Source organism: Larimichthys crocea, chromosome VI, assembly GCF_000972845.2.
Source record: "Larimichthys crocea isolate SSNF chromosome VI, L_crocea_2.0, whole genome shotgun sequence".
Taxonomy (NCBI): Eukaryota; Metazoa; Chordata; class Actinopteri; family Sciaenidae; genus Larimichthys; species Larimichthys crocea.
In genome coordinates, this window is record NC_040016.1 from 10,161,730 (window position 1) to 10,298,185 (window position 136,456).

The 136,456-nt window shown below is 41.3% G+C and overlaps 18 protein-coding genes and 1 long non-coding RNA gene across 25 annotated transcripts in view; 12 read left to right on the forward strand and 7 right to left on the reverse strand.

Annotated features, from left to right (window-relative positions):
- The first annotated feature begins 15,475 nt into the window (after window positions 1-15,475).
- Window positions 15,476-23,449, forward strand: LOC104928026 (von Willebrand factor A domain-containing protein 1). 2 transcript variants are annotated; one of them, XM_010742236.3, is made up of 5 exons: window positions 15,476-15,724; window positions 20,231-20,770; window positions 20,873-21,151; window positions 21,428-21,703; window positions 21,821-23,449. In XM_010742236.3, the coding sequence occupies exons 1-5, from the start codon at window positions 15,640-15,642 to the stop codon at window positions 22,099-22,101; spliced, it is 1,461 nt and encodes a 486-aa protein (XP_010740538.3). In that variant the 5' UTR covers window positions 15,476-15,639; the 3' UTR covers window positions 22,102-23,449. The 2 variants fall into 2 exon arrangements, with proteins under 2 accessions (XP_010740538.3, XP_019128276.2); XM_019272731.2 differs by having other exon boundaries at window positions 21,824-23,449.
- Window positions 23,450-25,785: 2,336 nt separating this feature from the next.
- On the forward strand, window positions 25,786-27,394 carry ora3.1 (olfactory receptor class A related 3, tandem duplicate 1). Its single transcript, XM_019272735.2, has 4 exons — window positions 25,786-26,022; window positions 26,265-26,528; window positions 26,768-27,016; window positions 27,182-27,394. The coding sequence occupies exons 1-4, from the start codon at window positions 25,792-25,794 to the stop codon at window positions 27,392-27,394; spliced, it is 957 nt and encodes a 318-aa protein (XP_019128280.1). The 5' UTR covers window positions 25,786-25,791.
- Window positions 27,395-29,050: 1,656 nt separating this feature from the next.
- ora4 (olfactory receptor class A related 4) lies at window positions 29,051-30,273 on the reverse strand. Its single transcript, XM_010742237.3, has 2 exons — window positions 30,187-30,273; window positions 29,051-30,099 (listed from the first exon to the last, which is right to left on the reverse strand). Exons 1-2 carry the CDS (start codon window positions 30,271-30,273, stop codon window positions 29,077-29,079), a joined length of 1,110 nt encoding a protein of 369 aa, XP_010740539.2. The 3' UTR covers window positions 29,051-29,076.
- Window positions 30,274-32,328: 2,055 nt separating this feature from the next.
- fndc10 (fibronectin type III domain containing 10) lies at window positions 32,329-34,333 on the forward strand. The gene is made up of 2 exons (XM_019272728.2): window positions 32,329-32,537; window positions 32,705-34,333. Exon 2 carries the CDS (start codon window positions 32,870-32,872, stop codon window positions 33,917-33,919), a length of 1,050 nt encoding a protein of 349 aa, XP_019128273.2. The 5' UTR covers window positions 32,329-32,537; window positions 32,705-32,869; the 3' UTR covers window positions 33,920-34,333.
- A 4,079-nt stretch (window positions 34,334-38,412) lies between these two features.
- Window positions 38,413-42,991, forward strand: ssu72 (SSU72 homolog, RNA polymerase II CTD phosphatase). Its single transcript, XM_010742210.3, has 5 exons — window positions 38,413-38,720; window positions 39,459-39,602; window positions 41,447-41,586; window positions 41,720-41,838; window positions 42,082-42,991. The coding sequence occupies exons 1-5, from the start codon at window positions 38,641-38,643 to the stop codon at window positions 42,181-42,183; spliced, it is 585 nt and encodes a 194-aa protein (XP_010740512.1). The 5' UTR covers window positions 38,413-38,640; the 3' UTR covers window positions 42,184-42,991.
- A 1,232-nt stretch (window positions 42,992-44,223) lies between these two features.
- LOC109141634 (uncharacterized) lies at window positions 44,224-46,264 on the forward strand. The gene is made up of 4 exons (XR_002042797.2): window positions 44,224-44,335; window positions 44,644-44,750; window positions 45,688-45,875; window positions 46,180-46,264. It is a non-coding gene; the product is annotated as an uncharacterized LOC109141634 (long non-coding RNA).
- A 979-nt stretch (window positions 46,265-47,243) lies between these two features.
- On the reverse strand, window positions 47,244-53,093 carry atad3 (ATPase family AAA domain containing 3). The gene is made up of 16 exons (XM_027279141.1): window positions 52,749-53,093; window positions 52,285-52,361; window positions 51,352-51,453; window positions 51,197-51,256; window positions 51,045-51,114; window positions 50,780-50,945; window positions 50,541-50,610; window positions 49,677-49,832; window positions 49,526-49,582; window positions 49,312-49,437; window positions 49,100-49,224; window positions 48,951-49,002; window positions 48,784-48,854; window positions 48,495-48,662; window positions 48,046-48,154; window positions 47,244-47,914 (listed from the first exon to the last, which is right to left on the reverse strand). Exons 1-16 carry the CDS (start codon window positions 52,942-52,944, stop codon window positions 47,510-47,512), a joined length of 2,010 nt encoding a protein of 669 aa, XP_027134942.1. The 5' UTR covers window positions 52,945-53,093; the 3' UTR covers window positions 47,244-47,509.
- A 2,046-nt stretch (window positions 53,094-55,139) lies between these two features.
- mrpl20 (mitochondrial ribosomal protein L20) lies at window positions 55,140-57,413 on the reverse strand. Its single transcript, XM_010742211.3, has 4 exons — window positions 57,194-57,413; window positions 56,884-56,994; window positions 55,762-55,839; window positions 55,140-55,672 (listed from the first exon to the last, which is right to left on the reverse strand). Exons 1-4 carry the CDS (start codon window positions 57,278-57,280, stop codon window positions 55,499-55,501), a joined length of 450 nt encoding a protein of 149 aa, XP_010740513.1. The 5' UTR covers window positions 57,281-57,413; the 3' UTR covers window positions 55,140-55,498.
- A 257-nt stretch (window positions 57,414-57,670) lies between these two features.
- On the forward strand, window positions 57,671-61,551 carry sdhb (succinate dehydrogenase complex, subunit B, iron sulfur (Ip)). Its single transcript, XM_019272723.2, has 8 exons — window positions 57,671-57,824; window positions 58,977-59,110; window positions 59,714-59,799; window positions 59,913-60,049; window positions 60,360-60,476; window positions 60,562-60,663; window positions 60,781-60,903; window positions 61,004-61,551. The coding sequence occupies exons 1-8, from the start codon at window positions 57,753-57,755 to the stop codon at window positions 61,082-61,084; spliced, it is 852 nt and encodes a 283-aa protein (XP_019128268.2). The 5' UTR covers window positions 57,671-57,752; the 3' UTR covers window positions 61,085-61,551.
- A 1,435-nt stretch (window positions 61,552-62,986) lies between these two features.
- mfap2 (microfibril associated protein 2) lies at window positions 62,987-69,280 on the forward strand. 2 transcript variants are annotated; one of them, XM_027279157.1, is made up of 9 exons: window positions 62,987-63,090; window positions 64,887-64,948; window positions 66,590-66,637; window positions 67,050-67,073; window positions 67,184-67,255; window positions 67,349-67,390; window positions 67,477-67,564; window positions 68,424-68,497; window positions 68,592-69,280. In XM_027279157.1, the coding sequence occupies exons 2-9, from the start codon at window positions 64,918-64,920 to the stop codon at window positions 68,693-68,695; spliced, it is 483 nt and encodes a 160-aa protein (XP_027134958.1). In that variant the 5' UTR covers window positions 62,987-63,090; window positions 64,887-64,917; the 3' UTR covers window positions 68,696-69,280. The 2 variants fall into 2 exon arrangements, with proteins under 2 accessions (XP_027134958.1, XP_019123662.1); XM_019268117.2 differs by lacking the exon at window positions 62,987-63,090 and adding an exon at window positions 63,120-64,747.
- Window positions 69,281-69,599: 319 nt separating this feature from the next.
- crocc (ciliary rootlet coiled-coil, rootletin) lies at window positions 69,600-90,180 on the reverse strand. Of its 3 annotated transcripts, none has more exons than XM_019272766.2 (37): window positions 90,034-90,180; window positions 86,804-86,930; window positions 86,566-86,711; window positions 85,122-85,313; window positions 84,953-85,036; window positions 84,776-84,867; window positions 84,514-84,679; window positions 84,316-84,422; window positions 83,994-84,221; window positions 83,816-83,906; window positions 83,588-83,668; window positions 83,297-83,512; window positions 82,817-83,016; window positions 82,524-82,706; window positions 81,832-81,976; window positions 81,585-81,731; window positions 80,988-81,218; window positions 80,607-80,800; window positions 80,397-80,524; window positions 79,982-80,151; window positions 79,688-79,867; window positions 79,356-79,490; window positions 79,096-79,239; window positions 77,748-77,986; window positions 77,506-77,665; window positions 77,241-77,408; window positions 76,727-77,150; window positions 76,464-76,627; window positions 76,252-76,372; window positions 76,002-76,165; window positions 75,334-75,549; window positions 74,321-74,545; window positions 74,077-74,226; window positions 73,761-73,961; window positions 73,228-73,359; window positions 71,508-71,681; window positions 69,600-70,537 (listed from the first exon to the last, which is right to left on the reverse strand). In XM_019272766.2, the coding sequence occupies exons 3-37, from the start codon at window positions 86,698-86,700 to the stop codon at window positions 70,451-70,453; spliced, it is 5,874 nt and encodes a 1,957-aa protein (XP_019128311.2). In that variant the 5' UTR covers window positions 86,701-86,711; window positions 86,804-86,930; window positions 90,034-90,180; the 3' UTR covers window positions 69,600-70,450. The 3 variants fall into 3 exon arrangements, with proteins under 3 accessions (XP_019128311.2, XP_019128310.2, XP_019128309.2); XM_019272765.2 differs by lacking the exon at window positions 90,034-90,180 and adding an exon at window positions 87,199-87,613 and having other exon boundaries at window positions 86,566-86,708; XM_019272764.2 differs by lacking the exon at window positions 90,034-90,180 and adding an exon at window positions 87,199-87,613.
- A 1,206-nt stretch (window positions 90,181-91,386) lies between these two features.
- On the reverse strand, window positions 91,387-95,643 carry necap2 (NECAP endocytosis associated 2). The gene is made up of 8 exons (XM_019272710.2): window positions 95,374-95,643; window positions 94,343-94,443; window positions 93,295-93,399; window positions 93,089-93,170; window positions 92,840-92,948; window positions 92,603-92,747; window positions 92,434-92,518; window positions 91,387-92,294 (listed from the first exon to the last, which is right to left on the reverse strand). The coding sequence occupies exons 1-8, from the start codon at window positions 95,466-95,468 to the stop codon at window positions 92,249-92,251; spliced, it is 768 nt and encodes a 255-aa protein (XP_019128255.1). The 5' UTR covers window positions 95,469-95,643; the 3' UTR covers window positions 91,387-92,248.
- A 1,431-nt stretch (window positions 95,644-97,074) lies between these two features.
- LOC104928011 (SUZ domain-containing protein 1) lies at window positions 97,075-102,138 on the reverse strand. The gene is made up of 4 exons (XM_010742216.3): window positions 101,571-102,138; window positions 99,992-100,041; window positions 99,623-99,898; window positions 97,075-99,532 (listed from the first exon to the last, which is right to left on the reverse strand). Exons 1-4 carry the CDS (start codon window positions 101,619-101,621, stop codon window positions 99,421-99,423), a joined length of 489 nt encoding a protein of 162 aa, XP_010740518.2. The 5' UTR covers window positions 101,622-102,138; the 3' UTR covers window positions 97,075-99,420.
- A 3,488-nt stretch (window positions 102,139-105,626) lies between these two features.
- Window positions 105,627-112,490, forward strand: fbxo42 (F-box protein 42). Of its 2 annotated transcripts, none has more exons than XM_019272698.2 (10): window positions 105,627-105,836; window positions 106,667-106,973; window positions 107,166-107,282; window positions 107,960-108,094; window positions 108,662-108,815; window positions 108,902-109,012; window positions 109,396-109,492; window positions 109,637-109,693; window positions 110,038-110,154; window positions 111,240-112,490. In XM_019272698.2, the coding sequence occupies exons 2-10, from the start codon at window positions 106,673-106,675 to the stop codon at window positions 112,293-112,295; spliced, it is 2,145 nt and encodes a 714-aa protein (XP_019128243.2). In that variant the 5' UTR covers window positions 105,627-105,836; window positions 106,667-106,672; the 3' UTR covers window positions 112,296-112,490. The 2 variants fall into 2 exon arrangements, with proteins under 2 accessions (XP_019128243.2, XP_027134939.1); XM_027279138.1 differs by lacking the exon at window positions 105,627-105,836 and adding an exon at window positions 106,416-106,509.
- Window positions 112,491-114,344: 1,854 nt separating this feature from the next.
- Window positions 114,345-119,953, forward strand: slc25a34 (solute carrier family 25 member 34). Its single transcript, XM_010742219.3, has 6 exons — window positions 114,345-114,480; window positions 114,917-115,656; window positions 117,824-117,889; window positions 118,541-118,693; window positions 118,817-118,951; window positions 119,050-119,953. Exons 2-6 carry the CDS (start codon window positions 115,156-115,158, stop codon window positions 119,236-119,238), a joined length of 1,044 nt encoding a protein of 347 aa, XP_010740521.2. The 5' UTR covers window positions 114,345-114,480; window positions 114,917-115,155; the 3' UTR covers window positions 119,239-119,953.
- A 190-nt stretch (window positions 119,954-120,143) lies between these two features.
- Window positions 120,144-122,343, forward strand: LOC109140670 (transmembrane protein 82-like). Its single transcript, XM_019268133.2, is given in 7 exon segments — window positions 120,144-120,367; window positions 120,464-120,536; window positions 120,627-120,819; window positions 120,905-121,271; window positions 121,274-121,318; window positions 121,670-121,854; window positions 121,979-122,343. Coding segments are annotated over 7 exon segments (1,020 nt in total). The 5' UTR covers window positions 120,144-120,285; the 3' UTR covers window positions 122,054-122,343.
- Window positions 122,344-124,038: 1,695 nt separating this feature from the next.
- On the forward strand, window positions 124,039-130,397 carry fblim1 (filamin binding LIM protein 1). The gene is made up of 8 exons (XM_019272711.2): window positions 124,039-124,583; window positions 124,942-125,302; window positions 126,064-126,230; window positions 127,972-128,065; window positions 128,176-128,345; window positions 128,852-129,030; window positions 129,238-129,358; window positions 129,476-130,397. Exons 2-8 carry the CDS (start codon window positions 124,966-124,968, stop codon window positions 129,584-129,586), a joined length of 1,179 nt encoding a protein of 392 aa, XP_019128256.2. The 5' UTR covers window positions 124,039-124,583; window positions 124,942-124,965; the 3' UTR covers window positions 129,587-130,397.
- Window positions 130,398-131,234: 837 nt separating this feature from the next.
- Window positions 131,235-132,933, reverse strand: LOC109140665 (trichohyalin). Its single transcript, XM_019268128.2, has one exon. The coding sequence runs from the start codon at window positions 132,846-132,848 to the stop codon at window positions 131,283-131,285; it is 1,566 nt and encodes a 521-aa protein (XP_019123673.1). The 5' UTR covers window positions 132,849-132,933; the 3' UTR covers window positions 131,235-131,282.
- Window positions 132,934-136,381: 3,448 nt separating this feature from the next.
- The window catches only part of si:ch1073-335m2.2 (msx2-interacting protein), a 16,980-nt gene continuing 16,905 nt past the window's right edge, over window positions 136,382-136,456 (forward strand). For both annotated transcript variants that reach the window (XM_010748719.3, XM_019268135.2), the window contains exon 1: window positions 136,382-136,456. This exon is cut by the window's right edge and continues 269 nt beyond it. The gene's annotated coding sequence lies outside the window, so the exon portion shown is untranslated.

Consider the following 136,456-nt stretch of genomic DNA (forward strand, 5'->3'; position numbering starts at 1 on the left):
GTGAAAAAAACCCAACAACACACAGCTGTTTAAATATTAATATTGTAGTGTATTATATCGTTAATAATGTATAATATATTGGAGTGTATTGAGACAAAGATGGGACCAAGACCAAGGTTTGTTATGCGTTAGCTGACACAAGGCGAGTACAAATGGGGTTAGTGGGGGTTATTATAAAAAGTGTGACCAATAACATAGCTGGGGAGGATGGGAGTGACAGTGAGGTCCAGGTAGGTGATCCAGGCCTTAAGTGACAGGAAAGGTGAGCACAAAAAGGACTGGCTGAGTGTGGCTGGGCTGGAGGAAAAAACAAAAGGTGGACGTCAACACAGACATACAAAAAGTCAACGAACGTGGGTGGAGGATGAAAAGCTAGGTATATATATATACACTGCAGCGGGGGGGAGGTGGTTATCAGGTGAATGCAGGTGTGGATGAATGGAAGAGTGGCAGGAGAAATCAGGTCAGCCACGCCCACGCTGCACAGACAGTGAAACAAGATACACAAACCCAGAACACGAAGGGCAGAGGAAACACAAGGAGAAGGACAAGACAGCAGGAAGTTTTACATCCAATCACAGTGATATCCTCTCAGTTGTGGTTTTGACTGGTTTTGAAATCCCAGCAAGGCCGAGTAAACGGCTTCCAGACCAAGACTGATCCTGAGTAACACGACACTGGCAAGACACCAGCCAACACTGGTACACTGGTGCTCCCATGTTAGAATAAATCCTGCAAAAGCGTCCTCTTGGGCGTTCTTATAGTTGATAAAACATGATGAATTGCCCTCTTGGGTGGCTTAATGTGCAGGACGACATGACGAATGAAGTGCCTCTAGGGTGTAAACCCTGACTAAGCTCCTTAATATCCAGCACAGAAAAAAAAAGTTAAATAGTAAAAGGTTTGCAGTAGTTATATTCACATAATTTTAGTATTATCCAGAGTTTGTAATGGTTTCATGACTTTCTGTCCACAACATAGAGTCCACCACTGTTAGCCACTTCTTCCTGTTAAGCACTTGGATTAAGTCAACTACGTACAATCAAAAAGAAGCTATGTGAACATATTTAATATGTTTGCCTGTGGATCTGAGGGACTCCACCTCTGTAGACATAAAAAAAAAGAGAAAACCTCAAGACATCTTTCTAACCCAGCTGCTGAGCTTTTAAGCCTCGTTCATCTTCTGATATATACCTTTTAACTCCTGTGCTTATTCACTTAAACTTTTAAAAAAAATTTCTTTTCAGAAATTGCCCCCCCGCCCTCTTTCTTATTCTTATATTTTAAGTATTTAAGTATATTTGCAAAATTATATTCGTTTTTGTCTAATTCTGTTTTAACTTTTTGCTCTGATGAATTTTGGGCTGCATGTTTTCATGAAAGGTAATGTAGAAAGTGGCTATCTAGTGGCTTTTAAGTAAAATATTATAATTACACTTTATTATATTGAATTTATAGCCACAGTGTGGCTCTAGAGGTGACACTGTCAGTCAGTAGGTCCACCACTTTGGTCCAGCCTCACATTTTTCATCAAATTTTGGATTAAGATAAAAATTTTGTGCGGCATGCCTTCGTGGTTTCCAGATGACAAATCCTACTCACTTAAATTTCTGCCTATAGGCTTCAGGAACCAGCTCGTAGGCCTGCAACATGGTTTTCTTCAAGATGTTATAATCAAGGCTATCCTCCAAAGATAGACTGGCACAGATTTCCTGAGCTTGCACTACTAGTTTGCACTGGAGGAGAAGTGACCAGAACTCTTTAGGCCAACTCAGGGCAGCAGCTATGTTTCCCATGACTGGATCTGTGACCGGCCCAAACTCCACACCAGCAGTGAGCGTGCCAGCAGCCTCTGCTGCTTTCACCTCAGCTACCGGAGCGTCACTCACCTTGTCACCCGCAGCAGCCTCAGCAGCTGGGTTTGGAAGGATGCCCTGCACCACCAACTTACGCCCGAGTCTAGGGGTGCCTAGAGCATAACTAGACAGGGCCCCATCTTCCCCGAGTCCCAAGTAGCCACATACAACAAGTTTTATATTTTTAATGAAAAGAAAATGATTTATTCACAAAACTCAGAGATCAAACAACTATAACTAAGGTTTCAGCTTCAGGGTGGACCAAGGCCAAAACAACAACAACCAAAGCAATTCTCTCTGGAAAATAAATCACTTACCTTCCTAACTGACAAAACAGGAGAAAACAAGATCAAGACACCTACTATTCAAACAAAAACTACTTCCAATCTACAACAAAGGACTTCACAAAAGGATGTGTGGCTGGTTGGGACAGGAGGAGGATGAGGAAGTGCTGGTTGTCCAAACTATGGCCACCATCTTGGCTAGGGCCTTAAATCACTCCACCAATCATCTCCCGGGGATGGCACATCCCTATTTACATGTGAAATTGACAACAAAAAAACACACAAGCAAACACACAGCATACTACAAAAATATTTTCATTCAGCACACACACACACAAGGTCTTAAGTGAAATGTTTTAACAATTATTGGATGGATTACCATGACATTTGGTGCAAACACTCGTGTTCCCCCTCAGGATTAATTCAGATTACTTTTGTGATCTCTTAACCTTTCCTCTAATGCCATCATTCAAATTCTAATCTTGTCCAATATTTCAGTTCATGAACTGGACTTTCACTTTTTGCTGGCGGTGCAGAAAAACATTTTTAAAAGTCACGGGATAATTATGGCTTTGGTTTGGTGCTCAGCATTGACTAGTAATCAAATTCGTCAAAAGTCGTTCATTTAAAAACAGAAACACATTAACGTGCAGAGGCATGTCCTGATCCCCACATATATTTGATGTTAATTCACAGACACACACACACTGTTCACTCCCCTTAGTGCGTCTTCACCCTGCAGGCTTGTATTTCAGGAGTCTCAGTGACTGAACATTTTTTATCGTCCTCGTCAGTTTACCTGCCTCTGCAGTCCCTCTATCAGCAGCACAGCCCATGTGAGCGCTGTATATATAGCATCTGTGTGTGTGTGTGTGTGTGTGTGTGTGTGTGTGTGTGTGTGTGTGTGTGTGTGTGTGTGTGTCCATTAAGGGTTGAGCTTGGAAAATATTACCCTCGTGCTATCACACCACTCCTATAAATCAACATGAAAAAACACATAAAGAAACTGTGATAAAAAAAAAAAAACAATCGCTGAGAAGATAACAGTAAGGTTAGGAGTTTACTGCAGGGATCAAAAGTTTGTTTTAAACCTGAAGAACATTTAGATTGTTTAGATACATTGTTTTTAAGTTATAATAAATGTTTTTTTTAATTAATGCTTTATAGATCAGTTATAAATAAACATCTTTGGGGTTGCCAGCTTGTGAAAAATCCCCTTTGGGTGGTATATAATATGAGCATGTCTCATGTTTTGTCAGTTTAGCTCTTTATCAGGATGAAAACATCTCCAGTTTTCAGAATGATTTAAACATGAACAAAAGATAAATGGCAGCGTAACTGTCGGGTCCTTCTACTTCTTTAAACATCTTCTGAAAAAGAGCTGTTAGAAACGAGACCACAATCTATTTATTAAGTTATTATTCAATGTTACAGCTGCATGCTCGGGTTATTTTAAGAACACTTTATTAATGATGTTTCACAGCCCAAATCATGAGCTTACTAATGGCTTTTAACTGATATACAAAACATTAGTGAATTCATTATTTTCCATAAAGCCATGAGTTATGGCCCTTTTTAAAAGAGTTACTTATTTGAGAGTGATACTTAAAATGATCAGCTGTTCCTCTCAGTGCTCTTACTGCTGTGTCGCCTCTTCAGTCACAGCTGATCAGAGTCAGCTCGTGTCTCAGCTGTGACATTAGTCCTGACTGGACTGGTGGCAGCTCTGCGTCCTCCAGAGGACTGACGGCATGACGTGTTCAGGGTTGAGTATGAAGAGAGCTGCAGAATCATGAAAACTGTATGCAGTAAAATGTTCCTCATGAATACAGTGACAATGGAGCAGAATGACAATCAGCTGAAAGCTTTGTTCTCTCTGCTATCGACTTATAAAGTTACAGCTCACAAGTTTGTGAACAATTATGAGTGAGTCCTCTTTTAACATTAACTCTCCTTTGAGCTCTGTTTTGGTCTCCATCATCTCCTGAGGTAAATATCACTCCACAGTGTTCACCTGATAGTGTCCTACTGTGTCTGTCTTCTGTTCGGTGCTGAACAGGTCCATGCACAGAGAGAAAGATACTCTCTGTTGATATGTCACCATAAATGACACCGTTCACATTACAGCAGTCATTTGATCCAATAAATGTTGATTAGTGCAGCTTTAATCTGTTCCTACTACCTCTTTAATAAGGTTTGTATATTGTTTCACTCTGTTGTCCGCTCTTGAAAATAAAACCTTTAAACACAAACGGTACAACCACAGATAAATCAAATGCAGCCTGTTTTTGTACCAGCCTGTCTGTTGTTGCTTGATAACCTGAAATGCACGAAGAAGCTACCGTGAGAGAGACACACATAAGGACTGGAAAGCATGTATAACCATAGACCAAGTTGCCAGTTGTTTATTTGTGTGTTTGTATGTGTTTCAATTTGGATACTTACCTTTAATACACTTCTATGTAGTACACACACACTATGTATTTGCTGGTGTCGTATGCGTGTCGTAGTGTCCGATGATGGTCGCAACATTTTACCATTTTTCTTCTTCACCCAAATTGGAACCGTGCAGAGTTTGTTACTTCAGCTTTAGCAGCTTCTTTGGCCACCATTTCTACGGTGTTGTTGGTCCGTCCCTATGTACTCAAAATAACAAGCACACAGCTTTATTTCAGTCATACAACTCACGATTTAAATGTTTTATTGCAGCAGCAGAATACAAAAATTTTTGCATCTGAAATACTGTAGACAAATGAACTAGGATGATGTGTTTGGATTGGATGATTGTGGATGGGAGGCATGTCACGTGTGTATATGCAGCTTAGATCAAGTCGTCTGCCTGAACCAGCTTGCAGGAGTAGCTCCATTTATTTTATCCTTGGCACAGTGTTACAAAGGCACAATAGCACATAATCACCAGTGAGTTAGACCACAGTGTAATGCCTGCTACTTCAGTACAATCAACCGTAGCTTGTAAGTAAATTGCTGTATCCTCCCTTCAGCACAGTGGTGTTTTTAACCCCTGTGAGGATAACACCTCCAACTTTTTTTTTAATGCCAAAGCTGTCAGTTTTTCAAATCGAGAGTTTGTTCTTGTTTGCCTCGTCTTACTCGTCTGCAGAATTTTCCTCTCGACTCGAGTGCAGACGGTCCTTTCCCTCCTGTGCATACATTCTCAGCAGTAATGGTGTTTTGACATATTTTCTTCCAGCAGCACATATGCCATTCTCTCTCTCTCTCTCTCTCTCTCTCTCTCTCTCTCTCTCTACACACACACACACACGCAGATACATATAAGCCTTTGAGAAATCTGCATGCAAAGCAAGCAGAGAGCACCCATAAATAAAACTGCTCCCCCTCTGCCATTTCCCTCTCAATGTGCCGCAATGGGAGCAGAGCGAGACTCCTCGGTTTGGCCCCCCTGGAGGCAGATGAAAGAGAAATACTGATGAAGAGAAAGCGGCTGACGTGCACCAGAGACAGGTGAAGCTGGAAATGAAGTTGAGACGAGTGAAAGGTCAGATGAGAGGGAGGGATTGTACAGTATTAATCAAAAACAGCGGGAGACTGTGAACATCCTGTAACGTGTTCAGTCCACTGAGTCTGCAAGCATCTGGAGAAAACAACAAATCTGCACAAACCTTACCTGAATAACAAAAAGGTGTTCAGACTAACACGACAGATCCTGATATTCAGATATTTTTGCAGCATTTTGAGGCTCTTTGAAGTCTTGAGAATAATTTCAAGGTTTATGGAAGTCGTTGTGGTGCACTGGCATTAAATATATATAATGTTGTGACTGGATTGCAGTGACTCTCCACCAAAAATCATTTTTTTAATTGAATCTTTCTATGCCTACTAACATCTTGTTGTTCGACAAAACAGTCCCAAATCAGGGTAAGGATCTACTAGCTACAACTAATATTTTTTTCATTATCGATTAATCTGCAGATTATTTCCTAGATTAATCATTTTTTGATTAATTGTTTGGACTCTGTTTGGTTGATCACAGTCCTTGAAATATCTTGTTTTGTATGACCAAGAGTCCAGAGGGCATGGCACGCTGCAGAAAGGCCGTCTTACATGGCATATACGCTCTACCAGGTGATCTACAAAGGCGCCCGAGGACTATCTAACAAATTGTTCATTCCAGCTGCTCTGTCAACCATATCACAAAATATCCATCATGGATGGCGTTCACTCAGTTGTCATGGAGATGGACTGTTGACATGTGAGCTCAGTAAGCTGTATTGATTTAATCTATAACACGTTTTCTTTAAGTTCACTCTTGATCTCGGACAAAACTAAATAATCTGCAAAAGGGCAGTGTTTCTGCCATTGCGTGACCCTAACAATGATACACTCAAAACTTTATTATAATTTAAAACTTTTTTTCTATAAACTTAAAGTTTCCTCGCTATCGGTGTGTTTCTGCCTCAGGCAGGAATTCGAGGCAGAAATACTGCTGAGCACCTCTCGCCCTCCCTCAGTCCTCCACCTGTCTCTTTATAGCTTCAGTCAGCACCTGAGCATCAACTGCGTGTGTGTGTGTGTGTGTGTGTGTGTGTGTCTATGAAACAGGCAGACATATGAGGATTCTGTCACACTGCGATCCAGAAGCAGACGTGGTTAGAGCTGAAAGCGCGTGCACAGATTCACACATGACACAACACAAGCAAAGAAATAAGTTGTTTATTTGATTTAAATACCAGAAATGATAAGAAATCATAAAGAATGAATTAAACAGAATTTCAAACATTTCATTACAGTGTTGTGATGCTAAAGAGGCAGTGAAATACAACAGCACTGTTGGTGAAATGAGCTTTAAATACTAACAAGCTTTGGACAGTTTGGGTGTGAGATGGATGGGAAGTCGAGGCTCCACACGAGGTTAATGTTTTAAATGATTATGTGATTAAAACAATGCCTCAGGACAGATACAGCTGATGTGCTGAAATACAAACACTGATGCTGAAACTCTTTGATAAATAACCCATGGAGCTCCATTACAATACAATACATAAATAAAATGAAGAGCAGAGGAAGAAATCTGAGAAATCTTCTCACACCTATTCACCTTTATTCATGTTATTACCAATACACAGACACTGAGGTCGAGTGATCCTTTTCCTGGTCTGAAACACTGACTGAGCGATCGGTCCCAGGTCACAGGACATCACACATGTTGCTGCCGTAACATCATATTAATTTCCTGTCGATTCCCGCTCAGTGCTGCAAACAAAAGCCAATCAGTGCAGCTTTAGCGCTGATGGTGGCATAAGTTGTGTGGCTGTAATATTGATCCAAGTGCTGTTTTAAATGTTGTGTCAGTGTTATTTTCTGCAGTCTGCCAGGAATCGATAAGGAAATTATTTGTATGTGTGCAGAGCACAAACAAACAATGTGTGCAGTGTGCTGCTGCATCGTCAGACAGATGATCTTTTTCCTCCTTTGTGGTCTCGGGGTTTCCCATCATTTAGAGCGCTTTGTGTAACTGAACGCACATTAATCTCTCTCGTTTTTGAAGCCTCTGGGCTTCAATCAGCAGAACCGCCGAGGAGAGTTTGAGCAGACTAAAAGCTTTGTGATGCCTGAAGGGGAAACTGTTGCAACATTTAGTGTTTTCACAACACCACAGTGTCATGTTTATGCGCTTTGACAGTGTTTTTTCACCTCACTCCGTTCAACCATAATACAGTCAACATTACGGCTCAGCGTTTTCAAAAACCATTCTGTATGTTTTACTGTAGAGCTTCCAGGAACACTTACAAAATATATTTGCAAAGGCTTGAAAGCAATAAACAACAATATTAAAACTGTGACCCAAAATAAAATCCACATCACGTTCACAGTGCTGGTTTATTATTATATGAAAGTTCCCAGTCACGGTTAATAGTTTATTTGATTTGTCCCGAGAGCCAAAATGTTTGTTTCTACTTTCCTGCGCTGTTAAAGTCATAAAGATGTCTGGCTTTGGTCATCTGAAACAAAGTTAGAGTGAATTTAGTTTCAGGAGGCTAAAAGAGGTCCTGAAGTCTGTTGCTAGTGCCTCGTGGTGCTGGTTTTCTGGCATTTTTCCATCAGTGGATCACTGAGAATTTTTGGCTGTGGCTCATGTAGTAGAGCAGGGCGTCTACTGATGGCAGGGTTGGTAGTTTGATCCCACCTCCTCCTGTTAAAGTGTCCTTCGGAAAGACACTGAACTCCAGGTTGTTTCCGAGCCACTGGAGAGGCACAAACCAGTGCATTTATAATTGCTGGTCCCAAGCCTGAATAAATGGTGAGAATGTCATCTGGTGTTAAACACTTCTGCCAAAACAAATCACGAATCATCAGATCTCCATGACGGGTTTGAGCACGGCCTGGTTTGTGAGCGAGATGGAAACGAATGATCATTTGTGGTGGCACTTTACAAGGAGCGTCTAAAAATAACATGGACAGAATAAAACAGAGCTCACTGATCTGTTCAATGAGCTGCTAGATGAAGAATTACAGGTGAGAGACTGCACACCTCAGCCAACCGCAGATGCATGGAAAACTACCTGCATCATTAGCAGCACGAAATGATTGCTCATGGCGTGATGGAAAAACAGCAGGTCACCACCGCTGTACCTGCTCTACAGTATTAAACCACATTTGCTGTGTTACTTATGTTATCACAGTAATCAGTAAACCAGGACTGAAATCATCAGATTACATGATATCATCACAATAAAAGACACGACGTAGGGTGGCAGGAATGGAAATTAGTGATGGGGGAGAGAAATGATCATTATATCCTTTGTAGTGTATCATAGTGTAGTGCAGATACAGCAACAGGTACCATGATGTTGACCAATAGCAGCACATAGAAATGTTATTGGTGTTCCTGGCAGAAACACAGACAGTCAGTATCATCAACACCCAATGACAGTGTATCATTAGTGGATAGAGCTTCCTGTGAAGTAAAGTCAACTCAGACATGTCTTAAACCTGCACTCTTTCTAATAACTCTTTCTTTATTATATGGAATATAATATTTGCCTGCTTGAAAATCAAGTGGCAGCCTCCATGGCTGTGAAGAGAAGCCAACGCAAAAGCACCTAAAACAGTTACAGTTACTTGAGGCTGGCTACAGAACATGCCAGTCTCCATAAGCCCCAATATTCAAATGTCCAACTTCACAGCAGAAATAAAAATGTTTACAACCTGGTACAAAAAACATATAATTAATTTCCCCGTTCATGAAAACTGTAATGAGTTTATTATTTCAAGCTTCAAAACGACCCTTCCATTCTTTATATTGTTAGTGTTGAAACCAAGAGCAGCCCAGCTTGCAGTAGAGCAGTCTCTATACTCGTTTAAATATTGTCATTTCTGGCTCGTAACACTAAGATGGCAAATTCACTGGAAACTGGGAAACTCACGTTGCTGCACTGTCCCATTGCTAAAGAATGTGTGCTTCAGTGCAACACACAAATGGAAATCAATAGAGGACAAAAGATCAATGTTCAGTAATTGTCATTAGGTGTGTCTAATGTGGTCCTATATCACGCTTAAAAAAAAAGTCATCTGAGCCTGAAGACTACACCAGAAAATAAATGTATGACATTATCGTATCAGCACCATATTCGCTCACTCGCTGCAGTTTGGACCTCTGCGTCTCTGTTTTCTCTCCTAGTTTACTGTTACAGTAAACTGTCTCTCCCTCTCTGCCTCCATCACTCTATTTCCTGTATCCTTCCCCAAAAGTCCTGCATCTTTCTTCATAATGATACTTTTATCAGATTAGAAATGTGACCAGCAGACATTAAAGTCAATTATACAACTTCAGCTGCTCGATTAGTTAAATGGTTTTAGGATCAGAAATCCTACTCTCCAGCAGACAGCAAATCAGCCTCCAGATGAGTGCATGAATGAAACTATAGTATTCTTTCAGAGTAACTAATTGGTGAAATGCCCACAGCTTTTTCGTACAGCCGAGACTGCATTCATGCAGTGCTCCTCTATGTTTTATGAGGCAGGGGAAAGTTTGTGCTCTCTAGACTAAAGAGTTTTATTTATTCCAAGTGGACTCATCTCTTCACAGATCTCTGAAACTGGTGATTAGATTTTAGTGTGTGCCAGTTTTCTTATGCACACAAAAAAACACACAAACGCTCTTATCGAGGAGTGAAGTCATTTCACACTTTAAATTGGAGATAAATTGTGTTTTGTTTGTGTGCTGTGGGGCTTTCTCCTCCGCCTACAACACTGTAGTTATCTGTCAGTTATAATTTGATGAACACATTAATCCACTGAGAAAAAGTTGCAAAAGTCATACAATTATTTTCTTTCTTGTATTCTCACTTTTATAGGCGATAACTTTTGCCATCGTCAGGTCCATCTACTGCCGTCATCAGAGCAAAGTTTGAATTTGTCCAGTACCTCAATTTATGACTGGATTACTGCAAAACTATGATGATGTTCAGCCTGAGCAAATGTTTGCATGCATATACAGTAAATTAAGACTGTAAACATTATATCTATTACATATCAGCATGTTAGCATTGTCATTGTGTGCTTTGTGGACTTGGAAAAGGGGGTTGTTCTGGGCACATCCAACTGGGAGGAGCCTTTGGAGCAGACCCAGAACCCACTGAAGGGTCTATATAGCCCATTTGGCCGGGAACACCTTGGGATCTGAAAGGAGGAGGTGGAAAGTGTTGCTGGGGAGAGGGACGTCTGGAACACCCAGCTAACCCCGGATAAGAAGCGGAAAAGAAATGGTTGGACTGAACGGTGTGCTTCAAGGCAGACAGTGGGCATACTAAATAATACAGTATGCTAAATAAAGAGATATATTTTGGACAGACTGGGACAGCTTTTTTCCTTTATAATTCATTGTAATAAAAACAGGTGAATCAATAATTCACTTTATTCATGCCCAGTGGCACAGTTGGCTATGCAGCAGTGGTGTGCATACACAAAACAAGGCACACATATTCAATACATCAGACCAAAACAACAACAACAACAACAACAACACATAGTACATAGTAAACACAAACAACTAGATTTTTCTAGAGTTCAGGAGGGAGCTGGCATAAGCTATAAAGCCGGTTTGAGCTAGATACTTTCCCAAATTATGACTCTGGAGAGGAAGGTGTATTTATCTGTCAACAGTAATTAGCAATGTGATGAAAAATGAATGCTTGTTAAATATTCTCATTTAAAAAAAAACCCATAAATGTCTCAGAATTACAGGCTGTGTATTAAATATATGCTGCACCCTGTGGAACGAGCTGTATATGCCGTCTTATGGCACATGCTCACATGCTCAGACTCACAAACATGGACATATTACGATCATTTGCATGTTTGCCCACACAAACATGAAGAGAAAGCTGCCTTTGCCAAACTTTCTTCTTCAGGGGAAATTCCAGTTTTCCATTTTACAGGATGATGCTGCAGGCCCGGACATGCACCAGACAGCGGATGAGTTTGGAGACGGAAGAAAGGAAGGCTCCATCCTTATTAATCTGTCCTTTGAGTCAGTGCCTCTAATCAATACCTGTAAGTGCTCTGTACATTGAGTTTTCCATGCTTTTACAAGAGAAGGGACTTTTGGTTTAAAGCCGTCCTTGAGGGGTTTCTCTGCCACCAACGTTCGACCTCAGAAACACAGACAAAGCTCAAATGTTCGCTCCACTTTTTAACTGTTCCTTATAAAAGCATTTATTCTTGAAAGGGAAATAGGTTCCCACTTAATTCCTGTCCTGTGTGGTCAATATTATCGTATCACTGTGCTGTTGTGATAACAAATCGTGTTAATATGTGCAGCCGAGGCAGAGGCCTGACAGCACATTAATCTGGGAGTTAATCAGCAGGACTCCTCAGCAGAAGCAGAGCTCATCAACATGGTGTTAATAAAATGGCTTTTTAATAGCACAGCTTCCTTACAACCAGGCCGTGATTTTTTTAGACCACGAAGAATAAAGTGAGGCTAGTTTGGTAATCAGGAATTTGTTCATGCACAGAAGGATTTTAAAACATAGCTTCTTCCGATTAATTAGGTTGCTGTGTGTGTGTTAATGTCTCACTTATACACATAATTATAGAAATAAAAATAAATCTACTTTAAGTGGAGGTAAAAGCTGCATGCTGTGACTTAAAGCAGCAAACTGCACTTAATGGAAAACACATAACACACGTACAGCCGAAGTGAAAAATGGGAAGCAGTGTGTGGCCTCTTGACTGAGCTGCTTTAACAGAAGTGTTTTTCTTTCTTTTCTTTTTTTTTTCTCAGTATGGAGCTGGAAAAAAGCAAGAAAATGACTTTATAATAACAAAGTCTTTCCCAGTACTACATACTAATTGCCAATGTATACAGCTTTAGCAGTTACTATATGAAGATCAACAACAACAGTGCTGCTAAAGTGGCTACAAATATGAAACCATATCTGCTTCGCCTGAAACATTAAAATATGTCTGTGAGTATATGTGTAGTATATGAGTATATATATGATTTCCTTCAAAATATATTAAATATGCTTTATATACTTGAACGATATATTGTATACAGGTTAAAACAGTTTTTCACCAGTTTTCAGTCCAGGATTTTGTGGGCGGTCCTTAAAGGGTGGCTCGATGACACGCTGAGGCCACCCTGAGCAGAGAGATAGAGATGAACTGATGTTTCAAAGTTAGTCATGTCGTTTTCTGAACTCATCTGACACGTTTCGGCTGCTTCAAAATACCTGCTTGACCGCTCCCGCGAGTGGGTGTAGCTTCACTCAGCAGGATACACACCCCTCAGTCCTGGAGCTCAGAATAGCTGCTGTAAGCTTGTCAATATTTTTAATCATTTACATATGGCTGGATGGTTCATCACACTTTCTTCTTTGGTCTGACAAACTCAGAACACATATTTATTCTTACTTCACATCGACTTTACGGGTTAAATATAAATACACACTGAATAATAAAGATAAGATAAGATAATATTAGATAAAAAATATTAATAGGAGTGTTAATTAATAATAGGAGTGTTAATATGATGATGAAGGATATCAAAACATCACATGTGCCAATGTCATATTAGATAGATAAAAGTCAATAAAAGCCACTGTGTTCACCGACAATCGTGTGCGTCCATGTGTGTGTGAGTGTGCTTAATTTATCAACTTAATTATGTGTGTGTGTGTGTCAAGAGTGTTGAGTCATGTTGGATGAGCAGCGTCACACACTGTCGGCTCAGATATTAAACATTAACTATGTGGAGGGAAGCCGAGATATTCAAATACAGTAACACAGCAACAGCTGCTCACGGAGCTGACTGATCATCAGCTGGGACATTTTGCATGGATTACTGGATTAGTGAGGTTAATCATTATTTTTATTTACTTACTAGTTTTAAAATATTCATGATTCTCAGCATAAATTAGGAAAGATGGTCTGTTAATGTTCAGTAGAAAGCTAAACTTTGAACATAGTGTCTTATGAAAGACACCTTTGGGTGTTAAGTGAACTGCAGTCAGGATCCTGTTGCTCAGTGAGTGAATATTATCCCGGGCATTGGGCAAAAGTCTCATAAACGAGACTGAACGCTGGAAAATAAATTACAATGGCATGACATTTAGGATAATGTTGCCATCAGTTATGTTTTATTTGGACCATTGGCTCCATAATGCTAACTATCTTGCACCTCCTCAGTCCACACCATGAAGCAACTAATGCCAGACTAACTCGCCAGGAAGAGCGCCAGGCTTTGAAGTCGTCAGTTTGACTTTGTGGCCAAACAGACAGCAGTGACATATATCATGTCATGCACACTGACCACACAAGCTTACATTGTAAAAGAATTATTTATTTTTTTGTGCCACCTGTTCACTGGATTTCCATCTGCACTGCACCATTCCCTTTGTGAACTGTCTTGAACCTGATTCAGTTCTCTGGTTTGTGTTTGCACCTTTGAGTCTGCTATTCTTTCTTAGTATTCATTGAACCTGCTCTACGAGCCACACTATGCAAAAGCTTATTCGAATTTTCAGGTAATTGTACGCCTGAAAAATGAACTTTTCTGGCTTTATGCGCCACTGAGCAGCTTCCGTTAAAAATGAGTGGACCCATCGTCCAACGCTGTATCCATGTCTTATACATTAATGTGCCAGAGTCACACCATGCAGTCCACAGCCAGCTCACCAACCCCAGCTTCTGAACACACCTGTTGTGAGGAAACGTGGATAATAAAGGGTCAATTTCTATGTTTTGCAATCTGGCACTACACCGTTTGATGCCACTATGCTCACACCCGGATCCGGCATGTAAATCTCAAAATGATAACAATTCCTGACCTGCCAACAGACTGTTTGTCTATGTACTGTCTATGCCTGCAGACATACCCACATAAGCAAAAGTGTTTTGTATAATGTATCATCAAGCAGGATCAAATACGCCCTCTAACAGTGTTATCTTTCTGTTGATTTGTCTACCTCACCATCCAACCTGTATCCCAACCTGCGCCGCACACTGTGTGAGACATACCGGCAGTATGGGAAAAAAAATAAATAAAGAACGTTGCCACATACAGTACGGTCAAACTGATCCGTCATAATATTTCCAGTGAAGTAACAGACACTCTGTCTTGGCAATGGGGACATGCAGGGCAGCTCTCATCTCAAGAGGGCACATTCAGTCAGGGCTCTGCATTTATTAAGCCCTTTATCTGGTGGCACACACACACACACACACACACACACACACACACACACATACAGAGGAGGCAGAGACATGGTCCTTTAATGTAGGCAACTGCGATAAATGCATGTGAATAGCCTGCACTTTATCCAAGTTATCTTACTGCTGTGGTATTTACTATAATCCTGCCTAATGGACTGGCCAAAAGGTTTTTCTTTGCCTCTGTCTTGATCCAAATGGGTATCTTGCCCTCTTGTTACTGTTTCCCAAAGCCGGTTCCAGTATTGTGGTCCCCAGAGAAAATGAAGGTCAGATCAGTTTCAGTGTATTTCCTCCAGCACAAGATAATATACAGGAAAAACAGATGAGATCATTCTTCCTGCAGCAGCAGACATTTAATTCTGGCATGCTTATGATGAGATTTTCCTGCTGACTCTAGGACCCAGCCTTTCACATTGGTGTTATGTTGCAGGAATAAGTGTGTTGACCCCTGGACTGAGAAAATTACAGTACAGAAGGAAACATCAGTCTTCAAACCAAAATCCTGCAAAAGGTGGGAATGATTCACCTTCCTGGATCTGCAGCTAGAGAAGGAGGAGGAGGAGTAATCTGGACTTGAAACGGACTAACCTTACATTAAAGGAAATGACTGTAAATGAGGAGTACGCATGACGCAGGTGTACGCCGGAGAAAAAAAAGTTTGGATGAGTCTGCTGAAGAGGAGACAGACTGGAGCATTAGTGTCTGAGATCTGTGCGATGGGAACCGGTGACAGAAGACCTGCTGTTGGTTATTTCACCTGTTTCTGATCAGACTCGTGTTTTTAATGCGGCTCAGACAGGATGAAAGGCTTTTCACTTCGCTGTCTTGTTCTCATCTGGGCGATGTTGCAGCGGAGCGACATGCAAGTTGCTGTACCTGCCACAGGTGAGTTGATAACATAAAGCTCAATGTATCAAGGTGATAAGAAGTATCGCAGGTCCATGATTATAGCCGAATGAAACACGAACCATACACAGAGCTGACACACAGATGTAAAGTTGATTGGTTGCAGTTTTCTTCTTCTTCGGGCTTAGATCAGGAAAATTATATTTTTTGTAAATGGAGTCTGGTCTAAAAGCTAAACCTTCAAAAGAAGAAAAAAAATCATGTTTCTCCTTTTAAAGTAACTATTTATGTAAACAAACTCACAAAATCCACATCTGTAGAGGGGGTAAAGTATTTTATAATTGCTGCTAATAAATATTTGGTGAGTCAAAGCTCAGCACGCCACATGGTGGTTAAGGATCACTGACATTAACAGGATCATTTCCACAGACAGGCCGGTTTAAACAAGTTATCAGTGTTATTCAGCAAAACACTCATTACTTTTAATTCAGGAGATAATGGGTGTGTCTTTTTATATGCTCACAGTTTATGATCCGTTTATTATGGGCTATATGGGTAATAATAATGATGACTGCAGATCATCACTGTCAGATAGTTTGATGTCTCTTTATTGGATCATATAGTTTTACTACTTGAACTTTTCAGTTTAATTCTACTTCATGCTTCTTCTCCTCTACATGTAGTAATGTTGTACTTCATTTCCAGTTCTACTTACACATGAATTAGAATATAACACACATTTTTCTGCATTATGAGTATTTTTTTTTATATCAAAGGTACATAAATGTACTTTTACTAGAACTTTAACTTCTTATGGATTATTAAAAATAGATTTGGTATTGTTACCACTGCAGGTTTCCTTCATAGGTTTAAACTGGAAAAGAAGCTGGGTGGCTGGAGTTGTTTTTGTGACTTGCTGTGGAAAAACAGATCAGGGTGTATTAACTGTGACAAGCTATGGAAAACGTCATCTTTTCCAAATTATGACACCACTGGACACATTACAGCCAAACGCCGCCAACAGTTTTTAAGGAATACGTGAAGGTAAACAGCGTGTCCACCAGTCAGCTGGTTTCAGAGAGTCACAAGAAAAAGAAGAAAAACCTTTAGTCCATAATTTGGGTCAAACTCCAAAAAAACAAGAATCCTACACACCCTCCCTGCCTACACCCACATCTTTCTCCATGTGTGCAACACAAGTTTCTACTGCAGAGCCTCAGAAGACATTATAATGTTTTCACAAGATAAGAATAAGAAAATAAAAGAAAACCAAGAAATGATGTCAACAAAACGATTTTCAAAAAGCTGAACAAAAAAAGAAGCAGCTCTTAAAGGAATAATTCAGCAAGTTGGCAAACACTTTCATTTGCTGTCTTTCTGAGTGTTAGATGAGAAGATCGATACCACTTTCTGGAGGTAGAATAGGGGCTGATGAGATCAGAGATATAAACTGGTGCCAGTCCATGAAGGGCTGAACCTTGGTAATGCAGGTAAACTGTTTATTGTTCATATTTGATTCTTCTCGAGCAGCAGCAGCAGCAGTGGTCCATTACTGTATTTTTAAGGACAGCAGGAGCTTTGTTCTTCATTCTGGCTTGGACATTATGTTGTGGTACTTACAGGTGCCTGAAGCTAATTAAAAGTCAATATTTTTGACTTATTGGCTAAGTTAGAGATCCCACATGGAATGTGTGGAATTTTTAATTAATTTGCGGTTTCACTTTTCAGGCAGGAAATCTGTAAACGTTTAAGAGGCAGCAAAGCCGCATACAGTTTATGTGTCAAATGTTTTAAGAGTCTAGAGAAGTTGCCCACATTGATTTTGATCCAACACAAACTGGATAGTCTGCCATCTGTCTGTTTGATGTCGGCGCATTTTGATAGCGCACTCAGTAAACTTCACAGGAAGCATTAACATATTTTTCATTCATCTGTGCAGCTCTGCGGGATGGCATATGGCCCTGGCACAGCTTGAAACCAGTTAAATGACAGACGACATGCTTAAGTCTCTCTCTCACGCATATACATATCCACATGTACGTTTGCTGTGAGGAATGCAAAGATGGAGCTTGTACATCTCCATCAGCAACTTTAATCCAACTCTTCCTCATGTTTCTCTCTCATTTCTGCCTCAGTTTCCCCTTTTAGCTCCTCCCCTTTGCCACCATATATATATATATATGGTGGTAGAGAGAGAGAGAGAGAGAGAGAGAGAGAGACAAGGAGGTTTGACTTTGTTTAATCGTCTGCCTCCCCTTGTAGCATCTCTTCTTCCTCTTGTAATCTTTGTCAGTTATCTGAAACTCATTAAAGATGTTGGCTGACTCCTCTTGGTTTGATTGCACTGTTCTCCCTCATTTCCTCTCCGCCTGTTTATTTTCCTGCTGCTTATTTTCTGCCTCCCTATAAAAGTTTAATGATTATGGACCATTGCTGCAATGAAAGGAAAAAGGGTGTGTTCGGCGGAGGAGCTGCAAACGGAAAAGAGTCTAACAAGTTTAAGTGTAAACGATATGGAAGAAATGAGGCAATAAAGCACGCGTGTACATTATGTAGGAGACTATTAGGAATGAATCTGTTTGATGTACAGCACATGCATTAAGCTAATGTCAGTGTTATTTGTAATAGGTGATGATGTAAGACCAATATTTTATATAAGTACAAGCCCCACATGTAACAAAAGCTGCATGCAGTTTGCAGGATTAAGAGGAAACTCTCGCTGGTTTCCAGGAGGGACAAATGAGTGAGTCACCAAACGTACTGGACACAAATCTGATCGTGCAGGATAGGACTGATTCTTTTAAGTGAACATTATTCTGCTAAGGTGATTTTTTGATGACAAACTGGGAGATCCAGTAAGGTTAAAATGGAGAAAACAAGCCCTGCGTTCATTGTACTGGAGAGATCCCCAGATGTGGGATGTGCTTTTTTAACCAATGTTAAATCTCACTCTGGTTTCATGAGATAAATCGACTCCTGTGACCAATACTCCTGATTCTTCGCTATCATAAATCCTCCATTTAAAGTATCCTCAATGCAATATTTCTCTGACATGTTTTGATACAATGTGAGATTTCAATGTTGTGCATGAAACAAGACACCTCATATACCTGTTATTGCCCTTCCTTCTTTATATTAATGCTTCCCTAAGGACAGTAATGGCATCTGTGACATTAATTAGATCAGTCTTGCCTGAGAAACATTAAATCAGTGTCCCTTTTTATTTTTATATATGACTTAGATATTAATGTAGTCACGATGTTATGATTCATCACTGCCAACAGTTTCTAGGATGTAGTGTGGGAACCTAATGCCACCACAGTTTATGAAAATTACGTGCTGTTAATTAAAAACGTGCCTTATTGCAGTGTCTAAAAAAGGGAAATTGAAGCTCTACTCTGAAGTTGCTATTACCAATATATTTATGGCTCAAATGAACTTTTCACATACACATACACTAAGGTGTGTTAAAAGTAAGCGCTCGTTGTGACAGAGAATTAAGTCCTGGTTCTGCAGCTCCTCTCAGTTCCCTTCAGCTCGTCCTCGAGTAGGCAGTTGCGCAGCAACAAACAGCAGACACAGCTAACAACTTGGTGGTGTACATAGTGATGCATTTAGCAGCTAAAGAGTTAAAAGAAAAAATTAATATTGGACTCTAAATTGCTGTTGCCATATCAACATAATGGTGATAAGAAGCGGCAACGTCCATGGCTATAAAAGAGGCGTTGGCTTATAATCCCCAAACACCTCCACAGAACGATTAATATGATGGTGACAATCTCTGTTTTTATAAATTGTTTATTCAAGAAGTGAAACAGTAGGTTTGTGTGGTAACTGCAAAGACAATAAGAAAAGTACGTAAACAAAAACAATATGATATGAAATAAACAAGTATAAATAATTACATATATGATGACAAAGTGAGACAGGTGATAAAACACACAGAAACACCACACGTGATAAAATGAACAAACTAAATACAGTACTCACTTCTTATGGACGCACACACAATATGAAAAGGGGAAAAAAACACTGTTGAAAAAATATGAAAGGGAGTGGTAAATCCAACTGAACTAGAATGAAAGAAGTGCCAGCAGTGTCTCTGCAGCTGAGCCTGTAAAAGGTCTCTTCAATTAAGGCACTTAATTGCCGAACTGTCATTGGTCCAGGCTGTCATGGGGACCTCATGCACATTGAATGGTGAGTGGGTGACCTTCTGAACAATGGCTGTAAAGTGAAGCCTATGCAGAAGTACCAAAAACTGCAGTTCCCCAAATGGCCACTTGAGACTGGATACAGAATGAGTCTCCGTAATTAACAGTGTGGCCGCTTTGATTGACAGGTGGGTGCCATTACAGATGCATGTGTGTTATTTGAGCACCCAGGCTTCATTCTGCCCGCAAGAATTGTCAGCTCGTTTCTGCTGCTCTAAAAAATATGGCTAAAACTAAAAAATATGTGAATGCAGGTTTAAACGATGTATGATGGCATGGATTTGTATGCCATGAGGTGAAATGACCTTGTGTTTCCTCCTGTTGTGCACAGTGCTGAACTGCTGTGAAGGAGATATACTCATCCTGCTGGACTCTTCAGGAAGTGTGTCAAACTACGAGTTCTCACGCATGTTATTCTTCGCCGCCGACATACTTCGCCCCTTCTCATTAGGCCGTGGGCACGTAAGAGTCGGGCTGCTGCAGGTGGGTACAAAGCCTAACCTGGAGTTTGGCCTGGATGTCCACAGCAATCAGCAAAGCCTGCAGAAATCTATGCGGAGTGTCAGCCAGCTGAAGGGAGACACCAACACAGAGGCGGCGCTCAGGGTGGCCTGGCGTGTTCTGACAGAGACAGAGGCAAACGTGCCAAGGGTACTGCTATGGCTGACTGATGGTGTGCAGCCTGGAGACGTGGACCAGCTAATGTCTGAGCTGAAAAGGCAGGGAATTTCTGTGTTAGCTGTGTCTACGGTGCATGGCAACTATCAGGTGTTAAAGCGTGCTGTGACGCCACCTCTGGAATCTCACCTGTACAATGTGGACATCGATAACATTGATATCATCACAGAGGACCTGAGGGAGGCCATTATCAGTATGTGTGTTTGAAATCTGAGGTTAAGCACGATAGAAGTGAAAGAAGTAACTCAGTGTCTGTATATTTATCTTCTTTCCTCCCATTGTGTCTCATCTATAGAAATCATCGGTGCAGAACGTCTGCACGTTGTCCACTTGACTTCCCACAGTGCTGTGCTGCAGTGGCGTCCTGTTCTGAGGCCAGGCAGTGGTTACTATATACTCACGTATAACTCTGTGAGGAAAATGGACCCTGAGGCCAGACACAGTCTCCCAGGGGGATCCAGCAGGATAGAGCTGACCAACCTGCACCCTGATACCACCTACACGGCTTCCCTCCGTCCAGAGTTCAACCAGAGGCTGTTTAAAACACTCTCTGTTAACTTCACCACACTTCCCGGTGAGAGGATTATAAAGGGGACTCTCCCTATTAAACATGTGTTTTCATATTTCTGTAATGCACTTATAAAAACATGTCTGAGTCATGACAAAAAGGGAAAACTGAGGAGAAGAACTAGACAGAAATAGTTGACAAAACAATCTGTTGTGGAGTTTTTAATCATTTTTACACTCTTGTACAGCATATATGATTTCTTAGTTGTTATGGAGATATTTGAGACCAGAGTTAATGGTTTGTTTCTTTCCTGTCTTGTCCTGTCCCTTGCCTTGCCCTCAGATGTATTAAGCCCGACAGTGGTCTCCGTGTCAGACTCTAGCCCTCATCAGATCCGTGTGAGCTGGGGTCCCCTGCAGCCAAATCGAGTCCAGAGATATGTAGTGGAGTACGGAGCTATTCCAAGTGGACGCGTCCAGACTATGACCTTACAACGCCAGCAGAACTCCACTTTACTGACTGGCCTGGAGCCGGGCACTCAGTACCTGGTCACAGTCAGTGCTGTGCATGCGGATGGAAAAGAAAGAGCCATGTCGGTGAGGGCATGCACTCAAGAGGGTACGTCTTCAGTTTGATTTTTGTGTAGCGTATGTCTTTGTAACTTATTTATCTTTGGTTCAAATCCTTTAGAGTTACAGTTTCACTTGACCTGCCTGTGTGTTTTTCTCCCTGCAGCAGCTTTGCCTGCCCTGGCAGACCTTCAGCTGACCCAGGTGCAGCATCAGGAGGTGCAGGTAGCGTGGCATGGCCACCAGGAAGGCTTGATGGGCTACTGGCTGAGCTGGGAAAGACAAAACTCATACACCTCCTCCGTCTACCTGCATCCAAACTCTCATTCAACGCGGCTCACACATTTCACACCAGGCAGTCGAGTGTGTGTCTCTCCCGTCTACAGCTCTGGCCGAGGAGACGGGATATGCTGCACTGCAGAGAGGAACACGGGTTGGCTGAACTGAGTATTATTATCTGCTTCTTTTTTTTTTCTCTCTCAATTGCTGCAATTATGTTCATATGTAGCCGGATCGGTTCATTAGCGGAAGTGTAATTTCCTGAGTCTGCAGCAATCAGGCAGCCAGAGCAAAACCAAACAAGAAGGGTGAAATCGAGCATTTTAGGTGAGGTTGCACAAGATACATTATGCCGGAGTGAATATATTTTCTTATATTAAACTTTTTAAATGACACAAATTTTTTATCCCATAACTCCAGCCATCATAATCATCGATTTTTTTCTCCTGGTGTCCTGAAGGCCGTCAGCCACAGCGTTGCACATTTGTTCAAATATATCAGAGTATGCAAAAAGGCAATATTCACAATTTATGAATGAAGATAATAATTTATTATTATGATTCACAGTCTGTAATGTCAGCCTGCTTGGAAATTGTGCTGTTACATAAGGGGTATTTACTTGAAATTCTATGCAAACATTGCCCGGCTTGCAATTAGTCTGATATCAGTGCAAATTAAAATGTTCTCTTCTGCTTGCAAGTATATGTAAAGTTCTTGATATGTAGCAAATGTAATTCTGTCTGTCCATCCTAATCAGATCAAAATCACCTGTCAATAGATTACCTGTGAATTATATATGAGTTTTGGTTATGACACCTAAAATAAGATAATATAAGCTTGAGAAAATAATATTTTCAGTCCTTGAGGCACCATAAACAAAAACAAAAGCTCAAACTTTGCAAGTAGAAATATAGGGCCCCTGATAAACTTTGACCAGAGAAGCTGAAGTACAGTAGCCTGATAATCAGACTGAAATTAAATTGTTTAAAAGGAAATAATGTGATGTGAGCATCAATTCAGATATTTGAAACGACCACATTTTAATCTAAAGCTGAAGAAGTGTTGAATGCCAAGATAAAGGTGAGCTAAGGTAAAGGTTTTTCTCAGGTTTTTCTCTCATTAGTAGCGGTCTCAATGCAAAATGCATTTTAGCTTCGGTAGGCAACAAATCATCGTGAAAAACATTGCTGCATCATGGTACTGCATCATTTTTATAAGCTATAATGACCAAAGTTCTGCTTGTTATGTGCAATTTGTGTCCATTCTGGATTATTCATTATATGTAAGATAAGTTTCAAATGTTTTGGATCATGAATAAGTCAGGAAAATACTTTTTTTCCCCCTGAACGGACAATTTTCATCCATTTTTCTCTTGGTTTCACTGACTGATGGACATTTAGCCCCACTGGCAGCACACAGTAAAATTGGTGTCAGTGATAAAACACAGAATGGATCATTGTTGTATTTTATGTTTTTGGCTTCAGATCAGAATAAATTGCACACTGGATCAGCTTCATACTTCTGTACAATGCTTATAAGTATTACATTTTTATATCAAAGATGTACTGTGAATATATATATATATATATATATCGTTAATTTACTTTTTTTGTATTTATGTGCTACTGAATTTATTGCCAGACTTGTCTGGTACAATGTTGGCAAAATATATATCTACAGTATATTTTTCTGTCCATGAACATAAAAATAAACATTTTATCTTAGAAAATGATTAATACATATTAAGGACACCATTAAAATGTTAACCTCACTGGTTTTCCTGTATTTGGTTGTTTATGGGACCATCTAGTGGCAGTTGGCTGTAATCAGATATTGCAAACGGAGTAAACTGTATTTCTCAAGTAATTTCTCATGTTATAATCTAATTTCTCATGTGACGTAAATGATTCATTTAGGGTGATTAGAGATCATGTACAATTATATTTAATTACTCAACAATACCCAAATCGGTAAATGAAGCATTCTTCCAATTAAAAGGAAACATGGATGCTGACTAGAACATTAAAGTTAATACAATTACTGTACTTACAATTATAATTACTTATAATTACAATAACCAAACTTGCATTTGCTTTTATTATGAAAATATATCTTTTATTATTATTTATGCATCACGTCTCATTTATATGCTGTATGTTGTGGAAATGATTAATCTGTGAGGTCTGAAGTAAAGACTTAGAAGCATGTTTTATTCTTTGCAAAGTAGGTCAGACAGTCAAACCGAGTGCACAGAGTCTGAGTGCAACAACACTCAAGGCAACGTGAGCCTTTCTTATAACTGCATAACATGGCTGGGTTGAGCTGGATGAAATCAGTACTGCAGTGCATCGACGGCAGAAAAATTCAAAAGGTTATATAGAGATACAGATTTTACATTTATCTACCCTCTATTTTTGTCTGTATGTCTCTTTGATTTGTGTGTGTGGCACTCCTAACACAAGGCATGGAGTCCAGTTCTTCATCCATCCCTCCATTTTCTTCTTCCTCATCAGGGTTAAGGGTGGCTGGAGCCTATCCCAGCTGACTTAGGGTGAGAGGCTTGAAAGAGAGAAGGCTGACACATTGAGACAAACACCTACGGGCAATTTAAAGTCACCAATTAACCTGCATGTGTTTGGACTGTGGGAGGAAGCTGCAGTACCCAGAGAGAACTCACACAGACACGAGGAGAACGTGCCAGCAATTCTTCAACAACAACCAGATTTAACTTTGACCACTTAAAGCGCTTTTATAATACACATTTCATTCATACACCGATGGCTACCATGCCAACTCGTATCATCAGACAGGAGCTAATACATTTCATACATATTTGCACACTGATGGTAGGAGCCTTGATGAGCAATTTGGAGTTCAGTATTTTGTCCAAGGACACTTGAACATGCAGACTCATTTTCTGATGACCCACTCTACCTACCTCCTGAGCCACATCCGCCTGATATCCCCCATATAGCCCATACAGTATGTATATAACTATCAGCATCATTTCTATGCTTCTTTGGGTGCACCTCGTTTCTGAGTTATATCTGAAGGGGAAGCAGCATCTTGAATTGTAATTCCTTTGCTCTGCTACATATCGATGTTATAATAATGCCATATACTTGTCCCTGTAGCTTCATCTATCACCACCCCAAGGTCTTGAGTCCACGATTCGCAAGATTGCATCGTTTACACTTGCAGTTACTCTGAATTATTGCGCCACTGATGTCATTTGTTGTACTATATGTGATTCTTTATTGTCCTTTGCAAGAAAATTTGTTGCCACAGTCTGTACAGTTCCTCACATAAATACATAGATACACCACAACATAAATACATAAAAAATATCGTAAAGTCAAAATATAAGATTAAAGTGCTATCAGTTGTTCAATAAAGAACCTCCAGGCACACCACACAAACAAAAAAAGGCTTCCACTTCCCTGAGGACGACAAATAAAGTTGCAAAGGAAGCACATTTCATTCAGGGAAGCTGATTAATCTCCTGTGTTTCATTAACATGCACTTCAAGCTCCCCGAGGGCCAAGGCTTCAAACATAGTGTTGCTTGTTGGCTTTCTGCTGGCGTAACGGGGATCGTCTTACCAGATCGAACCACAAAGACACCTCTTCTGCTATCTTTTTTGTCGTGATGACACAAGCAGCATCACCTTCTTAAGTTGGCCCCAACAAGGAGCGTCTTAAATTACTTGACTAACATGTTGGCAGCATGCTGACATACATTAAATTGAAGATGGAGCATTCTTAAAGACTTCATTTCAGCTTTTGAAACTGCTTCATCTAAATGGTTGTTGAGACAGTGGCAGATATGGAGGACGATGGAGGCACAGAGCTTGTGGGGATGGGACTTCGTGTCGCTGTCTCCCCTGTACAAACGGCCTTTTACATGATCCTTGTGTTGCTGGGCATCCTGGGTAATGCCACCGTGATTGGGGTCATTGGTCAGAACGTGACAAGCGATCGCGGTCGAGGACGCAACTCGGACATCATTATCATCAACATGGCACTGTCTAACCTTCTGGTGTCTGTGGTGAGGAACGCACTGCTTGTCATCTCAGACATGGGACTCGAGGTTTGTGGTTCATTCATTCATTTAAAAAATTCTCATTGTACTGCGCCTTGTGACTGACTGACTGACTTTAAGATAGTTTTTAAGATTTTGTCTGGGAAATATGTATTTGCCACAACAAACCTACAGTAGCTGAGAACAGATCACCAGACACAAGGTGAATTACAGAGGGTAGTTAATGTAAGTGTGAGTACAGGATATTGCTTCCAAATTTATGAACATGCACTGGTCTTCATCTTTTATAGCTGTACTCATCCAAAGAGTGGTGTCAGTTCTTCATGGGTGTCTGGGTGTGGCTGCGATCGGTCAACGTTTGGTCAACACTCTTCCTCAGTGCATTCCACCTCCAGACGTTGAGGCGTGTAGCTCCACCTATGGGGAACCTTCAGGGACGCCGTAACGCTCTTACATCCCTATGCCTGAGTCTGGGCCTCATATGGCTTCTCAACTTTATTTACTCCATTCCTGCTCATATATTTTCAACTAGCGGGAACAAGAACAGAACAGAGGTGAGAGTTTGAAGGCATAAAGATGAATTAGATAACTCATATTGTATCGTATCAAACAAACAGATTTGTAGATTTATGTATGTAAGTAGTTAAAACTTGCAAAAACACTGTTATGGTCCTATAAAGTTTGGAGAAATGTGTCAAAAGTAGATGTCCCAGATTTTCCCCACCCTCTTTTCTCCATGTTCTGGCTCATCTACTCCTCTCTTGCTGCTCCTCCTCCTCCTCCTCCTCTGCAGACCCTGATGCTGGTGAGCAGCACAACGCGCCCCCTGCTGGGCTGTGTGTGGAACTTTCCCTCTAGCTACAGCGGCCTGGCCTATGCCACCACATCTATGGTGATCCATGAAGCATTTCCCATAATCCTCATGGCCTTTACCAACCTGGGCTCACTTTACACACTGTACAACCACGGCAGGGTGCGGAGTAGCACGGTGCAGGACGCGCCTGTCATAAAACGGGTGCCTGCTGAGAAACGAGCAGCCAAGGTGAGGAAGAGAAGGGTGACTGAAGCTGACCTGAGAATTCATTTATAAACAGACAAACATGGATATCAAATAGCAACAATTTTATTAGAGTCAAGGTGAACATATCTTAACAAACCTCAACATGTGATCAGTTTTACTTAAATTCTTTGCATTGTGTGTTTCCAGGTGATTCTCGCTCTCATAATGCTCTTTATTATATCCTGGGGAACCAGCATTATCTCTGTCAACTACTTCAACTACAACCAAGGCTCCTCGGCTGAGTTTCTTCTGGTCATTGCTCGTTTTGCCAACATTATCTTCATTGCCATGTCACCTGGTGTTCTGGCAATAGGACACCGGCGTTTGCGTTCTTTCATCAAGTCTATGCTTGCTCACTGACCGATGATTGATGCTGAAGCACCGGAGGTGCAGCTCACACAATACTGCTAAGCATAAACTATTACAGTATTTGCATCAAGTTCCCTCAGAAAACAAGGTTCATGGTTATAGGTATGTATATGATGTTTCTCTCTCTGGAGCTGGACTGATGGACGGGAAAAATTAGGAAAAATTAATTAAGGTGGAGGGGTCATGTGATGTCTTTATTTTACAGACTGCACTAGTAAAGAAAAAAACTGAAGTAAAAATCCCAAACTAGTTAATTTAGATGAGATATATTATAAAATAATAATAACAATAATACGTTTCATTAGGTTCAGTAGAGAATGGATATGATTTGAAAGCATCAAAGGATTTTCTTTGTTATCCTCTGAAACAGGGGTGTCATCAAGATCTACAGTTTCATTATAGCTTGTTGAAATGCAGCTTGAAATAGTAAAAAATGCATGTATGATCTCAAAGAGTGTCTCATTAAGCATACACAAAAAAGTGAGTGCAAATAAATGTTTAGAACTATTCGAAAACGGTGTGACTGTGTAAGCATGGCAGATCACATTTGAACTGACAGCTCCTTCCTGAGTACCAGCACAAATCTAAGGAAGGTGCTAATGTGGATGGGGAACAGCAATATTTAGAATATCTTACCACTTTACGTTGGTGTCTTTTATATTTATGGGTGATTGTTGGAGCAGTGAAAAAACTACCCAAGGATTGTTTTTGGTGATTTTTATTTTTGTTTCTGTCGTGTTTTAATGAAATGTGTTTTACAAAATTTTAGATTGGTAAAAGAGAAACTTGAATTCAGACAGTTGTAGTTATTTATTACACTAAACATAGCAAAGTCGTCATGAGTCTCTGTTTCTGTTTGGTTTAGAGGCAGACTGAGAGAGTTCGAGCAGAGAGGTTTGCTTTGTTTTGGAGTTTTTATGATTGGTTTGTAAAAATTAACTGTGTAATAAATGTCCAAGCATGACCATTTCCAATTCAAACACAATATCAGGAAAGTTTACAAAAACTTAAATGACAATATTTTTCGAATCTGGATTGAAACTAATTCTTATTACTTTTTAGAAGCTTACTATTTTTCACATCTGACCCTAAATTACATAGAAGGCTACTGTGAATTTGTGTTTCTATTACCACAATGGCCCCTAAGCATTTCATATTTTATCACCCCGTGTATCATGCAATAAATTGGTCATACACACATAAGAGAACTTGTTGAGTTCTTGACTTCTCAAGTTTTCTTTTGCTTTCCCAGTGTGCTACATTTTTTGGAGGAGTTATTCTCCCTGGCGTATTTGAGATTTTGAGTTTGAGTTGGAAAGTTTGTAAAACCTATTGAGACATGTTTTGTGCGATTGGCTTATACAAATAGCTTGACAACACGAACTTAGGATAGGATACATTTCATCTAAAAAGAAACAACAATAAAGTCCAAAGAAAAACAAAACAAAAAACATTTGATTGGATAAAATTATAATTATAAGATAAAAGAAACCAAATCACCTTCATAAATGCATTATAATCATTTTATGACTTGCAATAAAACATCTCAAAATAAACTCAAATAATACTTGACAACAATTCTTCCCAGAGGAAACATGCAGCGTGGCACCTCTTGGTATAAATCTTTGTGCTTTTTCAGCACTTTAATCTCACTGCAGTCACACTTTTCATCATCATTTGTTTCTTTTAACTTTCTCCTCCACTTTTATGACTTTGCAATCTTTTTGAACAACAAATATTGTTTGTTTTCCTCTCTTTCCTTCAGTCTTTGGGGATTTACCCCCCTCTTGGGCATCCTTCTTGTGACACTTAAGAATTTTAGACCACGCCAGTATCATACTAATGATTCGCCTCCTTAGCTTGCCATGTCCCAGGGCCACCACCATGGGACTAAATCCCACGAACAATGACGCAGAGAAATGGGACACAGTCAGCAGCCCTTCGGCGTGGTGTCCCCCATCATGGTTGTAGTATGTCACTGCAGCAACCTGTAGCGCCCAGCAGACCACGAAGAGAGACACTAGCGACATGATTACGTGAGCTGCTTTCCGTTCAGTGGACACATGTTTGTCCAGCTCCCCGTGGGTTCCCCCCGACTCTCCACCTGAGGTAACAGCTCGGATGTGTTTTGCCAGAGCATGAAGTGTAGCCAGGTTAGTGCCAACCATCAGCACCAGTGGCAACACCTCATTGAGTGCCAGCGAGGTGGAGGCAAATGCTGAACCCTGCTCGATGGAGGGGAACTCCCAGATACAGCCCAGCAGAGGCCTGGTGGTGCAGCTGATCACCATCAGCTCCACAGTGGCGTTGCCATGCACATGAGTGCTATACACGAGAGCTGGTATTGAGAAGACCAGGTTTGCCCCCCACACAACTGCCAGAGTGATCCAAACTCGCCGCCTCTCCCTCTGCTGTGCGAGAGGTCCAAATGTCACATGCTGTCGCCTCAGCGTAGTGCAATGGAAGAGACTAAGCGCAAGAGTCACCCAACAGCCCACAGCTCGCCACCACACCCACAGCAGCATGAACACTCGACACCAGCCCGGAGACAGAGTCACATCCAAGCCCAGGTCTGACACAAAGATGGGCACTGTGCGGAAAAGTGAGGTCAGAAGGTTGGCGAGTGACAAGTGCACCAGAATGGTGTCAGAGGGAGCAAGTCTCCGAGACGGACTCTCAACGGCCGACAGAAGCACCTGAGAGTAAAAGCAAGACAGACTGAGGACAATCCTACCCAAAACATTCAACTCATCTAACAACTAAAACATTTTATATTATCTCACCACATGGATGACCAAGATGTTTCCCAGGATGCCAGAAAAGACCAAAAGTCCAAATAAAATAGCGTCTACGGTCAGAACCTCTGACATGGCATCATCCTCTGCATGGCGACATACTTTGCTTTTTCTTTGTGACGCCTCACATGTACCACTACCACTGCTGCTGGTCTTCATGCTGTTATATATATATATAGATGCAGACAAACAAATTGATTTGTCACACAGACGGTTTATCTTTGCTGACCAGGCTCAAGGTCAATTTAATCTAATATGTTGATGCTTTGAGTCTACATGCAAAGGCAAGCATTTTCCACGTTTTCCTTCCGCATCACTGACCAAGTGCAAACACAACGCCGTCCCTTGATTATTTGTTGTGTTCATAACAGCCTGTTCCCATTAAATCATTCGTACTAATCATCACTTAACTCTGCTATGGAAATGCATGTTGTGAAAAACCAGTGTCCATTTTTCAGTAGTTATTCTTGATGTCCCATATCTCAGCTAAATATGAATATCTAGTACCAGACCATCACATATACCATTAACTGCAGATCACACTGATTTAACCAATTATCCTATTTGACCTCTGAGGGACGGGTGCAGCTAAGTTAGTCCCACTGATGCAGCATTTTCTCACCGATTAGTCAGCCATTCATACTCTCCCATGGTACTAATTGTTTACTGGGTTGCCATGTTTCTCTCTTGGGATGAGGCAATTATTGCTTGGAATGATCGCAAACATGCACTGCTTAATTAAACGTATTGTGAAAAAACGATGATGCATATTGATCTTACTCTTTTTTTTTGAATGAGATAACATATTGTCATGAGGTTTATTTTCCTTTCCAAGCAAAAGAAATGTGAAAATGACAATGATTGACGTGATCATATCATGTGCGACTTAAATCCCCATGCCTTCTATATAAACAACACATTTACTAAAATAAATTCAAGCAGATCAGCAGCAATAGTACTCACTGCAGTGGTGAAAAAAGGATTATTTGACTTGTCCATAAACAAACATATGTTAAGATACCATTCATATACTGGATATGTAAACAATCTGCAAATAGTTAAAGGTTTTTATAGTGCCAAACACTCTGTGTGGTGTATCTCTTGCTGCAAGTTATCACTGAACGCCGTGCATCCCACTGTGAGAACAGAGAAGCACCAGATGTGACCACCAATGGCACATTATGCAGAGAGAGACCAAAGGTGTATTTTTCGGTTCACACAGTGTAACTTTACCACTGCCCAAATTATTTGAATGGTGTTTGATGTTGAACAGCCATGTTTCTACAGTAACCCAGAATGGACAAACTAAACACTGACTTCACTACACATAGATGTCACTAAATATCACACACTGTGCCTTTAAGTAGTCCTCGTCAGAAAATTACACTAAGATTAAACATATTTTTTATTGATGACCAGGTTTTATATATTAAAAGATCATTTTGATTTGAATAAACACTGTGTTTTTCCCCCAAGTGGTAACCTGAAGTACCAAAAAAAGTGCAGTTCCTCGAACGACCACTTGAAGCTGGCTAAGTCAGTCTCCATAAGCCTCCATGTTCAAATGTCCAACTTCACAGCAGAAATAAACATGTTTACAGCCTGGTGCAAAAATGGTTTGGGTCTAATTTCCCCCATTCATGACAACTGTTCTGAGTCTGAATTTTCTTTTTAATTAATCTGTTGAAATTATATTAAGGCTTATAGTTTTGCATAACAGTGTGGTCATGTGCTTTGACTGACATTACAGATGGTTTGTTTGAGCACCTATTCAGCCCACCTCAGGTCCATAGACGATCCTTGTCTTGCCCATTTTTATTAATGTTTAAAGATTATAGATATATTGATAGTAATCCACATTTTTACATCAAAACAATATTACTTCAAACACACTGGGCTCACTGGGACCATGAAGGTCATACTAATAAGGGTTTAGAGATAAGATGCCATCTTTTTTTAGGAATATACTTTTTATATTTTATTTATACAGGTGGACCTATCATCAGCTCTGATCTGACCTGCTCTACGCGTGGATGTGGTAACCTGCATAGGTAGGGTGCAGGTCGTTTTACAAACCTCTCCATCCGTGACTGTTGTCAGGACTCTTGTTATTGACAGACACCTGAAGCACTGTGTGGGATGATGACTCACAAACCGAGAGCTGATGACTACAAATATTTTGTGCACGCACCCACGCTCCCAAGCACTCCGCGGCGCGCACTCCCTCCACGTGCACTTTCTCACACAGCGGGCATCAAAGCCTTTACGTCAAGCCAGACAGGAAGGAGAAAGCAAATCTGATGGCACGATAGCCGGGTCCTCACGTCCAACCGAAACAAGTAAGTGTTTTTATTTTTTATTTTTAGAAATGCCCGTGAGTCAAGGGCTGCACTGAGGTGACGTCTAGGCTTCATTAACTTCATGCTGCAAGCTTTTCCTGTGCAAGGTCATACTCGAATCTGTTATGACTGCATGCCCGCATGATTAAATGTTATTTCTGTCGCAGATGCATACCCGCTTCTCTCGCCCATGGACGCGCTATCCTGTTTCACACGGATTTCGTGTGTGTGCACCGAGGCAGAGCTGATCTTATGGCAGACACCAGCACGCCTTGTACCATCGCCCATCTGATCCACTGTGAGAGAAAATCAGTCGACGAGAGTTAAGTGAGATGAAAAGCCAACAACGACCATCACTGCTCGCCTTGTCGGCACTCCTGCTCTGCACATTACACCAGACAGATGCTGGGTCAAGCAGAACTCATCGCAGCAGCTCAGCATCATCAACATCAACAACATCCCCATCAGAGGTGAGAGGCAGGATTCATTCGGGGACGCCCCAAAACTGGCTGAAACAGACTAACGTCACTTCAAACTATGGCAATCACAGCCTCGAAAGTAGGCCGTCACCAAAGCTAAAAGAGGTATCAGGCCAAGTGAATAGCTTCTCTTACAACACCAGCAGAGGCAATATTTCTACTGTGATATCCGAGAGGTCGAGGGCACCGAGCTGGAGCCCAGAGGAAGGGGTGTCACCGCTGTGTGCCTACCGAGTGATCGAGGGAGGCATCGGGGGGCAGCTGTGTTTTCGACACACGCTGCCTGCTGGGTACAAGTGTCGCAAGGGAGACTGCAGGACAGCGGTGTCTTTTGGGAATCTGGTGGCAAATATTCTTATCAATGGCAGCGTACTGTTACAGTGGACCCATGAGGGAGAATCCACGATGGCCAGCCGAGATGTAAAGACAAAAGAGACTGCGGCTGGTCAGAGGAGCAGTGAGGATCCTGGGACGAATTTAACAAGGGAGCACACTCTGAGCTCAAACACTGTTTTCGGTGGCCGACGCCACAGAAGGGGAGGCTACGAGTTGAGCTGCTGGTGGAATGGAAGCTATACTCAGTTTGAGTGTGCTGGTGTCCATCTTGGATCTGGCTGCAGGGACTTTCTCCTGACCGAGCTGCACGAGAACATCCCCTACCGAATCTGCCTGCGCTCCCTGGCCCACTCTGATCCCGCTCAGAGAGCAGACCAGCGGGACTGTGTCGAGTTTACCCTGCCACCGTCTGGGATGCAGGATATTGTGATTGCCATGACAACGGTGGGGGGAGCTATTTGCGTGATGCTGGTCATCATTTGTTTGCTGGTGGCATATATCACAGAAAACATTATGAGCCCCACGACGCAGCACTCATACTCCTACCGCACTCACTCGCATCACTGACTGAATACAAGATGCTAAATAAATAAAATGGCCTACATTTAACAGCCATGATGACCATGTCTAATCCTTAGATCACTCATTGTCAAATAGTTATTTTTCAATCAGCCACATAATATGATATACACGTCCTGTTATGACTGAATTGAAGCCCAATCTACTGTGGCTCTGCAAATAACATGCCTTGTGAACCTCTGCGAGGATGCACTGAACCAAAAGTACTGATAATCTACATTTATTATTATACAGTAGTTTACTGTGCTATGTTTTTGTTCAAGGTTGTCTGTGATTGAGTTTGTCAGTCTGTATGCTGGCAGCAACTATACAGCAATACAATCAGATCGGAAACAGCAGTTTTTTTGTTGTTGTTGTTTTGTTTTTTTGCCAAATGTGCAGCCAGTGAAAGTGTCCAGTCAGGAAAATAAAATGTAAACGAATGAAGTTTTTTTTCCACGGCTAAATCATAGTACCATCTAGTTTTGCTTTAAAAACTGCGTACAGTATGTATTTCTACCATTTTGTGAAGGGCAATCCAATCTGGTGTACAATCTCTAAATACTGTGCCAAACATCTTGAGTTAGAACGCCTTCATGTCCTGCTGTGAGTGAATAAAATACCATGAGGTCATTTGTAATACTTTACAGCTGTCCTGTCCTTATTTTTGTCCTTGTGTGTGTGTGAGAGAGAGAGAGAGAGAGAGAGAAAGAGAGAGAGAAACAGGGACAGTGAGTGTGTGTGCTAGTTTTCGCATCCCAGGACAATTGATCAACAACAGACAAGAATTCAAAATATCGGTATAAACACAAACCCTTGCGTGGAGTCTCATGTAGGTCAATTACAAAACAGAAAATGGGGCTGGATGGTTAAACTGGATACAGATTTATCAGATCAGGAGAGAGAACCATGCATCCTCTCTCATTGTACAACTTAGACCCAAGGTCAAATTCCTTGCATGTATATTTGGCCAATAAAGATGATTCTGATATTGCAAGACTTATAGAAACGTTAACGTTTGGCAAATAAGGCACATTACAGTAAGTACCTGGCAAATCAAATCACACAGTTCATCACACTGATGCAAAAATCATATCAGCCAAATAGATTCAGAGCTGTTAAAGGTAAAGTTTCGCAGTACAAACAGCATGGCAAAATCTCTGATGATCAGTTGATTGATGGCATCTCAGGTTATGCATTATCATATACTGTAACTGAACTTTAGATCAGATGCATATCTGTATACTTGAAAGGTACAGTGTCTTCATTTCAAAGGTTATGATCTCATTTTAGATATATATACACAGATAAGATATGATACATAGTATATGTACAATATATGCATAATAAATACTTGACTATACAAGATATACATACCATAAATAATATACTATGAATATAAATCTGTAAATAGAATGTGCAAAAAGATATTGTATACATGATATATAATATCAGTATGGTTTATATTAGCACATATCACATATGATATGTAGACTGGGATACTAGGCTAGTAAGTAGTTTAAACATTAAACATTAAATATTAGTATTCTATACAACCTGAAGGTAAATGTGCATGACTAAATATGAGGTACTATGTCTGCTTACAACAGTGGTAGCCTAGATAAGAGTTTGAGGTTATTTTTGGTGATTTTGACTCAACAGCAATGTCAGTAGTTGCTTGTGTCATCGGATCTAAACACAGATGTGTCCCTATTTTTGGACATTTCTCATCCATTTTTACTGTAGTGAATAAATATGTCAAACAAAAAAAGCCATATTTTTCACGTTTACTTATTGACATCACGGTTACGTTGCTGCATCCCTAGACCCCCTGAGTGTATATTTAATCTTTTCTAGTTGTATGAATTGTATCAGATCGCTCAGCCACAAAGACACTTTAGGTGGGCTTTTGGATTTTCAGTGCAGTGATATTCTTCTGCATGCAAGTAGAGTTGTAAAATACGGAAGCCCTAAAGGGTCATACATACATATATTTTATTCCACCCGTTTTCCCGTGATAACGAGATAATTAATTTGAGATCTCGAGAAAACAAAACGATAGTCTAGTGTATTAAATCATTGCAGGAAACATCATTTAGTCTAGCAATGTCAACTGCGGTCAAGTGAGCAGACGTTTGTCTTTTCCTGATTTCAAGTGCACCTGTATTAAAGAATGTATGGCAAATGCATGTAGTCCATTATACGGAGTGAGCAAACCTATTACGCCACTGTAAAATCTCTTGGATCCATAGTTCCTGACAAAGGTTTGTACACTTGATCTCAGGACCATCCTGACTGCTGACTCACACAGTATCAAGCATATTTACTGTATCATTTTTGAGCCTCAAAGTTCATTATTTTGAAATAAAAAGGGCATTATGTACAATATTTACTCTACTGTAAAATCTCTTTGATCCATAATTTCTGACAAAGGTTGATACACTTTGGCTAATCCTCACTCCAGTCCTGTACTGAGACTTTAGGGCTTCCGTAGTAAAAGCAATTATGTTTTCTTTTCCTAATTGTCTGTGGTACCAAATAAAATACTGTATTTTGAAATGAAAAGGGCATTATGTACAATATTTACTCTACTGTATCTCTTTGATCCATAATTTCTGACAAAGGTTGATACACTTTGGCTAATCCTCACTCCAGTCCTGTACTGAGACTTTAGGGCTTCCGTAGTAAAAGCAATTATGTTTTCTTTTCCTAATTGTCTGTGGTACCAAATAAAATACTGTATTTTGAAATGAAAAGGGCATTATGTACAATATTTACTCTACTGTATCTCTTTGATCCATAATTTCTGACAAAGGTTGATACACTTTGGCTAATCCTCACTCCAGTCCTGTACTGAGACTTTAGGGCTTCCGTAGTAAAAGCAATTATGTTTTCTTTTCCTAACTGTCTGTGGTACCAAATAAAATACTGTATTTTGAAATGAAAAGCGCATTATGTACAATATTTACTCTACTGTATCTCTTTGATCCATAATTTCTGACAAAGGTTGATACACTTTGGCTAATCCTCACTCCAGTCCTGTACTGAGACTTTAGGGCTTCCGTAGTGAAAACAATTATGTTTTCTTTTCCTAATTGTCTGTGGTACCAAATAAAATACTGTATTTTGAAATGAAAAGGGCATTATGTACAATATTTACTCTACTGTAAAATCTCTTTGATCCATAATTTCTGACAAAGGTTGATACACTTTGGCTAATCCTCACTCCAGTCCTGTACTGAGACTTTAGGGCTTCCGTAGTGAAAGCAATTATGTTTTCTTTTCCTAACTGTCTGTGGTACCAAATAAAATACTGTATTTTGAAATGAAAAGCGCATTATGTACAATATTTACTCTACTGTATCTCTTTGATCCATAATTTCTGACAAAGGTTGATACACTTTGGCTAATCCTCACTTCAGTCCTGGGGGCGGCAGTAGCTCAGTCCATAGGGACTTGGGAACCGGAGGGTGGCCGGTTCAAGTCCCACATGGACCAAAATATGGAAGGTGGACTGGCAGCTGGAGAAGTGCCAGTTCACCTCCTGGGCACTGCCGAGGTGCCCTTGACCAAGGCACCGACCTTGTGTTTTCTTTTCCTAATTGTCTGTGGTACCAAATAAAATACTGTATTTTGAAATGAAAAGGGCATTATGTACAATATTTACTCTACTGTATCTCTTTGATCCATAATTTCTGACAAAGGTTGATACACTTTGGCTAATCCTCACTCCAGTCCTGTACTGAGACTTTAGGGCTTCCGTAGTGAAAGCAATTATGTTTTCTTTTCCTAACTGTCTGTGGTACCAAATAAAATACTGTATTTTGAAATGAAAAGGGCATTATGTACAATATTTACTCTACTGTATCTCTTTGATCCATAATTTCTGACAATAGGTTGATACACTTTGGCTAATCCTCACTCCAGTCCTGTACTGAGACTTTAGGGCTTCCGTAGTGAAAACAATTATGTTTTCTTTTCCTAACTGTCTGTGGTACCAAATAAAATACTGTATTTTGAAATGAAAAGGGCATTATGTACAATATTTACTCTACTGTATCTCTTTGATCCATAATTTCTGACAAAGGTTGATACACTTTGGCTAATCCTCACTTCAGTCCTGGGGGCGGCAGTAGCTCAGTCCATAGGGACTTGGGAACCGGAGGGTGGCCGGTTCAAGTCCCACATGGACCAAAATATGGAAGGTGGACTGGTAGCTGGAGAAGTGCCAGTTCACCTCCTGGGCACTGCCGAGGTGCCCTTGACCAAGGCACCGACCTTGTGTTTTCTTTTCCTAATTGTCTGTGGTACCAAATAAAATAATCCTAATTTTTTATAACAGCCTTATTTTTGGACATTTCTTGTTCCATTTTTACTGTAGTGAATAAATATGTCAAAAAAAAAAAAAAAGTCCTAAAAATATTTTTCACGTTTTCTTATTGACGTCACGGTTACGTCTCGCCGAAGCCACGCCCCTCGATGACATCACTTGTTAAAGCCGTACTCAACCGGAGAGGCTCCGCCATTTTAACTTCCTGCTTCCCCAAAGAAGACGACACAGCATTTGAACTCGTTGTAGTTTATTTATCTAGCGTAAATACATAAAGGGGGGTTTGTCTTGTTTACTTTTTTTTTTGTTTTTTTGTGTGTGTCACCAGCTTGACTTGCCTTGTTAGTGTTCTGACAGCGTGTGTCGGGGTTTAGTTTTTTAGCCCGGAAAGAGAGTCGCAATGCCGAGCCACCCGCTGCGTGTGGCGGTTGTGTGCTCTAGCAACCAGAACCGCAGTATGGAGGCGCACAATATCCTCAGGTAAAGACGAGCCGCCGCGAAGAGGAGAGAAGAACCGAGCCGAATATGAGCGGTATTTTTTTTTTTTGGTTTTTGGAGCCGAGTCACGAGTCCTATCCTCCCCTGAAGGAGCCCGTCGGGCCTCCTCAGCGGTGTTAACAATGGACTCGCTCCCCGTTAGGAGTGCTCACGCCGGGGGCGTGTGGCGTCACTTTAACCCGCTGGTTTGTGTTTGGGGTTCAGGTTTGCCCACACAGACTCACATAGTCAAGGCTCAAAGACAACACGGCCCAAGTTATTAGGTCGTTTTGGGTGTTTTTTTTTTTTTTGTTGTTTTTTTCACACCACATGTTGACAACAGCGCCACCCTGGTAGGGAATATTCCGGAAGGGAGCTGATCAGTGCCATCATTTACACAGCATTTTTTTTTTTTAAATGTGTGTGTGCTGGTTCAAGCCTGTCACACTTGGTCTCATTTCCTAGTAGCTGGAAAGCATCACAGATTTACAGACCATCATACCCGTCTTGGTGACAAATAGTCCCCTGTGTGGTCAGCTGGAATTAAAATTAAAACTTATGTAGGTGATTTGGTTTGATTATGACGCAGCACACCAGAGACGAGATGGAAATGGGCCTCCACACTCTTTAGTCTTATGGAGACAAGGGAATGCGCCTGTATTTAATGTTTTCTTGTATCCTGTGTTGTTGCCAGAGATGATATTTAATTCACTTGTCTTGTCCTCTTTCGTCCTTTTACAGCAAACGTGGATTCGATGTGCGTTCATTCGGGACAGGGTCTCACGTGAAGCTACCCGGTCCTGCCCCGGATAAGCCAAATGTGTATGACTTCAAAACAACATATGTACAGATGTACAACGACTTGGTCCGCAAGGACAAGGAACTGTATCCCCCCCTTCGCACTCACTTTTCCACACACACACACACACACACACATATGCTCTATACTGGAAGCCAGATAAGTAAACTTGGCCCGTGTACGTTTGTTTAGATGTTCATGCAAGTGTGACGACGTTTGAACGGCACAGCAGATGGGACTGCACCGATGGGTAAATCACATGCAGGGGTTTTTTAAGATGTGTCACAGATACATGCTTTATTAAATTTAGAAAACACGGAAGGGGGAGAAACACCTTGCAATACAACAGTTGTGAAACAGTAAGTGCAAATTTGGTGAAGATCATCATTGAGACCGTCAGATTTAAATCTATACCTACCTACCTTCTATCGTCGAGTGACTGTATTTGCAACAGTCTTCATGTTACCACTGTTGTTCCTGGCTTGTGCAGTTTTCCTTGTTTACAACGTGCATCTTTTCACAATAGGTGCCTTTGTGGTTTGAGTAAGGCCAGAGCGTTCTGGTATTCAAACACAATCTGGTCCACTTGTCTGTTGTGGCTGTAATTGTTGGTGCATCAGTAATAAATACTGTGAACAAGCACATCAGAGCTCGATTAGCAGAGACAAACAGTGGTCACAAGGAGACGAGACTGACGGAAAAGACACTTAACAGGACATTTACATACATCGAACCAGGTATAGAACCAGTTTAACTGGTTTTTGGAGACACCTTAAATTTTTAAATGCTGAAAATGATGCCCCTTAAAGGAAATTAATTACAACTTATTATTGAGACTGTACACTGAACGCGTCATCAAATTAGGGGTACTCGAAAAAATCTTACGGTTACAAATCTTCAAATGTGAGTGATTTCCACTGTGTTTTCTTTGCACACGTGAAAACCATTTCAATAAAATTATCCCAGTTAATGCTCCAAAGTACTAACGTAAAGTAAGTACTGACTGTACCTTAAATAATCCACGTCCATATTCAGTTGGCAGTTTAAGGGTTAAGCCTGTACCCTCCTAGGACATCTTTTTTTGTCCACCAGTTAATTTAATAGTTTACTTAATTGTCTTCTTCAGAAAGTCTTTAAAGATTCTGGCCTGTGAAGTGGAAAGTAGGCGTGATCTGCTTCACCAAATGTTTTACTTACTGTGCCGTTGCTAATGATGTTACTGTATTGCAGGTGTGCCGACCCCCACGGTAGGTTAAGAGGTTCAAATCTGTATTCCTGCATATCAGAGGTGCTGTGTCTAGCTGTCCCATTAATCCTGATGTATTATGAATAGAAGATGTACATACCTTTTTTTTTTTTGTGAAACTCAACTCTTTGTATATTGTGTGATTGAGACTTTGCATGGAATATTTTTGAAAATATAGTCCACTATTATAGACAATTCACTATAGTGGTTGGTCTTTTCTTTTTTTATTTATATATTTGGCAATTTCTTGCCAGGTGGCCGTGTAGTGAAACAGCAACATTGCCTTACTGTGGCTACGTTTTATACACCTTTTTATACAGACGTAACATTGTTCGTAATGTGTGGCCTGCCGGTATCAGAATGGATTGTTGATAACAATATTAAAACTTTGTTGAATGGATTAATCACAATCTGAAATATTTGGATTAATTACTGCTACGCCATCTTCTATTCACCTTTTTTTAGCACTGAGTGATAATCTTCTGTGGCACCACTAGATGGTGCTGCAGTTTGTCTAATACAAAAAGTCCTGCTGACACTACTCAAAGCGTACCTGACAGTGTAAACATAACACAGCCTCTTACTGTTTAACACAGACTTCCTGTGTGTTTGTATGTGTGTTGTATTACCTTGAAGTATTCCCTCTTGCTCCTGCTTGTATTCCTTGACCTCCTAACTCTTCAGATACACACAGAACGGCATCCTGCACATGCTGGACCGCAACAAGCGCATCAAATCAAAGCCGGAGCGTTTTCAAAACTGCAAGGATAAGTTTGATCTGGTCATCACCTGTGAAGAGAGAGTCTATGACCAAGTGCTGGAGGGTGAGGCTTCACATGAGAAATGTCTAATCATCCCTGAAGGGGGAGACTGCTTTTTGTGGGCACATGATAAGACGGCAACGCTTCTTGATTTGTATGACAACGCTTTCTATTTCATTTGTCGTTGCTCCCTCAGATCTGAATTCAAGAGAGCAGGAGACTCTGCAGCCTGTGCATGTCATCAATGTAGATATTCAGGATAACCATGAGGAAGCCACGCTGGGCGCCTTCCTTATCTGTGAGCTGTGTCAGTGTGTGAGTGTCTCCTACCCGGTTCTTATTGTGGTTTAAATCTATATATTTAATATGAATAAAATGGTCATAGGGTGTATATAACCTCATCAAATATGTGGAGATTCAGTGGTCACCTAATGGAAATGCTACCAGTGCTACAAAAGGGTGTGATCGATGCATAAATGAGATACAGATACCTCCGTTCAAATGAGCCGTGTTCACGTGCAGGCTGTGTTTAACGTGCTTCCTCCTCCACCCCTACAGATCCAGCACACCGACGACATGGAGAATGAAATCGACGAGCTCCTACAAGAGTTTGAGGAGAAGAGCAACAGGCCTTTTCTTCACACTGTCTGTTTCTACTGATACACAATAGAAATTTGCAATAAACACAGACCCAGATCACAATAGTGAGGACACACACGTTCAGTGCTCCTCAAGTCATCTACAATACAGTGCACGTTGTGTGCCTGCACAGCCACACACACATACAGCTTTGGATCAGGACTTAACAAATGGCTGCTGTTGGACATTGGTGATCATGGGTTTTTTTCCTCCATGCGGAGGACGGACTCGCTGCTCTCGCTCTGCCTTTATTTCTCCAGATCAAGGTCAGGCCAAGGTCCTCCCTCCCCTCCCTCCATCCCAGTCCAGTAAAAAATTCCTCGACCATGTCTCCTCAGGGAGAGCCATAAAACCCACACCCACCCCAGATTCAACAACTCCTTTACAATTCTCTCATTCTGTTCAGCATGTTGATGCTGATTGTTTTTTTCTTTCCCCTCTTCAGATTATATATAATTGTGCTTTGTTTAAGTATATGTCAGATTTTTATTCCTGATCTGGGACAGTGTAAATGTGGAGGAGAATTGAGTTGAATGCGTGTTTTGTTGTGTGCGAATACTTCACTTAAAAGTGGGTGGGATAGTAATGAATAACCAAACCTAGACCTCTCTGAGGATCTCCTCCAATCTTGTTTCAAATATAATGTGTTGATTCATATTTAAACTTGGATATGCTATTTTTCAGGGCATAGTATTTTTTTTTTTCCTTTTGTAAATGTTAAAGAATTGATGCATTGTTAATTATTTGCAAAATGCGAGCTCAGCTCAGAGTGCCTGATTTTTCTGTATGTACATATGAATCCACTAAAGAAAGAAACATCTCTAAGAAACATGTCATGACTCTTTATTTGCTTTGTGTAAGAACGTTCTCTTGGTTATTGTTGCACTGGTTTATTAGCATTCAGTTAATAATATAGCCCTCTGAAGTGCCTGTTTATTTTTATATTCGATGTTAAAGACCTCTTTTTAGATAGGGAAAGTTTAATTGTGTTAAACATTAGGGTAAAACAAAAATATTGCAACCTTGTCCTCGATTTGCTGCTTTACCATCTTGTGGTTCTGACAGAAACCTGAGTGAAGATGATACTTTAATATTCCCACACCAGGGAAATTCACTTGTTACAGCAGCTCCAATACACAAGGAGGATAAGGAAGTACTCATAAATAAGAACATATAAAAAAAATCTAAGACATACTTGAAAAATAAAAAAAATAAAAAGTTATACAGTATACACACCTCAAGTGTACAGATATGTGTGTTGAATCATCTGTATCATGCACACACACACATTACATGTGTATATATATGTGTGTGTGTATATATATATGTGTGTGTGTATATATATATATATATATATTAGTAAATGTAGGATCATTGTGTCTATTTGCTACTACTTTTATACTCTATTTATACTCCAACAAACAAGATGTAATCCATTACTGCTTAATGAATGTACAGCGTAGGAATATATCACATGACGTCACAATATAACGTCACAACCTCGAGTGTGATATTGTTTTTATACAACAGTTTTCCATTTATTGGTTTTCAATAATAAGTCCCAACAGATTATTGAACTATTTTTGTGTCGCCTTTGGTGGAAATATCGATTTTTGTTTCATCACGATGTTCCGATAAAATGATGAATATTATCAGAGGGTATGTGCGCTTTCTTCAGCACCAGACAGGAAGCAAGGAAACCAGTTTTCATAGTGTGTCTTTATGGATTATTTTGATGGCGAATCGACACGAAGACTGTCAACATGTGACCTCTTTTATCTTCTGTTTCTAGTGTTTTTTTTAAGACTTAAAAATGTCACATTTATTAAAGGGAGTTTGGTGTCATATTTCCACAGCACAGGGAGTTTTACTTTAATTGAAACTGCTAATATGTTAATTATTAAAACGTTGGTTTGTTGTTTTATTACTTTGATTAACTGTCTGTGTATTGATTACTGACAGTGGCTGATCAGGTTTATTATCAGCTGATCAGGTGCGTGCAGTAGGTGTGTTGTGTTGTGTGTAATGCGACTTTTAACATTATCGCTAAGCGTGGTCAGTAAAAGTTACCACGGCAACCCATTTAAAAAACAACTTGTTTGAAAAACATTGATCAGTTGAAGCTACCTGAGAAAATGATGCTGTGCGGAGTCTTCCAGGAGAGCATTAACATGTAAGCATGTGAAGGCACCATGAACATCATCTTCTGCTCATAATAATACTAATTATTATCAGCAGAAGATGATGCTGCTGACACATAAATAAACTATAATTTCCCAGCTTGGGATAAATAAAGTATATCTATCTATCTATCTATCTATCTATCTATCTATCTATCTATCTATCTATCTATCTATCTATCCTATAATTAGTATTATTATCAGCAGAATAAGTTACAGTATATACAAATATATCGATTTGTTTTTGTTTTTTTTCTCTTCCATGTGTTTGTAGCTTACTTCAGGTGTTGTTTCTTTTCAGACCTTGAGTCTTCTGATGGACATGAACGCTCTTCTTCACCGTTTCCAGAACTTCATTGTACTGTTAATTGAAGGGAAGGACGGCGTCTGCGACTGCACCTGTGGAAGGTAAACTACAGTCCATGTATCAACGTATGTTCAGACTGATGCAGAAGGATTATCACACCTGTTCGCACTGGGTTCAGAAAGCAGTGGAAATCTGCCCATCCTACCTTCAAGTGTAGAAAAATATTAGATGCTACGATGTGTGTGAATATTAAAAGGCTATAATTAGAAAATGAAAAATGCTTTCAAGCAAGGAAATTAAACCTGAAATGTATATTTTGTTGTGAAATTGACACCTTTAATAACTTTAATACATCACTTGCAGATGTTGAACAGACTGAACTGAAAAAAAAAATAACCTGCAGGCTTTATCAGAATCATGGGAATGTATTACATCAGTGTGTGTGTGGTTGTGTGTGTAACCTGTGAACAGTTAAACCACATAAATCATACAGGACAGTGGTAGGTTACGTCTCTGTCCTGCTGTTATATATACTCCATTGAACAATATGGTGGAAACCTTTATTTAGAGATGCACCAACATATCAGCAGTGACATTAACTGCTGTCAGGGTTTCACTTACTGCTTTGTAGCAGTGGCAGGACACGTCATCTGAAATAAAAAAAACAACTATGCTAACATTATAGAGACTTTATTTTTTAAAGGGAAAAACATTTAGGCTTTATTTCACTCTGCAAATGTCATATTTTCAATAATTGAATAGTTAATTTACTAACTTTATTCATTGTGAGACAAGATGTATCAGGATTTGGGTAGCTTTCCACCTCTGTTAATCAGTTTTCTTGTGGGATACCCTGGCTGGTGAAAGATTGTACACCCTGTTATGAGTTAAGACAATTCTTCTACCTCTTAGGCTCACATTGCTGTTTTCTTAAAGTCTGAAGAGCAACACAGGTCGGATGATACTGGGTTTTGGTATCGCCTAAAGCACTGACACTGTTGTCTCTTCCACCACTGATGACTGCTCTGTGTTTTGCAGGCATCAAGCCCATCATGTCATCCCTTTTAATGAGACCCAGCACATGGTAGCTAATGAAGGAAACTATGTTTTAGTTAACATCATAGCTCCATTGATGACTGGAGTGATCGTTGGCCTGTGCATCAGCCGGTTCCTCCAGTGGCTGCAAAGAGCTCGGCTCAAATACTGGAGAGGAAACCGAAGGAAAGGTATGTTACAACTGAACATGTGGGTAAAGGCAAGGCTTCCTGAGGAAAGTAACCTTGCAGTTATATAGTACATAGTACGTTTATTTAAAGCTAAGCTTTCTGTGAGTGAAATTTTGTTATTATAGCAATGTTATAGCGAATTTATTTATTTATTTTTGTACAAAAACGCTCATATTTTTGGCCTGTCATACACAGAAAGGAGCACACAAAGAAGAAACACTTCCTCTAACTGTACCAAAACTATTTTCTTGACTATTCAGATTTTTCACCTGACTAAATTCATGTCATTTATGCCCAAATTCAGCAACACATAGGACTTGAAGACAGGGAGAACATCAAGCAAGATGTGTCCCATTATGTCATCAAGATAAAAACTTGGATTAAATTCAGAGGTTACTATGAGTGCTGTTTTCTGTTCAGTAACCTAATATCCTTTTTAGGTTTGACATGACTTCATTCTTAAAATATATATTTTTGGCCATTTTGTGCTTTCATTTTATTTATTAGCATTTAGTGTTGAGCCAACAGGACAATAAAAGGTCTATGACTGGATTCATATTAGGGATTATTAATATATGGTCAGTGTTCCCCCCCCAGGTTACCCCCATTTGAAAATAAATAAATAAATCTATAATTATTAATCAGTTTAAATAAAGATACTAATTGCTTCACAATCAAAATAGATAAAACACAAAGAACTTTAGTAACAGAGATCAGTGAATTATAAGCAAATCTCAAAGTAATGAAAAAGGCAACAAGAGTAGAAAAATGACATTTTTTAAAGAATAGAAAAATCTGGCAGCCTGAATTGTTTAAGCAGGTCTTTCTAAAGATACAGTGAGACAATATCCAAATGTCAGCTGAACTGTGATACAAGAAGATTTAGGGAGTTCCCACCTCTGGACCTGACAGATGGGGCCAGATGTATTAATTGTGCTTGATGTATTTATCATTGTTCACCATCATAAAAACCCAGATTGTTTGGTAATTTATGTGACCCCATACATCATACTACACGAAGGGTTTCTATAATGACTGACTATAATGCGACCTATACCAAACAAAGAACAGCTTCCTTCTGTTGACTTTGCTTTATGATTTAAGATTCCTCAAGATCTTAGTCATTACTGTGAAATCTTATAAATCCATCTGTAATCCAAGGACGGTACAGCTCCCTCATCCAATCGTAAACCACTCCTCTGTGCAATTATGTACCATGTTTTCCAAAACCATATGCATACTGTATATTTATAATGCTTGACTATGTCATTACAAGGTCTCTCCTCATAGTACAACAATTGTTTAAGTGTCTTTCACTGTAATCATGTAGCAACCAAACCCTAAAATGTCTGTAAGAAACAACAGAACTTTACTGTTCATAAAAAAACAGATCCATTTAATCATTTCAACAGACACTCCACTGTGTACAACACTTATATACTGTTATTACAGACAGAGTCTGGTCTCCATGATCTATACATTATACATTAGAATTGATTATTTTCCCCGACCCACTGAATGATTTTCTGTCATGGACAGTCCTTCAGACTTTTAGACATAAACTGACTAACTAGTTAAAGAGGCAGGACATTAGTTTTTATAAACCAGGCCGCCCCACTGAACAAATCTAGATCTCAAACTGGAGTTCCATCCTTTGGAGGAGATCCAGTCTTGTCGTCTTTCTCCACCTTGCCCTCGCCATCAGTGGAGGCGGCAGGCTGGGCTAAACTCTCTGCTGTCGTTGCAGCTTCACAGTCCTGTCTAGCTGTGGCACTTTCACCCTCCTGTTTCGTATTTATCTCAAGTACCGGAGCAATCACCTCCTCAGCCTGAGGTGCCTCACTGAGGGGCAGGTTAAAGCCCATTTTGCCTCCAGTGGCTGTCGCCCCAGCTAGGGGAGGTGTAAGGGTCTTGGTCTGAGCGTCGTCCTCTGCATGCAGCCAGTCCATCTTCTGAATGTGTTGCTTGACAGCATCGTCAACTCGAGCGTCGATCATGGCCTCTGTCAGGACGCCATCTTCAGAAGAATATGCTGCCGCCTGCGAGAGAACATCCGGTTGACACATTTTGTAGCATTTTCAAATAAATGATTGTGAAAATTAAGATTTACATTGGAATTTTTTTCAGCTGATTACAGCTATGGATTGACAAATGACAAGCGATAACGTACCTGCCAGGCCACACCCAGCTTGGAGATCTCTCTTCCAGACATTCCCTCTGTCCGCTTTGCTATCTCAGAGCACTTTTTACCATAGTCAAACTGTGCCAGCTTCATCCTCCTGCACAAAGTAACAGACACGAAAACAGGCAGATGAGAGAGGGACAAAATAAATGATTTCTTCACCGTTTTACTGGCATGGACCTTATTTCTTTCTGACTTTGTTGTGTTTTCTGGACCTCCACCTTTCAGCTTCCATCACACATCTGAGCTCTTTTGTAATTAAAGCCTAAACATGGCTGGCCTCTCTCCAGCAAGCTGTTTCCTGGCCTGAATCAAATCAAATCCTCATCCAGCCAAGGATCACTCAGAACTAATACATGTATCTCTGAGACACAGACATGGTGAGTCTAATGACTTGCCCTAACACTTGTGATGTTGTGTGGGGGGATTGTACTCACTGCCTCCCTCCAGTGGCGGGCTCCAGCACATATTTGTCAAAGTACAACCGCACCAGCCTCTCCCTCTCTTCGGGACCCGGCAGAGCAAAATTCACTATTTCATCTATACGGTCATTTATAGCCCAGTCGAACTGTTCCGGCTGGTTACTGGCCAACACCAGCATGAACCTGCAGGAGGGAAACACAGGAAATCAAGCAGCTTAGAGACATGCAGGGGGAAGTAGCAAAGTTGGTATTTAAGGTTTAGATTCAAGCCCAGATTTTGCACAGAACATAAATAAATGTTTACTTGTTGCTCTGTTCTCCAGTGCGATACAAGAATGCATTCAAAGTGGCCCTGAGGTCTTCACTGATCTTCTCCTACAAAAGAAAGTAAAGATTTGACATTATATGGTGAAGAATAAGAGAACTTCAAGTAGTTACGAGTTATGTAAGGTGAATAAAATACAGGCTTACTGTGGATCTCTTGCGAAGGAATGCATCAGCTTCATCAACAAAAAGCAAAAGTCTGCAACAGGATAATAGAAAAAACACATGATCAATCTTCATCTGTTGATATTACGTTTGTGTATTAGCCCCATTTAATAGAATACAGAGCATCATACCCGCGTCGACTTGTGTTAGCCCAGTCGAACACTTTATGCATGGCTGTCACACCGTCACGGCCCATGGGTGCCACGTCACCACCAGTCATAATTGCGTAGTCCATCCCAGAATGCATTGCCAGCTTCTACTCAATACAAGAACAAACAACCTCGATGTCAGACAGAGCGTCGCTTTCCACGTATCTAAATGTTTACATCTGTCATTCATATACCTTAGCAAAGAGAGTTTTGCCCGTGCCTGGAGGGCCGTACATGAGGATGTTCCTATACAGACCGTTGTTCTGCCTCGTGTTTCTCGTTGCTATAGCAACATCACGCACACGCTCTTCTAAGGAAGGCTAAGAGATAGAGAAAAAAATGCATTCATATCAAAGTGGTTCAAAATGATGTGACAACACATTTTTAGGGACTTTGATGTCTACCTACATTGAGCACAACTCCCTCAAGGGCATCCTGAGGTTTGCTCTTCAGCCGTTTGGCCGTCTTAAGAAGGAGGGACGGACAAGGTGTAATTAGTTATTGTTATAATCTGCGGCTAACAAATTTAGCAAAAAAGGATCAATTCCTTATTAGCTACCTTGACTGGATGCTTGATAGCCTCTCCCACGGTGAATCGGGACGTTTCCCGCACCAGTGACGGCTTCCCGAGCCTGGCCTCGATGTAACGTCCCGCCACCCCCGTGGCGTTTCGGGCTGAATAAACTCCCACAGCTAAAAGGGTCAGACCTGCCACCTGGTGATGGGACAGATACAGACAGTTAGGATCAGGGAAAACCACACACAGTCCAAACATTTAAAACAGAAATGTACGGTTACTCTTGTTTACATTGGATTGATGAAGGCTTTATTTGTCATTGCAACAGTACAAGTACAGTACAACGAAATTGCAACACCAGTCTGTCCATATATATAATATGACAAGGGGGGGTAGACAGGACAGGGTCTGGTAGCCAAGGGGAAGAAAAAGAAGGGATACAGTATGAGGGCAGGCAAAAAAAAAAAAAAGAACAGCCCCCAGACTATGCTCCTTTACTGGAGTATAAAAACACCTCAGCAATTATAGCACATAATCAGTACACTCTACAACATGAGACACATCACTTGCAACCAGGGGAGGGGGGTGGGGGGTTTTAAAGAAGCGCGGTCAGGCAGCCATCCCGGTCCTGCAGCCGTTGTCAGCGCTGGTCGTAGACCTGCCTTGTCAGGCTGGTGGAACAAAGCGGTGAAGGCAGGGGGATGGGGGTGGGGCAGTGAAAGCATATCTGTATATGTGTGTGTAGGCCTGGAGACGTGCCCCGCCCTGCACCGTAATCAGTGGTGTAATACCGTTTATTCGCCCAGCCCATCGTTTGTGAAATTCTGTGACAAATTCAGCTCTTATTGTGTATTCGTAGTATAAATCATTCACTAAACTGATTGTGGGTGGAAACACATGTCTCACCGTGGCTGTGACTTTGTCCCAGTCTGACACAAAGGCCCTGAATCCTTCTCCAAACACAGCACCTGCAGTCCTAAGAGCAAACACCAGTTAACTGTGAAGCATGCACATGTAACTACAGATTAAGATTTGTAAAACTGACCATTCCTCTATACCGGCATTTCAACATGTTCAGTTTGGAGTCACATGATTCAGGACACCATCTAATCCTCCATCGTAAAAGCTACAGTGTGAAGTCTTACTTTATGGACTCCAGGACAGTCTGTCTGTGTTCTGCAGCCTTCAAGCGGATCTGTTCACGGATAATATCGGCGTTCTCTCTCTCCACGCGGCCTCGCGCTTTAGACTCGGCCTCGATGCGCAGCATCTCGTTCTTGTGCCTCAGCTCCATCTCGTGCTCTATCGTTGCTACAAAAACCAACAACACGACAAGTCGTGACCCACTGTTCAACATCATCAAGTGCTTCCACAAGATCCTCCCTTTAGTGTTAGAGTGTAAGTTCATACCTTTCCTCATGGCCTCCTGTTTCTGTACAGACTCCTCCTGTCTGCGGAGGTTCTCCTCATTCAGGGCTTGCTGTTGAAAGCAGAGAAAATCATTTTGGTATTACGCTTCATTTTAAAGCATTATATACCAAATCTGAAGGAGATGACCTCACCTGTTGCCGTAGTTGGTCCTCATATCGCTGTCTAGCCAGCTTATCTTGATACTGAGCTCTCTGCAATGGAAGAGAAACCAACCATGTAACTCAATCAAGTCTAATTCATGCTGCAATATATTTGTTTTTTGTTTTTGAAGTATTTCTGTTCTCACCGCTTGATGCTGCTTCGTCTCCTCATTCAGAGTTTTCCTCCTCTCCTCTCCCTGGACTCGTATCTGGTCGCCTTTGAGCTGTTCGACTGCAGCTTCATACTCCTGTCACAGCAGCACAGACACAGGAATTCAATCTTTTAGACCTAAGGAACGTTTAAAACAACCGCAACCGCCGGGCGCCATGAAGAAAGTCCTCAATGAGATACTGAAGTAGAAACCTTTGAAGTAGTAATAACAGACAACTTGACAGATACAGACACCTCATTTATATGTAACAGCAATCCAGATTTGTCTGTTTTCATCCACGTACAAAACAAAGATGAAGCACTAACAGACGGAACAATGTTCACTTTGTTGTCTATAGTGGACGTCAAAAAAGCCACTTCCCGAGCTGTAGGCACAGAAACTTAAGTCTGACGCGAATGACAGGAGATGTAATCCAGTTCAAACACTTTATAAAAAAAAAAAAAGAAAACAAATTACAGTCCGTCACACGGTAGAAAAACTTTATGCTCCCGTGCCTGCTGCAGCTCTAACTCACCAAATTAAAAAGGTCCAATATTCTATCAGGGAGGGAGCATGAATGATAATAACTAACATGAGTTTGTTTTAAAATGTTTTAACATTGTTTCCCTGGTATGCACATAAAATAACATAATAAAATCATAAATTATGCATCATATTTAAATTGACTTAAATTCACATCTTATGGCTCTAACATTGGTTTCTTATCTTTTGCATTGTAAACTGCAGCAACAAAGAAACACAGCACTGTTATCCACACTCAGTCCCACTTTACTACATCTCCCAGCATGATTTCCCATCACGATCGTTAACATCTTCTCCTGTTGATGTTCATTAGCAGCAGCAGTAACAAACTCATCTCTCCCTGCAGCAGGTCATGACAGATCAGTAACGCGTTTCCACTCTCACCTTCATCTTGCTCTGATGCTCCATCTGAGTGGTCTGCTCCTGCATTCGAGCCAGATCCAGAGCTTCTTTGGCATTTCCTGCATGGAGGAGGCGACAGGAGAGAAGAGTGTGTGAGGTATTTAGAGGTAAGAGGTGTGTAAAATGAAATCATGAACTCAAAAACAAAATCAACAATTGATTGTGTGCACAAGTTGGATGCAGGAATTTGGTTGGTGTTGCAAGCCTGGGTGATGACCTTTGAGCCCAGTCAACTAGTTTGAATGAATGGGGGAGAGAGGAGCACAGCTTTGGTGTCATGCAGCAACCATTCATTCGCCAGGATTATATTAAAATGTGTGTGTGTGTAGATGCCAGCTGTGAGTGGGCCTCTTTATCCAAGCTGCTGCAGCTGGATGCTGGTGCACACTTGGAGAAAGCTCCACACACACACACACTGAGCTAACGAGCTTTCCTTTAACACTTACGGGACTTGTCGAGCTCCTTGGCCGCCTGAGCAGCCCGCTCCAGCCCGGTGGGATCGAAGTTGCTCCATTTGTCCTTGGGTTTATCTCCACCGCCGCTGGAGCCTCCGGCCGGCGGCGGCGGTGGTGGTGGAGGCTGAGCCGGGAGACCGGGAGGCACCTCAGGCTGCCCCTTGTTCAGGCCGAACAGCCACGACATTTCTTTTCTTTTTTAAAAGCAGATAATTTAAACACAGTCTCGCCGGTTTCAGTGAGGACCGAGAGGCTCCAGACCTGTCACTGCACTTCCTCCACACGCGTGTGTCGCCGCAGTCTTCTGCGCGTGCGCAGCAGAGAGTCTGAATAATGGCAGAAATGGTTGGCTGCGAGCAAGTACTTCATCCTCTGATTGGATGTCCCAGCAGCTGTCCTCAGCAGAGGTCATTGCTGTAGTCCCACCCAAAATCTGTACGGCAGCCACGGAGGGTCATACCACGTGTTTAAATGGAGAGGACACGCTTTTCTTTAGGGTTGCATCAGGCTGTGTCTGCTTTTTGTCAGTCAGAGGTCATTGACAACTAGTCTGATGTGTCCTTTGTGTCAAGCACACTCTGCAACCACTGTCAAATGTTATTGTTGCTTATATATTTATAAATCTACACATATTTTAAATAAGTCAAGCTTGTCTGAACTGTCTTCAACTCTCCCTTTGGAGAAGATTACATATACAATAAAACATAATTCCCACCAGATCTGGGACCCCTTTACTAGCTATGTGTCGAGGACTGACTTGTCTCCTGTGATGGAAGCGCCTGGGGACATGTGATGTAAAATATCACAGAAATATGTTTGTTTTAATATTATTCATTTTTCCCTTATATACAAGAAACTCGCTAACCTGATTCCCAACCAAGAACTTGAAAACTTGTAAAGACCGGGGGTGGGGCGTTGACATGTTTGTTCAAGACATGTAATTGTATTTCTTTGTATTTCTTTGTTATATTGTGAAAACAATAACGTCAAGCTTGTTTTTAGTTGCGTTTAATTTCATTGACAGTATAAAGAATGGACAGCACACCCTCAGGTTTCCAGAGAGCTGTTTTAAAAGCTCTGGCCACCACCATGTTGGTGGTCCTGCCTCTTCAGCCTCCTGGTTAATCTAAAAAAATCGGCAAAGACGTGGATCATCAGCGCACCTGAGGCAAGCTGAATGATGCCTGGACGCTCAAACAAACCATCTGTAACAGCACCTACTTGTCAAGCAAAGCAACCATGCTGAGAATTATGTGTAACTTTTAGCCTTAATATAATCTGAACGGGTGACTTAAATAGAAATTCAGACTCAGTACAGTTGTCATGAACGGGGAAATTGGCTATAGATACCGCAACTGTTTTTTGTACCAGGCTGTAAACATGTTAATTTCTGCTGTGAAGTTGGACATTTTAACATGGCGGCTTATGGAGACTGACTTGTTCTGTAGCCAACCTCAAGTGGACGTTTGAGGAACTGCCACAGAGGTTGCTGCTCGATATGTTACACAAGTCGAATTTCTTGTATGTGTGTATCTGGCCAATAAAAGTGATTCTGATTAGGAATAAATGTTGGACTGTCGGTTTCAAACCTCAGTTAAATACTACTGGACGACTTATAAAAGATCATTTTGACCTTGTGCTGTCTCATAGTGCTGTTGCTGTGCAACATAAAAGCTACAAATTACTAGTCTAGAATAAAACGCTTCTCAAATCACAGCCTTAAAAACAGCAATGTCTTCACTAAAGAGTCAACACGGGGGTGACAAAACGTATATCAAAATGTTTAATGAACTAAACATTCGGAGAACAATCGCACAATAACAAATGGTAAAATATATATATTTACACAGAGACAAAAGTCATTTCATGATAAAGCTTGAGGTCACTTTTCTTCCCAACGGCAAAGTCATAACTTAACAAAAAGGGTTGCATATGATAAACACAGGGAGGTTTATGGACATCACATCCTCTGTCATGATACCAGAGGTAATCAGGAGGGTTGAAGTGGGAGGATGAAATGTTTGTAAGCTTAGATTTATTTGATGTATTACATTTCCTTAATAGTAGGGAATGTCATACATTTGTGAAACCCCTTTTCATAGATCCACTGCTTTCGGACAACACAATCACAGCACGGATACACGGTAACATAATGAGAAGAGAGACTGTCCTTCAAGGTCAGGGATAAAGGCACCACAACAGAAATCAAATGTCCTGTTGGAGTGTCCTTGAGCAAGATATTACACTTCAGGGACATCTAACCCATGTTTTTATACATAGTGCAAGAAAGAGGGAGATGTAGGCAGTTCAGTTAACTCCCCGCCTTGAGTCAACACTTTTCATCAAGCAACCCACATTAAACACGGTGACCAGACTCTGGTGTCAAAATGTATGTGGTTGTTAAACAATACATAACCCCATTTATTGATCAATATAGTATCACAAAATTATCTAATGCAACTACGAGGAACTTGGCCCCCTGTGGAGAAAAGAAGTTGTTGTTTCCATCACCTCATTTCAAGATTGCTGATGGCCATGTTTGTTTATGCAGGTCATATATAGGCATCCACATTAAGCTGAGACTGTTTCCTTGGTGTATGTTTAACTAAATTAATGTTATGGATATTTAAGAAATATTTAAATTAATGAAAACCATAAAGAAAGGAGGTGTGTGTGTTTCTAGAACATCTCCACTGTTCTTTAAACCACATGACTGAAAACCTGTAACCGTATCAAGTCCTTTACTGCAGCAAAACAACACGGGAGAAGACACCAGCAGGCTCTTTGCCGTCACCCAACGCCGCTCTGAAGCCTTCCTGTTGCCGAGCTCGCGCCAGCTTCGCAAGTGAGAGGAACGACCGTGGCTCTGTGACAGCCAGATCGCAGATGACGCGTCGGTTGAGCTGAACGCTGGTCTGTATGGAGGAAAAGAGAGGAAAGATGTTGAGCCAACAGCATGAAGCACATACAGAGGAGTGACACAGTAACATTCAACACAACTAACCTTGGTGAGGTTGTGCATTAGGGCGGGGTACTTCATGCCGTGCTCTCGTGTTGCTGCTGCAATACGCGAGATCCAGAGCTGAAGAAATAAGAGCACAACAAATATAATTAATGCTTAATTCATTGATTACCTTACTATGGGATCACAAATCAAAAGTTATGGGCGGCTGTGGCTCGGAGGTAGAGCTGGTCGTCCACTAATCAAATGATCGGTGGTTCGATCCCTAACTCTCTAGTCTGCACAAGATACTGAACCCCAAATTGCTCCTGAAGGCTGCACCATCGGTGTGTGAATGTGTAGGAATAGCTCCCAAAAACTGATGAGCAACCGGCACTGTGCATGGCAGCTGATGCCATCAGTGTATGAATGTGTGTGAATGAGATATGTAACAGTGGTCGGAAGAATAGAAAGGTACGATGTAACTACAGTCCATTTACTATTGATGACCTTGACTGGTGAGCTGTTCGAACAAAGACATTTTTTTCCTTAATTTAAAGCATTTTGGGGCCCAGAAGAGGTGAAAATATTTTTTTAAAAATCCATGTGTCATGCAATAAATACCTGTTTTTTAATTACTTTAACCCTTTGATGTGCAACATATCCACACCCCTTCTAATGCAGAACATGGGTCAAAAATGACCCGCATTCATTTTCTAGGTTATTTCATGCTGGCTGAGTTTTTTTCTTTGTTCTATCTTTTGAAATCAATTAATTTTATGACTGGATATTCCAGGTATTCTTTAAAATGTCTTGTTTTTGATTACAACATATCATCATTTCCATTATTTCCTTTCATACTTTATGAACAAAAATTGTTTTAATATTGCTACATCAAATGTACACACATGGGTTTAAAAAAAAAAAAAGGCCCATTCACCTAAGTGTGATTTAAAATGAAATGACTTAATACTAGTTTAAAGTAATTATTTTAGCAGCGAGTGGGGCCAAACATTTATGTATTTAATACTTGCAACATGTTCAAAACAAAGCAGTGTTGATACTGATACTTGCATTTTTGGTAAAACACAATGCCACCCAAAGACACTGACCTCTCAAGGGTGCTGGGTCTGGATCACGCAGCAGTTAAAGGATGTAACAAACCATCATGTACTTGTGACTTACCGTCCTCATGTTGCGTTTCTTCAGCTTCCGAGCTTTAGTGGCGTAGACGAAAGCTCTCCTGACCGCCCGCACAGCCAGACTGTAGCAGCGGTTCTTCCTGCCTCTGAAGTGCTGCGTGGAGGAACCGACAGGGAGGATGACTTAAACAAAACCACCATCATCATCATTACTCATGTTAGTATTAGATCAGCATGATGAGGCAGCTTTCTAACCGGATCAAGCAGCACGGGTCATCTAATCACCATCAGCACAACAGACTACAACAAGGAGAAGTTGTCACATTGGGACCGGGACATAGTCGTGGCCTTACCCGAGCATGTTTGAGAACTTCTTGGACTTTCCAGTATCTGTCGGGTCCTCGGCTTCGGATCCAACAAGACAGCGTCAGGAACACCATGTCCGCTCTTCGAGTTAACTACAGCACCGCAGTTTGATTTTTAATATGGATTAAATGACCTTAAAACAGCTCCACCTGTGAAGGGAGTCGGTGTGTGTTGTGTGTGTGTGTGTGAGTGTGAGTTCAACCCCGCACGCCGCCGTACCTCAACTGACAGAGGCGTGCTGGGTTCGTTCGATTTATAAGCTCGGGCAGTCTGGTGTGTACGTGAGGTACACTCAAAGAGGGGGAACAAGAAAAAAACAAAACAAACAAATGTAATTATTATTATCAGAAGAATAGAACAGAAAACAACAGATTAAATCATATAAACAGTGTTTTTTTTAAAATCACTCTTTTTCTCTGAACTATAAATCCGGGAGACGTCGTGTAACAAAACACGCGCTTCTAACCGTTGCGCGATGACGCAGTCACGGAGGACGTCGGGAACAGCGGGCGCTGTTGGTGGAGGTCAGAGGAGGAAACATCCAAAATGTCGGCTGCTGGTTTCACGTCCTTGAGCCGCTGTGGAGTTCTGGCTCTGCGCTGCCCCGCGGGCCTGGTGGTACGTTCGAAAATCATCATATTTAAAAAACCGTTTGAAGTTTGAGCCGTTACTGTCAGTTACAGTTTGAATCAGAGAGAGTGACGTGTGGACAAACGGTCAACGGTTTGACAGTGACGGGCTCCGTCTATACTCTGAAAGCTTAACGCGGTCCAGGTGTTAGTCCACTGTAAAAACTGTATTTAGACTGACTCAGCTGTGACTTTTTAAAGGTTTTAATGTGCGTTTAAATGTAGACGATTAAAAAACACACACACATTTATTCACGCTGGCGTTTAAGAGTTGATCAATTATCAATTTTGTTCTTGTCTACAGTGTTTATGACTATCCATTATTCTGTGTAGTTGCTTAATTTGTTTCTAACTTGTTTTATTTATGTATCTTTTTCTTCTTCTTCCTTACTTCTAATGTATTTTATTTAGTTTCGATGCTGTGCAGCACTTTTGGCCATGTCTTGTTGTATTTAAATGTAAATAAATTGACTTGTGACACAATGTGGCAGGAAAAAAAGGGTTAAACAAACCTGTAAACATTGTCCAGCTAATTATAGCATAATTAAGCAACCTGACACCATTTAATTACATAATTTAGAGGCCAAAATTTCTAATAATAATACATTTGATTTCATAGGCGTCTTTCTGTCACCCAAGGACACCGTTACATTTGATTTCATAGGCGTCTTTCTGTCACCCAAGGACACCGTACACTAAATAAAAGTAGACAGCAAATAACAGAAACAAATACCATAAAAGTATCAAATTACAAAAAACAGGTTAAAATAGGAAAATGCAATTGAATCCGATGGAAGATATAGCTTAACCCTGGGGAATAGTCCAAGCCATGTTTAGCAAATCATGCCGTTGCAATGGTTCATAAAATCAGTGATAGCTATAATCAGTAAATCACTGTTTTTTTATGCTTTAACCAACAAAAATACTCCACTCAGACTCTACTATTTGTGTTGTTTTTTTAGCTTTGTGAGTACAGGAAAGATTATTAAACTCTCCCGGTCTCGTAGGAGTTCAAAGTGAAAGTAGCAAAGCAATTATTCATTATTCATATTTTAATTCAGCGTCTCACATGTGTGCATACATGTTTCTAGTCGTGTGTAACGATAAACAGCAGAGTGACCGTATGATCATGTTTCCTCAGGCGGTGCGGTACGCCCAGACAGCGGCGGCTCCAGCAGCACAGCCCAGAGTAAAGAAGTTTCAGGTGTACAGATGGGACCCAGACACTCCAGGAGACAAACCCCGTATGCAGACCTACGACATCGACCTCAACACGTAGGTGTTATAAAGCCTTTCCCCTCTGCCACACGGAAGTCCAGGATGTGCCGTAATGCGTCCAATCTTTTGTCCCCATTTGTTAGCTACTTAAATACCTAAGTGAGAAAGTATCCTGGTATCCAAAAATGATGAATCCTCTATTTTCTATATGAAGACACCTCTTCATATATGAATTTAAAATCAGTTGACACCGTGCAGAAATGATCTTAGGCCGGTAGAGGACTTTGTCAGGTTATGCAATCGATATTCAAGTGAAATCTCTGCTTATCTTTTACAATTCATACTGGACAATATATTACTTCATTACACCCGCTTGCACAGGTGCAGGCTCACTGCTTTCGTGAAGTTCAAAGCTGTACCCAAGCATGTGTAAACAGAGGGCATTATCTACGAACAGACAACAGCCGTCACATAGATTTAACTCTGCTGTATTTGACAGCCTGGCATTCTCCCAGTCCTCTTCCTTCATCTGATCCTCTTAATCAGCTCGGGGATGCTCTCAACTCACTTCTGTCAACATGACTCAACACTCTGTAGCTATAAAAAAAAAACCTGTTTCAAACACGTCAGGAAGCTCCAGTTTTGTTCTTCTTCATATAGATGTGGCCCAATGGTTCTCGATGCCCTGATCAAGATCAAGAATGAGATGGACCCCACCCTGACTTTCCGCCGCTCCTGCAGAGAAGGTCAGTGACGTGGAGACTGGAGTTTATTACACAACAATAACAAATAACTTACGCGACGATGATGATGATGATGATGATACTAAAAGCTTTTATTATTTCTGTTTTAATTGCAGGTATTTGCGGATCCTGTGCGATGAACATTAATGGGGGAAACACACTCGCCTGTCTCAACAAGATTGACACCAACATTAGCAAACCAACTAAGATTTACCCTCTGCCACATATGTATGTGGTGAAAGACCTGGTGCCTGTGAGTAAATATCCACCACACCCTGTGAAACTGTTTGAACAACTCTCACTGCTCCAAATGAGCATGAATGAATCCAAACATTGTAATCAAAAGTAAAAGACTTTTCAGTGATTTCATTCAGCCTCTTTTGATTTATAGACTCAATATCTCCAGCTAAATGTGACACATTGCAGTGATATCAGGTCAACACTTGATATATTCCTTTATGTTTGCAACAAAATCCAGTTTTTCTTTATTATATTTTTAGATGTATTTAGTCATTTTTATATTAAAGATTGTAGGCTGACTGGTTCCTTGATTGTGTTTGCAGGACATGAGTAACTTCTACGCGCAGTACAAGTCCATTGAACCCTACCTGAAGAAGAAGGACGAGTCAAACGAAGGGAAGGAGCAGTACCTGCAGTCTGTGCAGGACAGACAGAAACTGGTACACACCTGTTTTTTTTATTTTGGGAAAACATGAGAGTTTTTAAAAAAAAATAACTATCCTCTTTTTTTTTCCTCCTGCGTAGGACGGGCTGTATGAATGTATCCTGTGCGCCTGCTGCAGTACGAGTTGTCCCAGCTACTGGTGGAACGGGGATAAATACCTCGGGCCTGCGGTGCTGATGCAAGTGAGTGTCTGAGCACACAAACATTTTAAAAAATCACTGATTTAAATCCTGAATCCTCATTCGGAAATGAAGCAAACAGACGAAGAGTTCATGGTTTTACATCGTGTTGTCTCTCAGGCGTATCGTTGGATGATTGACTCACGGGACGAGTTCACAGAGGAGCGTCTGTCCAAGCTGCAGGATCCGTTCTCCCTCTACCGCTGCCACACTATCATGAACTGCACAAAGACCTGCCCCAAGGTAACCCCGTCCACACACAGCTCATGTTTTGTATTGTATATTATTAGAATAAAAAACGTATTCTTACATCTTTGCTCATCTGTGTCATCTTCCTCTTTAGGGCCTGAATCCAGGTAAAGCAATAGCTGAGATCAAGAAGATGATGGCCACGTACAAAGACAAGAAGACTGCTGCGCTCTGAAACCTCAGCTGTCCTCTTGTACAACTTTTCCCTCCATGATTAAATGATATATTGATTAAAATATTGCTTATCGAGGTCTGAAGGGCCAGTACACCTGTCAGCTCCACCACCACCACCACACTGCAGACTGTACAGTCAGCTATTATTTAAATGGGAGTGTGTGTGTGGTTGGACGACTTGGTGTTACACAAACGCACATGTACAGTATGAATGCAGGAAAGAGTGTGTGTCTACATGTACCATAACAGAGGTATTTATCTCCAGCTCGTCTGTGTGTATGTTTGTGCACATGATGCTTCGTGTTCAAGTTTAAAAAAAGGCGTTATCTTGTGTAAACATTTTTATAGCTTGTTGCTTTTCAAGTCAGCAGCTGCTTTCACACACATGCAGGTATACATGTTCCCTCTAATTCTCCCACATACCAACTGCAGTCTCTGTTTTGATGGAAAATAAATAGTTGAAACACATGCAGCTGTTTTCGCTGGTTGTTATTTGCCGTCACTAATGCTGCTTAATCACACACCTCTTAAAATACGTTGCGGTTAGCTGTAGTGTCCTCTGGATGTCACTGTTGTGCAGAATCTGAGCTGGTCACAGTGTTAGTAGATTTCCCTAAAGACTTGCGAAGACAGACGTTAGTATTGATGTTGCTTTAACACCTATAAAATCTAAAGGAAGATTATCAGTGACATGTAATCTCACTGTTTTTTATTAAATGTTTAATTGACAGGGAGTCCGGTTCAGACAGTCGGGACAGTCACAGTTTGTGCTGGTTTATTCTGCGGCCAGTCAGATTGAATGTGACAAAACACCAAGCTTATGAAGACGTATCTAAAAAAAAACATATGATAATATTTATGAAACAGAGAAAAATAACCGGTAATGACAGTATGTATTAACAATAAGCATAACATACTGTACACACACACCCACATGCAGGCATAGCATGGAGAGAAGGCCACAGTACACAAAGTTTAAGCAGTATGGCTCATCAAATACATTTTAATCCTGCACTTAAAGTTTGAAAGAGGAAGACTGTGTTGTACTATGATGGTACTCTTATCTTAATGGGTGCATAATTTTCACTTCTGGTGTGATTTGTCTGATTTTATCAGAGACAAATATATGAAATGTTATGAGTAGGATGTAAATAAAGCTAACTTCTTAGTATTTATATTAGTTTACACATCTTAGCTCTTAATACAAATGGTATGTTAGTCAGTGGTACCAGCAATATGTGGGGAATTACCAGCAATGCACAGAAAGTCATGAAACAGGACTATGTGAGAATCACTACTGCCACTGTAATAAAACACATCAGGGGCTATTACCATAGACACAATTTTACCACATTTTGTGCACTAGAGGACACTTTTGCAGTGATGTTATTAGTCACACAGATCAGTTGACGGTGCTGCAAGAAATATTTAAATCATTTAAGTAAAGGTAGCATTACCACAGTATAAAAATACTCCAATACAATTAAAAGTCCTGCATTCAAAAAGTAAAAGTATTACTAACAGAATGTAAAGGAGCCTATTAAAAGTAAACATCATCATGCAGAGTTACTCCTGTCAGTGTTGTACTATTATATAACTGTATCATTATACAGTGAATCATATTTTATAAACTGATCATCTTTTTTTTGTACAATCTTGAATTAGTAACCAAGTAGAAGTACAAAGTAAAGTAACTTAATTGTGTATTTAAGTAGGCCAATAGTAGTTGCGTAAATACTTAGTTACTTTTGGTCACCTTGCAACAGTGGGAAGCCGACCAATATTTAGTCATCGATACTTTTGATCCTGTAGTGTCACGGTATCTGTCGGTAGCCAAGATCACCCTGGTCTTGTTGCGGGTCGGTACTGGGACCGGGGGCTGGAGGCTGACTGGACGGGGAGGAGACTACAGATGCGGGGTGGTACAATGTGGCGCTGCGAGGTCCTCCTGCACTCAGAGGACGCATGAGAGCTGAGGATAGTCGGAGCAAACTGAATCAAAGTTAGGTAAGACACTCTGGAAAAAGTTTTGAGTTTGTATTTTTTTCTGGTTTTTCAAATGCACTTTATTTGTTTTTATTTCATGCACATGTTGGTTCAGATATTTAATAAGACTTAACTTGAATTGCATTTGTACTGAGAACTTATGGAGGGGGGAAAAAGTGACTAGATGTGATGTGATTGTGCACAGATTTCATGCAGCCTTGTCTATAATTAAAGCATCCTTATCTGTCTGCTCAACGTAGACCGAATAATTGTGGATAATTTGCTTGTATGTTAATGGCTGTTGAGAGCTGACATGTGGTCCTGTGTTTTCACTGGAGAGAAGAAGGGAGGAGGGACTTCACAGCACAGCCTGCAGTAATGGCACTACAATGGAGAGAGGGTGCCAAGAGGGAAAACGAAACACACACACACACACTCACTCACTCACTCACACACACACACATACACACACACTGAAAAGGATGGGGGTCGATGAGGGCACATGGAAAGCTGATTTTGAATTCTTATGTATTCACTTATTTGTCATAGTTGCACAAAAACAAAATGCGTAAAATAGATGACAGCAGTGCACCTCCTGTAGCTGTCCTCAGAAACTCTTACTAATGAGTGTGTGTGTGTGTGTGTGTATTATGGGGAAGAAGGGGGGGGTCTCTAGCTGGGAAGGGAAGGACTCAATTGGGGAGAGGGAGGCTAATCGCTCCCAGATGTGTGCTGTGAAAACATATGGTTTCCGATAGCCACTGTGATGCACAAGAAGAATGTGTGTGTGTGTGTGTGTGTGTGTGTGCTGGTACACAAACACACAGGGACACACACACACACACACATTCACAGATTTATTGATACACATGCAGAACTTGTGCAAACACCGTCTCAGTCACGTCTTTGCATCCACTGTGGAGTCATCAAAATCTGCATGCAGTAATACAAAGAGTGTGTGAGAGAAAGAGTGTGTAGAAAGAAAAAAGAAAAAAAAGAGGTCCAAATTAACCGCTTAGTGCTGTGTGCATGAAATAGTTCACGGAGTTGCAGCAGAGGAGGAGCATTCATATTTTCCACAAAGTGGAAAAGTAGTTTAGTCAGTGTTGCAGGAAGCTAAGGTAATGGATTTTACTGTGTGTAACACTTTCACACTGTGACATCCAGGGTTTCATTCAAGTACTAATCTGCTTTACCAGTCTGTGATGGTGTCAGTGTTCCTGTTTTTCTGTCCACATGTCATTTTCACTCAACCTGAGAGGCTCTTTTGCTTGGTGGAGTGAAGAAGAAAGAAAAAGGGAGAAAGAGAAGGAGGAGGAGGAGGAGGAGGAGGAGGGGGTTCGAGGAAATGACCAGTGAGGGCGACAGAAGGGAAATGAAGGATGTGGAGACAGACAGAGAGAAGGAGGGAGGGAGGGATGAAGAAAACCCAGAGAGCGAGGGGTGGGGTTGAGGGGTCCTCTGTTTCTTTTCCTGGAATGCAGCCCCGAGACTGTCTGCTGCAGCGAGGAAAAGTAGGAAAACAGAGGGATTGTTCTTAGGAAGACAGACGTGCCACATTCTTGCTGTCAGAGTTTTCTCCCCCTCTTTTTTTTATTTTTTTATAACTTGCTGTGGCTGTTTGAGGCCAGTGGAAGAAGAAGCGGGGGTGAGAGATGAAGGAGGGCAGAGAGTGGAGGTGAGAACAGTGGGGGGGTGACGGAGGGCACAGGGGTGGAGAAAGAGAGGAGACCAAACGAATATCTCACCAAGCACTTCATTCCTCTTCATGTTGCTCTGTTTTGATTGTTGATACTCTCCTCATCTTCCCCTTCCAGTGTTCAAGTCAGTCTACCTCCCAGAGTGACCATGAGAGTCCTCCTACTAATCTGCATGCCAGGTAACTGCAACATATTCCTCTATGGGCAAACCTGGTTTCAAATCTTAAATTTCTCTATTTAAAATAGATATTTATTACTACAATCAAAGTTAAAAAGGATGCTTTTTTTTCTTGCTGGGATTTAGATGAGAAGATCGAGCCTGGCTCTGGCCAAAGATGACAAAATCTGCTTTGCAACACAGCTAAACTCAATCCCCACGCTGTGTTTAATTAATTTCATCCGGATGAAAACCAAAGCATCTAAAATGACACATTGTGGCTTTAAGGGCGTTATGTGACAGACTGTAATTTCCTCCAGTCTTGTTGCCAGAGTAAGGTTGCCACACAATCAGCCATTCTTAGCAAATGTAAGCTAGATATTGTTGTGTCAGTGACAATACTAAGTCAGTTTTACTGACATTACGGCTCTATTAGCACATTTTTCCATTATCCCAGTATCAGGCTCAGTGCGAGGGCCTGCTGAACAGTTGTCTCTATTCAGCAAAAGTTATATAATAGTTGTTTTAAAGTGAGACGACTGTATGCAGAGGTGAAAATGAAATGCTTTATTTAAAACCAACACACCCTGGTTCAATTCAACCCACACTGCTCTACTTGTGCTACTCTCTGTTTTAACATTTTCAGTTATCTTAATTGTTTACTGGTGGCCACTAGTAGTGGTAGCCTTGCTTTAACAACAACTGTAGGCCAAACTGATGATTAGAGGTGATTTTATATCGAAAATCAATGAGAATGAACTTTTAAAATTAAATATTGAAAGCAGGATTAACAATGTTCCCAGTCCCCCGCTTTTTTCTGTTTTTGTATTTAGCAGTTTGTTCCCAATTATAAGATATTTTACGGTGGTTACATCACACACGATACTATGTCGCTTTTAAAGAAGAATAATTTGATAAATGAGAGTTGAAAACCATTTACTGGCTAAATTAAGACTTGATAGTTTAACAATGGCACTGTCATCAGTGCTGAAAAGTTTATATACTTAGTATCACTGGTGATTTGATAGTTACATGATCAATGAACTGTATGTAAGAACTCCATATAGGTGGATAAAGGTGACACAGACGCACTAACAATGAATAAAAGCATTGTGTGCACTGGAGAAATGTGGCGTGATGTCTTTTAATTTTGATGGTTTTGCATGATCGTTTTCCTAACTGTGGCCATCAGGTAGCACCGAGCTGCACGTAATGTCAGGTTACACAATCTTTAGCTTATGTATGCAAACATTAGAGAACGAAAGAAGCCACTGTAACTGGTCATACCAGACCAAGTGAGGACGTAGCAGCAAAGCCGCTGACTGTATTGAACTGATTATGGGATATACATTTTATTTCTTATCAGTTCCACATTTCATTTGTAATAAGAAAAGTGTGTCATTTCTTTGTTCATCACATTCTCACTGGTCTGCATCTTGCTTTGTGTGCCATCTTAAAGTTTCATTATCTTTTATAAACTTGAGTTTAAAAGTCAAAAATAAAACCAGAACGCTACGATTTTAGACTCCCGAAAACATTAAAAGTGCACGATAAAGCTACTCAGTTACAGTACTCAGAGTACTTATAATTACAGACTTTCCTCCCCTTTCATTTCACTCATCGGCCTATCTTTGATTACTTTATTGTTCTGAAATGTCAACAGTTCTGCTGCTCGCCCAGGCCCAGTACCAGGAACCTGTTCACTATTTGGGTGAGTTCATTAAGAGTGTATTGGCCTTGATTGTTCCAGCTCAGCGTCGGTTTATATCAGAGCTCTGCAACATCTGTTCCCGATTTCTCGTTGTCCTCTGATGTGTCACCTAGCCTCGAGGAGTTCTCTCTCCTCCTCCGATTGTTGTTTACCACCCGCATAGCAACTGTTGTCACAGTGTAAATAGCACTTTGGCCACTCTGTATGTTATTATTTGTAAACATCTTGCACATGAAGTCATGGATTACACACTCTCAGACAGCTCATTTTGTTCAGTTTTGGCATGCAGGTGGTTTATTTTATATGTTTCAGTGCTCTTTGTGTGTTTGGGGAGTAACTGATTGTAATTGGTTTCACAATGTTGATGTCATGAAACATTTTCTCCTCTCCTGCTTATTTTATGACTTCACAGAGGACTATGGGCTGGATTATAAAGGTAAAGCATTTTCAGCTTCATAGAAATGTCCCATGATGTTACATTTGCATTTAAACATCATTTTATGAAAGCGTCTCCTCTCCTCTCCTCTCCTCTCCTCTCCTCTCCAGAGTCTGAACCTTTTCCTGGAACCTACCAGCAGCAAGTTCGACTTGATCCAGTGGTCCGTCCAGAAAAATCAGGTATATCTGCTGAACTCTCCTCCTTGTCTGAGTCATGATATTTAAGACTAGTTTGCATTGGATGTAGAACTCATTTGTAAATCTGTTTTCCAGAGTCCGATCTGGAGACAGAGCCCACAGAGCCTGGCCCTCTTGGTAAGAAAATGCTGGAGAAAAGAGGGCAGATAATCAGCTGTTTAGTTCGAGCGGAGTGGAATGATTTATGTGTGTTTGATTTCCAGATTGCAGAGAGGAGCAGTACCCCTGCACCAGACTCTACTCTGTTCACAAGCCATGCAAGCAGTGCCTGAACAGTCTCTGCTTCTACAGGTACGTACCACAGGGCCTGAAATTATTTCTAAATGAGCACCCCACCGTGAAAACCCAGTCATTACCTCCAAGTCAAAACCTCTCTGAAGTTTGCAGGACAAACAAACTGTGAGTCATTTGCTGTAACTCCATCTGAGCCATTGAAAATACTTCTACAACATCTCCAAATGCACAAGTCGCCTTGCACAAACAGCTTGTGAGTGTGATCGATTGCAAACAGAGAGAGCTCAAATGTATACATCAGTGAGGTAAATATAGAAGTAGACACTGTTTAGCCAAAGCAGGATGGAGATTTTATGTTTCTACAGTGTTGATATAAAAACAATCACTGTTTGGTTGTCCTGCAAAAGTAAAAGCAAGGATAAGGATATTTCTTCCTGTCAACAAATCTCATGATTAATGCCTCCCAACTTCTCTGCGGCTCTCAGTCCCAGACCCACTGGTTCCTCCTGAAGTAAAGTGATGTAAATTCTTAAAAAACACCAGATGAGCAGTGCAGTTTTTACTAAACGTTACTTAACCTGGAATAAATAGTGCTTTTGTTGGGCACTATTTTCAGCCGTGGATGCATATTGTGTTTATTGGAATAAAGCAACACGTCAGTCAGTGTAACCGTGTGGATCATTTGGACAACAGTGGAGTATTGTAATTGTATCAAGCTTTGGCCACACAGACTAATTGTTGATCAATTCCTGTTGGTTTTGAGCTTTTTATTGGAGAAATACAGAATATTTCCAGATGTATTTTTGAAGTTTTGACTGATTTGAAGATGACTGTTTGCAATTTTTTTTGGCAAAACTACCTCCTTAACTGGCACCTCAGCCTTTCAGTCTAACTCGTGCATATGTTTTTCATTAAGTTTGCGACGGGTGTACGTCATCAACAAGGAGGTTTGCGTGAGGACTGTGTGTGCACATGAAGAGCTGCTCAGAGGTGAGTTCACTGTACTCTGTGTTTGTGTTTTTCTTTGTATATGTGTGTGTGTGTGAGTTATTTGAACTCCTCTCTGCGTCTTGTGTGTGTTCAGCGGACCTGTGTCGTGATCAGTTCTCTCGCTGTGGCGTGGCAGCGCTGAGCGGCCAGTGTTCATCACTAGGAGGAAGCTGTGGGAAGAGCTGTGGTGGCTGCTGATTGAGTACAGAGATCAGGGACGCTACCTGCCCAGATACTGCCGCCTTTTCTCCCACATCCTCATCCTTTTGTCCTCCTCGAAGTTTCTCCTCACTTTGCATTTTGACTCTTCCTGTACGACTCATTACTCCTGTGCCAAAAGCACTTCTACATTTGAAGTTGTTCTGTTTATCTTTGTCTTTCCACATGTATGGCTGCACAGTAGACCCTGTGTGTATAGATAAATATACTCCAAAGAACATTGATGATTGTATGAATCACTGGTGCTATAAAATCATCACACTGGTGCTATAAAAACTATTAGAGATGCACATAAAAACTGCGGAACATCTTTTTTCTACTATTATTATTATTATTTTTTGGCATATTGTACCGTATTAATCTCATGCTTTGTGTTTGTTGATATGTTACTGTACTTGTGTTGAAAAGCAGTCATTGTCGTGACGATCAACTCATCAACGGTGGCCACTGTGTGCACTGACATCACTGACAGAACGAATCAATATCCAGCCGCCTAACAGTCTCATTGTTGAAGATCGTGAGATGTGTGAAGAAACAGGTGGCGAGTGACCTCAGTTTTTGTACTACTGCCACCTGGATCTGTGCTTAGCAACCAAGCAGCAAGCTTATATAAATATATTCCAGTGGCAACAAGTGCTTTAAAAAAAAAAAAAAAAAAAATCTCACAAACGGCCTCTGTACTACTGCTTTGTAAAACTGTCACTATAAAGACTGAGAAAAAAAAAATAAACTTTTTTTTTATTTTTATTTTTATTTTATTTTATTTTTTTACTACAGCTGTTCAATGTGTGATTGAGTCAAACATGAGTCATCGCTGTAATGGCTGTAATGTAATCTGAGGCTGCAGCTCAGTGTGTTGAAAGGTATTTATGAAAGACATGAATTATGGTGCACACACAGTTTATTCTCCTGCAAACATGTGGCTTCCATGTGTATCGTCCATACAAGTCATATTGCTGCTATTAATCATCAGTCTGTCAGCGTTTATACAGTAAGTAAAAAGTATGTACACACAGTAAAACTCATATTATCTAATAAAAAACACATATGTAAGTATATCATTAAAATGCAGTACTTTTTTACTGCTGTAAAACTGTCTATATGTCACACAATCGGTAAAATCTGCGTCTGCCTCTCAGAGAAAATACAGTGCAGCTCCTTCATTATGCTCAATTTGTTTGTTTCCTGGCACTCGCACACAGCGAAGACCTTGCTCTCCTTCTCTTAGTGTCCTCGACTGTTAATTTAAATGCGGAGGAATCGAAGCCAAGCTGCACAACTGGCAGATTTTTCGTTCCTGCACTACATCCAGATTCTGTCTGGAGGGGAATCCTGCGGTGATTTGGGTTTCTTCTTGAATAAGAGCAGGAAGTTTGGGAAGATGTTGAGCAAGGATCAAGTACAGATGGTTGCCAGTAATCAGCAGGCTGCTGGCGTTTTAAGCACAGCTGCTGAGACACATCGCTCCGCTCCCTCGCCTGTCATTGTGCTGCGGCTCGAGTTAAGTGTTCTTCACTGTACAAAACATCAATAAAACGCCGTCAACATGTCAAGCGGTGTTCATTTCAGTGTCGCAGAGTACAACACGTTAAAATTTTAAACAGTAGTGTTAGACTATGAACACTTTAAGGAATGTTTCTAGGAGTAAATATTGCTTTCAGACATTCATGATCAGTGGATTTTCCCTGGATTAGACGTATAGTGTGCTGGTGCTTCTGGTTTTTTAGATGCTTCTCAGTTCCCTGTTGACGATACGGAGGATGGAAGAGGAGGTTGCCGCCGTTTTATCTCTTGTTGTAGCTGCTCCTTCAGGGTGGACACCTGCAGTAACACAGAGGGCGACAAAAGTACTTTTTTAAGTATACCACTGCAGATGGAGGATGCACTGTACTTGTTTAGCACCCTTCTCATGACTGCTCATCAGTTTTTGGGAGGTAACCATACATACACCTTCACACACCATCAGTGTGCACACTTTGGGAACAATTTGGGCTTCAGTATCTTGTTCAAGGGCACTTTGACATGCAGACTGGAGGAGACAATCATCTGGACCGATCAGCTGATTAATGGACGATCTGCCCTACCTCCCGAATACCAAATTTTCACTACACGATTGTCATGGCCATAATAATTCAAATTCATCTTTAACTTTTCAGGCATGTGCCTTATGTATGGTTCGACTCTAGCCTGTGGTCCTTTCCCCTTCTCTGGTTTCCTATCTGACTTCAGCTGTCCCATCGAAGAATAATTTTAAAGAAATGGAAACAACTGAACATACCTCCATGACTTGCAGTGCAGTGTATGAGGGCTGCCCATCTTCACAGCATTTAAGGCCTTGTTTATGTGCTGGTTACAGTCCATCAGCCTCTTGCTGTGCCCTCCTGCTGAATTTTTCACTTTTATTCTTCTGCTTATGTTACCTCACATCTGTTGTGCTCCTCTAATGAATTCACTCAAGGCAATCCAGACTCTTCTTGTCTGTTTTTCCTCATTGGTGAAACGTCCTACCAGTCCCTCTCTACCTTTAAAAAACTCCTGAAGGCCCAGCTCTTCAGAGAGCACCTCTGCTAAATCTATCCCCCTAGTACTGTCACAGTACTTATTGCTGCACTAACATGTCCTAGTTGCACTGTACCTTCATTGTATCCCTTTTTTGGATAAAAGCGTCAGCTAAATGACTAAACATGATGTGGATCAGACCCAGACCAGCTCATTCATTGTTGCGGGGAATGAAAAGTGTAACTTGACAAAGACTTTTGCTAAACTTTGACTACCACATGATGTTGTGTACCTGCTCCTCCAGGCCTTTGACTCTGTGTCGGTGAGCTCGCTCTCTGGTGCCCAGCGTTCGCTCTATGTCCCTGAAGTTGGTCCTCAGTCTCTCCGACTCCCGCTGAGCATCGTCGCGCTGCCTCACCAGACTCTCACACAGACTGTGTGACTGCTCCGTCTCAGCCAGCTGAGTCTGCTCAGAACACACACACACACACACACAGACCAAAATCTTAACAAAGAGGAAGAGGACATTAAATCTGTCTAAACGTCTAAAGAATCATGAGTCTCTGGTTTGGTTTTTCATAACACACCAGATCAAAACCAGACTGCTAACCACCCAAATAACCATGTTTGAGGCTCTGTGGTGACATGGAGGTAAACCATACACATGTTTTCTGGAGCTGCGGTAACTTAAAACCTTTCTGGAATCATAAAAGACATTTTAGGATAAAACAACTCTGCTGTGATGTACCGACACTTGGCAAAGAAAGCAAGAAGTTGGTGTAAAGCTGATCCTCCAGGGAAAAGAAATGGTTTGAAAATGTTTGGCAGGAATTGGAAAAAGTGGATCATGACCATGAAATGACATGGAGACCGACTAAATACAGACAACTGGAAATAATAATTATATACTGTATATCTACACATATATGTGTGTGTCTCTATTTATGACGCTCTCAGACCTGACAAACTTGTTTGGACTAATTAAAACAGCAAAGTAGAAGTACATCCTCCCTAACAAGCACTAAATAATCAGGTAGTTAGTCAGAGCATTTACGGACGAGTAAACATCACAAATCTGTTGTTCACATTTATGAGACAACGGACATCTGTGATTTTTATTGGTCTGGAGAAGCTCCTCCGACAAATGGTTGATAGCCCCTTGTAGAGAAACCTTCAGCATGCTTACGGGTTCTTTCTACTTTCAGCTCGAGTTCAAGAGGGGGTTTTCTTTGACACAGATGACATACTTTAAGAGTAATGAAGACTAATTATGCAGCTGTAAGACCCTGTAGCTAATGACTGGTTTAGCTGGTGAGAACTTCAGCAAGCTGGGAAAAAGCAGCCTTTAATGACTCTTTAAGAATTCTTATAAATCCTGTCGTAGCTTTATTCATTTGCTTCTTTATAGCATGTTTGTGGTAAATGAAAAAAACAAAACAATAGTTGTGACAAATCTTCTTCAAGAGGTTTGGTCTAACCTTTTGTTTTTGGTGTTATCTTCTTTGGCTCGTGTAACAAAGTCTCCTGTGAGTTATTAATTAACTTGGCTTACCTCCTGTAACCTTCACCAAAGAAAATGTCAAGTTTTTCTCATGAAACCTCTTTCTCGTGCAAACAAAATCCCTCTTTACTCAAGTCAGTGATGACGCAGAGTTTCGCAGAATGTAAACAGTCCTTTGACTGAAGGTTATGTGGTTTAATAATAAGTAAAAGGAAAATAATTTATAGACCACAAAAAAGGTATTAAGCCCAAACTATGGACTTAATCTGTCTCGCTGTAAAAGGTGTGAATGGCCTGTTAACGCATGTGTTTGGCTTTGTCCTTCAGTGAAACATGATGGACTCCAGGCCGTTCACTCTGAGGTGTGAAGCAGCTAGGAAAACAACGCCGCGTCGCCAACATTCCCTCTGCGAACAGCAGTTTGGGAAAACTTCAAGAGGTTTTCTGAGAGGCCTTTATTACACTTTTGATGAATCTGTCAGTTTAGCTTTGATCAGAGGCTGCTCCCCACCTGCAGCATCAGTATCTGTTGCTGTGCTTCCTGCAGTTCTTGCTCGGCCGTGTTCAGAGAGCGATCCAAGCGGCCTTTCTCTGCGGACAGCCGCATGCTGCCTTCTTCGGTCTTCAGCTTCTGACGTTCAACCTAATGGAAGGTGCATTTATAGAAATGTAAGCAACATAAAGCATGCAACTAAAAGTGGATCCTTACCAAATTTATTTTAAAAGATCTATCCATACATTCTCCATCACTGCTTATCCTTATCGGTATCACAGACTGACACACAGAGACAAACAACCATTCACTCTCACATTCACACCTATGGTCAATTAACCCCGATAAAGATAAGCAGAAAATGGATATTTGTGTGTTATGTTCTGATCCAACCCATCTAGACTAGGCTTTTTTTGCGTCTACCCTTTGTAAAACCCAACAAGTTTCCATAGCGCACATGAACTTTTGCATTGACAAGTGGCTCTTTGTAAAGAAATGACCGGATGAAACAAGTTTCACATTTGTTGTGCATGAGATAAGACAGTGCCGACCTTATCCAGTGTATTCCTCAGTGCATTCTTGTCCTTCTCCAGCCTCACAGCCTGTCTCTCAGCATCTTTTTTCTCGGTCTCAAGCATGGCGACCGCTCGTTGCAGCCCACGCAGTCGCTCCTCTACAGTGGCCCGCTCTGTCTGAGCTGATTGGGCGCTGCGCTGAGCCTCTGCAAGACTGGTCGAGCGCTGACGCAGAGCCTGACGGAGGAAACACAAAGATCACAGGCAAAGAGAGATTTGATAATGTTAATGTATAGGAGTCACAGGTACAGCTAGATGTAATGTCTCTTCATTGGGGCAGATGTTTGCAGACCTCTCGAGTGTTGCTGAGCTCAGCCTCCAGTTCTTCTCGTCTCATCTCGCTCTGGTGCAGCTCACTCTGCAGGCTTTGCACGTGCTCAGTGGCTGTGGCGATATTCCTCTTCCCCTCCACCAACGATGCCCGCGTTTCATCCATTCGGTCCTTAATGATACAGAGTAATCATCACATGGCTGTCCAGGTTTTATTCACATTATTAAAGGATTATTAAATTTTTTTTACCTTCAGTCTCACTCACCTGTAGAAGCCTTTTGTCCTGCTCAGCCACACTTAATGTCTTCTGCAGAGCAGCCAGGCGACTCTGCGTGCTGGCATGGGAGGCCGTTGCCTCCTGGAGGCTCTTTTTGAGAGAAGATGTTTTCTCTTTGAGTAAAGATTCACTTTCCTGTGCTTTGAGTAGAGCTTGGCTCAGTCTCTCCACCTCCCTCTGGAGCAGAGACGCACAGACTTCTCCTTCTGCCACCTGTAGGTAATAAATCAAATTTATATGTAAATCTGTGATGATCTGCCTGATGTACCCCACCTTTCGCCCAGTGTCAGCTGGGATTGGCTCCAGCCCCCGCAACCCTGATGAGGATAAGTGGTGATGGAAAATGGACAGATGGAAGTCTGTAATTTCCCATTTATGTGCTATTAATTGTTAGAAAGTCATTCAAAAGTCTGCTGCCAGGATTTTGCCTCAGACAAAGAAACATAATCACATCACACTGCTTCCTTACACTGGCGGTTAAGTTGATCTTGAAGATTTTTGTGATTACTTATAAAGCTCTGAGAGACCCCGTGTTATTTAGCAGATCATTTAGTGTCACTTCTCGTTCCCTGAGATCCTCGAAGGCATCATTCTTGGTTGTTCGTTGGTCCAGGTATATGCACAAAGGTGACAGAGCAGTCAGGGCTATGGACCTGCCTGAGGAGAACAGGACTGCAAACTCTTTATCTTCTTTTAAATCATAATTTCAATCTGAATTTTATGACTCTCTTTCTGTAGTTTTATGGCTTTTAGTTTGTTGTTATTGTGGTTTGTTTTATAAAGTTTATAATAAGTATTAAGTAATAACGCTGGTGATCTCCTGACTTTTCACTTTATATCATCATTTGGTCTAAATGTTTCTTTGTCCAATCATTTGGTTTATTAGACATTACACACCCCTGATAATAAAGTATTTCCAGCATCATATTTAAAGTAGCAAATAATCTAATTAAGCACTCAGGGATGTGAAAACTAAATGACTCCGTATGAGCCTGCTCTACCTGTTTCAGCAGAGAGTCATGGCGCTCCTGGGAGGTCTGACTCTCAGCCTCTCGGTCTCCCAGACTCAGTTTGAGTCTCTGCAGCTCCCCCTCCAGACTGCGCCTCACCAGCTCCACCCTGGTGGCCCGGGCTTCAGCTGCCTCCAGCGCCTCCCGCAGACGCTTCCTCTCCGCTTCCAGACGCATCTCAGCAGCACGCTGCTTATTTAACTGATCCTGCACAGATGGAGGGAGGACAGAGATCCTTTTTTTCGAGAGCGGCCGGTGCATGTTAAGAAAGCAGTTGTTGTATAATGGAAACCCAGATTACAGACACAGATGATCCACGGGTGCATCAAAGCTCTAAATTTACTCGTCTCTTCGTGAATCCTCCTGAAACTTTCTGAAAAATGGTGTCTCAAATGCTTTTTTAACACGTCTCTGAATTATTTAATGGTTCTGGTATCAAAAACAGACATATGGGACACCACAAGAGATGTAACACTGTGTGTGTGGCATCTGTTGTTATTACATTCCCAAACAGCTTCTTGTTTTAGACATGGCTCTACTGTTGAGCGCTGCCATATGGTGGCCGTGGCAGATTAGTGGTCACTGCTGTGCAAGGGACAATACAAATACATGGTGTGTGTGTGTGTGTGTGTATACGTGAACGTAATGTGTGTGTGTACCTGTGTGTGTTTTTTATCCATCTCGGTGGCCTGCAGCGCTCGCTCTAAATCCTTCACCCTGTCGGTGAGAGCTCTCCTCTCTCTGTCTCCTCTCCTCACTGCCTCCTCCTGTTGCTGGAGTAAAATCTGAGTGGTGCTCAGACGCTCGTCCACTCCACGCTTCCCTACGGTCACACACATCAACACATTAAGATCATTTGGGGGTTTTTTTTGGTTTGGAAACTACATGCACAAATCACAAGACTTTTACCTTCTTGGTATTCCTGTAAGGTGTTTTGTAGCTGACTGAGTCGACTCTGAGCAGAGTTTCGTTCCCCCGTCAGCTCCTCCATTTCCCGCTGCAGAGTTCCCAGTCGGCATTTGGCGTCATCCTTCAAAATCAGCCATAAACATAGATTTGACCCATACGAAACATTCAAATATCCTTGAATTATTTTTGAATATTTGCTTTGTGGTTTTTACCCGCTCCTTCTGTGCCTCACGCAGCTCTTGGAGGAAGTCTCTCAAATCATTTCGCAGTGTGTCGGGGTCCAGCTCTGGCTGAGGGAGAGGCAGCGGCGTATTCCCTCTCTCAGGAGATGCAGCACTAGATCCTAAAGTGTTGTCAGGTGTGCTTACTTGAAATTCTGTAAAAAAATACAAAATAAAGAGTTGTAAGCGCTTTGCGTAAATATCTGAAACAGTTTATGTTGAGGCAGAGGTAAAGCTGCATGTTTCATGATTACCTTTCGGAGGCGACAGCGAGGAGCGCAGGGGTGAGACGCTGTGGTGGCGTGACATAGAGCCTGGAGAAGTGGAGCTCCCCCCTGGGCTCCTCCCCCGGCCTCCCCTGCCGCCTGCTCCAATACCCAGCGTTCGCGTCAGTGCCGACTGTACACTGCTCAGGCGAAACTCCAGGTCCCTTCTCCCGGCCTCAGCCCGGCTCAGCTCGGCCTCTGTGGCAGCCAGTCGGCCCTGGGCTTCGCTCAGCTGCAGGCTGGACTGAGCAGCAGAGTCCTGAGCCGCCTGGGCGCGCAGGGCCAGGTTCTTGGCTTCATCCTGCAGCTTCTTCTCGCAGCCACGTGCCTCCTGCAGCTGAGCGGTCAGTTCTCTCTCACAGCCCCGCCAGCCTGACTCAGACTCCGCCAGGCGCTTCTGAGTCAAAGAAAGCTGAAAGATGACAAGAAAAATAAAAGAATGATACTTGAGTACGCAGAAGCACAAGTCTGCAAACGTTTTCTGACTCTCCTCCATCCTCACCTCTTTCCTGAGGGAGTCTCGAGCTTTTTCAGCTTCGGTTAGCTTCTGTTTGAGGGCGAACGCCTCTTTCCCTCTCTCCTCCTCTCTTTGCACGTCCAGCGACAGGCGAGTCTGCAGCTCTGCCACCTCCCTCCCTTTCTGCTCCTTCTCTCCATCCAGAACCTTCAACTGGAGCCAAGAAAAGCACAACACAAAAAACTGTAAAATAAAGTGTCTTTCTAAACGTCACAGAGGTGTGAAGGGGGTTGTGACAGCGTGTCCTGACCTGTCTGCGGAGCTCCTGAAGTTCTCGTCGGGCTTCGAGTCGTGACCTTTCAACTTCTCTCAGGCAGCTCCGCAGCTCCGTCACCTCCTTCTGTGTGGATGAAAAGTTCTCCTCCAGCACAGCCAGCCTCTGCTCCTTCTCCTCACACTGCCGCTTCACGCTGGAAAAACACACACAGTCGGTCACTTCTACTCTGAGCATTGCATTTCTTTCATTTCTGTCACATTCGTTGAAGTTCTTACCTGATCCTCTCTGTTTCTGCACTTCGCAAAGTCTCTCTCAGCTGACTATTTGATTGGCTGACAGTCTCTCTCTCCTTGGTGACGTCACCGAGGCCGCGTCGCAGCTCTGTCGCCTCCCGTCTGTAGTTTTCCGCCGCGTCCTGTGTCTGGTTGTGACGTCGCTCAATGTCCAACAAGTCCCGCCTCAGCCGGTCTCGACTCTCTTCGTTGGCTGCGAGAGAAGCTCTGCACTGGTCCAGCTGGAAGGCGAAAGTTACGTGTGGTACAAGATGATGTAACCGAAGAGAGTCAAAATGTGGTGAATTATCTCATAGGTCTGTTTTCCATTTGCTGCTATCTCAGCCGTGGTGGGTTTGGCCTTGTTGCCAATGTTGGCCAAGACTTGGTGGAGATCCAGAAACCACACAAGATAATTTATCCTGATTATACTTAAATACTGTATTCACATCTACCCATTATTGTTTATTATTATGTATAACCTTCATACAAATGCACATCAGTCTGAAATGTCCTGCTTTTTTAACTTTCGGTTACATGTAAAACTGCATTTCATTGTCACAGCACTTATTATTCTGTAATAATTACTAATTAATTACGAATGTCTCGCTTGATTATGTTTGACTACATGTACATTGATGCAGATCCACGCACAGATGTAGACTGAATCTGTGTTTTTTAAACTTAACTAACACATTTTACGCGTTCACATTTTAAAGTACTTTTTCTCTTACTTTGTTTACTGTGACCTTTATACACTAAAACACTGAGGCAAATTCCCTGTAATTGAACACTTACTGTGGCGATGAACCTGTTTCTGATACTGATCATTTCGTCACAACTCAGCTGCTTTCAGTAATCGCATATCGACTACAATTTCCACTCTTCAGGCACAATTTATTTTAACTGCTTTCAGTGCTTACACTTTAGCAGCTTTAGTTTCTTGAACTGACTTCTTATCTCTTGAACTTCAGACTGACTTGCGTCCTCTGTAAAAAAAACCCAAAAAAAACTCGACCCTCTCATTCATTTAAATAAAGTCGATGCAGGTCGAGTCAGGCTCAGCTTTTGCTAAAAATGTGACGTCATCCAGCAAAGTGCTGCGTTATATGTGTGCACACTTTCCCAGTAGATTATTTTCGAACGTCTACGTTACATGATACTGCATGTATATTAATGTACAAACACATGCGAGAAGTAAATAGACACCTTTAATTTTAATTTGAATGAAGGTGTCTATTTACTTCTTGCATGTCTGTGTAGATCTGGATGTAAGTGTGCAGCCTTGATGTAGATCTGTGCTCTCCGATTCACACTGCATCATATTCTCACTTGAACAAGCGCCATCTACCTCTTTGTGAGCGACATCAGCACGCGACTGAAGATCGGCACAAGTCTCTCGTAGACTTTCGAGCTCCCTTTCATGAACTGAAGCTGCGTCCTCCAACTGAGAGCGGATCTCCTGTAGCTCGCTCGTCAGAGCCCCGACTCTGATCTGTGTAAAAAAACAAAACAGGAAGTCGGTTTTAGTTCCTTGTGCATATTTGTGTTGAATAAGACTAGATAATTCAACAATAACAGAAGTTTAGCATAGACGGGAAGTCACGTCACCTGCTCCTGCTCTTTGTAATGGGCTGCTTCTCTCGACATCCGCTCGGCCTCCAAGGCTGCAGCTGACAGCTCAGCCTGCAGGGAGGACACCCTGTCAGACAAAACTGTTTTCTCTGCCTCCTTCAGAGAAAGGGCCTGGGAAGAGAGAAAAGGTCTGGTTAACAAAGAAGGGGGACTTATAACAGATGTACAAGAGCTGACCGACACTGTCTCTATACTGTATCTAATGAAACACCACTAAAAAGGCCGTTATCGTAACTATTACAAGGATTTTCTTTACTCTTTTTTGTCATAAACTATGTGCATGCTAAATGACTGAACCCAGATCAAACCTGTTGTTTTTCAGTCTCAGCCTGCAGCAGACTCTGATCTCTGTCATACTGGAGACTCCTCAGTTCATCCTGCAGCTCCTCTCTTTCTCTCTCGGCTCTGTTGAGCTGATCCTCCACCTCCTGCCTGAGTTTCCTCAGAGTGCCCTCATGCTCCATCAGCAGGCTGTGCCGCACATCTTCCTGTAAGACAGAGAAGCCGAGATCAGAAACACGGATTAAACAGCGCCTTATCTGAAAAGCAAAAATAGGTCTAAGGGCACAGACAGTAACACTGAAACCACCGAACCTTCTGACCTTTTCTAAAACCAATCTCTCCACCTCCTCCTGATGTTCGGAGATGGCCTTGCGTAAAGCCTGCTGGGCGTCCAGCTGTGCAGCATTTAGAGTCTGAATCAGAGCCTGTTTCTCCCTCTCAGCCTGGGCCAACATATTCTCCCCATCTGAGCGTAGACGCCTCAGTTCAGCTGGAAATCCCATCGAGGAAAACATCCAGGAGAGGGAAACACAGGACACAACCATTAGTTCTTATTCTGTCACATTACTGTCTTTCCCAGAATACCAAACATCTTAGATTGTAGCTCTTAAAGAGGCACATCTGTATCATAGCTTTCATCTGTTTCTTTTCTTCTGCTTTATTCATCTAACTCCCTCCCTTAAAATCCTCTTCTCTCTCAGTTTTTTTGGACGTTTTTGCCTCTTTGTCACTCACCTGCTGCAGTCTCACATCGGACTCGTAGGTTTTGGTTCTCTGTCTCCAGCTGCTCTCTACGAGACTCCACCTGAACGAGCTGCTGCTGCACCTCGAACAGACTGGTTTCCAGGGACTCACGCTCCGACCTGCAGGGTCACGAACACGAGTTACAAAACACGCAGGCTCATGTGAGAAACATACACGTCACCGACAGACAACGACACGCACCTGAAAGCAGCCAGTTCTTCTGACAGGACAGTGTTGTCTCTCTCAGACGCCGTCAGCTGGACCACCAGAGCTGCTTTGTCTCTGGCCAGTTCTGCCCGACTACGACCGGCTTCCTCTAAGGCTACCTCGTTCCTCTGGCCCTCTCCTCTAGCAAGACTCAACTCTGATCCCAGAGAGGTCACCTCACCACACAGCTGACAAAAACAAGAAAACAATGTGGGAGACTTAACGAAGACATTAAAAAAACGTCTTCCCTGGAAATATGTTTGCGTCATTCACTTCCCATCTTTAAAACTCTGTTGTAGCTACATAAAAAGTCTCTCTAAATGCGCTCACATCACTTATTTGTTTTTAGGTTGGACTATATAACCTGTCATGTACCTGGGTGACTTTCTCCTGCAGCTTAAGTCTTTCAGCCCTGAGACTCTGGAGCTCTGCCTCCATCCCCACCCGGCTTAGCTCGACGTCTTGCAGTGAATGGTGCAGTGTGATGCGGGCAGAGTCCAGCTCCAGTCGGTCCTGCTCCAACCGGACAAGCTCATCTCTGATGGTCAACTTCTCCTGCTCGGCCTCCCGTTTCTGAGCCTGCAGGAGGGCCTTTTCCTCCTCGAGCTTAGAGACGAAGAAGAGTGAGGAACACTGAATTTATTACACTTCACAATTTGTTATTTTTTTACTGCTTTCTTATTGTTTTATTCCATACAAATTTAAATTATTTGTGTATGCTCTGTGTAGTAAGTATGCACTTAGCCGAGGGCTGCATCTGACTATTTTTCCTCGGTTCAAACTTCTCTTTATTGTCAAGTGCAACATTATAAAAAAAAACATGAATGCTTTAAGTCCTAAAGTGTGCACCTATTATTTTATTTTTACAGTCCACTGCATCAAGACAGCAGAACATGCAAAAAAGACGTAGATGGAGAGAGATATATCATGTCAGCTGGTTCCTGAACCCTTGTGGTGCTGAGATGAGCTAACCTGGAGTATGTAGGTGTTCAGGTCAGCTTTGTCTTGGACCAGGCCCTCATTCATGCTTCCCATCTTGGCCAGAGAGTCCCTGAGAGCTGCATCCTCAGACTGCAGCTTGTTAAGCAGCAGTGAGAGCTCTGCGTTACTGCTCTCAGCCTGGAGGGTAAAAGAGCATCATACAATAGTTCAAGCAAACTCCGCACAGAATATTGCATCTGCAAAAAAGTTACAACTGGCACAAGTTGTCTTTTATTACCCGAGCGAGCGCTTCAGTGAGTTGGGCTCGCTCTCCCTCCAGCAGCTGCCTCTCAACCTCCCCCTGCTGGTGAGTCTCCCTCACCGCAGACAGCTCTCCACGCTGGGCAGAGGCTCGACTCTCGCTCTGATCCCACTGCTTTTGTCTGGAACAAAACATTTAACACACACACACACACACACACATAACAATTTAGGGCTACTAATGAGAGAGTCAGGCTCTCTGTGTGTGCTTCAAAGTGTATAAAGCTTATTGTCATGTGCACTGTTTGAGCCCTGCAGCCTCCCAAATGATGAGAAATGAGATGAAACATAGTGTATGCTTGAAGATCAGACATTATAAAAGCATTATAACGCTATTAAATCTATTCATCATGCACATACACAGAAATAATGTCGAGTTTTATACTATTTAATTAGATTTTGTCATGAAAGACGTCCAAAAAGTCTAAAAAAGTTTAAAGTAAAAGCTTCTCTTATTGTTGTCTAAAGGCATAAACGCATAAACCTTTACATCAGATCTGTTCACCTATGTTGGGGGTTGTACTGGTTAAGGAGATCAGGCAGCTGGAGAAGGAGTGTGTAAAAGAAGATCTCTCTGTATGGGAAGCAGATCTTTTGAATGCTTCCTGTAAGCATCTTCACACTGTGGATTAGTGTCCACATTTAATCAGTATCAGTTAACCTACTTACATTCTCTGTGTCTCTGCCTTTGCCCGGTCTCTCTCCTGAATGGCGGCCTCCTTCTCCTCCCTCTCGTGATCCCGCTCTCGCTGTATGGACACCACGGTCAGCTGAAGCTTCTCGCAGTCCATCTGCAGGATCTGGTTGCTGCTCTGCGCTGCCTGCGCGGTCTTCTCCAAGCTCGCCTTCTCGCTGAAACGTTCATAGCAACGTGTGAATGAGAGCAGTCTGTTGTAGAGTTATAGTCACAAGATTTAAGGATCAGAAGCAGGCTGTGATAGGTGATATAACTGTCTGTAAACCTGGCCAGTGTGTCTCTCTCCTGCTTCAGACGGTCCTTTTCTCTCTGCGTGGTCTCCTTCTCTCTCTGAGCAGCATCCCTCTCTCTCTGCAGAGCTTGGTTTCTCTGTTCTGCATCTCTTTTGGCCAAATCAGTCTCTGAAAGCTGCTTCCGCATCTGTTGCATCGAGGACTGGGTAGAGAGCAGACGCCCTCGAACATCCTGCAAATAGAAGTGGAGTCACTTTGCTGTACTGATGTTGATTCATGTAGACAGTTTGGATTTTGGAAAGGCGCTATAACAGTTTAAATTCAAATATTCTCAAAACACATGGATCATAATAAACTGCGAAAGTATGACTATGAAAACACACAGTGTTCCTGTGTTTTGGTCTATCACCAATGTGTCTGAAACAATAAAGAAAACAGTGTGTAGTCTACTTGAGCAGTGTGTGTGTGTGTGATTCTTTATCATATGCAGGGTTTGAAAATTGACATGTCACCTGCAGCTGGAGCATTTTGTTCGTGACTGCAGAGCGCAGAGCAGACAGCGCAGCGTCAGAAAGAGGAGCCAGCGAGAAGGTCCGAGAGGGGGAGGACGATCTGCGAGGGGAGGACGGCCTGCGTGGTGGGGAGCACCCACGGATCAACGCTAACAGCGGAGCCCCAGAGTTGTCCTGGTCTGCCTCCGACGACGACTCTCCATCTGACAGAACCGACTAAAAAAAGAAAATAAAAATGAGGCGATCACATCTTAATGATATCTTAGTGAGTGCATGTGTGTAGTCGTTTACCTGAGCGATGTCTCGCAGAGTGTCTAACAGGGTCTCAGTGTGAGTTCTCATCACCTGCATGTCAGTCTCATCACTCTGCTCCTGAAGGAAAACAAGCAAGAGGAAGATCAATGACTCAAGACCGACTACTAAAGATGGTGATACACGTTGGAAGACGACATCAGGTACATGTACGTAATGCAACAGTTTGGCTCATTGGTGTGTTTTTAATTTCATTTTTGACCTCACCTCAAGCCTCCTCATCAGTACGACAATTTCTCTGTCCCTCTCTTCAATCTGACCCTTTAGTCTCTCGCCTTCTCGCACCGAGTCTGACAACCTGAAAGGTTTAAAAAAGCCTCCATAAAAAAATGCTGTTTAACCAGTAACAACTTTTCCATTCAGAAAGCTGAACACAGTCACTGACCTGACGTTGAGCTCACTTCTCTCTGCGTCCGTTCTGGTCTGAAGGTTCATCATCTCTGCCACTCGTTCTCTCAGCTGCTGCTCCAGCTGAACCCGGAGAGCTTTCTCACGCTCCAGGGTCAGAGCTGCTCCTCCCTCCCGGCTATGCAGGGTGGCGGACAGACCTGAGCAGGACACCTGAGCAGTGTGGGACACCCGAGCCAGGTCGTTACGCATATCCGACAAGTCCCTGAGATTGTAGGGAGGATGACAGAAAAGTTAAGAACACGTTAGTGTGGTCAAAGCATCATTTGGCAAACATTTTACACGTTGTTGATGTTAACCTCTCAGTGGCGCTCTTCAGTTCACAGACATGCCTCCGAAAGCCAACCACCTGCCGCCACAGCATCAGCATCCGACTGTGCTCGGTGCTGAAGTAACTGTGGAAAGACTGAGAGGGACAGAAATAACAATTAAATTCACATTTTTTCTTCTTCATTTAAAATGTTTTACTGCTTCGTTTTAAAGCATCCCTCTTTCACCTCTTCTTCTCTCCTCCAGTCAGACTCCTTTTGTTCCAGCTCCTCCCTGGCTTTCGTCCAGTCAGCAGTGAGCCTGCGGATGTCCTGGCTGAGGGCCTCATTGGCCAAACCGGCCTGCTCGAGCTGCTCCCTCAGCATGGCATTCACCGCAGACAGACTGCTGCTCCTGAAAACACAACAACAAAACACACATGGGAAAAATACGACGACATCGACAGAGTAAGTCAAACGTGATGCACGCAGAAACAGGTGATGTCCTCACCTCTGTTGTTCTTCTTCTAGACGGATTAAAGCGTCCTCCAGATTGCTGCTTGATTCATCCTGATGGCGTCCGTTTGAGGTTTCACTGTGGCCCTAAATGAGAAGAACAGATAGTGGAAGTGTTACTTGTGTAAAGTTTATGTTGGTGTGGATAAATCAATCAATAAACATCACTCACACTCGGCCGGTGTTTCTCCAGCTCTAGGGATCTCTCCTGCAGCGTCTGCTCTAGATCCCCGCACCTCTTTTTGTACTGAAGCACCTGAAATCGCAGGAAAACTATTACTTACTCGCAATACGCCTGGATGGTTACACCTCAACTAAAGGCTACAATAATACAATAATACCTTGGCTTGCAACTTCTGTACAAGCTGCGCCTGCCTCTGCTGACCCTCCTGGTACGCAGTGAGTTTACGTTTGTAGGCCGCCTGCTCCTCGTCCAGCCGCCGCCGTAAATCAACGTTCTGCTGCGCGAAGCTGCGTGACTCCAGTGAATCATGGTCCCCGTCGCCCGTCTCAAAACGTAGCGCCTGCTCCAGCTGTGGGTGTAATTAACAGAAAAAGGGTAGGGGGTGATGTTTAATCTCACACAAACATATTTTACAGATTACTGCCATGCTGTGAATCTACCTGAATAACTGCACGTACTGTTCCAGTAAGTCCCAACATACATAGAATATTTGAGATTAAACGTTCATTCAGACTTTGAAAACAGCACTTAACTGTTCTGAGGGTTTTCTATCATAAATTACAATCTTCCTTATCAAATGGATTCAATCAAATGAAGGACTTCTCGTCCAATTGGCTTTAAATTTGAGATTGAAAGTGTAATCTTGACCTTGAAAACAGCACTTTAAACCTCCAGGTAGCAACTCCTCTGGAGCTTAAAGATCAAACTTCGCAGTATAGATACAAAGGGTCATACATGGTTATTCTCGCAGTAGTGTATCACTTAATTCATTGCAAACTAATGCAAACATTATGTGTAATTATAAATAGAAGTGCACAGTTTTTGAGAAGAATTACCTCATTTAAAGGGACTAATTTAGTTTTATTTAAAGATTTTCTCCACTACCTCCCTGATATTTTACATATACTCAGTCTTTTCAGCGTACATGAATCTAGAACTTACTGAAATAACAAAAACTAGCTGATTAGAAAGTAGAACGAAGCCTAGTCGCAGAGAACTTTCTATAAGTTACTGAAAGTAGAACACATATGTGGTCATCCAAACAGCCTACACCGCTGTTTGATATCGGTTTATACTAATTAATTAATTTGTTTTATAACAGACATGATTTCTTTGAAAAAACAGAACTCAATCTGTGTCGTCGTTTGTTTTCAGGTGCAGACCTGCGTGCTTCCTTTAGTAATGTTCAACCCAAAATGAGATGCTGCGCCCACCCACCCACCATTACACCACCACTCGTCTCCACTGAAGCCCCTGTTTACAGTCACCCAGGGTGACAGACGCCATGGCAACATTCCACTTCAGTACATTCCAGCCCCCATCACCTGGGAGACCAGCAAATCTCAGACAAAGAAAGAGCAAGAAAATACTGAAATGGGAAAAAGGGGGACAGTGCCACAGCAGTCCCTTTAGGTGTGCATAACCTTGGGAGAATCTTGCACTTTTGCTTTTTGTACAAAGAGTGCAGATGATGGCCGTTGATCAGTCAGTCATATCGAGCATCTCTCATCCAATTCTCCTTTCACTGTTTCTACTCTGTCTATTCCACCTTGTCATCAGCTGTTGTTTGTTGTTGTTGTTGTCCTGGTGTCTTGCCTTACCCTCTCACTGATTGCACCGTACTTGATTGCGAGCTCATCTCTGTCCGCTCTGCTGTGAGCCAGCAGGTCTTCAAGCCTCGCCAGCTCTCCCTGCAGCACCCGGTTTTCCTCCTGGAGGGACATGACCGAGGACATGGCTCCTGCTGCTAAAAGGGACAGAGAGACAAGAATTAGGCAAAAAAAAAAAGGGTCAAAACAAACATTTGATATGATGTAAGAGTAGATTGAGGCGTCTCACAGCTTTCGCTGAGGTTCTTCGTGACAATCTCTCGTACTCGTGCTGGCAGACATGTAGGGGGAGCATCTGGTGAAGGGCCCCGGACGGTCAGCCTCTTCTCCTCAGACAAAACACTCTCCTCCAACCTCTGATGGACAAAACACAAGAAGAATCTTTGAGACACTTAGAGACATAATGCTCTAGCAAATATAGAAAACAGCTCCATATACATGCAAGACAAGCAATGTACAATAAACCCAGAACATGATGATGATGTGGAAAGTGGCACAGCACTTACACCTGCTGCGTAATGAAAACACAAACACGCACACGAGCCAGCAGCTTTATTTGTCACATCACTGCACGTGTAATAAGCGATGGTGGGGTTTTAAAGGGGGGGTGCAGGTGTAGCTCACCTGTATCACTGACTCCAGTTTGTTGGAGTCCGAGTCTGAGTTTTCCGACGCGCTCATCGCGTTGGCTGCTGATATTTAAAAAGGATTAAGTCCGACTGAATAGCTTCACAAGCTGAACTGATCGTCTTTTGTTTTCCATGGATATACACACAAAAAAAGAAAAAGAAGAAGATAAAGTTCGTAACTCGGAGCTGGTTTCGTGTGCTGCTGTCGGAGACGATAAAAGTTTGGACGCAGGAGGAGAAGAGAGAGTGTCCGGTCCCGTCGCCTCCTCCTCCGGTACAGGCAGGCAGAGATTGAGGACAGCAGGATTAGTGAGGGTTTAAAGACGCACACCCCTCCGCCTCCAATACTCCACTCTCACTGCTCTCATTCAAAACCCTCCAGACCACCACAAAGACAGAACAAAGACAAGGCAAAATAAAAAGTTCACCCCTCAAGGACAAAAACCTGACTACCAATTTTATTATTTTAGGTAGAATTTCTTTCATCATTTTTTACATTTTCTTTTAGAGTAGATAAGGTGTTGATCATTTAATTACAGAGATTATATATATATATATATATATATATATATATATTAAGTATTTTTTCTATTAATTATAGTTAGGTAGGTGAGCACTGCAGGTTGCTAATACTGTCAATCCCACTGTGAATCAACAGCCCACTTTGCAGCTTCAGTTTTAGCTGCAGGGCCGGATAAACCAGCTCGCAGGCCCTGAGGGGCAAAACTGGGCTGCAAGCTTCAAATGCTTACCGACTTTAGAGAGAGAGAGTTTCAGCTTATCGTTTAACTGTCCGGCCCACAGATTTACTTATTTTTTTGTTCACTATCAATGCTCACCCAGTGTTATTTTCTGCTGTTATTTTCTTGCACGAATGGCGAAGAGAGTTAGAGTCTATGTTCATCAGAGGCTGATGTCGGTGGCTGGTGGAGACCAAAAACAGAGCTAAAAGCTGGCAAATATTAGACTTTTATTCATCAGCTGTACAGAAACACGATTCAAATTTGATTAGAATATTGCTCTGCGACGGCTGAATGTGTGAATAAGCGACTGTTTGCTAGTGTGTTCAACATATCAAACCGTAAGATTAGGTATAACATGTCAGTTCATTATTACAACCTCCCATTGCAAACATGAAGGAGAAACTGAGGTGGCTATTAACACACAAAAGATGCAAAACGCCCTCGCTGTAGCCAGTCTTTGGTTTGTTTGTTCTGGGCTACAGTAACATGTGGAAGAGGAACCACAGTGATACTCACTGTCAGGCTCACTCCAAATAAATACAGCCACCTAAATCAGACACATTGGACCTTTAAGAATGTTATTATTTCACTGTTGGTGTGTTTAAGTGATTCTCTTCTACCATTAAAACATCACTGCAACTTTATTATATGCAGCATGTTAAAAATATATCAGAATAATCCCATGTTAGCGTAACAACACTTCATGAACTCCATCATCATGGTTATTATCATCCACAGATTGTCTTTTAATCTTGACTCTATGGTGTTGTAAACCTTTTTAGGTTAAATGTTCAGTTAGTGTTTAAAAAAAACATGGACGTATTTGCAAATTCAGAACAACATCGTGCAATTTTTTTGTTTTTATGTGTCTGATTTTTTAAAAGCAGTGTGCAGACATGTGAATGTAAACTATGACAGAATCATTAAACACGAGGGGGTCTGTGCTACTCTGTGTTTGGATTGTCATAGTTACAGACAAGAGGATCATTGTGTCAATACCAGACCACCAGCCTGGCCTTAAAACACACACACACGCACACACACACACACACACACACACATCCTACTTGCATTCCCTAACGCTTGATCTTAACCGTCACATCACAACTTATCTGTCTGACGGGGTATGAAATTAAAATATTTACATGTAAATATTGACACATACACACACTCAGACCAACACAAAACCATGTACAACTCTCATTCTGAACACAAATTATCAATTATTTTGTTTAAAGAAAATTAACCATGTCAGAAAAAAAAGACTTTTCCAGAGTAGGTTTATATTTGAACTAAGACATCATAACAGTTCATGCACATGCATGTTGATAATAATGTATTACAGATGCTGTCATTCAAACATTGTGCCCCAAAATAATCACTGCTTTGTGATGACTTGTTTCTCTGTGTGCTGTGAGATTTATCCTGACCATAAAACCATAATGAAGTTTTAGTGGCTCTAACATCTGCAGCGCCCCCATCTGGCCTGTCAGCTGGTGTCAGGTACTGATTTCAGTGTGTGAGATGTGAGCTTTAATGAAATAACACACCTGTTGATCTTTCATCTCTGCCACCAAAACCACATCTGAGTTGAGCCCAGGCTCATGACTTTTTAACTCCAGCTCGCCTGTATGTTTAAATGCTTTGTGCATGAGGAGCTGAATGCACAGTGTGATCTCTGTTCAGGAACTATCTTCAACGTCTTCCTCTTTGACAGACACAGCAGAAACACAAGGCTACTGTTTTAATTCATCACCGACTTCCTCTTTATTCCAACACACCAGAATACACTGTATTAGTTTGAACTATAATTAAAATATAAATACATCCTAAAAGGAAACGCCCAAGTTTTCAAAAGTCTGCAGGAGTTGGAGGCTGAAGGAGGAGGAGGAGGAGGAGGGAAGATGGGGGTTGTAGATTAAACTGTGAAGCATCCGAGCAAATTAAACTGATCACGGATTAATACTTTATTTTTTCAGCAGCAAACGCGCTGCTGTGGAAACTAACAGGCTGAATCTAAAACGCGCTAGAGGCGATATCCACACTGTGGAAACATCCACTCCCCTGGATCAGATTTATAGTCTCACCTCGACAGATCAGTGTGATGAGCTTTATCCGGCCGACAGTCCATTCTCCAGAGCCGGCTGTAACATCACAGAGACACGGACAAACACACATCCACAGCACTTATTCATGGACCAGCAGCTGCTGCTTGCAGGCTGCGTTGCCTTGTTCCGAAACCTCCTCCATGCTTTTTCCGGGGAGGGACTTCCAGTTCACTCAGCCTGCAGCCTGCATGCAGCTCTGACTGTCTGCTTCATGTCTGCTTCATGTCAGTATGTTATGTTGTGCACGCAGCTCATTTCATCACACTTTGAATGAAATCCATTAATAAACACTGTTTTATACACGATTAAGAATAATCTCCAAAATACACAGAGTTAGTAATTTATACTATAATTTATATATTTTTTTGTTCTGAATCTGAATTCTGTCTTTGTGAAGCACTTTAGTACAAAACACCTGTTTGCTACATAACTATATTCATTTAATTCAATTAAATCTGTTTTATTTGATCTATATATTTCTTATTTATGAATATTTTCTTATCCACCTTGCTGTAACTAGTGAATTTCTCTATGGGCTCATTAAAGTCTATCTGATCTTATCTTAAATAAAAAATAAACTTAAAACTTGAATAATACTTCTGACTAATGACTTGAATAAAGTTCAAGGATCCTATAATTGCACCAAATATATAAAATATATGAGATATAATTCAAAAAGGTGTATTTTAAAATTGATGTGTCTTTAATTGTAGTTTTGTAAACTTTTGTCTATACTTTTGTTAATCATACAAATAGTGCTCTCAATTTTCTTAATTAATTTAGCTGAGATTTAGTCATTCCTGTTTACAACTTCAAAAATTACTCTGTGAGTTGCATTTCAGTTTTTTTTGTTAATAAAAAAGTGTCTTATTTCTCTTATTCAGTTATAATAACCTGATGGTTATTGTACTGTTTTTAACTTAAACTTAAACAGTAATTACATGAGAGGTGTAAACTGGGTCTGTCTTGTGGTCTGGTGATCAGTGATCTAATTAGTTTCACATCAAATCGTTACACAGTCAGAGAAATCCTATAACAGCGTGTATTACTACTAAAGAGCTGTTCAGTACATCGATAAAACCTGACCTACATGTATCTACGTTTAGACGCCCTTTAGGATGGGAAACAAAAAATAAATTACTGCTGGTTTTTTCAGAACATGGAAAAGTAAAAGTAAGTAAAAACTGGTTACACTGAGGGAGAGGTAACTGGTGACACCATGATCTGCGTATATGTGTATTATAAACAACTTTCTGTTGTATGAAAAGCTTTAAATTGGTGCTCTGATGTCTGAGAACATCCTGCAGAACTAAAAACCAAAACAAGAGCCAATGAAATATACTGTTTATTTACAAGACGACATACATTTATACACTTTTTCAGAAAGGCACTTAATCAAATACTCAATGCAAATTAGCAAAAAGATTAAGGAAATTTCAATTTGGTAAAAGGCACATTTAAAAAAAAGAGACCCGACGGACACACGGAGAGCGTACACAAAGACAAACATGAACAAACCAACAAAAGCATGTTCACACTTTGAACGACAGACAAAATGGCAATCATGACTTTTTTTTTTTCCCCACCCCAACGTTTTGATTTGAAAAAATCTGAAATTTTTTCACGAAGGCTTAAGAGGTTTAATGTAAAACTAATAATCAAAATATGAATATAGCTTTGCAAGATCTCCTAAAAAAAAACAACAACACTAGGAAAGAGAAAACAACACACACATACTGGTATACAGCCAAACAAAACATGGATACTTCCAACAGGTAAATCATTGAACTTTCCCATATGTAAAAACTTTGAGATGAGTGGTGCTGGTGTAATGAGATAACTGTATGACAGGAGCATGAGGTTGTAAAGATGAGGAACAGAGGGACACAATCAAATCTGATTTTGAGATTAACGATGAAAAATAAAAGACAAAGTCCCACTGCATGAAGAGAATACGATTGTAAAAAAAAAAAATATGTACATGTTACTGTTTGTTCCTCCAGAGTGTGTTGTGTTGGTCAGCGGCCTAAGAGAACAGATTCTTTACAGAACAGGTGCAGTGAATGAGCCGGTCAAGTTTGACTAACAGTTCCTCTCTCTCTCTCTCTTTTTTTTTTTTTACGTTTCTTTCTGCCACAATCGTCCTGTCCATGGAATGTATGGAACCTGAGTGTGTGCAACGTTTTCTCACGACTCAACTAAACTGCACCCATCCTGGTTTGACAGCATCTTTACTGGAGCTGTGGAGGAGAGGAGGAGGGTGGGGAGTGGAAGACGAGAGCGATGACGGGAGAGCAAAAACAAAAATATGAATGGATGACGGACAAGATGGATTACTACACAGATGCAAATGCAGGTGACATTTACTTGTGAACTTACTTGGAGCCTGCAGATGTGAAATCGCCCCACAAGTCAGAGCTGGGCTGGGCTGCAGGGACGGAGGAGCCAAAGTCTAAAAGAGCGGCTGGATGTGGAGAAGACAACATTTATAGAGAGCTGTTAAAATGTTTTTAAATGCTGTGATTTGACACAAAAGCACCGTGATCACCTGTGTTCGTCTGTACAGCTGGGACTGTCTGCTGTCCCACCGGAGGTGGCATCAAACCTCCGGCCTTTGCACCTGGTGGAGGTGGGAGCAGCCCCCCACCCATAGGCCGTGCTTTGGCACCACCTGCTTCCTTCTTCTTGATATTCTGTGTTAGTCATGACAGTATTTGTTACTCTTTTCTTCATAAAAATCCAAAATAATTAATTTAAATCTGTGACGTTGGAGCTAAATTCTCACCCCGATGCTGATCTTGATAGTCTGTCCTTCTTTGAAGCTGAGGTCCAGCTTTGGTGCGGCGCTTTGAGTAGCTTCCATTTTTGCGAGTTCGCCTTCTTGCTTCACCCACCTTTAGAAACAGAGTCATGATATTGTCACTAAGATTATTCTGGATACTGAGTCGTTGCAGTTGTAAGATGCAGATAAGAAAACATCAGGTTAATGATTCAATCAGACAGTAAAAATGTTTGGGAAGAGAAGATGACTTACTTAAAATGATCTTGTAAAGCTACGTTGAAGTCAAACGAGTCTCCACGATCGGCAAAACCCAGACCAATAAAAGCATGACGTCCTTTATAAAAAATAAAGGACAGTAAGATATACACAGTAAGGGATAATTATCCCTGGATTGTTTATAGGATGTATCAGTCTTTAAAAGAGACCAGGTAAATGCATGTATGTAGAAAAAGTCTTACCATTTCCATCCTCTATCCGGATCACAAAATACCTGCTGGAGTCTGTGACTGCTTCGACTACACACCCTGGATACTGTTCGACCGGAGCTTGGGCAAACAACTCTCCTACAAAGAACAAATGTACACCAAACGATGCCATGGAGGTTATTTTTTTTTTTCCATTCAAGGTAATCATGAAAAGGTTGGGGTTCGGAAGGACAAAGAACGATAACATATTCACCGATACATATTTCCTTAACAGTTCTCTGTGATGATAGTAATGTTGCTGTACTCACCAAGTTAACTAGGACTCAAAGCAAACCACACGTTTGTAACTAGCAAATCACAAATTATGTGTGAGGTGAGCACGAATTTGCTGTGTAATAAACATATTTAGTCATCACAACTGTAACTTAAAGCTGTTGAATACTGTACGTTTCCTCACGTAACTGTTCGCTTATTGACACAAACACTCAATAAACTTATAAAGAATTACTTAAAAAGGCACAACTTGGATAAAATATGTAGGTTATTGCCATAACAGCAAGATGCTTTAATGTTATCTGTCTTTGTTTTGTTAATATAAGGTGGAAAAACCTAAAAAAACACACCAGTCACAGATATGACGGCTGCTTTCATTCCCCCTTAATCGAGTAGAGTACACCACAGCAGCCAGTTTCCCTGAGGCTGTAGACCGTATGTTTCAAGTCTCAAACGTTTTTTGTTTTTTCATCATTGTGCCAGACATTCGATCACTAACAAAGCTAACCATGGCAACTAACTACTACAGGATCTACGCTCCGTGATTATAAACCCAGCAGACAAAGAGACAGTGTCACACTGTTTCACGGCTAAATTGGTGAGGATTTCTTTCTACACTAATCAGGTGTGAAGTTTAAAATAAATGGTGACTTTTAAACAGACTTAAACATACTTTCAGACGTAAAAGAGTTAACTGTAAAGCGACTTGTCTTCATAAAATTAGTAATTTTTTAAGTATTCTGACAAAGCGATGCACAAAACACGACGTCACATTTATTTGCAGGGAGATGTTTTTGTGTGTGTTTACCTGTGTTTCTGTCCTCTAACTTAATGTAGGCCATCTTGCCCTTAGCTGTGATTTTCATCCTACCGCTCCACGCTGGTTCATCCAGCTTCCAGTCAGCAGCGCTACAAAAAACACAAAGTCATCATTCAGGGGGAGTTTTGTTTTTACACGGGGGCAGGAGGAAGTGAAACACTTTCAGGAAGGCTACAGTCCTGCCAACAGAAGAAAAACATGTCACGTGAAGGACAGTGTTGTCTCCTTTTGTTGGTGGATTAATTAAAAAATATGATTACAATATAACACCTGTGGATCATTTAAAGATTTAAAGTCATCAAAAATCTCCCTTATTAGTATTAAAATAGAGAATTAAATCTTCACTCTGCAGCGGACAAAATAAAACACATTTAATCATTTATATTTCACATGAAATATTTTAAATAAATTCATGACATCTCAGTGGAGATACAGTCTGAATGCTCCAGAATAAAATAGGTAAGTGGACCTTGAGTTAAAGTTTTAATTTTTCTATTTTAATGTGGAGAATTAACACACAGTTTATATATAAAGACAATTTATTTACCGGCAGGGCAGAGATACACTCTGACCCTCTGCATCCATTATCGGACAAAGGTAGTCCAGCCATTTTAAACTTTAAGCTTATCAGCAATGTCACCGTTTCTCTTCATATTCACACATATACATATTTTCTTTTTTTATAACAAACAAAGTGTGAGCACACACACGCTTATTATTGACATTAGTCTGGATGATGGTGTCATATTTCTGTAAGCAGATACACAGGCAGATATAAATGAAATAACGTTATCTGTGTTTGCATATAAACTCATTTTGCACGTCTGTCAGTTAGTTTGTGCATATTAATATAAATATTTAACAGTTTAACTGTCTGTGTGGACTGAAACCCGTCGACTGACTTCAGCAGGGAGGCAGATAAAAGTGACAAACAGCCACACTAACGACACTTTGTCCGATAATGGATGTGTTTCCGTCAAAGTGTTGTTAACGTCGCTGCCCCGGTCCGCTCAGCTTACCGATATCCGCGGTTCGAGGCCCGCGGCGGGATCCGATAAACATGGACCTCGGGCTTTACACACAGCATTGACTCATAGCTGTTGTCTTCTGCCATTTTGTCAAGTTTCACTAACTATTAAACTCAACTTCCGACTTTCAATGGACACCACGGGAGGCCGGAGCTGGAGCTGAACCACCGCGACGACATCCATCCGACAAAGAGCCGCGGTGCTCGGATCGCACAGCGCCCGCTCTGGACGGGATGATCCACGGCACCGGAGACGCACAGAGACAGACTGACAGGTAATATACACACCTGAACTACCCACCCTGCCCCTAAATAACCAACCTTTATTAGAGAAAAAGTGTAACAACACATTTTTGAGATCTGCTCTCACCAAAGATTTTTTTCCCTTTCTCCCTCAAAAGAAAACATGTTAAAGGAATACTCCACATTGAATACCAAGAGAATTAGATGTAAATTTCTTAGTTTTCCTAAAGCGAAAGAGCTACACTTCAAAACAATAAATGACATTTATACTTGAGGTGAATTTTTTAAGACTTGAATTTAATTTAATGTGCATTTTGTAAAACAGAAGTAGAAACACTTGAACATTTGATGTTCTCGTGCAATCTATCTGATTTGTTTTTGGAAAGACTTCAAAAATTGGTTAACCTATAATAATATAGATGTGCCACCCCCAAAAATTGGTTAACCTATAATAATATAGATGTGCCACCCCTGACTTATTACTAATAATGTGAGATTTGGTGTCATAATGGAGGACAGAAAACTAGAATATAACATAAATAATTTGGTTATACTCGCCAAATATTTTCTACACAATGTAAATTGGTATTATGTATGTTGATATTATTTTTTATTTTTTACATTTCATGTTAATGGTAATACATAAATAAATAATAGCTAAATAATTATGTATTTGTTGAGTTAATTATTTGTTTGTTTGTTTTTCAGCAGTTTCAGCCCTCCATAGGTCTCTGTGTGCTAATAATGAGAAAGATAAAATACTGTATTTGACCATGAGAGGTGAAACTAAGTTAACAGGAGAGTCAGGGAGGTGTCAGTCATAAAGTCTGTCCACGTTAACTCAGTAAGATATCTAATCACCAAAATAAGTAAATCAGATGTGGGTTTATGATGTGAGACAGTGTTTATATATCGCTGCTGTCAGGGACATTTTGACGTATCACAGTAGGAAAAAACCCAGGTGTAAGTAATGCAATATTAATGGCTGAAATCCATTTAGCTGCTCCAGTTTCAACCCAGGCATTGTGCTTGCTGGCTCACTATCCCTACAGAGTTTTATTAATATCACATGTGATGTGCAACGTGTGAATGCAGGAGTTCACAGTTCTTTGTGATGGGAACAGTTGTTATCATAAAATCACATTATCTGAGGCAGAGACATTTCCATCTCCAGTAATATGCAAGGCTCGTATTATAATAATAAAACTACAATTAAAGTTGTCTCAGCCTCACTTTCAAAATCCATAGAATAGACCTTATTGATCCCACACTGCTAACTAAAATGTTTTTTTGGGACTTTAAATTTATAATGTTTATGTTTTTCTTTATCTTATGATTTCATTTCAATCATCGGCAGTCTATTCCTATCCAATTTATATAAATAACATACTTCCACACTACATACTTCTACTACATTCAACGGTTTGCTCAAAAACAAACATACACCAAGTCTCTTTTGGAAGTGTGTTTATTAAAGGGTATTCAAATGTCATTTTGTGTTTTTCAAGTTTCAAAATAACACCGACATCAAAACTAGACAGGTGGCTGTGAATGACTAAAACAAATGAGATCACATACTGTAGGTACAGGATGGATATTTGCTTTTAATCATCAGTTTTAAATGATTCGAAATGCATCTCATTTCAAAAATTTAACCTGATCCCTGGAAACAGCGTATCGTGGGCATGTAGGTCCAAATCCAATTTACAATCTTACGAATTATCCCCTCTGAACAGTGTATATTTTTCATAAAACAAAAATATTAAAGGTGTTAGAGCTGCACCGGATAACTTATACTGCTGTCATCAAACAACAACAAAAAGGTAAATTCATATTCCAGACATTTCTGCAGCTGGTGAGGTTTGAATAAGTAAGTACAAGTATTAATACAGCCGTTTTAGCCATCTCGAGAAGTTTGTTGTAGTAGAAACAAGTTATTCAATTTACTGTTAGTCATGATGGTTCTTGATATTTCCAATCGATGGTTTTACTGACAATAGAAATTATTCGGACAAATCATGGAGCATTATTGCACTCTTACTTAGCATGGTTTTGTATTTATCTAAAACGCTCACCAATTGCAGCTATAAGCAGTGGTTTATGAAGCAATTCACCGTAAGTGCATTAAAAAAAAGCACAAGATTAACAATCACTACTCACTGGAAAATGTCTTTAGCCAGGAATCATTTGTCGTTTTAAGGCATACACGTCAAATGGTTCAAAATTTGCTGCAGGTTCATTTACTGTGGACCTGTCAGTAACTCTCAGTACTGGTAATGAATCACTGTTTGATGAGATTATTGATTTATGTTCAAATCAGTGGCAAACAAGCAAGCAATGGTGTAAAATCATTTTATGCATTTAAAAAAAAAACAAAAAAAAAAACACCACTGGGAGACTTTCATCAAAACCAGGTGGTGGAATTTGGCTTATTCTGCTGATTAAAATCAGATTTCTGATATTTTTTTAGATCATTTTTGTAGTTTCCACCACAAATTTTGTCCCCAAAATAAAGCAATAGTCATCCTCCACACTGGGCATTAAATAGTTATTTCTAAAGCGACTGTAAACCGTCATTTTAATAGCACAATCAGTCAATATACTGTAACTGGTGCAAGTCGTAGAGTGTAGTTGGCTGTAAGCGAAGCGCCAACTTCTATTCTGATAAGAAACAGCGAGGCAACGCACACAGGAACATTAACGCACAATAACTTTCATTTCATGAATAGGTCTGACCTTTTCCAATCGGATAAAATTGATTTAATTTAAATGACACTACCAATACAGTTTCCTATGCAAGCTACATCATCTAATCTGATACACTACTGAGCTCCTGACCTAAACATATATGTCTGCAAATAACCCACAAACATGAAGAAACAATGTAAACTGTTTTAAAACAAAAAAAATACAGCACAGGTAATTAGACAATATGCAAAAAATAATCCAGGGAGTAAATTCATTGTTATTGCTCCAACAAGCCTAGATTTTGTGACATTCCGTCCTTCCGATCTATAATCTTTGGCCACAGGCTGTGTGCCCACCGGGCATTTCTTTCATAGCCACCAGTGCCAAACAGAGGCCTGTGGAAAGTGCTCTGCCACTGCTATGCAACTACAGTATTAAAACACACTTTTGTGCACTTGTACTCAAAAGGCTGGGTCAGTTTTACTTTCTATCGCCTTGTAAGCAAGCTGCTGAACACAGTAAACTCTCGGCACTGTCAAGCACTTAATTTCCACTGAACCTGACAAAACTGAGGCCAGCTCCCCCGGTGGACACCCAGCCATGATCCACGCTCCATCAGTGGAAAGGCCAGCTCGTTCGTTTGCACATCTCTGGGGAAATTCCCACAGATTCACAAGCTCTCCTTATCCTCCCTGAAGAGACAGACACCTGATGCCCTGGCGCTTGGCCGGCCAATCATACCTAAAATCATAGGGCACCTCATGGTACATCTAAGTTTCACAGTGTGTAGGGATGTGAGGCCAAAGCCTGTTCACAGTGTGGAACAGAAGGGGGTTCAGATCATTGGCTGATCTCTGCCAGCCCCTTGCAACGTTCCACTTAGGGAAAAGACAAGGTGAAAGGCAAAGACCATGCCCGTAAGCAGAGTAGAGAGAGGGTGGAGAAGTTCATTTCCATGCTACGCCTTCTTCATATTTCTAATGTCTGTCAAATATTTGTGTCATCCCACCACTCTGCTCTTCATACCACACACACACATCCCCTTTAACTGCCACCCTTCATGCCCTCTCAGGGAGACAGCTGATTCCTCGCAGCAGGTAGCTCCTGTTTATCTGCAGAGTCGGAAGCCTGAGGTGCCATCTGGACCGGTGGGCTGGCGGATCACATGATTGTTTGGACGAACTGGTTCTGACGGTTGCTGCGTGCTCATACGGGCCGGCCTAACGATATGTGGAGAAATTAGAATAAATTACATAACAGTGTTTTTTTTCTAGCTCTCATTTTTCCTGCTGTGTCATTGTTGTTCTTACCTGTCCTGGCATGGATTGTCCTGAGGCGTATCATCCGAAGAAGCACTACCCAAAATCCTTCTTCGGGCTTCGGCATACTCTGCCTCTCGCTGGGCCAGGGACTTCATCTGCTGAGAGGGACGAGACGAGGACGCAGCGTTTCCTGCGGTACCGTTATTTGAAGGACGTTTCAAAATTCTGATTTGTGGTGGCGGTGCTGCAGGCAGGGAGTCATCCTGGATTACAATAGCAGTCCGAACAGGTGAGCCACCCGAACCCAGATTGGACTTCTTGTGTCTGTAAAAACGTGTGAGAGGAATAAAATTACTGGAAAAAAGTTCATTTTGTCCATGTATTGAACATTTTTTGATAACTTTTCTTTTTTCTTACTTTGCCTCCTGATTTATTTTCAGCTTAGCCTCAAGCCTCCTCTCGATTTCCTAAGGAAAAAAAGACATTTATTACATGTGTATTAAAGTTCATTCTCTGCCTTGCTGATCTGTACAACAAACATTCAGATTTCTTAAGCTGCTGGATGGTTGCTGAAATTAAAAACACGTGCTCTTCAAAGATATAATGACTTTAATCATTACAATCGTTAACCATGGTAAGGGACATGTCTAATCTCTGGGCAAGAGGTGACCAAACAATTGACAATGTAGACTGTCTGCACCGCGCCTCGCAGAATCACATTACATTTGTTAAGAAATTGCTCAACTATGGCACCAGGAGGAAAGACTCAGTGACTCAACAAGTGAATTTCCCCAGTGTGGGAACAATAAAGTCTATCTTATCTTGTCTTTGCAGTATGGTATTTATTGTATAAAAGACTGAGAAGTTTAACACTGTAACACAGTATCCAGAAATAGTACTGATTTAAAAAACAAAACATGGGAGCACAGGGACAGGTCATATCGACTTATGCGTACAGCTACGGCTTTTATGGTTTGGGGGGTTTCTATCTTAACAAGGAAGAGGGCAGCGGTTAAATAAATGTGATTCATTATGTATATTTTCAGACTTAAGTTAAAACTCAGTCAATAGAAAGACGACATGGTAAGTTGTTCAGGTTGCTCATAATCAGGATTAGAGGATTAAAAAAATGCCACAAGTCAAACTTTAAATATAATCCATATGCTTAATAGTATCCATAATAGATAGATATACTTTATTTATTCCAAGCTGGGAAATTACAGCAGCAGCAGCATTACACACAGTGACAATAGACAACATAGGAATAAAAATATAAAGAACAAACTATACTATATATAAGCTGCTGCACTGTAATTTCCCAGCTTGGGATAAATAAAGTATATGTATCTATCTATTTAATAATAAGGTTATGTACTGTCATAATGGTGTCAGTGGACATGTGTTTGCAGGCACTTTAAATGTGTGACATTGTAGCGGATATAAAATTTGATTTCAGGGGTTAGATTACAAAAACATTTTGACTACTAACAGATCATTTTACACAGTTTGCCACAATCAAATCAGACCGCTCCAATCCTCCAATATACACGTTAGAAAAAAAATATTTGATTATACTTTAATATTTTATGAACAAAAACACTTTGATGTTAAGATATTATAATAATTCAGCTCAGTGCAGCGTGTCATTTCCGCACTGGGCGGGTCTAAACAATGAAGGGGAGAGAAAAAAAGTCGACTTTGTGTTTAAAAAATTAAACTTTTTCTTTTGTGGGTTTATAACTCAGTTTTTTATTATTTATCTTTAAATCATCTGGTGGTGCCAATAAGACTGACATGCAGCCAGGCTCCGTCCCGTGTCGTTGTGGGACAGCGAGGCCTGCAAAAGACTCAACTCGGGAAAGCAAGGCAGAGAAAACAACCCGACATAAATTTGTGTTGTTGTTGCTGTTTATGTATTCAAGCGACACACACACACACATCCATGCTGGCTGACCTGAAATCACAGTTACACGCTTTTAGTTTGAGTGTTTCTCACCCCGCTGTCCGCCGCCTCTTCCCAGCTCTCTGCAACCTCTTCATCCTCCATGTTTTAACACAAACGCCTGGCTGTTTTGGTCTTCGGCTCCACCACCACCGCTGCTTTAACTACTCCTCCATCCGCGCAGAGGGCCTGGGCAGCGGGCAGCGCTCACACAGTCCCCCCCGGGGAGAGTTTAATCTGACGGGTGTTTGTGATTAAAACGACGGTTGGAGTTATTACAACGATCCAACCGTTGCTCGGCCGCGTGTTAGCCTGCTAGCTCAAACTGAGGGCAACCCCTCCTCTCCCGGGCTGCCTGCTACTTTAAATTTGGCGTCACGTCCACCTCAGTTAAATAAACACACCTCTCACAAACTCAGACTGTACACATTAATATTGAGGTATTAAAAAAAAAGTAAGCTACGGTTTTAATATTAAAGTAGTGCCGCTCAAGTTTAACCGTTAAAACAAAGACGTTACATTAACGTTAGCCTCCGCGTGCTAGCTCCCAAGTTTCCAGACACCTAACTGACAGGTGCTTTATGATTTAAGAAAATAATAAATAAATCACTTAAATGTTTATAAACACAGATCATTTATGTTTTTTTTCCCTAAGACACACATTACTCCACCACACTGTCGTCGTATTTTAGTCGTTTTATTATTATTATTATCAAGGCAGCGACAGTTTGGATGAAGCCGTTAGCACCGTTTGAGGGTAACCGTGCTGCGTTCAAGTTCCTTTGCGATGCAAGCAAATGTTACTAACACATAAAATCGTGGTGAAAATGCTTATAAAGTAAAAAATATCAACGATTTCTGACAAAATATTGGTGAAATATGATGATAAATCGATATAAAAGATCACATTTTTGGTGTGAAATGCCATAAACAGGTTTTAATTTTAAGCTGATTTAGTTCAAGTGATTGCTGAGGGATATTATAAGCAAGGATATGACTGTGATTATGTTTTATTTCGAGTATCGCCTGTTTGTTTGGAAGAAATTAGCAAAATGTCAAGTTTTTTTTTTTTTTTAGTTGTTGTAACTAACAAACTAGAGTTGAATGTGGAAATGAACAGTAGCGACGTGAACGCATCATATTTAGTTTCTGCACTTTGTGTCCACAACAAATAAAATGGCTTCTGATTAGTGTTTGATTCAGTTTGTTTGGCAGGTTTTTACAAGTTTCCTATTCTCAACAACTATGAACTGTCACACAAGTTTGTATAACTGCTTTCTGTACAACTCGTCACCTGTTTAGTTATCTGCATTTATAGATTAAATACTCAGCACCAAAGGTCAGCTTACATTTTTTATTTTCTTGTGTTGCATCGCAGACCAAGTTTTTGTTATCGTTTTCCTCCTTCTCTTGTAAACCAAATCCTGAAGGAGAGACCTGAGTCCTGAAGAGACTCTTCCACATCAGAATGATCACTGTGATCACAAACAATATATTTACATTTTGCAGAATTAAATAGACCATTTTCAAGGAGGGTTAGGGATATTTTGACATGTAGTAACAGTAGGAAAGACACAGGTGTAAAATAAATTGCTTCAGTTTCAGGGTCTTTATATTGTGAATGCTGATTTATTGTCATTTATATAGCTTACTAAGACATTAGAGTAGATTATTAGTAAACAGTGCTTTTTCTACTATTAGAAGAAACATATCTACTGTGAAAAATCCTTTTGTAAAATGAACAATCTCAAACACACAGAAACACAGCCACATAAAACTACAGATTTAACACAAAAGTCATTCTTTGTGTAAAGATAGTGTCGGCCTCATTTCATCTGCAGGTTTAAAACCGCTGCTCCTTTTTCCATCTTTTCTAGGTCAGTCTGGTCATTTTCAAAACAGGTAGGCTTCAGAGATTTGATGTGACGGGGCTTCTCCCTGCATCTTTTTTATTTTGTCCCGATGAAGTAGTTTCAGTCCAGTTCTTTTATTGGTTATAGGAAAAACAGCTCAAGTCATCATTAAGAGCATTAACTGCAATAACAGCAGCACCAGACATAAAATATAAAGTAGTAATGATATAAATAAAATATTTCACTATATAAATATGAGAAAAGGGATTGTGTAAAGTCACAGGTGTATACAGATATTGAGACATACTACTCTAGGAATATAATCATATGTATACATGTACAATACAAGTATGTATAGTATATAGAGTATTTAATATGACATACTACACTAAAAAGAGACAAGTGTATAGAAGTTTTGCACAAGTATCCTCTTGGTACAATATCAGCAGTCATGTTTCAGACAGCAGTCCAATTAGATTAAGAGCAGATGAAGTAACAGGTGGAGGAGCCATCACCCAGTGTCCAAGGAAATGGTCTTGCTTACTTTTTTGATACAAAGGTGTCAATGTTAATGTGTCAATCTTAAATTAATAAAAGCCTTCATTTACATGTGCCCTGTGATAAGCTGTTGACTTCCGTCCAGAGTGTACCCCGTCCCTCGCCCAAAGTCAGCTGGGATAGGCTCCAGCCCCACTGTAACCTTGATAAGGATAAGAGGTTACAGATAATGGATGGATGTAATAACATCCAGTGGCAATCTGGTCTAATATTTAGTAAAATAATGAGATGAGTAAAACTTGAGAATATTGGTTCCTCGTCATTGTGAAGGTGAATGGATGGTATCTGCATGTGTGGTTCCCATCTTGAAGCATGGAGGAGGAGGTGTGGTGGTGTGGGGGTGTTTTGCTGGTGACACTGTTGATGATTTATTTAAAATTCAAGGCCACAATTGCTACCATAGTATTCGGCAGTGACCATGTCATCTTGTTTGAGCGTAGTGGGACTATCATTTGTTTTTCAACAGGACAATGACCGTAAACTTACCTCCAGGCTTTGTAAGGGATATTTGACCTAAAAGGAGAGTGATGAGTGAGAGTGCTACATCAGATCAGGATCGTGGCTGCTGCTGTGATCCTGCACGACGTCCACTACGCATATTATTACTGTCATTATTACTACCATATCTGCTACTGTGGTCATTTTATCATTCATTGTGATTCATTGTCATTTTGTCAGTCATTGTAATTGTACAATATGTTTGTGTTGATTTGTCCTGTACATGTGACATCCATTGCACGTCTGTCCGTCCTGGGAGAGGGATCCCTCCTCTGTGGCTCTTCCTGAGGTTTCTTCCACCTTTTTTGTGGGCAAGTTTTTCCTCACTCGAACCGAGGGTCTAATACGGTGGCCCTGAAGTGCAAAACACAACAGCAAATTCAAAAACACAATAGCAAATCGAATAACACAACAGCAAATTCAAAAACACAATAGCAAATTGAATAACACAACAGCAAATCAAATAACACAACAGCAAATCGAATAACACATTAGCAAATTCAAAACGGAAAGTGTAGGTACCCTCGGGTGACATGAATCGTCACTGATTGGACTGGTGGTCCTTTGAACCGGAAAGACATGGCTTACATGTTTTCAAAATATGAGCGCTGTTAGTGTCAATGTATGCGCTGCTATAAAGGATATTTTGATGCACGACATGGACATGACGTGCATCAAAATATTCTTTAATAGCAGCGCGTACGATTTATGTCGCCCGACAGCGCCGGTCCTGGCCACATTTGCGCCCTGGGCGAACACCTATTGCTATTGTGTTATTCGATTTGCTGTTGTGTTATATGATTTGCTATTGTGTTTTTGAAATTTCTGTTGTGTTTTGCACTTCAGGGCCATCGTAGTCTAAGGACAGAGGGTGTCACTCCCTGTACAGATTGTAAAGCCCTCTGAGGCAAATGTACTTTGTGACTTTGGGCCATACAAATAAAATCTGATTTGATTTGATTCGATATGAGATAGTTTAGTTTTGAAATAAATAACAGTTAAATAGAACCAATAGCAGTAACAGTAAAAAAAAAATCGAATTATTATCTAATTATTATATTAAATTGTCATGTTTATGTTGTGCATGTGCACTTTAAACAGTTTATATTTCTAACATTTTTTTTTTTTACCACAGCAGCTGGGGGGCGCCCTGTTCTTGGTACATTGGACCCACCCTTGCCTGCCTGCCTGCCTGCCTGCCTGCCTGCCTGCCTGCCTGCCTCAGTCACAGTCACCGCGGCTGCCGGAGCGTCGCTGTGCTGCGGAGGACGCTGTTCACAGAGCGGAAGATGGTGACTGTTTGGAGGCTGCAGAGGAACCTCCGGAGCTGATACCGGGGAGAAGGAGAAGGAGAAGGAACAAGACACAGATCCCACAAAAAAAAAAAAAGACCACGGCTGAAAAACAAACGGTATTAATAACAACGCTGCAACAGTTTGAGGAGTTTGAATTGACAACATCTGAGAAAGTGACATTAGAGGTTAGCTGCGGCTAACGCTAGCGAAGATTATCAGCTAGCCTGCTGCTGCTAGCCTAGCTCCGTTAGCTGAGATTTGGGATGATGTCGGTGTCAGTAAGATATAATTATTGACCTGCGGGGTTGTTGTTACATTATTTCTCCAAAGCAGAGGTATTTAAAATAAAAAAATTTAAAAAACGACTCAGTTGATGCTAGCCTGAGCATAGCTTGGATTGCTCGTGATTAGCATTAGCGTTAGCCTGATGCTAAGTGTGTTTTTAAAACGTTGAATTTAAACAACACGCGGATGTTAGACGCCGGTTTGCTCAGCGAAATTGAGTCTTTTGGCTTAGTTTGACATATCACACGTTATTCACCTGTTTTTCTTTATGTAGTCAGCTTTTTTTTTTTTTTTTAAAAGGTGGCTACAGTTAGCATTAGCAACCCCCCCCTAACATGTTCATTTATTATGTGGTGGCTAATTCAGATGTGGCTAACCGGTATAAGGAGAGAAGAGACAGAGGGGACGGTGCTTGTGTGGAGCAGGGCCAGGCAGAAAGCAGCTGAGACTGAAGAAAGAAAGGGCACCACCCGTTTGCAGACAATGGATGTGACAATAGAGCTTGTAAATGGCACACAGATATGTTGCTTTGCAGTGTCATTGGGTTTCTTCTTGGGCAGGACGGGAATCTCTTTTGTTTTTATAAATCAATCAAATAAAGAACACACAAGGCCTGTTTGTAAGTGACGCTGCATGTCTTTTATCCCATGTCTCAAAACAGACAACAATGTCCCGCTCCCCTGATAATGAGGATGGATGCTTCGTTGCCATGGATACGGAGGACGACGGCGGCGGTGGTGCAGAGCCTGCCGGGATAACGGAGGAGGAGGAAGTGGAAGCGGAAGCGAAGATGGGGACCTGCCGGCAAGACGGGAGCGGCATGGACAGTGGTGCCAAAGGAGCGGAGAGGAGAACGATGCTGGAGTTGCCGGAGGAAGTCCTCGAATACATCCTGTCCTTTCTCTCACCTTACCAGGAGCACAAGACCGCCGCGCTCGTGTGTAAGCAGTGGTATCGCCTCATTAAAGGTATGCACCTCGTATTTGCATAGGATTACGTAAAAGGGAATAACCAGAAGGTGGACTGTGGGTGTGAGTGGGCATCACGCGTAGCAGTGAAACTTTCACTTTCACACCTGAGAGTGGAAGTTTAAAACCTAATATGCTCTTTTTTTGTGTGTGTGTGTGCCTGTTTCTTTACAACTCTTTTATCCACACCAGGTGTTGCTTATCAGTGCTACCACGGTTTCTTGAGAGCTGTCCAGGAGGGAAATATCCAGTGGGAGAGTCGCACGTACCCATATCCAGGAACTCCTATCACTCAGCGTTTCTCACACAGTCAGTATGCTGCTAGATGATTTGCATGCCATGTACACAAAAACAAAAACATCAGGTTATGCACGTAACATCTTTTAGCTGTGGATCAGAGTATGAGTTCAATGTGCAGCAGATAAAATGGCTTCTGTCTTCTGTGCAAGATTAGTGACTCATGAAAAGTGCAACACCAGACACCTAATCCATTTTGTTATCCGATGGACTGCATTTAAAATAGATTCAGCGTTAGGCTGCGCATATTCATGTTTAAAAGCATTAAAAGGTGATTTATGGATAAAAACACTGATATCCAGTGTCAAAGCTGTAGCACTGACATAAAAGGTCGCTTGCATCTAAGCTTACCTTGACGTCGATGTAGAATAAATGACCATTTTTATGATGTATCTAATTATTTAATGTAGTGTCAGGCAAGCTTAACTGTGGGTTTTTAAGGTCATTTGATGGAGAAACTAGGCCATCTTTGAATTTGAGTTCTTTTTTCTCTCATTGCTCTCAATGTACTTGCACAGAAATAGACATAACGGCTAAGAATAAGGACTTGGACGTGTCTTTCACAAACACTTGGCTTTAGGATTTTACTGTTCCGTTCACACAAAAGTCTGTAAAAAATGATCAAAGTTCACCGTTTGTTTCAGCTGTGATTACGTTTGCGGTTAATCTTTCTGTTGTCTGGGTTGCAGGTGCATGTTATTATGACTCCAATCAGTCCATGTATGTGTTTGGGGGTTGCACTCAGAGTAGCTGCAATGCTGCCTTCAATGATCTATGGAGACTTGACCTCAACAGCAAGGAGTGGATCCGCCCTTTAGCCTCAGGTACGCGTCGATTACAAACAGGAACCAGAGCTGTTTTTTACGGCGTGTAGTACTGGTTAAAAAAACTTCACATGGGGCTTATGTAAGGGGAACTGTGGGAGGCTGAACCACATTAGTGAAGCTAGTAGTCAGATGCTCAGCAGCTGAGTACACAGTGTTTGAGGAGGCGGTGATAAAAAAGTAAAGAAGCGCTGATGAAATGAGATCATAGTGAAATGATTGTCTGAGTGCACTTAGGTTTTATTCTTGTAAACTTTAGAGCTTACTGTGCCTTTTTATGAAATTGCATGCTAAGGATTAAGAGGCAGAGGTTTATGTATATCACCAGAACATTTTTTCTGAGAGATCTGGTCGACTACATCATAAAGTTAAATGCTCATGGGGTTTTAAACTGTTTTTGAGGAGGGCAGGTGAAAAAAAAAGAACTGCGTAATCTCACTATGTGACATGTTTTCCATTTCTGTGCAGTCGTTTTCAGTCATGAAGTAGAATTCATCGTCAACACATGCAGTGTCATGCTTATTTATCTAAAACATTAAGGCATATCTTTGCTCTCTTCTTTTACAGGCTCTTATCCGTCTCCTAAAGCTGGAGCGACTCTAGTGATGCACAAAGATCTGTTAGTGTTGTTTGGAGGGTGGACTCGTCCCAGCCCTTATCCCCTGCACCAACCAGAGAGATTTTTCGATGAAATCCACACCTACTCTCCGTCGAAGAACTGGTGAGCACGACGAGCTAAAGGATGTAGACGATGAATCGTAAATGGAGTTCACGTTTTGTGATTCGTTCTCTCTTCTGTTGCGTCAGGTGGAACTGTATAGTAACGACACACGGACCTCCACCTATGGCTGGCCACTCTTCCTCCGTCATTGGAAACACCATGGTGGTTTTCGGCGGATCACTAGGAGCACGTCAAATGTACGAAAGCTTTACTTTAAATTTAACTGAGCTGCGTGAATAAACATCAAGTGTCGTGTTTTGCAGTCAGTAGAAATGTGACTGACTTCTCGGGTGTCAAGTGATTGTGAGTATATCATTTACTGAGAGGATGAAGTTACATCACCTGCAGTCCATTGTACAATCACTACAATTGCACACAAGTGACACAGGAGCTGTTACACAGCTTCTGTGGCTTGTTTTTCATATCAAAATATAAAGTGAGCCCATGGTGTTTTACTACCTTCCAACATAGAAATGAATATAATATTTTAAAATCTTTGGTGTTTGTAGTGTGTTGAGTGAATAAAATGTTTGTCTGTCACACCTCACCATGTTGTTGTTGTCCCCTCTTATCTGATCAGGAGTAATGAAGTCTGGGTTCTGGATCTGGAGCAGTGGTCCTGGTCCAAACCACCCATATCTGGCCCATCACCCCACCCGCGAGGAGGCCAGTCACAAGTAAGAACGCTTCAACAATCTTAGACATTTTTTTAAGGGCTTACCTAACATCCTCTGACAGTAAAGTTATTTAAGGGCAGTTTTCCCCTCTCCCTCCACTTAACGATTCATATGAAACTAAATGTCTCCTTTTTTTCCCAATAGATTGTGATTGACGATCAGACGTTGCTCATCTTAGGAGGCTGTGGTGGCCCTAATGCAGTAAGTTATGCCAGTTTTAGCCACGTTAAATCCAGAGTTCAGTGGCTAATAAATGTCTTTTCTCAAGATAAAACTGCACATATCTCTTGTTGTGGCCAGCTGAAGGCACACCTGTGCGATAATTTTTGCTGTTTAATCAGCTCACTAACACAGATTTGAACAAAATTTAAGAGAAATAATCTTTCTGTGTGGACAGAAGGTCTTTCACACATAAAGCTTATATTTAAAAACAAAGTTTATCGTTTATATATCTTGTTCAGTGTTTCTTTGTCTCCAAGCAAATGTTCCATATGATTTATACGTGAGTACAGTTTAGATTTATCCTGTTGTTTTGTGTGTTAAAGCTCCTTAAAGACGCCTGGCTCCTCCACATGGATGCACCTCCGTGGAGGTGGCAGCAGCTGCAGGTGGAAAACGAGGACCATGGGGCCCCGGAGCTGTGGTGTCACCCAGCTTGCAGAGTAAGTGTCAAAACTGCTCCAAAATGACGTTCGAATATTCGCTCTAAAAAAAAACCCCACACATTTGAATATCTATATTTGTGCATTATGTCACTAACAGGAGGACAAACTAATACGAGACATAACTACTTGTATATTTACTTTTATTTTAGTTTTAACTTAACTCTTTGAAAACATACCTACACATCACAAAATATGTAAATGAACTAATGGCCTATACTGTAAAACTTTTAAGACTGCAGACCTCTCTCTATGCGCAGTCGAGGCTCTGTATTTAGTCCACTGACCAAAATCCGAAGTACAGTGGTCCCTCGTTTATCGCGGGGGATACGTTCTAAAAAAACCCCGCAATAGACAAAATTCATGAAATAATCAGCTTTTTTTTTTACAATTATTATACATGTTTTAAGGCCGTAAAACCCCTAACCACACACTTTTATACACTTTTTTTCAGACAGGCATTAACATTTTCTCACATTTCTCTCTTATTTAAACATTCTCAAAGTTCAAACATTCGCAGATTTTACAAAAATAAGTACAATACTGTATTAGTAAATGAAACCGTATTTCACAGTTCCTCTGACGGTACGTCTTTGTCCTGGTGCCGCTCCGCTGTAACAGCTTTTTCCTCTGAAGGCCTTGGTGCAGGTGTTTTTTTCCGAACATACAACGCATTTTGTACAGTACTCCCTTAGCCAATCAGGACGTCGAACACAATGCGTGTTCATACTGTACAGTACGCTGTAATAAAAGCATGCAAAATTACACAAAAAAAAAATCTGCGAGGCTGCGAAAGGTAAACCCCGTTATAGTGAGGGACAACTGTATTTCCAAACGCTGTGCAAGTGCAACTCCTGTGACCTGTCCCTGACCCGTCGTGCAGTGCGCCCACCCGCAAAGGCAGCCGCTGATGTGTTTTTTTTCTCCCAGTCAAATATTCATTTTCGCAATCAAATCTCGTTTTTTAAAAATATTTCAATATTCGTTGACAGCCCTAGTAAGTGTCTGGCTTGTTCTGTGTGTGTTTGTGTGTAATCTGTATGTTGATCACTAATTTGTCCTCATTTGTTCACTTTCCTTCAAAGGTGGGCCAGTGTGTGGTGGTTTTCTCACAGGCTCCATCTGGCCGTGCACCGCTCAGCCCGAGTCTTAACTCTCGGCCGTCCCCAATAAGTGCCACACCTGCCCCTCTGGGCCCCGAACCGCCTTCCCTGCGCTCTCAGTCTCCTGTACGGAGCGGGGCCGCCGGTGTTGTCCTGGGAGCTGTTGAAGAGGCTCCATGTGTGAATGGTCGATGGGGCACGCTGAGACCTCGACCTTCAGCGAGAGGAAGTGCCCGAGATGGGAGCCCATCCTCGTCCCAACAGCAGTCTCCTTCCCAAGGCCCAGACAGCCCTCCGCTTCCTCCACTTCCCCCGTTATTAAATGGGTCCTCCCCTTCACCCCGGACCAGCCCAGCCCAGGCTGCATCTCCTCCCTCTCGCCCTCACCTACCTGCCTCCACAGACTATGACTGGGAGTCTCCCCCATCTGCCGCTCACCACCCTGAGGTGCCCAGCACTAACGGCCTGCATACACCTCCTGCAGGCTCCCCACGCACTCCCCCAGGAGCAGTGTCCCCCGCTGCCTTACGACGAGGACTGGAGGCAGTGAAAAACAAATCTTCCTCATCTTTACCGTCTTCATCGTCATCGTCATCGTCTTCCCTTCAGACACAGGGGGCTTCTCCTGGAGGAGGAGGAGGGGCGGGTCCTCCTGGAACTCCTCCGTCATCGTCCTCCAGCCCTCCACAGGCTGCTGGAGCTGATGGACATGCTATCCCACCTATTGCACGGCGTCTTGGCCATCACCCGCCTCAGAGCCTGAACGTAGGGAAACCTCTATACCAATCTCTCAACTGCAAACCCATGCAGATGTACGTGTTGGATGTCTCCCGGGCCAAATCTGCAGGGGTGGTATCCTGGAGAGTTTACGGGAACGGGACTCCTGCTGCGGTCACAGGACCACCCGAGACTAGCCTTCACACAGTGGTACAGGGACGGGGAGAGCTCATCATTTTTGGGGGCCTCATGGACAAAAAACAGAATGTGAAGTACTACCCTAAAACCAACGCCTTGTACTTTGTACGCGCTAAAAGGTAATGCAGCTGCAGGCGGGATCGGGAAGACGGACGCTCCATCCTGTGACCACACAAGGGAATCGACACATAAGGCCTTTTTCCTCTACAGAAGGATTTTGGGGAAAAGAACATAATCGTTGTTAGATGTTCCACTTCAAATTCACTATTCTCCCTTCTGCCTACCGCAAAGCATTCAAAATAAAACACTTTAACTACACTTTGATAAAAAACATTTGTTTGGATGAGAGTCCTGCCTCTGTGTGTGTGTGTGTGTGTGTGTGGAGGAATGTGTGTGTTTGTGACTGCAGTGATTAGAGAGAACAGGACTTTTTTTTTTTTTTTTTTTTGGTTCCCCAAAAGGTGATCGACCAAACAAAAACATTTCAGTTTTTTTCAGTGTCACCCTCCCCTGAACTCTCGAAATAGAGGAACTCTGGGGAAAAAACGGACGCTTTTAACAGGAACGGTTGATGATTACCTTTTTGCTTTTTGTATCGCTCTTTAAGCCTGCAATGTTTACATTGAAAATGGTGTGAGTGTGTGTGTGTGTGTGAGAGAGAGAGAGCGTGTTACGTGTGGTGGTGGTTAAAAGTTGTTGACTAATGTGTGTCGGGGCCCATGGTGGGTGAGAGACGTGGCACTGTACTATAAACATAGTTAAACAATAAAGGCCTCCATGTCTGCTCTGTCACAGTATTAACACGTCCTGGTGTGTGTATCAAACATCACTGAACATCTAGATTAGATGACGTACATTATTTCCAGATAAATCTCAACTTTTATGCCGATATGGATGAGATGTATGGAAGCAAAGAATAATAATAATTTAAACACTAAACACTTCATGTTACTGTTGAATTTCTATAGTTAATGGTTAACTTTCAAACAAGTTCTCAAGTAATTAAAGTATGCAACATTTAAACAACTATTTAAATTGTCGGAATCCAGCAAGACATTTTTTTTTGTATCTTAAAAATTAATTTTAAACAAACATGTTATATTAACAGCTGGTGCACAGTGGTTCACAGCAATAAGGTTTGAGTTTATGTGGTTTACTGGTTTTCCTCCCACAGTCCAGAGACATGCAGGTTAATTAGTGACTCTAAAATGGCTCATAGATGTGAGTGAGTGTGAGTGAGCGACAGTTGCCCTGTGATGAATGATGATGTCCTGTCTAGGGTGTATCCCGACTCTCATCCAATGTCAGCTGGAATCGGCTCCACAACCTCCCTCCCCGTGACTCTGATGAGGATGAGCGGTTATGAAAAATTGTGTTATATTATGTAACTCTCAGTACTTTAGTCTTCACACAACCTCTCTGTGACATAACATGGGAATCATTCAACCATTCATCCTAGGTGACAAAAGTCTGATCAGTTTATCATCCACTGTTGGCTGGATCTTCCAAGTTTTCTTTATTTAACTTGATTAAACACCTGAATGTTCACAACAAAAAAGATACAATTTGAAACATTTAAAGAGTTAAATGTAATAATTATTATTTTGCACTCAATGGATGCATTCAATCAGACGAAGTGTAATGTGTTACTTTATAGAGCTGTAGATGAGCGACCTCTAGTGGCTTTTTTTTAAACATACAGCACACAAAGAAGAGGACACTTGATCATGACTCATCTCAACTGAGTAATTGTCTCCAAATGTTATTTATAAACACATATTTCACAAGTGTTTTTCTTAAAATCTGCCACATTATCTTTAATTCTTTGCTTCATTTATTCACATGCTCAATACATCTCTAAAACAATCATTAGTATAAGAACAGTTTTATTTAAATCAGACCCTCCAAATGTTAAACAGAGCACACAACAACAACAACAACAACAACAGTTTGTTTTGTTTGCAGAGATTATCCATACGCTCTTCAGCAGATTAACCTTGTTTCAGATGCCTCAGTCAGTGTTTGGATCCTTGCTCTCCTTTCCCTCAGACACACTACCCCCCTCTTTGACCATCAATAACCTTTTACCCAGAGAGCTCCTATAGGACCAGAGCAGGGGCAGTTTAGAGAAGAGGCTTTTGATTCGTGCAGATTCAGGGACCTGGTGATGTGGCAGACGGGACTTAAGCACCATTGGCTCTGAGCTGAGGCAGTGGGAGGAGACTTTGACAATGAATGTGCTGAGGACACATGTTTACAATGATGGGGAAGAGAGGAAGAATGGAGCTGCACAGGATCACTAAACACTGTAAGTTTCTGAATGAAGAGACCAAACTCGAGAGGTGTTTTAACAGGGTTTCTAAAGCTGCACCAGAGGAGCTTCTCACTGGAGTGTGTTCGCCTCTGGCTCTTGTGCTGGGTTTGTTTGTGTAGATGTTTGTTGGTTTGAATGAATTGAACTGGAGTGTTGTGAGACCTGTTCGTGTCAGGTGATCTTGTGATGGTCTGCTTTGAAAAGATGCTGTTTAGTGTTAAATGAAGCTGTTCATGCTGCACGTTCAGAGAGTTAAACAGATTTTTATAACAAGTTTGTCATGTGAGAAGTAAAAAACCTGAATATTCACATTCCTCTGAGGCTTCCTCTTTACGCACATGCACTGTCCGTCTTGATATCTAGGGCTGAACACACCTGAGCCTCACAATTCAGAAATGTTTTAGGTCAACACGAATGCTCTCTGTTGCAGATGGTGCCTCCTTTGAACAGACTGACAGTCAAGGGAGCTAACGAAAGCCAACACAGAAGGACAACAAGGGGGCACGTTGACCTGCAGTGTGATAGGAGATATTAAATGAAACCGTTGATAACATTTGTTCCTGACTGATCTCTACTAAGTACAATACATTCTCTCCGACAAACTGAGATTAAAAAGGGACAAAGTCATCACAGGAACTAACAAGACAAACTCAAGTTCACTTCTCAGGGATGAACAGTGCTCAGCTGCTCAAAACGTCTCCAGAAGAGTCCGTGTTTGGTGCCCAGTCTTCACACAGGATGGCGTCCACCGTTTCTGCTGTACCCCGTGGTGTCTTCAGCCCCTCACCTCCACCTCCAGCCGTCTGGCCTCCTCTAGATTTTGCCCTGGGTGCTCTTGCCTGCTGTGCAGCCTGTGTGTTCACCAATCCCCTGGAGGTTGTAAAGACCCGTCTGCAGCTCCAAGGAGAGCTGTGTGCACGCGGGTCCTACCAGAGACACTATCGCGGAGTCCTGCAGGCCCTCTGGGTAGTGGGTCGCACAGACGGGCTCCGGGGCTTGCAGAAGGGACTCTCAGTCGGGCTGATTTACCAGGGTGTGATGAACGGCGTGAGGCTGGGGTCCTACTCCTACTGTGAAGCTCTGGGTATCACTTCGTTCCACGGGGGGAGTCTGCTGTCAGGGGCAGGGGCCGGGGCGGTGGGTGCCTTCATTGCCTCTCCTGCCTACCTGGTAAGTTTACTTCTTTGCTTGTGACTCATCATTTCAGGTTGTTTTGTGTCATAGTTTCATGTCCCATACAGGATGCATTGATGGTATTGTTGAGTTTTTTTCACTCATTTTTCCTGTGAACATTTAAAATAATCCTCTCAAATGTTGTACCTTGTGTCAGTAGTATATAGTTTTGGTGATATCTGTCTGTTTGTGGCCTAAAACTAGACTTAAAAGAAATTGGAAACCTCATGCATCCGATTAAGTTACACTCAACCTCACACACATGCACGTGAAAGAAAACCAAATAAGTTAATTAACAGCCGAACAACTGACATGAGCTAAAAGAGGCCAAGAGAGCCGATGTGGAAAGACGATCTGGGTAATTGTCTTCTGAGGCGAACATCTGATATATTATGCAAAAGGTCTCAGCGTTGTGTATAAATAAATGCAAACAGATCATAGAGAATGAATGCAACACACACACACACACATCTATGACCAAAAATCAGACCATGTTTTCACCCTGTGGGTTTGTCGTCTTTAACAAACCTGTAATGAAACTAATTGGATCATCCCCTGTAAAGCAGTAATCCACGGCAACATAATAGATATGTCAGCTCTGTATCAGATCAGTGACAGGCAGTGTTGTAATGTCAGATTACATTGACACATGACAAAGGTTGTGCAACATTGTAGACTAATTTCATTCGTATCAGTCACTATTGGACAATCTCTTTTGCCCTTTTTGTTTAAACAGCTTTTGGTTGATGTAATCAACCCTGAAGAGATCCTTTCCTAACACGTTTCCTCACGAGTTTAAAGTTTAATATGGATCTTCAGCAGCCTGAGTTAGTCAAATCAAGTGGGTATCTCTCAAAGTTATGGTGTTTTTCTCCAGGAATAGTAACCCAAATAGGGAAATTTCGTAATAAAAGAGGGAAATTTTGACTAAAAACACTTTAAATTTGGAAGATACTCACATGATTTGTGATTTGTAATTGCCTTTTATAAATGGATCTTTTCAATAAATCAAAATGGAACGTAGCCAACAACTCTTTCAATAAATAAAGGCACGTGAGTACTGTCTGAAAAATGTGAATCCTTTTTCACAATAACTGTTTGAGCAACTAAAGAGATAAAAAAAGAAAAGTTAGAAAAGGAGATTAAAGGGGAAAAAGATGGAAAACAACAGCAGCTTCCTAACTGGGTGTATCAATCAATAAAGAAATAATTAACACAATATCACAATTTGTTACAAACAGTGACATGACAGGACACTGGCTCCATTTCAAAGGCGTCTCAAATGTCCTGAATCTATTTTTACGAGCGGCCGTTTGGCAAAGCAGCATTACACCGGGGTGTGTAAGGTACAGTCAGGTTAGTCACAGGACGCGTCTAATTTGATTACATGTAGTTTGATATAAAACAATATGACCTTAATCTGATTTCTTCTCCAGATGCCTCATTAATTTATCTTTACATGACTCATCCTTTGTTTGTCAAAACAGATACAGATTTGATCTGCGTCTATGAAACCAAATGAGACTTGAATCAGCTATAAATGTTTTATTGTATTACATGTTTTGACGTCAGTCTCGAATGTCGTCTTCTTGATTTACAGCTCAATTTATGACCATCCTCTCTGCACGTCCGCGTTTCTACGACAGGATCAGCGTTGTTGTTTTCTGCCTCAGCTGTCAGTCAATCCATTTAAAACCATCTAACCTTTTGCACATTCATGGAAAGATAATATTGTTTGGTGGTCTATATCTAGCTCACTAAATATACCCTGCACTTTCTTTAAACCTACCTACTGCTGCCAAAAATATACAGTATCCTGTGACTCCCTCCTGTGTGCTGTTGGCAGTGAATGAAGCCAGGAGAGGTGAAGGTTATTTTATCAAGCAGAGAGGTGTTTTTGTGCCATAACTGCTACATCGGTTTATTCTTTAGATTAGGTTTCATGAAAATAAATCACTAAGGAATGTGTTTGACAGGTTCCTGATAAACTGTGTGTTATGAAACTCACACCTGGTGACCATTGGTTACCTGCAATTGTTACATAACTCATCCCGACACCTGACTCAGACATTATACAACTTAGTGACAAGTCTGGTTTTGTCTGTTTATCTTGGCGTGGTATCTGAACGCACATTAAACCTTGTGTGCTGCGTTTTCTTTACAGGTGAAGACCCATCTGCAGGCTCAGACTGTGGAAGCCATAGCAGTAGGCCACCAGCATAACCATCTGGTAAGACAGACACATTCAGTATAAGACTTTAGTAAAAAGTAGCAGTACGACAGTGGAAACACTTACCAATATAAGTAAAAGGTAATTTATAATTCACAGTAAATGTGTGTAAATATTAACAGAAAGTATCAAAAGTAGTGACGCCCTGCGAGCTCCCCCTAATACAAAAGAGTCCTGTGCCGTGGGTTTGACTCCAGCCTGTGGTCTTTTGCTGCGTGTCGCCCACTTCTCTCTCGTCTCTCGAGAACGCAGAAGAGCTCAGGGGAAGAAGCCAAGTCAGTAACATGCATCAATGGGACATGAATGTATACAGAAGTGCATCATCGGAAGTCCCCCGGCACCTCACCTGAGCCAGGCCTGACTATAAGCTCTATCAACAAGGAACATCTTACGTCTACATTTAGTTGCGGAGAGGGTGTCCCCTTCCTGAAAGCACTGATTGATACTGTATTTTGATTTTAAAACTTTATACTGACTCCAGCGTGTGTGTCAGGTCAACTCGATGTATTAATAATACATCAGAAAACTGCTCCTAAAAGGGATGAAACACGTTTTTTTATCACTGCATACTACCATCACGTGACAGAAAATCTTCCACATTATCATGAGGTATTATTCCAACACAAATGTTTTTGTTTTCCTCCACTTCAGGGAGTCTCCGATGCTTTTGTTACCATCTACAGAAGAGAAGGTCTAATTGGCCTTTGGAGGGGTGTAAACGGGGCCGTGCCTCGAGTCATGGTTGGCTCAGCTGCTCAACTGGCAACCTTCACCTCTGCCAAGGACTGGGTGTCACATTCTCAGGTAAGTGTGAAAAAAAACACAGCTGACATTTTTCCAGCTCGTAAAAACCAAGCAGTTGCTGTCACTCCATCATTCAAAAGTCAAACCTCGGTTAGTAATCAGTTTCTTTTCTTCACCTTGCAGTGGTTTAGTCCAAACAGCTGTCTCACGGCCTTGATAGCTGCCATGATCAGTGGAGTCGCTGTGGCAGTCACCATGACGCCATTTGACGTCATCAGTACACGTCTCTACAACCAGCCTGTGGATGAGTCCCACAGGGTGGGTGACCTCTTTTCATCAAACTATAAGTATTCTACGTAAATGCACTCAAATACTGAAGCTCTGGAGACTTATTGTTTGTCTTGTCTGCATTTCAGGGCCGTCTGTATCATGGATTTTCAGATTGTATGCTGAAGGTGTGCCAAGCTGAGGGCCTGCTGGGGTTGTATAAAGGCATGGGTCCTGTCTTTCTGCGTTTAGCTCCACACACGGTGCTCAGCATGCTGTTCTGGGATTTGATGAGACAACAGACAGTGAAGAGCAACCAAAGCCAGGGAAGGAGCTAAAACACCCCAAACGCCTCAGTATGATTGACTGCATTTCATTATAGCTACAGAAGTGGACCATCAACTAACAAAACACTGAAGTTAAAGCACAAGTTCAACATTTTGGTAAATGGGCTTGTTCACCTTCTTTCATTTACCATACAGATATGAAGGTGGTGTTGATCTTCTATCGAACTCTCTGCCAGAAAGCGAATAAGCTGATTTCCCAAAATGTCAAACAATTCATCGAAGTGAGACTCGTTCTGACTCCGGATGCACTCGAGTACTTGATAAAAATGGACACATCTTGCACAGACTCTTAAGATTTTCTCAGATTTAGAGTTGCTGATAAACTATCAGGTTTTTACCTTAATACCTCAGTTGATGAATTTACATGCAAAGTCTCTGTTCGCAGTGAACCTGAAATAAGTATAAATAAGAGTTGTGAAACGACGGAGCGGCTATAATACTCTGGACAGCTTTGGATTATTAAACATGAGCTCTGTATTGTTTGTCACAGTTTAATGGATAACTCTAGCTGCCTTGTGTGTGTTTTATGTAAAAACATCTGATGTTTTTATTGACTGATATGAACTACTGGTACCCAACGTCAAGAATGCCATTTGATTTACAGAAATGTAACTTACGGGTAATTCAAGCTTTTGAACAGCGGTTGATGACAATAATAATCATGATAATGTTAGTTATGATAACAATAATAATAATAAAGACATTTTTGTATGAAATGTGTGAATTTTGCAACGTGTTTTATTTTAGTTTGTCCCAGTGAAAAGATTTCTGATTGCTCTTTGAGACTAATCATCTTCCTGAGAGGATTTTCAGCCTCTTTCATCAGGAAGCGATTGAACTGACAAACACACTCAAATCACATTTGACCTTTGGAGCTGAAGCATTGAGCACACTCGGACCTGATCAGTGGGAAGAAATAAAGGCGACTTAAGGGTTTGGCTCACAGGAATTGTCATGTAATTTCTAATCAGGTTCGTAGATTGAAGTAGCATGAGTGAGAGATCAGAGTGTCCTCGTTGAGACGAGGTTGACATTAAAATGTTTCTCCCCTTCCCCTGGATCCTGGGAACTTCTGAATCGATGCCTTTTGATTCAAACCCAATAGACTCTTTTTTTCAAGGTGAGTTGACTTTTTCTGCCTCGTGGCAATAAAATACGCATGTGTGAAGTAGTTTCTTTACATAAATGTTGTTTGATTATGGTGTTTCTTTTCAAGGTCTTGTGGGTGCATGTGGAATATCAGTGGTGTGCAATTTGATGAGAGTTTACTACTTCCTTCAAACATTCAGGTGAATTTACTCTGTGGAAATGAAAGAAACAATTTAATATAGATTTTTCTCTATGTGCAATATATTCAGTATAATTTTCTCTCCGCACAGTGATTCTGAATCTGAAAATGAAAGCAAACAGAGATCATCCTCACAGAGCAATGTTTTGAGAGGGAACTGGAAAACATCTCTCCAGTTCTGGTCTCTGGTGGTCCTCCTGTCCCTGGTGGGCTCGAGGGTTTCCTCTCTGATAGTGCTGGAGTTTTCTCTCCGAGCTGTTTCTGCCTGGGCATCATCAGGACTGGTGAGTTCCTCATGTTAAATGTTTGTTATTGTGCTCAACACACTAATCTGTCTGACCTATGTTCCTGTATCTGTTTGAACACCAGGACGCCAATTGCAGAAGCCTAGACTTGCTCCTCATCCAGAGCCAGTTCTCCCTGGGTTGCGGCCTCACCTGTACTCTGGTATTCCTCCATCAGGGGGCTCCACGCAGCTCCTTCAACTTGTTTCTAGCAGCTGCTCTCAGCTGGGCACTGGCAAGCATCAGCCACAGTCTGTGGAGCCATGTGGCTAGACTCTACCCACTACATAGCACAGAGCGTTACTGTGGGAAATGCATCACCCTCCTGACCTCCGGACACGCCATATTGGCTTCTCTGCAAAGAGCGGTTGTCTTGGCCTTTGCTCTAGCAACTGTGGCTTCCACCGCTACAGTTTATGACCACTTCCTGTCCCAGAAGGATGCTCTAAAGTTTCTCCATTGACACTCTGCTACACTATGTTGGTGGTCTATGTTCAAGGTGATTATCTGGCCAACTATTTGGGGAATGAAAATGGAAGTCTACTGGAGAAAGAAGATTAGAAACTAGAAACTACTACAGTTTGGTCACCCATGCATAAAAAAGACACAAGTCAGCCAAGTCACACAACACAAATGAAAGAACACAATTTAACACATGTTCAAAAAGCTCTGGAGCACACCTAGCCACTAAGTTTAAAACTATGTTGATGTTAGGAAAGACAATCAAACAATGTCAGAAACACAACCCATAGCTCAGGGAACAGGCGGGTATCCTTCCATTCAAAGGTTTAACTGCTGTTGGCACAAAAAGATCTTTAAGCTTCATTGTGTAACTCTCAATTTTGCACAGAGGACCAGAATCGGCAGACTGGAACAAAAGCCTTGTTGGACACTGTAGTGGTGCGACTGGGAGGCTTACTGGTGCTCATGCTGACCATGGGTTACTGGTCTGATGTCCTTCACGTCCTCATCACTTTCCTGGGTGAAGCCGCATGCCTGCTGCCCTCTCAGGACCTGCTGCAATCTGTGTTAGAGGTCTGTATCATCATTTAGGCAATTACTTCTACTTCTTCATGTAGTCATTATATATTTGTTAGTTGTCAGTAATGTTGAATAACATGAAAATTTGAAAGTGTTAATTGTCATGCTTTGTTTTTAGGAGGAAGACACAAGCTCAAGCGAATCCAGTCACAAACCAAAGGAACGCAGACGGAAAACATCAGATGTAGGGTGATGGTGTACCTGCAGTCTACCTCAAATATCAATGACTACCTCCAACGTCAAGATGTGCTAATACTTGATATTAATAATAAAATAATAAAAGGATTACTGTGACTGTTTTTGAGTCTTGAGACATAAAGAGACTGTTTTTGTTGTTCTGGATGATGTTTTTTCTGTATGACACAGCATAATTATACCAAACCCAAGTCGTTTAATAAAAGTCTTGAAAGCTACACAGCAGCTGTCTCCAATGTGGTCATGGACAGAAAGTATTAATTACATGTACTCAGTGTTGAACTCAAGAAGCTTTATGGTGCTTTTTTTTTAACACATGAATTCAACTATTTCTTCAGTAGATTAGATTAGTATTTTCGTGAATTTCGTGAATAATACATTGATGATTCGAGAGGAATTGGTCAGGAGGGTGTTTACTTCATAAGACTGTAATCATCCGGATGACACACTGGCATGCATAGTCCACTGAAGATCACCATATGTCACTAATTTAAGGAGCGCGTCACCAATTTTACACAAGAAGTACAGCTCAGCCTGCGAAACCAGTTCTTTAATGTATAATTAGATGATTAGAAATGATGTCATTTTGTGACTCTGGAGGCAGCTTTGTAAAGTTTGAAAAGAAAAACCCCTGACAAGGTCATCAGAGTTATCTTCAGGTATCAGGTATAGGCAAAGAAGTTGCTTAGGAGCCAGGAGTGAGGGAGGGGGAACCAACATTTTTAGAGCCTGACTCTAACTAGAGATTAAAGTCAAGATATTTCAGCCTCTGTTGCTTTAATTTTCACCATTTATTGTTTGATCTGCCCTTTCACAATTCCCTCCTCCTCTGCTCAAAGCAGACAAACAGTCTAACTCCAGTTGAGGAACATTTATGTAAAGTAACAGTGTTTCTCCCTTAAAAGTAGCTTTTCCACCCCTGAAGATGTTTACAGTTAGGAAGTCAACATCGACTGATTTTTGCGAACATGTAATTGTCACTGTTTTTCTTATCTGCTGTGTTTCTTCCTGTTCCTTCCCCTTCACTTCCCCTCATTCTCCTTCTATTGTTGCCCCGCTCGCCCAAAATTGAGGATTGCAGTAAAAGAAATTATACTGTGCTGATGGTTGCGTAAATTGAAAAGTCATGCAGAAGCAGAAGCGGTGAAGAAGTTCATAGAGTTTAATGAGGATTTTGGCTGTTGAAGGGGGCGGAGCGTGGAGGTCTGGGGATTGTGTCATCAGTAGGCATGCTCCCTCCTGCAACCGTGACATCACTGCAGCATTCCTTTCCACGGAGCTGGAACAACAGAGACCCCCATCACTCTCCTCATCTCCGTCTCCTGTTCACCCTCTTTCGCACATTCCTGCCTCACTCCTCTCTCACGCTGACCTACATTGATCAGGAAAGTTTTATTCAACATTTACACTCCTTGCTCCATCCTCCCTTTTTTGACTCTTAGGAGAGGAGTAGACCTCACAAGGGTTGGCTCCGGAAACTAACCACAATATTTTTGCTGATCGGCAGACCTGATATTGCTCACCAGACTCACTCAAACACAACAAAGCAGCTTTTTCATGGCTCTCTCTTAGACATCACTCACTGTTGCCCCCCTCTCTCTCTCTCTCTCACTCACTCTCCTAATGCACCAATATCTCCTCTTGCACAATGCCCTGATTCATTGCACTGTATTGCTCTGCTCCTTTGCAGTCGCTTTGAACACAAAAGCTCCATCAGGAGAGTCCAGTGAAGTCCACCACACATTGGTGAGGCACAAATGGACGCAATGCCTTGTCACACTGATAGTGAGTCAAGGCTAAAATGATATAATGTAGTGGGGGAAGGGAAGAAGGAAAGTGGGAGAAGAAAAAAGGAGGCAGACTCAATGAGTGAGGTAGGGAAAATAAAGCTAACAGAACAATAAGGCAGAGCTGCACAGGAGAGAGAGAGAGAGAACAGTTTGAGATAGAGATTTGCTAGAAAAGGCAGGTACAGTCACATCCTGCTGGCATGCAAAAAGATAAAGAAGTGGGAGGTGGCTGTGCGTCTCTGCCTGTCTATTTAAGGGCGAAAACCTTATGAGATACTTTATGATACTGAATATTGCCTTTGTAAAAAGTCAGAGTGTGTGGCTTTGGTTTAGATTGCCCAACTTTTGCATGCCTTTCTCTGTGTGTCTATGTGCATGCATGCCAGTATGAGTGGATGTGTGTGCGTGCGCCTGCCAAGTTTTCATAGTGGGCGAATGTGTCATGTTTTTTTACTGCACTTTGCCCGAGATTAACTGTTCACCTTTTACGGTTGGGAGGGAGGTGGTATTGTCATTCAGCCAGAGAAGGAGGAGGGGTCGACGGCCCAGAGAGTTGGGGAGGGAGGTACAGAAGGAAAAGGAGTGGCCTTCTGCTGATAGTCGCCCTCTCTACCGGAGTAAAGTCTTCTCTCAGTGGCAGCTTACAGGAGGGAAAACAAACCAGAAGTTTTGAGATACAGAACAGGGAAGGAGAAAGAAGAAAAGGCAGAGCTGTCTTCAAACCACTGTTTTTCCCAGGTATGTAATGGCAGCTCACAGCCAGAGTGAGTGGGTTTAAAGGAAACAGATGATTCACATTTGTGCTTTTTTGCCTCTAAAACCATTCATCATGGGTAATAAGAGCTGTGAGTGTGTGAACTTACCTCTCTAAAGTGAGAGTGAGCTCTCCCACAAAGTTGACTTTGAGGGCGTCTACTCTTAGAAGAGATGATAAGGATGAATTGTCATGTTCAGTATTAGGACGCTTTCTTATTATATTCCAGGGTTGCTTTGAAAGATCAAGTATTGTGTTGAGTCTGTGATGCGTTTTTGTAAAACGTTAAATGTTGAGCAGTCTTGAGTCGACTCTGTTATAATTGTTCTGTCCTCCTCTTAGGCTATATGTGGGTTTTATACAGCCATGGCATCAGCAGCTCCACAAAAAAGGATGGTGTCTTCTTTCTTCATCACTCTGGCGTCTCCTCACCGAGCCACTGTGACACAGCAGCAGCCCGCCCTCCAGGCCCACAGTGCCCCGGCTAGAGACAAGCAGCACACCGCTGTACGAGTCAGCCCAAGTGACAACATCCCGTCCCTAAGACATAAGAAAGAGGAACACTCACAGTCTGAGTCTCATGGCGGTGTAGACAGCAAAGGCCGGACTCACGCGAGGGCTTCTGTTCAAGCTTCAGACCCTCAGAGTCCAAAACCTGCCCAGCCTGGACTCAGCAGAGGAAAGCTACAAGAAGACGACAAAGGTGATGCAAGTATTCATGACAAAATGTATACAAAACTGAAATATATTCAGAAGTGGAATGGTTGACCATCATGGCATGGTTGACCTTTATCATATGTTTTGGATTTGTCCTTCAGAAACCCTGTTTTTGAATGTTGAGGTGGTGAGATCCCCCAAAACCATGTATCATACGTCACTGCTCTTTTTGCAGTCTTCCCCAGATACAAATTAAATCTGACTGCTTTCCTGATCTTTATTACAAGACGTCTGATATTGTTTAGAGTGGAACTCAACCGATTTTACATATCAAAGTGTCTTGGGGGAATACTACTACGGTGTGCTGAGCCTTTTGTGGATCCATGGGGAGCTTTGTGAAGTCTGATAAATGTCCTCAAGTGATGTCACGTAGAGTTTGCTCTGCTGAGTCATTCAAAGTGCAGAGTCACCAGAAATCTGTAGGCCTCTACTTGCAGAACACACTTGAAACTCCTATAAAACTGTCAGCGGTTGAATTGTGTTATGGGTAATGTAGGCAGATTGAAACATGCAGAAAAGACACAACCCCACAACCTGGTTATACAACATGTAATATCAACCTATATACTGTTTTCTATGTGTATGTGTATGTGCATATGTACTAGATATATTTTGTTGGGTTTCATATTAATCTTATCCTGAATTTCAGGAGATTGCAGAGCTTACTGGAAACTTGAATAAAAAACAAATTTTTCATGGAAGTTATGACAAAATGGCTTAAAATAAATCTTTTTTCTTGTCAAACAGAGCTCTTCCCTCTTCCTCCCCCTCCTTCTCCTCCTCCGCCTGCTGCACTGCCTTCATCTCCGGGAACACCACTCTCTGAAGAAGCAGCACTTCCACCACCTCCTCCTGTCCAGACGCCTCCCTCCCACCCGTTGACCCCAGGCCACGAGCCAGTTTACAACAGAGAGGTATGCAGAAACTCTCTCCTATATTTGCATCACTTAAATGTGATTTTTAAACACTCAATCCAAATTTTCCTCAATAAATTTCAGTTGAAGCAGATGAGGCATTTTTTCCCACAGTGATATATTACAAGTTTCCACAACTTCCACAGATACAGTATTATGTTGTGCAGTGGTTGTAAAGAATCATCTGCACAACACATTATGAAAGAAAAGAAAAACAGCTGTCTTTTAGATATGACTGAATCATCAAAAACACTTTATGAACTGTACACATTTTTCCTTCACAAACTGATGTCTTTTCAAACTGCTGATATATTTGTCTCTGCAGAAACAATAAAAGAGCAGATCAGAACGGTGAGCTGAGTTACAGCAGGAGGTGCTGACAATATGCAGACTCTCCCTTTCTTGTCATATTCGACAAGTGTGTCCCTATATAATATATCCAATGTTTTATCCAATTATTGTTTGTGTTTTGACTGTGTTGGATTTATGGGGATTTAATGGAAATCACTTGTACACCTTGTCATGACCCGGCTCTGAAGCCATGGCAAACACAAAGGGAGACGCGGGTTGAAGGGCAAAATTAATAGTAATTTATTATAAGGAAAAACAAGCCAAAGAAACAATGGGGTGTGTTAATCAGTCAATCAGCGGTGAAGGTGCGTGTATGCATGAGTGAAAATGTGTAGATGCGAGGTGTTGTGTGCCATGAAAAGAAAGAAACCAAAAAAACATGACGCAGCCTCGAGAGGTGAGTGGAGCCTGCCAGAGAGAAAGACAGAGAAAGACAAGTTATTGGAGCTTTATACTCTCCCTCACTCCCAGGTTAATACAATCAGCTGGGCATGGAAACACACTCAAATTACCCAGGGAACCATCACAACCTCAAACCTTTCAGTTTTGTAATTACTTAACAAGCATCTCGTATTTATTTTAGGTTTAAAATAGATTTCCAGTTTGGGGAAATGTTCAAGGTTTAAATTGATAAAGTCAGTTTATTACAATATTACGTTAGTTTCACAGGCAGACAGCAAACATGAACACCAACTTACTACAACACAGACAGGAGCACTGAACTCATTTAATCAGCAATGTACCCGTTCATATGAGACACCTGTGACTGGCCGAGAGAGTACAGTACTCAAAATATCAGAGCAAACTTGAAGTTATTAGTTATAATTTCCTTTCTTAGATTTATAATCACACATCCTTTTGTAGTAATGGCCTATATATATCACTGGATATGTTACCTTATGTACTCTAGCTGTAGCTGGCTGATGAGTTTAACTCTCTGGGTCTGTCTGACCATGTACCCTTACTTCAGTAGGAAACTCAGTGTGCTAATGTGTGACAGATCCAACCTGTCTTGCCTTAATCAGAGTTGGAAATTAGGATAAATATGGCTGTAAAAAAAGGGGGAAATGAATTAGAAGTTTGATTGATTAGTTTTTATTATTCTAAATTTCAGAGGGTGCTGCCTCAGCTCTCCTCATTCAGCCATGGAAATGTCTCAGAGTTAAAAGTATCTGTATCTATATTATGTTTCTATTAATTAATAGAAGTTGATTAACAAGGCAGAAGCACCCTGAAAAGACGACAATGGTGTGCAGTTCATACAATAAGCTTCTAATTTGTCGGATGACTCTTGTGTTTCAGCCTGCAACCTTTAGAGCTACGCCTTCCAGCACTAAACACGTCAGTTCAAAGTTTAGTTTTACATTAACAATGTGCTTTACATTTAAAGGTGGAAACAAGCACACCATCTAGTGGGTTAAAACAAGATAAACAATCCCATGGGATCCATAAAAATGGCCAAGACACAAGCTTGGAGAGTAAAGGTAACATGATCTCTATTTACACATTCACCACTCAGGCTTTAAACGGTTCCTCATTGACAATGCATATATTACTATTATTATTTGACATTATATGTTTGTGTACAATGCAGAGGTGTGTGGCTTCTGTCGGAAACCTGTGGCTCTTTCTGAACCTGCGATAGAGGCCTTAAACAGGACGTACCATGACGGTTGCTTCCAGTGTCGATCTTGTCACATTCCCCTGGCTGGTAAACAGTATTACAACAAGGCCGGGATCCCACTCTGTGAAGACTGCTACCAGGTAAAGTCAACACAGCGTCCACTAGAGGATGTTATCAAGGCTGGAAATATTTATAAAGAACTACACCAGCGTTTTGCATCATTTACTCTATGTCATGTAGGCTTTACATTATTGCCAACTGTCTTCTAAAGACTGCTGTAATGTTTTACATTAACTTCATTGTGTCACCTGTTTTAAGTGTTAGTACTATGTTGTTGTTGTGTGATGTAGTTATAACTGGAGATTGAGTTCAAGTGTGTAGACTATAGTGTAAAAATAAAAGTATTATCAATGTTCACGCCGATGGCTTACCTATCTCAACCAAGTTTCAGGCCTCTGTGTTATTATCGTCACAAAAATTAATGGAAACCAACGTGAAAGTGGAAAAATCACAATTCAAACATGTAATCCCATGTTTTGGATAATGGCGAGCAATCATTCAGATGAGATAGATATATTATAGATATATAATGTTGGTATCTTGTTGGTATCAGAAACATTTTACCGTGTATTTCTGTCTCTTATAGGCCAGTCTGGAACTTTGCTGGGCGTGTGGCGAGGCTATCACAGATCATGTGATCCGTGCACTAGAGCGAGCATACCATCTTTCCTGTTTCACCTGTACAACATGTAAACAACAAATTGGAGAGCAAGCCTTTGCTCAGGGTGAAGTCGGAGAAGTGTATTGCCTCCAGGACTATTACAGGTATGAGAGTAAAAAAATAAAAGCCTTGCATGAAACACATTCTTCCAAAGAGGAGAGATATTAATTGCTTTTATTTTCTGTTTATTTGACTTTTAAATGTCATTGACTTTGTGTATAACAGTTTTATCTCTATGTTTGAAAGCTGCTCTACAAACGTTTTCTTGCTTTGTCTAATATTTTATTTCCTCTCAAATGTTATCCATACAGGAAGTATGCTCCAATGTGTAACGCCTGCAAACAGCTAATCATTCCAAAAGAAGACGGTACTGACAGCTATAATGTTGAATGCCTTGGACGTTCCTACCATGAGAACTGCTACAGATGTGAGGTAGGCGCTCAGTGAGCAGACAGTGAAACTGTAAAGACAAACTCTAACAAGTAAGCAAACACACAGACAAATACTAATCGGCATCAGTTAATAAGTCTTCTTTCATGTTGTCTGCAGGTGTGTGTCATCCAGCTCTCTCCTGAACCAAACGAACACGGCTGCTATCCTTTGGATGGGAGGATGCTTTGCAAATCTTGCCACCTGAGCCTGGCTTCCGGCCAGCTCTAACACTGGCCTTGTAACCTCGGATGAACTGTAACTGATTGTGCCACGAGTCCAGCTCAGAGAGATGGGAGAGACTTTGCATGTGCATTTAAGACTCTTGAATACAAACGTCACACATCTATTTTCCAATAATGAAATATGGCTACATATATATATATTTTTACAATATATCATGCTTTCTGAAGATTGTCATATTCTTCTTCTTTTATACTTGATCATTTTGCACTCCATAAACTCTACAAAATGCACCAAATATATTTATGCACCAGACTTAAAACAACACATGACCAACATTTCTGTAAATCTCAATCAGTATACTGTTTCTCAGTCACATTGATTCTTTATATAGAAATAAAACTATATAAAAAAAAACATTTATATAAAAGTAAACTAATATATTTTATCTTGAGGCATTTATTAAGTCAATCAAGTACTTGACATTCATTCAGCTCAGCAAATCGCAAAGACAAATTTGCTCTTCTCCTGCAGCTGGTGTAACACAACATTAGTGGCAAAAAGCTTCAATATTAAATACAGATCTAAGAGCTTTAATACAATTATATCACATCCTAAAGAACTCATTATGGACCAAAACCTGAAGATGCTTTCAAAAGATCTTCAGTGGACCACAGGGCCTCTTTTGCCTCAACAATAGAACTATTCACATTGATTTGACATTACGATATTAGAGACACATCCAGATCCCAGCTGAATTATTTTATTATTTATGTCCTGTATCTCAAAATGACATGTTTGTGGAATTATATTTCTCTATATCAAAAACATTTATTAAAACATTTTATGGAAAATGTCATTTACGTTGTTCATTCATCACGCTTCATTTCTTTTGTGATTTTACGGTAAATATTGCAATGTCGATTTGCGAGCCTGTGATCTGTTCTGTCTAATCTTAAAGGATCAGTGTGTAAGATTTAGTAGCATCTAGTGGTGGAGCTGTGGATTGCAACCCCCCACCTCCATCTGACCTGTGCTTCATTTGACTTTTTAAATCAGGAGGCCAATGAGGGATTAATTATTAAAAGCACTGTCATTTTTGCCACTAGTGGTCTGTCACAACAAAACAATAACAAAAGACATATTTTGCTGATGTGGTGTAGCACAACAGGAGTTGTTGTCTTCATTGTAAAACAACCACCACTGTCTATGAGAATCTATTATCAGGTAATGTTAATGTTGCATAAGCTTAAGCCTTAATATAATTTAAATTATAATTATTTAAAATCATTTACTGTCTTTGTCACTTTCCATGATGCACTGTGGGTGATATTCACTCTCACAACAGAATCTTAGAGTATCCTTAAGATTAAAAAAACAGGGATGATTATGGTGGAGTTATCTCTTTTTTATTATTATTCAAAAATAGTGGGGGGAAATTGTACAATGTACATTTCTTGTTATTGACAGAGAGAGATAAATAAATAAAACTTTATGATTCTGATTTTTTTTTTTAATGTGATCCAAATGTTTACTGATGGTGACATGATTAGGAGGGGAATCGATTATTTCTGGGGGGTTTTGTGGATATATCCATGGGAGGAAACCAGAGCACCTGGAGAAAACCCTAACATATATGAAGACAGGATGCACACAGGTCTGACCTGAACCAGAACCTGGCAGTCCTGTCATCTATGTGTGTGTGTGTGTGTGTGTGTGTGTGTGTGTGTGTGTCCACATGTATTCAGATGGGGGGGAAGCGGGAGTATGAGGAGGATGCCTGGTGCCGGCCTGTCTGTTTAGGATAACTGACTGTGGTGCGGTTACAACGCTGTCCTCGCCGGTCTAATCTGGGCAGTTGCTCATTTGTAAGTGCTGCAGTATAATTGGACCCCTGATTGTTAAAACGTAGGAACTGTCCAGTGGTAGCAGGGACGTGCGTGGGAGGACGGGGCTGGAGGTGGATGGCGGTGGCAGAGATGTGGATAGGGCTCGCTTCGGGGACATGTGTGGGAGGACAGGGTTGGAGGTGCAAGGGCGGGAGTCTGTGGGAGGGCCTCTGGGTGACCCTGCCACGGTGTTGGCGAAGCACCTCTGTGGTCTTATGAAGTTCCCCAGCAACATGTTGCTGGAGTCTTTCGTCCCTTCGCTGTTCCTTCTCGGCCTTCCTGACTACAGCATCGTGCTCTTCCTTTCTTTTCTGCTCAAGGCGAGCACGTTTTGCAGACGCCATCATCTCATTGTAACTTTCCATTTCCGTGTGTTTGTTTCTGCTTTCTTGAGCCCTCAATCTCTGGCGCTCCAAGAAAAGCCGGTGTTTCGCAATTTCAGCCTTGCGTTCCTCCACAGCCCTCTGACGCTCTTCTCTTTCCTTGTTGTCCTTCTCCCACATCACACTTTGTCTGTGGGCTGCAATGGACTCACGTACTTGAGCCTTCCTCTCCGCCTCTGTTGCGTGATGCTTTGCACGTCCAGCCTCAATTAAAGCCTCATCCCTTTCGAGTCTCTGCCTTTCTCTCAGAGACACGTTAATAGCCTGCTCGTCTTTAAAGGCAGCCAGTTGGTCGGAAACAATCTGTTTGGGTATCTGGAGCTGCCTGAACTTCTCGGCCTGCTCAGTCTTCCTTTGGTGCCTCTTCTCCTCCAATTCAAGACGAGCAAGCTCGGTTCTCTGCTCCCCTCGCTGCCTTAATTGGGCCTCTCTCTCACGGTCCAGTCTTTTTTCAAGGATTTCTTCCTCACGAGCTCTCAGTTGCTTTTTCTTATTCTGGGCTGCTTCTACTGCCCGACGGCTGAGCTCCTGGGCATCTCGAGCCATCCTCTCATTGAACATTGCCTGCTCTTTCAGCTTCTGATGTTTCTGTCTCGTCTCCTTAAGCTCCTTTTCAGAAATTTGTCTGAGTTGAGCTTGAGCTAGAGACTGGTTTCTGAGTCTTTTGTTCAGAAGCTTCTGATGCTCTCTTACCTGATCTTCTTCATTTTGTTTCCGAATAATGTTTTCATAATCAAAATTTTCCTGTTTGGCCCTTTCCTGTTCTGCTTTCTTTTGTTCAATCAGCCGGCTGTTTACTCTCTCGCAGTGGACCTTGTTATGGACTCTGATGTTCAGGTCCCTGGCCATGTCGTTTTGGTACAGCTGATGGATATCAGTTGCCCTAGAATGATCCTCACTAGGTTGTCTCAGTGGGATCTCACAACTACCATCGTGATTTTTGAACCAGCGGGCCTTCAGGAGTACTCTCTCCGGACACCAGGCTTCTCTTTCCTCCATGTAGTGGTTGTGTGGATCTCGTTTGGAAGATGCCATCATTTTGTTCGTATATTGTACCTGTGTTATTTGTGTCTCGTGTGTGCCTTCTGTGTATGTTACTTGTGTCTTGTGTTGAAACTCTCAGTGTGTGGGTATATATATAACATAGCAACATCAAAGGGTTCCAAATCTGACGTCATCAGGCCACGTGATGTTTACTTTTAAATTGATGACGTCATGATATGCCTTGAAGTCTGCTGTTGATGTTTTCAAAATAAAAGTTTTGTTTTTCAAAATAAAAGTGTTTTTTTTCAAAATGTGTATATATATATATTAAAAGTTGTAAAAGATTAAAGTTGTTATTAAATATGGCGAGAATTAATTACGAGATTAAAGTCGTTATTAAATATGGCGGCGATAATTAATTACGAGAATAAAGTCGTTATTAAATATATCCCTAATACTCCATCGTAACTATGTGATGCCGATGTGCCAAAAGTTTAAGTATCTCCTTGTTTGTGAAACCTATGCTATAGTGGCCCTTTGTCACTATCATGCTGGTGGTTTAAAAGGCTTGTACGCGTGCCAGTGTAGGTGCATGCAGGTGTAAATGCATAACACAGCCAATGTCCAAGCATTACTGATTATATGTTGTAGGTTTATTAGGCTACACACAGCCGACTCAAAAGTACTCACTTTCACAATAACACACAATTCTGAGCTGCGGCTTTACACGCCATGGCTCGGTCAAAAACCGTATGGATTCCCCAGCGTGCGCCCCTGCGCTGATTAACCCATCTACCTATATACCTATAAAATAAACTCTCGCTTGTATCGGCAGGTCTGACACACAGGCCTGGCAGCCCCGTGACGTGACCGTTTTTTTGTAACTTTTTTTAAGGGTTAGTTTGTTGTTTACATGCAGATAAGCGAGAGAGTAATTATGTAAAGACTCGTGGTGGCCACAGATTAATCGAGCCAATCGAACAGCTGGTCGTCTCCGGAGTAAACAAAGGCAGCTGTCCAGGTGGAAGCCGCATTAAAAAAAAAAAACGTAGTAAAAACAGTAAAAAAAAAAAGCCTAAATAAGATACTTCCACCTACTGGCACAAATGTGTACAACACTCATGAACACAGAAAATCACCAATCTGGCTCCTACATATGCTAAAGTACAATTCCACGAAATGCTCCACGGCCCTCATTTTAACAACTGTCCTCCTCTAAAACAACAGGATAGAATATTGACGACTTTATTCTCGTAATTAATTCTCGCCGCCATTTTTAATAACGACTTTAATCTCGTAATTAATTCTTTAAAAAAAAATGTATTTAAATGTGGCCCTAATACTCCGTCGTAATATATTGGTTTAAATTGGAGTCATAAAGAAGTTGCAATAAACAACAAACAGGATCTTGGAGGCCCTGCCATTGTCTGTATTTATTGTAGGAGAAGTTAATAACAGTAAGTTACAAGTTAGTATCAAGACTGTTTTAGTAAAGCTGATGGATATCCGCTGTGATAACGGTCTTCTGAAGGCCACCACCCCTCCTCTCTTTTTTCTGCGGCTCCTTTTCTTTCAGTTGTACAGATCTTGTTAGAAAGATACACTCCAAACTTCTCATCAAACTCAGTATGACAGTTTTACGACATTGACCTTTGACCCAATGAGGGGTTAAATTGGAGTCTTAAAGATAAGTTCAGGGGAAGTTGCATTAAACAACAAACAGGATCTTGGAGGCTCTGCCATTGTCTGTACCTATTGTGGAAGTTAAATACTTGTGTTCAGTGTATGGACACGCTACCCCATATAACTGCAGATCAGCTATTTTTAAAAAATGCTCTGCAAGTTCCTCAAAGTGGAATGTTTTCCCATTTTTGCTTGATGTAGGATTTCAGCTGCTCAACAGTTCAGGGACTCCTTTGTCATATTTTTGCGTTTCATAATACACCAAACATTTACAATAGGTGACGAATCAGGACTGCTGGCAGGTCAGTTTAGCACCCAGAATTATTTACTTACCTGCTTTACTTGTTGAAGTAAGCAGAGGTGTCCCTGAAAGAAACTTCTTGGCAGTATATGTTGCTCCAAAATAGCCTATAAAGCCTTCACAAATGTGCAGGTTACCCATCATGTCACATGCACTAATACATACCATCACATTACACATGTGGTGTGTAGCATCATGCGAAGATGCACATATATATCCATGTATCTGTAATGGGAACGGTTGTCACAAAAAGCAGGAGTTACATACTTATTTAGTTTTCTGATGTTTTGATTTGTGACTCTTTCCTTGCAGAATCTTGATAGCGAAGGTTTCACATATTTATATAGCATTGTAATACCGCCCTCCTGTGATAAAACTTTAGTATTGCAGTATTGCATATTGCAAGTGAAAGATAATTAAAATAAATGAGAGATTGTTTCAGTTCACTTTTGATGTACAGGGATGTGAATGTGTTATAATAATAACAAAAGACACAAAAAAGATCATAATTTATATTTTTGTACTACTGATTATACACACTTCTCAGTACTGAGTTATTCAGTTCAAAATAATTTTCAGTAAACGAAAGCACCATGACAAACCACATAAAACTTTAAAGAGGGAAGACTAAGGGAAGAGGGTTGCAGTTCTGTAGGCCGTCATGCATTTTAGTTCCCTCCTTCAGCCACTTCAGTACATTTGTTATCGATGTCAAGGAATTTTGATATATTTGCTTTAGATGGGTATGTTATGTAGTATTTTTAAATGTAATTCTCTGACAGAATTTAGAAGGAACAAGCCAAGCTTTATGCCAATAAATATCCATAAAAATAGCATTCCAAAAAAAAATTCACCTAGGTGTAATTTCCTTAACACTGTAGAAACATTCTCTGATATGTTTATTAGTGCATGTTTTACTCAAGATGTCAACACCATTTATATAAAGAATGTTAATAGTTAATTATTTTTATAGCCTTTCATTAATTCTATGGAATTTATTACTGAGCTAAATTATGCCTTCTGTGTAAGAAAGTCTTCATAGATAGATAGATAGATAGATAGATAGATAGCTAGTTAGGATAGATAGATAGATAGATAGATAGATAGATAGTAGTAATCTGGTAGGTAGAGGTAGTAGGTAGGTAGACAGATAGATAGATAGATAGATAGATGATAGATGATAGATAGATAGATAGATAGATAGATGATAGATAGATAGATAGATAGATAGAGACAACATAAGAATAAAAATATAAAGAACAAACTATACATAATAAATATCAAAATAGCAATAGTAAATAATAATTTGTACAACAGTATATACAGCAAATTGGCAGTGTTGGATTGATGCAAAGTTCTCGGATATGTTTATTAGTGCATGTTTTACTCAGGATGTCAACACCATTTATATAAAGACTGTTAATAATTGTATGTTTCATTCTGATTTTCATCAATTCTATGGAATTTATTACTGAGCTAAATTCTTTAAATTTTACAGGGAATGCCTTCTGTGTAAGAAAGTCTTCATAATTAAGTAGTTGGCCATCAGGGTTACATCGCGGGCTTGCAGTTTGATCCTGTTGTTGTGTGCATAATTCGTCACCGTCGAGTACGCGCAAGCGCGTGGACGAGCTCCCCAAGACCAACCAGGAGCGAGGATCAGGCGCGTTCACGTCCA

What these genes read in the sequence shown, in the direction of transcription:
- fbxo42 (XM_027279138.1), top strand. Translation starts at nt 106,489, where the DNA reads ATGGATGTGACAATAGAGCTT. An exon ending in TGGATGTGACAATAGAGCTT is followed by an intron (nt 106,510 to 106,666) that starts GTAAATGGCACA and finishes GTCTCAAAACAG; the next exon opens with ACAACAATGTCCCGCTCCCC. An exon ending in CGCGAGGAGGCCAGTCACAA is followed by an intron (nt 109,493 to 109,636) that starts GTAAGAACGCTT and finishes TTTTCCCAATAG; the next exon opens with ATTGTGATTGACGATCAGAC.
- LOC104928011 (XM_010742216.3), bottom strand. Translation starts at nt 101,621, where the DNA reads ATGGAGGATGAAGAGGTTGCAGAGAGCTGGGAAGAGGCGGCGGACAGC. An exon ending in AAAATAAATCAGGAGGCAAA is followed by an intron (nt 99,899 to 99,991) that starts GTAAGAAAAAAG and finishes ACGTTTTTACAG; the next exon opens with ACACAAGAAGTCCAATCTGG. An exon ending in GACAATCCATGCCAGGACAG is followed by an intron (nt 99,533 to 99,622) that starts GTAAGAACAACA and finishes ACATATCGTTAG; the next exon opens with GCCGGCCCGTATGAGCACGC.
- ora3.1 (XM_019272735.2), top strand. Translation starts at nt 25,792, where the DNA reads ATGGGACTTCGTGTCGCTGTCTCCCCTGTACAAACGGCCTTTTACATG. An exon ending in GGAACAAGAACAGAACAGAG is followed by an intron (nt 26,529 to 26,767) that starts GTGAGAGTTTGA and finishes CCTCCTCTGCAG; the next exon opens with ACCCTGATGCTGGTGAGCAG. An exon ending in CTGAGAAACGAGCAGCCAAG is followed by an intron (nt 27,017 to 27,181) that starts GTGAGGAAGAGA and finishes GTGTGTTTCCAG; the next exon opens with GTGATTCTCGCTCTCATAAT.
- sdhb (XM_019272723.2), top strand. Translation starts at nt 57,753, where the DNA reads ATGTCGGCTGCTGGTTTCACGTCCTTGAGCCGCTGTGGAGTTCTGGCT. An exon ending in TACGACATCGACCTCAACAC is followed by an intron (nt 59,111 to 59,713) that starts GTAGGTGTTATA and finishes TTCTTCATATAG; the next exon opens with ATGTGGCCCAATGGTTCTCG. An exon ending in GGCCTGCGGTGCTGATGCAA is followed by an intron (nt 60,664 to 60,780) that starts GTGAGTGTCTGA and finishes GTTGTCTCTCAG; the next exon opens with GCGTATCGTTGGATGATTGA.
- fblim1 (XM_019272711.2), top strand. Translation starts at nt 124,966, where the DNA reads ATGGCATCAGCAGCTCCACAAAAAAGGATGGTGTCTTCTTTCTTCATC. An exon ending in CACAAGCTTGGAGAGTAAAG is followed by an intron (nt 128,066 to 128,175) that starts GTAACATGATCT and finishes TGTACAATGCAG; the next exon opens with AGGTGTGTGGCTTCTGTCGG. An exon ending in TCTGTGAAGACTGCTACCAG is followed by an intron (nt 128,346 to 128,851) that starts GTAAAGTCAACA and finishes TGTCTCTTATAG; the next exon opens with GCCAGTCTGGAACTTTGCTG.
- ssu72 (XM_010742210.3), top strand. Translation starts at nt 38,641, where the DNA reads ATGCCGAGCCACCCGCTGCGTGTGGCGGTTGTGTGCTCTAGCAACCAG. An exon ending in GAGGCGCACAATATCCTCAG is followed by an intron (nt 38,721 to 39,458) that starts GTAAAGACGAGC and finishes GTCCTTTTACAG; the next exon opens with CAAACGTGGATTCGATGTGC. An exon ending in GTCCGCAAGGACAAGGAACT is followed by an intron (nt 39,603 to 41,446) that starts GTATCCCCCCCT and finishes CTAACTCTTCAG; the next exon opens with ATACACACAGAACGGCATCC.
- ora4 (XM_010742237.3), bottom strand. Translation starts at nt 30,273, where the DNA reads ATGTCAGAGGTTCTGACCGTAGACGCTATTTTATTTGGACTTTTGGTC. An exon ending in ACATCTTGGTCATCCATGTG is followed by an intron (nt 30,100 to 30,186) that starts GTGAGATAATAT and finishes TTTTACTCTCAG; the next exon opens with GTGCTTCTGTCGGCCGTTGA.
- crocc (XM_019272764.2), bottom strand. Translation starts at nt 87,255, where the DNA reads ATGAGCGCGTCGGAAAACTCAGACTCGGACTCCAACAAACTGGAGTCA. An exon ending in ACTGGAGGAGAGAAGAAGAG is followed by an intron (nt 84,423 to 84,513) that starts GTGAAAGAGGGA and finishes TGTCCCTCTCAG; the next exon opens with TCTTTCCACAGTTACTTCAG. An exon ending in TCACTGAAGCGCTCGCTCGG is followed by an intron (nt 81,732 to 81,831) that starts GTAATAAAAGAC and finishes TTTACCCTCCAG; the next exon opens with GCTGAGAGCAGTAACGCAGA.
- atad3 (XM_027279141.1), bottom strand. Translation starts at nt 52,944, where the DNA reads ATGTCGTGGCTGTTCGGCCTGAACAAGGGGCAGCCTGAGGTGCCTCCC. An exon ending in AGGACCAACTACGGCAACAG is followed by an intron (nt 51,115 to 51,196) that starts GTGAGGTCATCT and finishes TGCTTTCAACAG; the next exon opens with CAAGCCCTGAATGAGGAGAA. An exon ending in CCCGCCACTGGAGGGAGGCA is followed by an intron (nt 48,155 to 48,494) that starts GTGAGTACAATC and finishes TACTTTGTGCAG; the next exon opens with GAGGATGAAGCTGGCACAGT.
- mfap2 (XM_019268117.2), top strand. Translation starts at nt 64,725, where the DNA reads ATGAAGGAGGGCAGAGAGTGGAG. An exon ending in AAGGAGGGCAGAGAGTGGAG is followed by an intron (nt 64,748 to 64,886) that starts GTGAGAACAGTG and finishes TTCCCCTTCCAG; the next exon opens with TGTTCAAGTCAGTCTACCTC. An exon ending in GGTCCGTCCAGAAAAATCAG is followed by an intron (nt 67,256 to 67,348) that starts GTATATCTGCTG and finishes TCTGTTTTCCAG; the next exon opens with AGTCCGATCTGGAGACAGAG.
- slc25a34 (XM_010742219.3), top strand. Translation starts at nt 115,156, where the DNA reads ATGAACAGTGCTCAGCTGCTCAAAACGTCTCCAGAAGAGTCCGTGTTT. An exon ending in ACTGGGTGTCACATTCTCAG is followed by an intron (nt 118,694 to 118,816) that starts GTAAGTGTGAAA and finishes TTCACCTTGCAG; the next exon opens with TGGTTTAGTCCAAACAGCTG. An exon ending in CTGTGGATGAGTCCCACAGG is followed by an intron (nt 118,952 to 119,049) that starts GTGGGTGACCTC and finishes TCTGCATTTCAG; the next exon opens with GGCCGTCTGTATCATGGATT.
- LOC104928026 (XM_010742236.3), top strand. Translation starts at nt 15,640, where the DNA reads ATGAAAGGCTTTTCACTTCGCTGTCTTGTTCTCATCTGGGCGATGTTG. An exon ending in TAACTTCACCACACTTCCCG is followed by an intron (nt 21,152 to 21,427) that starts GTGAGAGGATTA and finishes CCTTGCCCTCAG; the next exon opens with ATGTATTAAGCCCGACAGTG. An exon ending in GAGGGCATGCACTCAAGAGG is followed by an intron (nt 21,704 to 21,820) that starts GTACGTCTTCAG and finishes TTCTCCCTGCAG; the next exon opens with CAGCTTTGCCTGCCCTGGCA.
- LOC109140665 (XM_019268128.2), bottom strand. Translation starts at nt 132,848, where the DNA reads ATGATGGCATCTTCCAAACGAGATCCACACAACCACTACATGGAGGAA.
- necap2 (XM_019272710.2), bottom strand. Translation starts at nt 95,468, where the DNA reads ATGGCAGAAGACAACAGCTATGAGTCAATGCTGTGTGTAAAGCCCGAG. An exon ending in CTATCAAGATCAGCATCGGG is followed by an intron (nt 92,748 to 92,839) that starts GTGAGAATTTAG and finishes TGACTAACACAG; the next exon opens with AATATCAAGAAGAAGGAAGC. An exon ending in TTCACATCTGCAGGCTCCAA is followed by an intron (nt 92,295 to 92,433) that starts GTAAGTTCACAA and finishes TCTCCTCCACAG; the next exon opens with CTCCAGTAAAGATGCTGTCA.
- fndc10 (XM_019272728.2), top strand. Translation starts at nt 32,870, where the DNA reads ATGAAAAGCCAACAACGACCATCACTGCTCGCCTTGTCGGCACTCCTG.
- mrpl20 (XM_010742211.3), bottom strand. Translation starts at nt 57,280, where the DNA reads ATGGTGTTCCTGACGCTGTCTTGTTGGATCCGAAGCCGAGGACCCGAC. An exon ending in AGAAACGCAACATGAGGACG is followed by an intron (nt 55,840 to 56,883) that starts GTAAGTCACAAG and finishes TTATTTCTTCAG; the next exon opens with CTCTGGATCTCGCGTATTGC. An exon ending in TAATGCACAACCTCACCAAG is followed by an intron (nt 55,673 to 55,761) that starts GTTAGTTGTGTT and finishes TCCTCCATACAG; the next exon opens with ACCAGCGTTCAGCTCAACCG.